Source organism: Alligator mississippiensis, chromosome 10 (genome assembly GCF_030867095.1).
Source record: "Alligator mississippiensis isolate rAllMis1 chromosome 10, rAllMis1, whole genome shotgun sequence".
NCBI classification, from domain to species: Eukaryota; Metazoa; Chordata; order Crocodylia; family Alligatoridae; genus Alligator; species Alligator mississippiensis.
Genome location: NC_081833.1, coordinates 8,370,364 through 8,482,039, shown reverse-complemented (window position 1 = coordinate 8,482,039; position 111,676 = coordinate 8,370,364). Strand labels below are relative to the sequence as shown.

Sequence of the window (111,676 nt, the reverse complement as noted above, 5' to 3'; positions counted from 1 at the left end):
AAGGTCAAATCAGCCCTTTGTTTTGCATCCTGCCCTTAAACAAACAGCATTAGGCTGCCATGACTTGACTCCAAGCATTTTGTGCCATCAAAAGAGCCTGAGCATTGATTAGTGATAACGCTGCACCTTGCTTTCTAGGCCATCTGGCACGCGGGTTTAGAGCGACACTCAATAATATGTCATTTGCAAGGCCCTTTCATACAGCTGAAGAGGCATTTTCTGCACACTGCAACTCTGCGCTTAGATAGATTTTTTCCCCCCGACGCAGCCGTAACACAGTCGTGCCAGTCCCCTTGGTGATTAATGGGACTTTAATCGGCTGTTTTAAATGTATGCATCACCTGATGCAACGCCGACACGGTGTCAATGGAGTCTATCAAGCCACACAACGCAAGCTAGGCAGCACTAAGCAAGTATACTTGAGAGGGCTCAGCCTAGAAAGGAATCAAGAAAGAGGATGAGGTTGTTGCAAACACCTGTTAGGCTTGCAACCACTCAGGAAGAGGCAGCTGAGGAAGTTGCTGATTGCTCAGCATTCATCCCAAGGCTGAAAACAGGTGGACTTGGAAAGCTCTAGACCAGGACTATGCCTTACCAAAAGTTACAGGGATGTTCAAGGGTGCCCTCAGCCTTTCCTAATCCTTCCCACCTCAAAATTAAAAGCAAATAAATCTCCTGCTAAGCCACACTTCTCTATCAAGCCTAGCTCCACCTCCCTCCTCACCTGCTAAGGGCCCTTGCCCCACTTATCTCAGTGACCAATGCCATAAAGAGCTCACCCACCATTTTGAATTCAGTGATGGTGAGCCTGGAGCAGGGAGCTCTTCTGCTGTGGTGCAGGTAAGCCTTTGAAAAGTCCTGGTGGGGAGAGGAGGGAGAGAAAAACAGAGATCAAGCTGGGTCAATAGATGCATTTTCATGCTTGCCTCTTGGCTTCCCAGGGCAAGGATTGCATTTGGTGATCCTGTGAGCTGCCCTCTTTATTTTAGGCGTATATAGCACCCGGTGCTGCACCTCTTCGTCTTATCCTGCGTCTTGGGAAGGCTACATGCTCCTCGGTTTGTTGTGTGGGTCTTGCACGGCTGTCTTCTGTTTCTCCGAGCAGACCGATGGGCTTTTCCCGGTGATTTATAACTATGGATTAAATGCTCTTTGTGAAAAGTTATGGTTTTAATTGCAGCGGGGTATTAGAAAGGGTCAGCGCTCCAGCATGTTTGATGCTGTAGCAAGAAACAAACCCCAGATGGGGAGCGCCCCACATGTTGGTATTATCCTGCTTCCTTCAGTGGGGTGAAGGGTGGGAGAGATTACAAGGTGCTTTGGAAGCAAAGTGCTTTCAAAGGGGGAAAAAAAACAAAGTGGAGACTTGGGATGCCCTGGTTTCTGGCCTGAATTCATTGTGTTGCTTATTACCATGTCCCCCTTCCCCCTTCCTGTGATGTGTTCACTTTCTATACTTTGCAGAGCTAGAAATAGCTTGTCAGATGGAGATAGGTCCTGAGAAGTTTAATTTTCCTAATGCTTGTTGAAAATCCCCGCTCTGAATTTGTAGGAATATTAAGGTTCTTAGCATGATCTGTGCAGCGAGGGAATTTGTGAGTAATGGGGGCCGTGTGTTAGGAAAGGCTTCGCAGGCAAGCATTGACGGAGGGGAGGAATCTGGCTCCCCTGGAGAGGAGGAAGTCCTGCTGGCCAGGCAGCACCCATGGGGAGTCTGGGGAGAGCTGCTCCCTTCCCAGGCTGTAAATGAATGCACGTGGAGGTTTGTGATGAAGGGGCTCACAGGAGAAAACTGGAGTGAGGGAGGAGAGGGAGCATGTATGAGCCAAAGAAACCTGTCACCATTCATCAGCTTCTGCTGCTGTCTTCCCACCTGGACACCTGTGATATCACAGGTGATTACTGCTAGAGCAGGGCCTGCAAACGGCTTGTTTCTAGGGAGGCAGATTTATTCCAGAGCACCCAGCAAGTGGGTTTGGGCCCAGACTTCAAAGCCCGAGGCCTTTGCAATGGGATTTTGGTTTGTTTGTCTCTAAAAAAAAAAATAAAATAAGAGACCATGTGCACAAGCCAGGCCCTTGGCTGGTATAAACGGGGGCATCTCTGGTGTGGTTGAACTTCTGCATGTTTGCACCAGCTGAGGATTCTGGCTGTGCATTGCTCCACCTGCTCACTCATTTCAACTAATCATTGGGTGCTCAGGGGACAAAAAGGGAAGGGAAAGAGAAGGAGAGGGGAAAGGAGACTGGGACAGAAAGGGAGGCAATGGTGTGGGGATGGGGGAGCGAGGAGTGAGTGCTTCTGCCTTTCCCATGCATCTCATGCACCCTACGTTTGCAAGGAGTGTAGAGGGTCCTGGATCTCCGGGCCTGAAAGCAGCTGACATTGGAAGGCAGCACTGAGCTCCCTACTGCATTAGACTTGCCCATGCACACAGTAAGCAAAAATTAGGTGGGGTGATGCTCAGTAGCTCCCAAGGCTGAGCTGCAACCCTCCTCTGCTGGCTTCTGGCAGGGGACATGTTCCAGTTCCTGCCCTCTTCTGAGATTTCCTCAATGAAATGGGAGCAGACCCGCAGCTTGCCATTGCCCCCTGCTTCATCGCTAAGCCTGCTAAGCCCGGAGCTGTGTGCTCATGCATGGGTCTGGCTGGCTCTGCAGCAGCTGATCAACAATGCTGTCCCCAGAGCTGCGGTGTCATCACGGAGGATCCCTTGTGTCCAAACAAGACAAGTAAATAAGCCTAATAAATGTCAGGTCCCATTAGAGGAGGAGGAATTGATTGGGATCTTTCCAATGGCTGAGCAAAACGAGAGAGATGCTCTTTGCTAGCTGCTCTCCAGTGATGGAAAGGAAAGCAATCTCATTGAAACCGAGCCAGCTGAGAAAGGGGTAACTTGTTTTTGGTCACTTGGGGGCATAGGCCTCTGCAGAATTGGGGCCTACTTTGGCCTCCGTCCATGCTGAGCTCTGAAGCCCAAGTACGCCAGCTCTGGGTAGATGGAGGCATCCACCTGAATGGAAATCATGGCAGATTTGGGTCTATGCAATAGGTCCATTTTATCTACTCCTGGACCGATGCACAACTTGGATCTGTGCACTACTCTCCAGGTGTGATGCTCTAGTGTGAGGCCACTGCTATTGCATCTCGCTGTGTGTTTTAAAACGAAATGCAGACAGTTTTGTAAGTGGAAGTGATGACTTGATGGAGTGAGTTTCCTCCTCTTGGCTGGCATCCAGTCTCCCTGCAGACAGTCTGCAGTGAGCGATGCAGAAGGCATCCCAGGCTCACAGAAGAGTTAAAATGTATGAACACGCCACAGGTCCATCTTTTCTCATACCCAACATAATCAGAAGCAAAATAGTCCATTGAGATGAGAGAGGCTGAGAGTCACTCTCCTCCCTCCCCCTTCACCTCCTGCCATTCTCTTCCAAAGTTCCTGGACTCAAAGAATTACTGAAGTTAAATATAGCAATTCAGTCTGCCTACTGTTCCCCGCTCTGTAATATGCCGGAGTGGCACCTTTGTATTCACCCATCCATCTCCATCTCCTCCAATGTGCTGCTCGCACAATAGTGATTGTTGTAAAAGGGACCTGGAATGAGCTCTTGCATTATTCACTTCATTTATTTTGATACAATATTCGGAGCCACTTCATTAAATTCTCTGAGAATGTCCTGTCATTTCGCTCTTCTCCTTGCCAATGCCTGGCTCACGCTGATAATATAGCCACAACAATAAGGGGGTGGGGGGGAGGGAAGAAGAGGCCAGTTTCCTATAGAAGGGGAATGCTAAGAATTCTTTAACTTGATTTATTGATCGGAGGATCTTTCCTCTTCTGAAAGAGTGCAACGAGCCTGAAACGCCTCCTTTGCGAGCGGGAGCTGTGTATAGTAAATACCTCCGGCAATTAAGTCTTAGACGAGGACACAGCTTATAGCTATCCCTATGGTGTATGGCTCTGCAGAGCAGAGCACGTCGAGTCCTATTTTTACCAGCCGTGGAGGAAGATGATGGCCTCTTCCTCTTGGCATGTTTTTGTAGTGTGTGAGGCTAGTATTCCTAGTGCTTGAGCTTGTGCTGTGCAAGCCAGCTAATGGGATGCAGCTCCTTTTGCTCATTCGGGACCTGCTGCTTTTTTTTTTTTGGCGGGGCTGAATTTGTCACTGCTCCCTGAGCCGTCAAGGCTGTCACCCAAGGGAGCAGTGCAAATGGCTCGGAAGGGAAGGAGCAGCCCTTCAGTCCCACAGTTGCACTTTCCAAGGTGGGAGAGAGAGAAACAGGGAAATGAAACGTCTTTTTCCTCTTCAGGTTATTTCTTTTCAGCACGTCTCCCCTCCTTCCAATACCCTGAGCCTCCTTTAAGTACTGCCGGATAAGGAAGCCCGGTGTTTGCTGTTGGAATGAGTTTTAAGCAGCATTACAAAATGATTAGGTTCTTCTACTTTGGTCCCCCCCCATTTCCAAGATGGGCTGGAGGAATAGCAGTGCCAGCAGCTCTGCTCAGTAAGTGTTATAGTAGCCGAATGATTTCTGGCTTTTGCAGCACTTATTCCTAAAAGGCATATCACCTGGGAGCTTCTGGAGGAGCTTTAAAGACATGCAGTCCCCAGGGCATTGTGTCATGTAGCCACACCAACAAATGTCTAGCGCATTGAACTTCTGAACTCTTTTAAGAGTTCAGAATTTAAGAATGCTTTCACTTGACGAATTCTCGGTCGGGTTTGAGATTGATCGGCCTGCTTCACCATCCTACCAAACAATATTTGTCTCAAATACAGACAGGTCTGAACACAGCTCTGATGTAACTATGGTGGCTGGAAGCTTTTACCTGTTGATTTTTTTTTTTTTTTTTTTTTTTTTATTGATACACCTCCTTCCCCACCCTTACAGGGGACACACAACTGACAATATGTGGCTCGCACCAGTATAGCCAATTCCTCTTTCCAATTGGGCATAAATTTATACCCGTATATTTTTTTTTTTATCCCCATTATAGGATTTAGCTGCTTTTGTCTATAAAGGAAGAGTTGGAGTGGTATAACTTGCATGTGTAGACAAGGAATGAAAAGGTCATGCTCCACATCCTACTAATGCATCTTGTAAACTAAAATGGGGTCTGCATACTGCTAAAATGTCATAGTCTTGAGCATTGCATCAAGGCCAGAATTATAAATGTGAGCAAGTGGAACTAGAACGTATTTGCGCAGCATCGGTAGGAGCATTGGTTACCATCGAATGGATCTGAGCTCACTGCGCTGCCCTCCTGAGTGCTGACGTGGATGTGTTGTCATGAAATGCAGTTGTGCAACACACACACCTAACTCCAAATTAAGCTACAGAAAATATTTGCCGTGAAATTTGCCTTGAGTCCCATTATAGAGCAGTAGTGATGGTAGAAAAGGAGAAAATCAATGAGAGCCGTAAGCAATGAGCTACAGAGATTTCCCCCCTGTGCCTCACCGCTTTATTACCAAGCTGGGGTGCCTTGAACCAGTTCGTGCTGGTGGACACATGAAATGAGGCGGTGCATTTCAGCCTAGTCCTTAGTGGACAACACCATCTATTTTAAACAAGATGGCACCATGGCGTCTGGTGGTAGCTCACGTCTGGTCTTACCATAAGCATTCAGGATTGAATAGTGTGTCCAAGACCTTGCCAACACATAGAGGCGTTCCAAAGTTGAAGCGTGGGAATAATTCAGTTGGCGTTACGGGGGATAGTTGCATGCTTGAAATGAAGCCTAAGTGCTCCCGGTATTGCAGTTTAAGTGATCTGGTCTTTCCCAGTTGAAAAAATCCAAAATACAGCTTAGGCTCATCTCTTCCCTTGCTTTCTTTTCCCCAGAATGGGTGTGTGTTTGGGGAACACTTATTGGGTGTTATCAGTAGCACTGGATTAACTAGAAACAACCAGATGCCCTTTGCCATTGTAGAATCTGCTTGGCTGAGGAGGGGGAATCTGCCTCTGAAATGTAAGAGCTCAGGCAGAGGCTGTTCAATGTGCTTAATTCCTTAAATCAATGAAACCATTGCAACGCGAGCAAGAGGTCTGTTCTCCAGCTGTGTAGCTAAAGACACCACAGCACAAGGTAGGAAGAATGGCTCAGTGCTAGATGCTCTGGGGATGCCACCCACCGGCAAAAGATCACCGTGCCTGAAAAGAAAGAAGTAACTGAAGCGATGTGTGGAGGTGGAGGGTGCACAAAGGCTTTTAGTCTTACTATTTGCTATTCTTACCGAGGCTGCTAATAGCAGCTTAGCATTTGGAGCGCTCTTTTTTTGGCACTGCGGAGAAACTTCCACCCAATGCAACCCCCAGCAGGTTGTAAGGTGAGCATGCTCCTTCCAGCCCTCTAATGCAGGCGCTCTGCCGCAGCATAAATTTCCCTGCGTGACGGATGAGAGCGCTGCCCAGCCAAAGGCAGCCAAAACTCTTTTTCATTCTAATTGCTGTACGGCCCGTTCCTCCTTCAAAAAGTGCCCGTGCTGAAATATTGCAGTGACCATAAATTTTAGCCGTATTGAAAGGGCAGCACAATTATTTGGCTGTTTAGGTTACATTTGCCCCTAAGTGCAGCGCGCAGTTGATTTCTGAGACCTGTGGGTTGATTCATGGATCGTACTTAGGCAAGGGGATGGGTCAAGTTTTTGGAAACCGCTGCCTTGCTTCAGAAGCACGTTGTTAATCGCTGCCCTCCTCGGCTGCGATTCGGCAGGCCGCGCGGGAGGGATTTTCTGCTTCCCTTGTGAACTGATGCTGAGCTAGATGGCACTGTGGGGTTTTCGCTGGCCCTGGCTGCTTTTGTTTCAGGACAGCTCAGACTGGACAGAGCGTAGAGGAATAATGGGAAAGGAAACCACTCTGATAGACTCCCCTTGAAATATTTGTCCCCCGGCCCTCCCCTCCCTCCTTAGTCATCGGAGCTATAGTTTATCCATCGAAACTACCTGCCAGGCCAATTGGTGGAAGGGGTCGGTTTCTCAGAGCCTCTTTAATATACATTAAATCATGTATATACCACACAGCTCCCGGGAACACAGTCCTGACAAAGTCCCCTGGGCTCAGCTTGTCGCGGCCTTGATGAGAGCCAGCATGGTGCAGCAAGGAAGGAGGGAGAGTGCCATTCGGGAGACCTGTATTTCTTTTCTCCTACCTTAAGCATTTAATTGCTGCTGGTCTCTTACAAGTTGCATCCGCTCCCTGCTTTCCTGACCACTTGCCTTGCCTTTACAGTGGCAGGGGCTGCCTGCATCTGTACAGCTGGATTGTGACCTCCTTCAGAGCTGTAGATGCTCATAAAATACAAATACCACACAGGGACTTGGCGGGCATTCTCCTTTACAGAAAACTGTTTATTTGAACCACCTACTTGCGATATTTCATTATTCCTTGCTGCATATTTGGCAAAATCTGACCCACCTGGGTTTTGGGGTCAAAAAACAGATAGCGAAGGATTTGCACCTGTTTTGGACACGTCTTGTATTACTGCCTTTGCTTGGGTCTTCAGCGCTCTGTATCTTCCCTAACCATAGAAAGAAAGTCACCTGGTGGCTTTTACAGCAATGTCAGAAATGGCTTTATTTTCCATTTTTGTGTTTTTTGGGGGGGGTGGAGTTTAGCAGATGAATTGAAGGATTTTAAACATCTTTTTGGGCTCGCCTGGGAAGAAACTTCTGGTTTTCTTGCCAAACCGAAAGTCTAAAAACTTTCCGCTTGTGTTCCACAAAACATTTCATTTCTAAATTGCGTCTGTTTTTTTTTTCTCCAAAGGTTTACTTTCAGACAAGTTGCAGTGAACAAAATTGCATTTTGCAAGGGTTGAAATATTTTTACTCCTCCAAATTTTGTTATCGGATGGTTTGACTGGGCCCCTAGACCCTCTGCTTGGTGCCTAGATATATAACTATCCATTGATGGCCAAGGTGCCACTAGGGCTGAAAGTTGGAAGATGGAAGAATAACATTGTTGGCAGATAGATACCCAGTGCTTGACTCCGGAGTGATAGGAAAAAGATAGATAACCATGATCCCTCCCATGGCAGAAAAGACTTGAGAGTCCATCTGGCTAAACGAGTGGCGTGCTAATGACAGCTGATTTAGAGCAAGCTGTCAATCCCCCATGATGAGTCTAATTTTTTCTTGAACCTATCTGGCTGTTGGCTTAGGCTTCATGGCCCTTCCAGCTGTCGTCAGAGCTAGTGTAACTGCAAATGCTATTCTTCTCCGTACAAGGGAAAACACTAATAATTTGCACTCAGATCATCTGCCTTCTGAGGCCCTCCAAACTGTCCCAGTTGAAGGAAACTATTCAATCTGTTTTGCAGCACTCCTGTGATGTGTTATGCCCCTTGGACAGACTGGCCCACTGAGGCACAGAGGAGGAAATTGGCTATGACTTGCTGGCGTTACCCAGGGTCACACTGCAAGAAACAGGAGCAAGAGTGCAACTCAAGGGTCCGAGGCTTGAGCAAAGCTTCAGGATACAGAGGTGCAGGTAACTAAGATGCTTTATTTTCTACAGACACTGATTTCCCCCATGTAGCAAAAGGAGGATCCTTAAGTTGATGGCTTTACGAATGCAAGTATCCACCAGCACTGATTTCCAAATGCTAATTATACACAGTGCATTGCAAATGTTTTTCTTTGTTTCATTTGTGATACTCTTTTATTAGAGAGGTTTCTCATTCTTGTGTTATAAAAAGGGGTAATAAGTCTAACCGGTCTTCTCTACGGTAATCATTCTTTTATATATCTAATCTATTGTCTCTTCTTTCTTGGGCAATGTGTGTTTTAGTCTTGGTTTTTTTTTTTCTCACCAAGACACGTTGTTTCTGCAATTGTATTCGTTCTTTCTGCACCCAAGTCTGTAATCAGAATTATCTCTTATTAGAATGAGCCTTTTTGATAATGAGTTTGGTTTTGTTCTGTTTTGCATTAGATGATTTCTAGCATACAGTTCAGGCTATTAGGAAAATAGGCTTAAAAAGGGGTTCTTTGTACAGAGAAATAAAACCTCTGGGGTATGCACTGCTGGGGCTGCAGACAAGTTTTCTTAGCGTGCGGCAGAGCTGGAGGATTCGGTCACAGTAGGCAGCGTGCTGTTTTCTTCTGGGAAAATGATCAAAGGTCTCATTTTCTTCTTAGTTACAGATTTACAGCTTTGGAGCCATTGGAGTTGTACTAGTGTAACGGGGAGGCGAACTTTGCTCCTAGTGATTGCCCAGCCTCAAGATCCCTCTCCCACGTACATGTTGTTGAGCTGGTTAATGCCTGAGTCTACTGCTGCTGAGAACCGTACATTTTCAGATCAAAGAACAAGTCAGGGAGATGGTTATCTGCCTGTATCCCACAACTTCAATCCGATCTTGTTGCGATACCTAATTCAAATAGTTGGATTTGACCTTTACTCTATAATATCTGATGACTTTACTCTGCTTTCATCTGTGACTGATTTTTTGGTGGGGGGCGTTTCTTAGAGGCCATAATAGAACAGTACCCCATAATTGCTTTATGCTTCCGCAGGAAGCGAGACCTATTTGATCATTGATGCAGCCTTGTCTTTCACTAAACGTCTGCCTCCTCCCACCATGTAATTCCTTCCAACTGAGGGTACAGTTGTGCGTTGGGCAAAAAGTGGGCTTCCAGATGACAATGAGACCTAACAGTCGAAGTTTGTACGTCTCAATCTATTCTCTTTTCTTTTCTTTTTTTGAGGACATTGATTTTGAAATCACATAGACTGAAGAACTGGTGAGAGTGTAGAGAGAGATGTGCAGATTATTAAAGGATTGGCAAATATGCATTACAGAGAGACTTGAGGAGGACAAAGAGGTGGTTGTGTAGAGAGTTGAACAGTGTTTACAAGTACCTCAATAGGGAAGAGGAGCTAGGTAATGAAGGGCTTTTCAGTCTTCCAGACAAGGTATAATGATTTCCAGGGTCTGAAAGGAGAGGGGAGACGCGTTCGGACTAGATTTTTATAGTAAGGGTAATTAAACATAGGAAAAAGTTACCAAAAGTTTGGTAGGTTTGTCTTCTCTGGGATTTTTGTCGTCAAAAAGGAGAAGCTATGGCCTGGATGCAGGTATTGGACTTGAGCAGAATGAATTCAGGGAAGTCCTGTAACTGCAGCTAGACTGGAGGTCAGATGAGATGATCAAAAAGATCTCTTTTGGCCTTAAAATATTATTATAAATAAAATTATTATTGCCTTCAATAATGGGTAAGAAAGCAACAAGGAGTTTTCACTTGTAATGGGTGAACAGGAACTCTTCCACATCCGAGCTTGAGTTAAGGCTTGGTGTTAAATTCGGGTAACTCCACTGACCTCTGTTGATTTACTCTTGATATAGGCTGGGTGAGATCAGAATTTGAGGGCATTTATACACATGCTCCAGGAGGTGTGTGTGGGGGGTGCATCTCCAAAGCGCCCTTGCCACCATTTTTCAGCATGGGGATGCCGATACACGTGATATTCTGGGTGCTTTTAATTACTGTAGCTCTCGATCTAAAGCTTTTTGCATGAGCTTTAGTTTAAAGCGCCCCGCCGCCATTTTTCAATGCGGTGATGCTGATACACTGGAGGTTGCTGGAGTGTGGTATTTTCCATGCTCCAGCAGACTCAATGAATGGAGTCTGCTGCATTGCACTGGAATTGCAGCACATTGGAGCAGGCTCCCTGCATGTGTATTGGAGCCGTGGTTCAATACACATTGCCCATGCTCCGTTGATGGGTCTGATGCACCACAAGTGGATTAAAGGATGACGCTGCCAACTTTGGTGGGCAGGGGGATTAGCCCCCTAGAACTTGTCTAAGATTGCAATCGGTCTCCATGACCAGGTAAACCTGGAACTTCATTTACCAGCTGCTCTGGAGTATTTGGCACCATCCCATCTAAGCACCTTGCTCCTCTCTTTGTCCTTATTACATGCCCAAGAATTAGAGCTAGAGATGTTCTGTGTGACCTTAAAATCGGTGTGTGGCAGGCGCAGAAATTGAACCCGGATCTCCTACGTGCTAGTTCAGTGTCAAAACTGCAAGACCGTTCTTCCCCTTAGTGAACTTATCCTGCAGCGGCAGCCAGCGTCGGTCTGGCCGCAGATGTAACCTAGCAATGCATTTCCTTGCTAAGTGGCTTGTTTGTCTGGCTGCATATTCCATTAACCTTTATTTCTTTGGGGGAAAAAATCTTCTGAGGGAGAGGGGGGGCGGGGAGACAGATAAAAACTGACTGCCATCTTCAGCTTTTGATCCAAGTCAAGCAGTGGGAATGAAATTACATGTTTTGAATAATTCTATGTGTTTTCTTGCTAGAATACTGAACTAGAGTCTTAACCTCCCTAGCAGCTCCCTGTGGTTACAGCTGAGTTATTTGATTAAAATGTTATTTTTACCAGCTATTTGCAAGTAGTGCAGCAGCCTGATTTATTCTCACTATTAGCGCTGGTTTGTTTGTTTCTTTCAGAGAAAGTGAACTTTAGGGTTAGTGCTAAGAGAACTATTGGGTTAGGAAATAATGGAAAGTGTTACGCAGTGCAACATGGTGTTTTGCTCATGTGATTGCACATCCTTACCCACAATGAGAACCCCTTGGTTGCTTTAAGGGGTGTCGGTTGTAGCCATGCTGGTCTCAGGGCATATAAAATTTTTTGGGTGACTATAAAATCTTTTATTGGACCAACTTAAATAGATGGATTTTATTTTTATAGCTTGCTATACATTTTTTTTTTTCTCCAACTATTTAAGTTGGTCTAATAAAAGATACCATATTCACCCAAAGAACCTTGTCTGCTTTGGTTGCTTTAAGGCATTGAGCAAGTTCCTATAAAAATCGGGTACACTTGTTTCATAGATGTTAGGGGCAGGAAGGGACCTTATGGATCATTGGGTCCAGCCCTCCTGCACTTGTGCAGGAAAGACTGCTGGGGTCAGACCCCAGCAAGGTAGGTGTCAAGACAGGTTTTGAAGATTGCGTTAAATCCTCCATTAAACCTTCATTAAACCCAGGAAAAATCGATATGATAGTGTAAGTGTATCCAAGGAAAGTAACTGCCCCTTAGAGTTACTTGTGCATGGTTGGCTTCGTTCGAGGCTGACACAAATGCATGCGCTCAGAACCACAGCTGTTGTCATCAAAGGTCAGTGCGGATACGGGTGGGTGTGTATTGCCATTTAACAGGTGAGGAAAGCTAACAGATTGAAAACAGTCACTAATTTTGAATGCCCAGCTTTGAATGGAGGGCTTAGATGGTCTGAGCACTGTGGGACGCCCATGAATCACACCCACAAAACCCAATAACAGTGAATTTTGAGACCATCCGAAATCTGGGGTTTTGCATTTTTCTGACACCTTGGCTCTGAGAGATGATGTCCTTAACAGAGTATTGCAGCAAAACACTTGAGCTCAGGGTCATACGTCTATCTGTTTCTCTCGCTTTGCCCGGAGAGCTGCACTAGCTGTGCAATATCCTTCTTAAGCAAGACGGCAGAATTGGTGGTCTGGAGTACCGGTGCCCCGTGAGCAACATCGTGGCTGGATTTCCATGAGCAGCATCAAAGCGTGGTCGTGCCCAGAGGTCTTCTTAAGAGTAGCCGCAGATCAAAGGAGTAACATTATACCTTTCTACCATGTTTCTGGGGTGCACTGCTTTAAAAATGTGTGATTGCATTAGCTCTAAAAGGCACGTCTGGTTCCATCCCCTCCAACAGGTGAAGCGACATATCTTATTTCAAAATATTGATTTTTTTTTTTTTTTGCTCATTTCTTAGGATTTAAAGGCAGCATAATATGACTCTTCTCTAGCAGGGACATTACACAAAACTCTCCCACTGGTACATCAGAAATCCAAAATTGTTGTATTAAAAAAAAAAAAAAAAATCTGTGCAGTCACTTGCTTTTAACAACTCCAATGCACACTGGTACAAAAGTATACCTGATTTCCATGTTTTGAGCGGGGAGGCACCTACTTTGGCTGTAAACTCTCTTGACATCTCTGACTGAGATAATTATAGTGCTTCAGGGATTTTTTGGCCTTGCTAAAAATAGTTGAGAACAGGGAGATGGGCATTTTCAGGCAACACTAGGATGCCACAGAGAGCAGTACTCGGGGTGAGAGTCCAGTGCCTGTTTTATCTCTAGGCTTGCTTTGTCACCTTTTCCATTTTGCATCACTTCTGTTGTTTCTGAGAACTAATAGGAACGTGTGTTGACAAGAGTCCGCAGAACCCTCTTGCACGAAATGTTTAGTGCGATGGGGACCAGGTTTGAAGCATATTATCCCCCGTAAACCATAATTAAGGCTCTGATCTTCCCAAAGTATAAACCCACTGAACTTTCCACACTGAGGTCGTCATTGACTTCAAACAGCTCTACAAGCAGTGCACAAAGCCTTTGCGAGACTGGAGCCCACATCAGTAATAGCTGTCTTTGTGCATAAAAATAACTGTACAATATTAAAGCAGCCAGCTGAGAGGCTGTAACACACTGCGACACAGGAGCCAACACATTTCCACACTTCTCTTCAACCTCAGAATATGTGCATTTTCTGTTTTTTAATTTTTATAAGGGAAGACAAAAGCCCTAGGCAGAATAGATCATCTATCAGAAGTGCTGTTTTTTTCCCCCTAGGTTTTTAGCGTGCCTAATAGGAAAAAAAAAACAAGGCAAGAATCCACAGGAAAAATGCAGAATGCACCTTGCCTCCAAAGGGTTTGGAAATCTCCTGCTGTTCTGTGCGTGATCGCAGGAGCTCTGATGTTCCTACTGTACTTTGATGCATGGCATCACAATCTGTTTCCCTTTGGAGTTAGCACTGAAATGGTAGCACCCCTGGATAACACAGCTGCCCACTTGGTAGCGATAGAAGTTTGACGATTTTTTTTTTCATGATTTTTATATACCACTTTGCTATTTGTTTAACATACGCAGCCCAATTTTAATTAAAAGTTTTTGCAGTCTCCTAAAGGCAGCAGTTAAAAAAAAAAAATGACAGCAGCTTTTCTTTGACATTTTACCCGGAGGTGCTATTTTGATGGGCACCTGTGTGCAAACAGACATGTAGAAGAAACTTTTCTTCCCTGTGTGGTCATCATAGGACCAAGGTTTCTTTCTTATCCATTTCTCATGGCAGCTCAAACATATTCGCAGTCTGAAAGGTTTGGAGGCCGTGTGCATCCTCTACCCCTCCCATCTCTGCTGCTTTGCAGTTAGCAGCTGACTATGTCTGCTGGAGAGGGCTGTAGGGGAAGCTCTTCTTGATTTTTTTTTTTTCCTTCTTGTTACAAAATCCTAAACTTCATCCAGGCTTCTCACTTATGCTGTCTGGATCCTGGCCTTCTCATCTTTGAGTCTTTATAAGTAGAAGGATTAACCTCTCCCTCTTTACCCACCCATAGTATTAGATGTATTCATTCTCTTTGTGGCAGCGATCCAGGCCGTAGCCATATTGGTCTAGAGGGAAAGGCAATCAGGACTCATAGTAGAGATGATATTTTTATTAGAGCAACAAGATTTTTGCAAAAAAAGTTATTTAATTGCAAGCTTTCAGGCACAAACAAACACCCTTCATCAGGCATTCAAGGAACTACCGGCCCAGAGGAGTTTTCTATCTATTGACTCCTCTGTGAAATCCTATGAAATGGGAATTTTAATTTCTACCCAGGAGAACATTTACAACCTTTTCTCCAATGCCTGATGAAGGGCGTTTGTGCCTGAAAGCTTGCAAGGAAAGACTTTTTTTTGCAAAAATCTTGGTCTAATAAAAGATAGCATCTCTACTACGAGTCCTGATTGCCTTCATTCTCCTTAGCGCTGGGTGGCCTAGTGAGCCCTGCTGGAAGGCAGCCGGCCCTTCCTTCTCTCTCCCAACCAGGTGTAGCATGGCAGCTTGGTATCGCATGGGGCAGTGCCAGCTGCTGTGCTGCTGGTTGTGGGGATGTAGCCAGCAGCCAGATGTGGCAGTGACTATTTTTGGAGGTGCCTGGGGCTGCTACCCTGGTCACCCCCCCTCGGTGACACTACAGCTCCCAGCTCTTGCAGTCGTGGTTTCAGCTGTGATCTGTCAAGGGAGTTAGTCCAGTCTAGCATAACAACCTCCTGGCTTTCCTGGAGCCGACCATCGTCCACTCCGTGGAGGCTAGCCTGCCTCCGCGTTCACAGCTCTTGTCACGGCATGGTTTCTAATGCGCGTTTCTTGTGGTTTCAACCAAATCTCTAGCAAGGAGCTGAGATTTTCACACGAGGCGTGGATGCGTTTCCCTTTAGATTTAGCAGCTGCTGCCCAAGGCTTGCTGACTCCGAGGGGATAGCGGGCAGTTTTTCTATTTCAAGTGGGGGTTAACTTTAACAATATTAGCAGAATCCATTGGCGGGGGAGAGGGGGTGAATGCCTCTAGGCTGTGACCTCCACACACCTACTCAGATGCTGGCCATGTTGTCAAGACCTTGCTACCCGGCGGGCTGCTCCTGGGGCCTATCTGAAAGGAACTGGTGGCTTCAGTCTGGTTCTCATTGAATGAATATGTCTATTGCATGCTAACGACCCCGCCGCCGGGTTAGCACCGACTGTCTACTTTGCTGCTCGTGTGAGCAGACACCTTGATCCCTGCCTGGGCTGACTAGGTATAAAGTCCCAACTACCTTCTCGTGTGTAGAGGTGGCTTTCTAGGTCAAGGCCAATGCAAGTTAGCATGATGAATCGAACCCGCTGTCCTACTTCTGTGCTTTCCAGGGATGCCAATCTGGCATCTTTCCTGAACACATTTCCCTTCTGCTTGTATTTAATGTTACTTAAGTAAAAAAAAAAACACAAAAAAACAAAAAACACATTTCCTTGAAAGCTCCAAGCCCTTGCTACTGCTTGCAAAAAAGGAGGGTGTGCACGCTCCAGCAATACAGCAAAGAGCAGCTGTAGCTTGTGTGCATTTTGGAGGCAGGATGAGGGATACTGGCCCAAGCTGCCAAATTTGCAATTGCTCTGGAGAGAGAGCAGAGTGGGCAGCATTAGGTTGGGTTTTTATAGCATAGGCCTGCCCATAATGGCTCTTCCAGGACAATGCCTTTGGGATTGTGCCGCCGGACAGACACACGCTCCAAATCTTGCTGTTCCCTAGTAGGAGGTTACAGCACCGCGGGAAGGGGAATCATTTCAAGAACCAGGCCTTTTCCTGAGGTTTCTTTTATTAGGCACCAAGCAAAAAACAATGGATTTGAAGGACAATTTTCAGAGATTTTCCCCAAGTCGGCTGTGAGGGAAGGCAGGGACACTTCTTTGTTAAGTTTTCATGCAAAGCCCTTGTTCATGCTGTGCCCCTGATGTGTCACGTCATGTGGCGAAAGTCTGCGAGGCAGCATAGAAGTATGTCTCTACCGGAGCCAAATCGGGGACCGGGGGGAGTCTAGCTACAGCAGCACAGAGCCCTGAGCTCAATGAACAATTTGATGCCTGGAAACTTTTGCATCTCCGCGCTGTGTTGTACATCAGATCGTGATCTAAGGGTACCTATTCACCCTTCATAGGCAGCAGCACCTTCACGTGGGCACGCTGCCCTAGTGTCAAACTGGATCTTTCTTGGAAAGGCTTGGAAAGCTGTAAATCGGAAGGCCAGACATCTTCCAGTGCCATATCATGTACATCAGCAGCTATTTCTGGGAGGCTTCCTCCCCTTATGTCCTGAGGTCCTGTTCAGACAAATAACCATTGTAGGAGCACATGTTCTTTACCTCCAGTGAAAGGGATAGAGAAACAATGTCACTGAATTGCACAAAAGTAACTGGGGGGAAAAAAAAAAAAAGCTGGAAGCAACAGCAGGGATTAAGAGGATGCAGCGCTCCAGAAACACCGTCTGGCACTCCCCAAGACCAAACCAGCACAGATGTGCTCGACATAGAACAGTAAATAGCATCCACAAGCTGATCACAGGCCTTTTGACAGCTTTGAAGCCTCCCTGGGAGGGGGCCAGTGTTATGCTAAGTCTGAAGACCAAGAGAGGGTGAAATAGTGTAAGGAGTCCTCGACCAGCTAAGGCCCTGTCTGCAAGGCAAGCTTACCACCCCCGAGAGTGGTGCCCTCGAGCACCCAGTGCTGCTCAGTGCAGGCCACTTCCTAATCCAGAACAGGAGAGTGGGAGGAGGGCTATGCACTGTATTTTCTCATGCACGACATGTGCCTTTTCCCTATTTTTTCCCCCCCAAAAAACACCGGAAATTGAAGCGTGCGTTCTATGCAAAAAATGATAAAAGCAGGGTCTGCCTTTTACAGGGGAAACAGCAAGTAAGAGTTGCAGCCATCGCAGAGCAATGAGTGGGCTCCGCACCCTCCCTGCTGCTGCTAGTTACTTGCTTCCAGAAGGAAAGATCTTCGGGCTGCCTTTCCAACCAAGTGGGAGTGTATTGTATGTGGGAAAATACGGTGGCACCATTCGCCCCTCCCATGAAGCACCACGTGAACATGGCTGCTGCTTTAGGAGGCAGCTCAAGCAGAAGAGTGGCACGTGTGGGGGCATGGTGGCTTCCAGATACCTTTTTCCTAATTGACCTTCTGTCTAGTCCACAATGAGTTTTGCTGCAGCTCATCTGAGGCAAAGTTGTTTTAAGCCACATTATTAATTAGGGGCCAAGAGATGTCCTTACTCATGCTGAATGTTGCTTTGTGCCCCAGCTAGTCCCACGGCTGTCGATGGCTATGGAGTTACTCGCCCAACCTGAGTAAAGCCATGCACTCTGGATGTTTCAATGCAGAGATATAATGCTTAAGCTTTGCCTGATGCTTAGCACTGGAGTCCATCTTCAGGCATCCCTTACATGTCCGAGTGGAAGTGCAGTGGTGCTTACAGGGCCATGGCCAGGCCGTGCTAGGCCCTGTACACTCCTAGAGGGGCTAAGCTGGAGCTGTGGGTGGTCAGGTGAGCACCTCCGAGAGTCAGGCCACGGGACGTGGCTTGGCCTGTCACTGCAGTGGATGATGGGCCCTGTGAATGTTAGCCCTTTTTTCCACTTTTAAGAGATTCCAGGTCACTTTCCTATTTGAACATCTTTTAAAAGAAAAACAATTGCTGGGAATGAAGTTATCAGGCTGTAAAGCCAAAGGCCACGCTCCAAGCATATAAGCTTTTGATATATTACTCAAGTTAGATTAAAGATTCTGTAACTCATTTCACTTCATTAAAGCTAGTAAAATAACAGAGTAACTTTTCAACGGCAGGGATTAATTTTTGAAGCTGCATGAGGGCATTTAGTCACAGTGCCTGCTGAAACCTGATTGAATCAGATAAATGAAATAAGTGACCTCTATCTAGCGAGGTTATGGTTCTAGCTGGACTTGCGTCGGAGGAGATTTGTGCTGAAGTACACAGAATGGAAAGTACAATGTAAGATGCATACCGACATATCAAAAAGGCAGTGACACAGCTCCACGGTGCAGTGATGGAAGGGGCAAAGCACTGATGTAGGAGTGTTTGAAATGTGCTCCCGGGTCTCAGGCTGTCAGCTCGGGTTCCTCAGTAGCTAATCGTCCTTTTCTGTTTTTATTAGAATTATTGAACGTTAAGCAGTTGGGTTTTAATTAGCTCAATGAGGGGACCCTTGGGGAAATGGGGATCTGGAACCACATTGCGCGCAGGAACAGGCAAAATGCTGGGAAATGCTGGCCATGGTTTTCATAAATAGCTAGAGATTTGGGGTGCCAAAGCTTAGATGCATTGAAGGGTCTGACTTTTTTTTTGGAGAAAAGGTGAGCCTCCACCCTCTGCCAATCAGTACCCTTTAAAAAATGTTGAGTTGCGTGTAGAAATATCTGGCACTTTCCAAACTTGGGGTATTGAATGGCAAGCAGAAATGATCTTGGAACACGTTATTATCTCATTCATCAGCATTCCCGTCCTTCCTTTCGGTTTAAATCCAAACCCTTTTAAGCACCTAAGTAACTTAAATGCCAACACGCGCTGTTCCACAAACGCATAAGAGTTTGCAGGGTTATGATCTTTCTTTTGGATGAAGCCACGAAGAATCGAGCCTGTCTACGGCAACTGTCAATGCTTGGGCTACCTTCTCCGAACGCTAGGAGAGGCAGGTCTCCCAAATCCCACTGCAGGGATTTCCTCTTGTTCAGGATGTAAGCTTTCTGCATTAAAGCCACTGGCCTTGGATCAGCCCGATGGAGAGGAAGACGATAATGGGATAAATTCTGGGGTGATGAAATGACTCTGGACAATTTCCTGGGAGAAAAAATGCTCCGATTCCACTAAGCCATTAAATAACTGGTTTCCACCTGGTAGCATCCATTTCTTTTGAGAAGGCTTTGTCAAAAGTTTCTTTATATTCATGTAGAGCAAGATTTTCAAAAGCATGAGAAAGGGACAGAATAGGTTTGAAGTCCCACTATGCAACTGAAAAGATGCAGAGAGAAATTAGGACATGGTAAAGGGGGCCAAGATTGATAGACTTTTGCAGAAGGGCTCTAATGGCACACCTTGGGATTTGCTTGATGTTCAGGTGAAGCGTGGTGGTAAATTATACTTGGAAAAAAAGAACACCTGCCCCTTTCTAGTGTTCCAGCAATGTCTCCCGACGGCTTTCTTAGGTCCTCATGTTCAAAGTAGCTTAATGGCAAGAGAAAAAAAGCTAGTCTCCTTGAGATCAGTACATAACTACCTTTGACTAATTTGGAGCCCTGAGCAATCCATTAAGACCTGATCTCATTCTGGCCAATTTTGGATTGAAAGTGGCATCGCAAAGGGCTCCAATTAATCTAGCGAGCCATCCAACTTACTGCAAAATGTCAGGATTTAGTATGTCTTGCCTGCTTTTGCCATCCCTGATAGCCTGACAGCCACTCTGTAGGACCTTAACTTTTGCTGTGTTTGAAAGCAGAATTTAAAACATTAACTCTCCAAGTACCAGGTGACATAAATGATAGTTGAAGCCTGTCTCCCCAAATTGCTCCCCAGGGTGCTTAGAAAGTGGGGAAGGCCTTACAGCTCTCTAAAGAGGGCATCCCAGGGAGAATGACTATTATTTTGCATGCGTCTTCTATATCCTGGAGCATTATGGTAACGAGCCATAACAAGTGTGACAAGGAAAAGCTCATGGTTTGCTCTCTGTAAACCTTCAAGGAGCTGTAGCCAGAGCGTCTCCCTAATGCTGTTGGTGGCCACATTGCTATTTTAGGGACAGTTGTGTATCCTGGGTTTGAGAACGATAGATGTGCGCACAGCTCAAACGAGGTGTCAAGATCCAGTACTTGAATAATAAAATTGTGGGCTACCGCAAAGGTCTTTTATGACAAACTGTGCACCTTTGTTAGGAGCCACTAGCTGCCTATGCAGGCCACTGGGACCTGTGCACGAGAATAAATGGGGCTATATTTGCATGCTGGCACTTTCCTCAGGGTGGGAGTGGAGAAAGTAGGGTATGGCCAGAGCCTTGGTTCCCATCTGTCTACATGCTGCCCAGTGCTGGGGGTGAAGGAGGGAGCAATCCACTACCGGTGCACAGCAAGCTTAAGTTACTAACTTGGGGAACAAGGGGCACATCTACATGAGATGTTTACTGTGCAGTAAATATCACATTTACATGTGTGCCCCAGTTAGGCTGGAGTAAATTAATTAACTCTGCAGTAGGATACTACTTGTACATACAAGTACTACCCTGCTGCATAGTTTTTACTCTGTAACAGCACATGTGTAGACACAGCCCTGGCTGGCTGGGGCATGAGAGTGCTTCAGTGCAGGGGCTGCTTGCCGGCTAACCCCGCGCTGAAGCCGCTTTGTGCCCCAGCCAGCCCCACGGCAGCATTTTGAGCTGGGGGAACAGCCCGCCGACCACCCATGCCTGGCTGGCAAGCTGACCCCAGCCCTCTCTCCAGCCCTCTGCCAGCTGGGGTGCTCTGACTTGCTTCAACATGCTGTAGTCCTAGGCTCATGTTCAAACGGTCACTCAGGAGCAAAACTCTGGCACAATAAGCTCCAGCGTTTATTCATACACATTAATTGCACGTGTAGACATACGCAAGGAAGCTTTGAAAGAACCGTATTGGAACTACAGTGCCTCTTGTGCCTCTGGGGTACTGTGGCTTATGTACCACCCCTTAACTAGAGGCACAAACAGCCCCAAAATTTAGCCTTGCTGTCTGATTGCCAGATATCAGAGGTGTCCAGAGCTCAGGCGTTAGTTCTAACCCAACCCCTAAGAAGAAATAAATCCTGATCCAAGGAGTTGCCTTTGTCAGAACAGAAACAAAATGAGCCTGGTCACGTGCACCCAAGTTGTGCCTTCTTTTGAATTAATCTGGCCAATAAAAGAGCTGACGTAGCCAGGATCCATTGTGAAGTTCCCTCGCATCTATTCGGTTCTGCAGATTCACTGGTCCACTGGATGCACATTTTGTTTTGCAAGTATTAAAACATTTCAGTAGAACATTTCAATGGCCTGAAATGCAGCACAAGCCACAGCAAAGTTCAATGCGAACTTTTTTTTGCAAGGGGAAATGATGCAAACCCTTTTAGAGTGTTACCTGTGACTCATTTGATCTGCTTTTCTTACAAGACCCTCGGGTAGGGAATGGAGGTCTGGACGAGGAAGTTTAGACTGTATTTGGAAGCAAGTAGGAGAACCCTGAAATGTCTCATGTCACTGATGAGTTAATGTTAAATCAATATAAAATGACCTTGGTGGTTTTAAAACTAAATTGGGGTCATATGAAAAAGGCTGTGTGTGTGTATAAGAGAGAGAGATCCTTGGGTGAAAGGCTGGAAGCAGTGAAAACATACATATGTAACAGGTGTATGGTAATGAAATTTGTTCCCCATGAGCTGTGGCCTCTGCTCCCTGTATCTTGAATGACGATGTCTTAACGTTCAAGCATTCGAGACAGATTGGTGGCGAGTGACTTCAGACTCGTGTGCTGGTACTTACTGACGTGTCTCACTGGGTGGCTATGTGACATATCCCAAGGTGCTGATCTCAGTATTACTCGGTATTGCCGGAGAGATTTTGTTCTGCAGTTACTGCGTGCAAATGCAAGCATAGCTCTACCATAAAGATGAAGTATTGCGTGGAAAACTGCATGCCAACAGTATTTTGTGGGTATGACATTTCTCACTTGCACCCGTTTTTCTGGAATGGTGCAAATTGCTTACACAGGTGCAAGTTGTGTAGAGGGGAAGTTGCTTGATGCTCTAATTGCCACTTGCCACATTTAAAACAAGCTTCTAATCATTGCCCCGTTAAGTCGATGCTCGGCAAGGGAGCCACGCTCCATCCCACATAGGATCCATTTATTTGTTTGTAATGACTGTGCTTCTGAATATTTATCAGAAGACAACTTCTGTTTTGGGGTGGGGGAAAGGACATCAAATAAGTCAAAATAATCCCGGTGGTAGATCAAAGAAATACAGGTAGAAAAATCCTTTAAGAAGTCGTCCTCGGTAAAGCAAAAGTCCCTGGCAGAGTCTCAGCGGGTGTGAAGAGTAATACCTCCTTGCACTTCAGTGGGATCATAACCATGTACATTAGGTACAAATCTGCCTTGAATCCCAAGAGCAGTGGTTTTCAACCTGTAGTCTGTGGACCCCTGGGGGGTCCACAAAAGATGACTGATCAATCAAAAATATGTGAATACCCACACTTACAATTCAAAGGGGTCTGCACCTCCATTTGATATTTTTTGGGGTCTACAAATAAATTAAAAAAAAGCTTGAAAATCACTGCCCTAGAAGTTTCTTCCTAAATTTCTCCTTTAAAAGGTCACTTCCTGTGGTTGCAACAGGAGAGGGCCTACAAAGGAGACTGTGGCCTGATGAGCTGTCATCAGACAAGCAGAAGATAGTGGTACCCAAAGGATATTTGGGCTCACATCTAGTCTAACAATGGTTTCACTGATAGATTAAAGAGCTATTAAATGACCGCTGCTGACTGCTCATGGTTGTAGCTGTGCTGGTCTAAGGACACGGGCTGACAAGCTTCCTTGGGTAAATCTGATGCCGAGAACACAAATGTAATCTTGTCTCAACAGCTGGCTCAGGGAAAACTGCTTAATGCATGTTTTTATACCCAAACTCTCCAAGAGAGCAAGTGTGGTAGCTCTGATTTTAAAATCACTCCAATACCGGAAAGCAATTTTTGGTCTATAATACATCACATGGTTTTAGGACAGTACCAAATGAATCAAATCACCCAGAATATTTTACAATAGGAAATTACAAAAGATTTCGGAGAGAGGAATGGAGGCTATCAAAAAGTCTTTCTTCTTCAGAATCGCCGACAAAATATTTATGATGTATCCAAGAGGTAAAAAGGCAAGCCGATATTCATAGTAAGAGTCGCTGATAAAAGTCAGACCTGATCTGAAGCCCCTTGAAGTCAGTTAAAAAACCCCCTCTGCCTTTGACAGAGGCTGGAGTAGGCCTGTTGTGGAAAACAAGGATATTTCTTAGCTGTTAAGCAATCAATAGTGATCAGTGGGAGTTTCATGGGAGCGTAAATAGCCCTTCATAAAATACAATCTGTTGTTACATTATGTTTACAGTCATGTCTGAGATTCACAGATGACAAAATTGCACCAAATTACGTACCAAATATAAATTACCTTTTTTTTGTCCTTTTTACAGCCTACGCACATCTTTAAGTAAGTATATGAGCTATTGAGGTACTCTTATTCAGTATCTTGGAGGTAGCTTTTATGAACAGAATATATGAACACCAAATAGTCATTCCATCGCATCAACATCTGGTGTCTTCATCAGCCCACGGACAGGCATGTCTATGAAATACTAATGTGGCAGTAATATGATTAACTCTTCCTGAAAAGATCTTCTCCGTTTATGATCTTATACCAGGTCAACCTGGTTAACATATGCTTAGTGGATCTATATGTTTGGTCAGATGACAGCAACAATTCTTCCAACGTTTGTACATACATCATTGACGTGCATTTGAATAAATTTGGATTAGTATGTACTCTCCAACTGAATTAATCTACTTTAGCTTTGTTAGGCTACAGCAGTAACTGAGTTTGCATGAGTCCAATATGGGTGAAATTCTCCCCTGTGAAAAGGGAATTAATTTTCCCTTTATGATCTGACAAAATTAAATCTTTCCCTTATTACTACTGCCAACTAGAAGTAGGATGGCAAATTGTCGGGACTGTTGGTGTGATGCAACCTGGCAATTCCCATGTTGTGAAGTGGGTGTGTTTGAGTGGCAAACTTTGTCCACAAAGGGTTTTTTTTTTCCTTTTAAAAATATCTGACTCTTTCATTATTGAAGTATTTGACACAGAACAAATGTCTACATTTGCTATCTGATGATTCACTGGAGTCTCAAGATGAGGCTTTGATAGGTCTTTCTTTCACATTCCCACGAATGATGTTTCTTCACATAGTCTTTTGCCCTGGTTACAATCTTTTTTTCCAAAGTGGGGTCATTCATCAGACTTTTTGACAGGAGGACAAACTCCTAAAAAGGTGAATAAAACAACAATGAAATCCAAGTTCCTTGAGATTTCAGAATTATTACAATGGCTTGAATCACGTATGATACAGTAAGGCAGTTCAACTTTATTAGTGACTACGCAGACCAAGCTGTTGAAGAGCTGTTCTTCGAAGTCAAGCAATGTATTTTGTGCACAAACTGTGCTCTATAAACAGCAAATAAACTTTTTAATCTTACATACAGAGTCCACCAACTAAGACACTTCAGACCAAGGACAGATCTTTAGACTACAGCACTAAAACTACAGGCAAACAATTTAATGAGTGTTAGAGCACTACAATTTTACAGCAATGATGAGTGTCATTGCTGAGTATGAAGTTAAAAATTCAATTGGTTTCCAGGATGAAGGACAGCTGGGATCAGACAGTTTGATCTAGCTTCAATGAGGTGTCTGTCTAATTACCAAAATGGAACTGGCTAAATCTGTCTTGTTCACAACGAGATGAAAAAACACATCCTAAAGATAGCTATAGTTTAAAGCAAGGCCTATGCAGTTAGTAGTAAATCTTGTACATTATTCCAGGGACTAGAAATAAATTCAACCAGGCTATTAAATAGCTGTTAATACCATGCAGTGCTGGAACCTCATAACCTAGAGGTACGCAGCGGCTTGAACACTACATCAAAAGGCCACTAAATGACCTATGAAATTCTTTTAATTCTATTGGGCAAGTTACTGGACCTGATGGGCTGATGATTTCCTGGTCACTTCCTCTGCTGGTCTGATTTTCTTTTTAAGAAGTTAAAACATCAAACGTGAAAAGGACTGCTGACAGGGCTGTGCGAAACGGCACCGTTCCATTTCGACTTGAGTTTCGAGGATTCGATGGAACAGCATTTCATACTGAAATTCATTTCAGTTCGAAACTGCTGTTTTGTTTTGTTGAAACAGTTACGCTGTTCCGACGCTGTTTCAAGGTTTTACCCAGGCGCTATAATGGGGAAGCTCGAAACAGCCTCTCATCCAGCAGGCAGATGGGGGCCCGCAACCCTGGGAGGGCTGCGGGGGCTGTCCCACCTGGGACTGGGGAAGAAAACTGAGCCCGATCGCTCAGTTCCCCTCCCCAGTGCTACAATCAGGCTGGGGAAGGGAACTGAGCCCAGCTGAGGTGAGTTCCCCTCGCCAGGGCCAGATCCGGCTGGGAACTTTCCCCAGCCGGATCTGGCCCTGGGGAGGGGAACTCAGCTCAGCTGGGCTCAGTTCCCTTCCCCAGCCCCATCATATCGCTGGGGAAAGGAACTGAGCTTGCACTGCAATTGGCTTTTCGCAGCCCGGCCGCAGGAGGTGGGGAGAGCCAGGGCTGCGCTTCCCGCCTGGCTGAGCCACATGGGGCTGCAGAGCCGGTGGGAGTGCAGCCCTGGTTCTCCACTGTCTTCCACCGTCTGGCTGCTGACTGCTTCGAAACTCGAAACGTTTCAACTAGCCTTGTTTTGTTTCGAAGCTTTCTTGTTTCAATTCGATTTCGCTGTTTCGAGCTCAAAATGAGTCGAAACAGTGTGGAATCGAAACAGCTGGCAAAATTTCACAGCCCTAGCTGACAGCACTTAAAGTAAAGCCATCTATTTATGCAGAGCCAGTCTCGTTTTCCACCAACTTTCAACACTGGATTATAAGGGTAGCTAAAACCTTGTCAAACCCTCAATGCATCTATGTGGCCATTCCTAGAAATACCAAAAGAGATATTAGATCAATGAAAAATTAAAACCAGTAGTTGCCATAGACATGATAACGAAGGAGAATATAATGCAGGCATTCTCCATTAAGGAGAATATCACTGATGCCCTCTAATTGAGGGCTGGAAAGAGAACGTTAGAATTGGGTCAACACACCATTTGTTAACAAATTGCACTTGAATTTAATTCAGAGCCTTACAATCTGGGTTACCGCGGAGTTAAGGTTCGTGATGTAATTCATGTTTCTTATAGAAAATATGTAACTAGTGTATGTTCGCTGGGGAAACACTATGTGTACACTGTACATAATCCAGGCACCGCCTTGATGCTCACTGACAAGACAAGCAAACCTTGAAGTTATGAAACACTTCTGCCCATCTAACATTAGGATATCTGACTGATGCATGCAACGGAAATGTTTTCGTAGTAAACTGTGTAGTCAGAGTTATGGTGGACACTAGAAGAAGGTAAATTTTCATATTTCCATATTGACTGTACTCCAACTATTAAACCAGGGCTGTCCAACTGACAAGCAGCCCAAGGTGTTAAATTGCAGCCCTTTGGGCTCCTGGCAGACATTACATGGAAGGCGAGATTAACCAGTTAATTGTGTCTTTAGTAGTAACTTGGTCACGCGTTCATGCAATCAGTTAGAATGGGGAATAAGCCATGCAGTTAATACACAAAATAGATGTGATAACTTTCCAGCTGGTTCTCATTGTGTCTTAAATTGAATGTCTGTCCACAGCCAATCAGTATTCCCAGTCTCAGGAGCCCATCGGAGCTTTGAAGGGCTCTATTTCGCTTCTGTGGCTAGAAGTGCCAGTCTGGGAGCACTGGGCACCCAGCTTGCTCCCCCTGCATCAGCAATAAAGCATGATTTGGATCTGATCCTCATTCCCACAATCATGCCTCCTGCCATGCTATTGTTGGGCCAGCAGATCAGATATCATCGTACCTTTAACTGAACATCAGGCAGTAGCCCTGTGCTCCCACCTGGTTGATACCTCCCCATTGCGGTGCAAGCAGCAGCATAAGGCCCATGCTCTTTTTAGCACCAGATGCTCTTCTTGTATATCACCCTCATGTTCTCAAGAGACAGCAAAAGGATATTTTCCTTCCTACACGTCCTTTAGGTCAGCAGAGGTCTTTTTTTTCATCAGGAGGACTACGGTGTAGGGCAGAAGCTCTGCTATGGTTACTGATGCACGCTATGTCTTGAGTTGCAGCGGGGATGAAATCTCCTTCTACATAACTGCCAGAGACTGAATTATCTGTGCATATTTCTCCTGCTTCATTTTTCTTCCAGTCAACATTATAAAATCAGGATAATTATTCATAAATGTATCTTATTCAGTCACACTTGGGTCTTTCACATTCACAAGCTGCAAAGTTATCTCTACTAATATATGCAGGTATGATGTCTTTTGAAGAGCATGGAAGCTTCCCTGCAAAATTCAGAGCAGGGTTTCACAAGGGATCTCCCAGCCAGCTCTGCAAATGAACAGGTTTAGTACTATAAGGATGATGTTTTCTTCTAAACCCTTTCCAAATTTCCCACTCTCTGCTGCTGGGATGCCATTGTCATCCATAGCTGTAATCTCTCTCTTTCTGTTATGCCTAAACCGTATCCAAATATTATTGTGTTTTTCCCCACAACGTGGCATCTACTTCTTTGACCTCCTGAATATCACAGAGCATTAAATTCACTCACTTTCCCCTATTTTAAGCCCAATAATGTAGGTCAGACTAAGGCAAATCTGCTCAAGAAACAAAACCACCATGGGCCCCAATCTTAGAACCACAGAGAACAAGACTCCACCAATTTATAGAGGTGTAAATTGTAGTCGTTTTGGTCTAAGGACATAGGCAGACAAGGTTCTTTGGGTGAATCCGATATCTTTTATTAGACCAACTTAAATAGTTGGGGGGGGGGGGGGAATTTAGCAAGCTTTCAGGTTTTAAAACCCTTCATCAGGCTTCCTCAGCCGGGTTTTTAAACCTGGAAGCTTGCTAAAAACAATTTTTTTTTTTTCCCCCCAACTATTTAAGTTGGTCTAATAAAAGATATCAGATTCACCCAAAGAACCTTGTCCACCAATTTATGAGACTCGCGCTTCAGAACGGTTAGATCTACCCAAATCATCCCACGGGTGATCCATGGGAAGGTAAAAAAACAAAAACAAAACCCAACCCCCATGGCCCGCCCCCCCCCCCCCCCCCCCCCCCAAAATAAACCAACTCGATGCCCTTGGTAATTTGATTTGGGTAAAAAATTCCTTCCCAGTTCCATATCTGGTACTTGGTTTGATCCCTGACCATGCAAGCAAGATATGCCCACCCGACATTCAGATAATTACCCTGGAGCACTGGTTCACTCTGATGTCCTGTCTTTAGCTCTGGACAGTTGCTGTTGCTTCAGAGCAAGGAGGAAAAGGAAAGTAATTGGGAACATTGATTCTCCACTGATAACTGCAGAGCTGAAGCTCTGATCACGAAGCATGATGTCTGATTTTCCCTCCTACTGAGGTAGCCAAAATGCTTTTCCATATCTTAGGCCTTTGCCATCTTGACTATTGCAACGCCCTCCATTTCTAGGCATTTTGATATGTGTACTGCCCGTAGTAGATCATCCAAGGTTCAGCTTCCAATCTTCTCTACCTTGCCCGGTCATCTGATTGTCCTCCATCATCACCCCTAATGCTTTTTGTATCTACCGCCAACCCTTAATATTCAGTCTGTACAACCTCAGGCAAACTCTCAGGCTTCATCTCCCACTACATTCCCATATCCTTCTGTTCTCTCCATATTTGCCCCTGCAAATATCCTTTTATATCTCATAGTTCATAGTTTTATAGTAGTCTGGGGTCAGAAGGGACCTGAACAGATCATCTAGTCTGACCCCCCGCCACTGGCAGGAGCACACGCTGGGGTCACACGACCCCAGACAGGTGTTCGTTCAACTTCTCCAAGAACATGTGAGTAAGAGAAATGAAGAATGGCTTATGCTGGTGCACACCAGTCTCCTATATAATAACTTCAATAAAAACTAATGTTTAAAAATAATGTATGCAACTTATCTCAGAATAGAAGCAGCAATGTAACATTTCTTGACAAGGAGCTCTATTAGTGAGCTTGAAAAATGTGGCTATAGAGGACAAAATCTTGGAAATACCTAAATGTTAGAAGCAATGAGATGCTTCTTCATAGCTAAGATGCCTTGTGCTAGGGATAATTCCAGCCTAAGATGAACACGAGTCCAATGTGGAAAAGTAAAAGCTACTACAGAAGAGAAATGTGACATATGGAAAAAGCCAGGGTTGAAGAATAAGGATATGTCTGTCTTAGCCATGGCCTTTCTGCATGTGACTGCTGACAAGTCGCTTAAGACGCCGGAAAGATTTACACTGACTTTTCACTGGGACCTATATTACACTCTTGGAGCACCTAATTTGGGCTAACTTGGTTTTTTGGATGCTTGGCTTTAGAAAGCAGTAACCTAATTGTAGCTCGTACCATAAAAATCACTGACTCTGATCTGAGCTGCAAGTCTCTGGTACCTCTGACAGTCAGGTCCCCTACTGATGAATCGGGGCACCAAAAATCAATGCCACTTCTGAAAATGGAAGCCTCAATTTAATTTCTTTTTCTTTTAGTACACCCACAGAAAAGGGAAGTAGTAGTTTTGCCTCATGAATATTAATATTTAGGATGAGGGTTCAGTCGTTACAGTGCAGAAGAGTCGGGAGAAGGCCGTGACGTTTAGGTTAGTAATTAACATTACACCCTATTTATGGGCAGCAGATGTCCCCCGCAGCATCGTCATCCTCAAAGGTAACGTCCCTGCTATGCTCCCCCTCAGGAAAATGGTGCAATTTGACTTTTAAAATAACTAAATTCTGTAAACAGTGCATAAAAGAAATATTTTGCAAACAGACCTACATCTCCAACTATCCTTGGGAAATGATCCTGAGAAATATAGCAGGAACCAAGTTAATACAGTGAACATCCCTTGCCTTGCTGTGAGAACCAAGCCAGAGCTATTCCATAGCACAGACCCTGAAAATAAGTGTGGTTAATATATTATTTATATAACGAAAGTAAATCTGCAATTAAACCATTTCAATTCCAGCTTCAGGAGATGAAAGAACATGAAACTTAAACAGCAGAGAGTCACCCCAGGGAAGACAAATGCCAGATATAAAACTAAATTAACAATTCAGAATAGCAACACACCTTCCTAGTAATGGCAGAGCTCAGCAGCTGCAGGCATATCTGTGTGCTTTATAGGGCTATGGATTCGTATTTCCCAACCAGCGAAGCAGTCGGAGCTGGCCAAAAATAGCAAGCTAGTCTGTTTGGTACTGAAACCCTCCATACTAGAAACCTATATTAAACGATAGATCTTGGCATGTAGCCATACTGCCATAAAATGGGCATGGTCTGAGCCTAGGCTGCTACAGGAAGGTGCCATGCCAGACCAAGTGATCTTGCCTTTGCTTGCCTTGTTCTTCCCTGCCTCTATTTTAAAAGACGGCAGCATTATTCTTGGTGCCCCTTAAAGTATTGTGTCTGAACTCCACGTAGGGGCCTGGAGAGTTTTGTACAGCTGATTGTGACCCTGTGCAGGGACTGGCCTTCATAAACCTGAAATCTCTGGCTGCTAAACAACTGAACGTGGCCTCTCCATTTTACCACACTTTGGCGATTACGACCCAAACACGGCTTGCTATTCCTTTATTTCTTAAGACATCAGTTTCCGTTCGGAGTTGCATTAACTCAGTGTCACGTTGCATAAACTTGCACGTTTGAGTCATGGCAGGAACAAAAACATGGCTTGAAAAGAAGGCGGCTAACTACTCGCCGTGCAAGGTCAATATGTGTTGTGGTTTTCCCTTTTATGTTAACTGCTACAACCAGCTGGCTATTTCCTGTGCTGATTAGCTGGGTTGCCTATGTATAAGGCCATGCAATCTCAAAATACCCACAGGTGGTTAATTAAAACAAGCATAATTAAGCAAAATGTTGTCTAAATTCTTTGTAGCTAGGAAAGGTCACTTTCTTTTTCCCTAAGAAGGAAAGTTTGTGCTTTTATAATATTTTGTTTTCTAATATCGACTCAAATTCCTTCCATTTAGCTCCCAAAGGATAAGACAAGAGTAGCCCACAAACCAGAGCAACTCCTCCCCAACATGATCTACCTTGTTCCTTTGCAAAGTAGCATTTTTAGGAAAAGAAGAAACCCCTGGCACTAACTACTTCCTAGAGAATGAATTTTAAGTCAAATATGGAAACTTCCTGAAGTTTGATATATGTTCAGAGGTGGGAAGAGATGAGCTTCATAGATTTTTAGGGTCAGAAGGGACCTCAGTAGATCATTGAGGCCCTGCCCTGAGCCCTGGGCAGGAAAGAGTGCTGGGGTCCCATGACCCCAGCCAGGTGTTTGCCAAGTCTCCTCTTAAATACCTCCAAGGTAGGGGAGATCATCACCTCCCTTGGAAGCCCATTCCAGACTGGTAACCCTTACCATAAAAGTTCTTCCTAATATCTAGTCTAAATCTGCTCTTTGTCAGTTTGTGGCCGTTGCTTCTAGTTACTCCAAGGGGCGCCTTGCTAAACAGAGTATCTCCTATACCTTGCTGCCTTCCCCCCCCAATGAATTTGTAGATGGCCACAAGATCCCCTCTCAGCCTTCTCTTGCAAAGGCTGAAGAGATCCAGGTCCCTCAATCTCTCCTTGTAGAACCTTTCCTGCAGGCCACTAACCATACGAGTGGCCCTCCTCTGGACCCTCTGAAGGTTATCCACATCCATCCTCAAGTGCGGCACCCAAAACTGGACGCAGTACTCCACCTGCAGCCTCACCAGTGCTGCACAGAGGGGAAGGATCACCTCCCTGGACCTGTTCATGATGCACCTGCTAATGCATGATAGGGTGCGGTTAGCTCTATGGATCACTTCATCACATTTGTCGACTTACGTCCATCTTTGACTCCGAGATCCCTTTCTCCTGCTGTGCTGCTTTGAAAGTCATTTCACAATCTGAGCTGGATATCTGCAGTGTCCAGCTGGACTCAGGAAACATCTACAGGTGCTGAAAAACCACAGCATTTTGTTGCTGGATATGAGCCGGTGGGAAGGTGCTTCCCAAAAGGGTTGCTCAAACCATTCAGAATAGCTGTGAGCTGCAGGGTGTGTAGGTATCATGATGGGGGAATGGAGGAGAGGGGAGGAACAGTTTACGATCTCCAGAATTGACTTGCTGGTACCAAAGGAGCGGCAAAAGGGTCCTCCTTTCCTCGAGAAGGAGGTGGGGGAAAAAAGGCTTATCTGAGGGAGGAAGCTTATAGGAGAGTCCGACCCTGCAGCAGTGTGCGTGGGGAAGTTTGCCCAAGAGAAATGGCAAGGAAACCACCCTCACCCCAAAGAGAAATCCTATTGACCTTTTACTTACTTCAATACAGCTATATAGACTCTAATATAGGATACTGTCTGGGGGAAAATGGTAATTATCTTAAAGATTAAGACTCAAAACTAGATCCAATTACATTGACTATCCATCAACTTATTCATGGATAAGGAGAGGAGTGATTTCGGGTTACTGCTTAACAATATCAACACTGCCCGGGATATGACTGAGAATCACAATCGCTCTTTCTTCACTGATTAAAAATCTGGACTATTCAGACCACTAATCTGGTGTCTGCTCCTTTCTGAATAACCTGAATCAGAATTGGACGGACGGAAAACAGCATGTAAACCTTAATTCCAAAGAATATCTCTAAACAATTTGTTCTGATGGAGAGAATTAATTTGGAAGCAAATTAATTTGCTGTAATTGAGGTTATTATGCACGAATATTTCCTAGATTCTTAAGACCACCAAGTAATCAGAATAAGAGAGAAACTGTAGTTGCTTTCTACCACCTCCCTTGTCTTACCCCTACTGCCACGTTCAATCCTCTAAGAAACTAGGATCCAGAGTGCTACAGAATTGATGGATACTTCGTCAAACAATACAACAGGTTTTAGAAAGGGTTGCAACTAGATCTATTCTAATTTGTCTTGCTCTTTGATCCATTAAAACTATACTGACCTTGTGATATGATCCTGACTGTGAGCCTAGAGAAACTGTGGCATCTCCATCCCTGGAAGTTTTCAAGAGCAGGCGAGTCGGACACTTGGCTGAGAGGGTTTAGTTAGAGATGATCCTAGCTTGAGCAGAGGGCTGGACTAGATGATCTTGTGAGGTCCCTTCCACCTCTACTTACTTATGATCCTATATATTATATTGACTGCTTTGAAAGCCTGCATTTGATACAAATTTGTATTAAGAATTATTAAATCATCATTTTATAGTCACTTTACTTTTTAAGACCATAGGTGAAAGTGACTAGTGCATTGTCTGGCACTTTGGAAGAAAGTTATTCAAATATCTCCAGGAAGATCAATATATTAATGTGCAAATAAATTTTATTTTTTTTTTGCGCTGACCCACTTAGAAACCTTTGATGTCAGTACAGTATCAAAGGACTTTTATTATATATGTATAATACAACTGTTCACATATGGGGAAAGAATGTATTACATCCCTTTCCAAGTTAGGGTACCTGTACAAACATTAATCATACCAATGCATATATTACCTAGCTACTAAGGTAACATTTTTACTTAATTACATTCAGGGATGTCTAAGGGGAGGTGGAGGGAATACCAGGGGGAAAAGTGGCCTGAACACAGCACGTTGTGGGGGTTGGGAAAGACATAGCCTGAAGTAAGATAAATGCAAAATGCTTTGGTACACTGGTAAGGACTCCCACCGCTAAGCTGAAGGCATACTTTTGTATTTTGATTTTCATATAAATATAATTTTATATAAGACGCTGTTGGATAATAGACCCTGACCCTGCCAAGTTTTACCCTGGTGCGTGAGTTGGCACACAAGCAAGGCATATGTGACAGTGGTATTTGAGTTCAAAACCAAAGGTATCTGGTGTGTTGGGGGTAGCACCAGCATGTGCATGCATCCGATGGCAGGGGGCCGCCAGGACGAGTGCTCAGTATTAAGTCCCAGGGACGTGGTCCTCGCCCCTACCTTGGGCAAATTCAAGAGGAGGTTGGACGATCACCTGTCTGGGGTCTTGTGAACCCAGCATTTGTCCCTGCCTGTAGCAGGGGGTCGGGCTAGATGATCTGTTCAGGTCCCTCCTGACCCTCGCTACTATGAAACTATTCAGTAGCAATTATGCAACTGCATCCATAGTCGTGGACCCCTGGTCCCGGGCAGAACTCGACTGAAGTCAACGGGCCCTTTGCGGGGACAGTTTCAGAACCAGGGTTTAAATGCACGAATAGCTTTGGCTGGGAAGAGTTTGACAGCTTTGTCTCGAGATGATGGAGGGGGTGGGGATGAAGGTGCAATCCTTATCTAGGAAAACAGATTGCAGTAGTTTAGCAAAGATTTGGTTATAAAAACCCAAAGGGAACAATGAGTTCTCTGGGAAGAAAACTGTTAGTTGCAACCGTCTTTCCACCTAAAAAAAAAATTGCCGAAGACTAATGAAAATAAAGAGAAACTACCTTCCTGAGACTAAGCTTAATGGCATGCATTAATCACTCTCCACTCCGCAAAATGGGTAAATACAATGTATTTTCCACTTTGCTAAATGAGCAAATAGGCTATACTAGTAAGTTTTATTTAATCTTGAGTTGGATAAAAAACTGCTCTGCTGATGACTGGCTGGTACTTAGTAAATTCTAGCTTATGTAATAAACAAATTGATTCATCCCACAACCGTTCTTCCCCAGTAAGCATTACCGACTAACAGGGATATCAGCTGACCTGTAAAAATAATGCTAGTCACACAGTAAAAATGTGGATAGTTTGAAAACCGGATAAGATTTTAATAGAATTTCTTTCCTTGGCTACTGAAGCAATGGGTGCTTTAGGAATAGATAATATTAGTAAAACAATAATCCAGTATGCTGGCAGGTCAAGCAAATTTAAAGCAGAGAGCAAGTTAGTTGCTCTGACAGAGCCAAGGCAGAACACCAGAGTTGGCAATTTAATGAATACTGGCCAGAGCCAGTTCTGGTGGGACGTGTTAGGTCCCTATCAAGCACATCTATTGGAGAATAAATTAGTCCTTTTAATCAAGTCATCAGCTGAATCTGTCTTGCATCCTAAATTGAAAGCATCAAACTGTATTCTGAATCCTTGACTCCTTTTCTTACTACAACACGCGACTGGTGACAAAGCCGCCTATTTCTTTTTGAATTAACAGAGTCTTGACACTGAATCTTTAAATAAAAATAAGCTTGTGCACAGTCCTCTTGATTTTTCTTTTCAAGTACTAAATGGCCTCTACAGGATCCCTATGATCCTACTTTCTTTGTGCTTTTTTTTTTTCTCCCTTCCCGCTGATGGAAAACCACAGCAGAAAAATTAAGTGTTTTTTTTCCCCCCAAAGACTAGCAGGAATCTGTAGCAGAGCCATTTATACACAATGCACCAAAGCAATTACAGATCAATAACATAATAACAGAAAAAAAAATCACAATAATCAAAGACTCTCCAGAATTGCCACGTATGTAATGTTGCTTCCCAAATGCACAGTTATCCCAAATGTTCTCTTTACTTTCTGCATAATTGTAGTCATTCATTATTTTCTGCTCTAACATAATTCATGGCCTAATAAATCTAAATCTTAACATTATCCGTGCATTTCGTGAACCGGTCCTTGTAAGTTCACCTTTCACTCTGTGCTCCAAGGGAGATGTGATAGACGCACGATCCCTATCCTAGGGTTTGGCTCAGAAATCACCAGAACTAAAACAGCCGCTGATCAGACAAACTGACCGGTATTCAAATAAGTGGCAGGTTCCTGAGCACCATAGACTCGAAATAAGCATTCAGCAAGGCTGACACCTAGCAAAAATGTAGTGAATTGCAAAGAGAGCAAAAGCAGTTGGTTAAAGGCAGGCTAGGCACCCGGGTTAAGTGAATCCGAGTACAGCTGCTGCAAGAACCTAGATGCGAACAACTTAATGGAAAATAATTTTTGAAGGAAGCTAAAAATATCTGAATAGTAGGTTGTGTTTTGTTACCTGGGGATCTGCAAACAACAGTCCTGTGTCTTTATGTTTTATGATGGCTGCGTTTCCAGGAATATTCCTTGCCAGCACTGGAACGTCTAAATCCATTGCCTAAAGTGGACAGGGGAAAAAAACCCCCCAAGACAACAATTTTAGGAGAAGTTTGTACAGAGATGAAAATACTGCTGCAGCATGAGCCACCCCTTCCCAAATACCATGTTAACCACTTCATGGACCCTCGACATCAACACTTTTAAAATATTATCTTTGCTGATTGCCTTGACGGCTGCTGGATGGATGGTTCCCCTTTTAATGCCAGTGTTCAAAGTGGATACAGAGTTTCTTAGAAGAGGGGAAAGTTGAAACCCCTTAGAAGTTCCTAATTTATAGCAGGAATTGAGGGGTTAAGATAAATAATAAGAAACCAGGGCTGGAAGGGACCTCCTAAGGTCATCAAGCCTAGTGCCCCAGCTCAGTGTGGAGGGGAGGGATGCTGCAACAAGCCAGTAAAGACACCTGTAGATGCGACGGGACTTTAGTCCTTAGGGGTGCAATCTATGCCCCCTAAACCAAAACAGTGGTTATTTAATTGCAACGGTAGGGTTTTATTTTTCTGTCCCTGTCATGGCAAGGGGCCCAATCCTTTTTTCTCTTTTGACAGAGCCTGCCCAACACTGGGGGGGGTGGGTTGAGTGGCCCCTGAGATGCGGGGGTGCCCCGGTCCTTCTCTCTATGGTGGTGGTGCCCTCTGGGGCCACCTGGGAGGTCTGCTAGTGGGCCAGCTTGGAGGCAGCACCTGGTCTGACCCAACTCTACCTTGACTTTGGGCTGGGGCAGCACCTGGCCTGCCAGTGGCCCTGGGGGGGCCCTGCCGCTGCAGAGGGAAGGACCAGGGTCCCCTGCAGCTCAGGGGTTGCCCCCCTGGTCATGGAAGACGCAGGCAGGCTCCGCCAGGGGGCACGAGGGGAGAATTGGGCCCCTTGCTGCTTCTGTCTTCAGCAGACACCTGCTGAAGGCAATGGCGAGGGACCTAATCCTTTTTTTTCTGCAAAGCCTGCCCACCTCTCCCGTGGCTGGAGGGTGAGCTGATTAATAGCCACACTGCATCGCTGCAAACTAAATTACATTGGGATGTAGTTTAGTTTGCAGCGATGCAAGCTGATTGGAAACCCCCAAAGCTCTTGCACGTGCACAGTGTGACTCCATTAAGCCACACAAAGTGACATTTTCATCACATGGACATGCTAATAGTGTCCTGTGTACAAGCGCCCTCTGTCTGCAAATTGTGCCCACTTCTGAGTAAGAGTCTGGCTTGTTGCCTTGAGATCTGCAAAGCTCAAACCCCACGACATCCCCCATCAAGGCCGTGCTGTGAGGCCACAGAAGATGTGGCAGAACCAGAATTGCCCTCACCTGAGGTAGCTGCAAGATTCCTGCTAGACAGATGCAGGGAAGGGGACATGGGGTTGCTGGCTGCTGCTTATATCATTTCAGACTGGCTGCAGATCCAGGTTTCCCTCCCATGAATCATGACTTTTGTGAATGTATGTTATGGCTAGAAACTTTTAAAACTAGAGTTCAAATATTACAACAACCAGTGGGTGAGACCTGGTCACCCTAGAAAAGACTACCTGCTGCCTACTTACTCATTTGTCAAGCCCCAATTTGAAATTCTAATTACTATTGCTGGCTTTGGAAATCTCAAAATGCATCGATTCAGAACAAATAAAGTCTCGTCTTGTCCAATTATCACAGTGTCAAACAACAGAAAGAAATTCACTCCACAAAATGTTCAATCCATTTCATACTGATTCACTGTCACTTTAGCGAGAATGCAGTTTTAATTACTGTCATTATAGTCTCTGATGGAGAGCACTTTTCCTTCAGCCTAAGTGGCATGAAAACAAGGCTCAAGGTGGGGGAGAAAGAAATGGGACAAAACACTTGTTTTGTTTTGTTTTTAAATCTGGACAAAACTAAAAAACAAAAAAAAAAACAAAAACAAAAAACCCCACAAAAGCCACAGCCCATAATATGCAATTCCAATTCTGATCTGAACAGTAAAGGGAACGCCTAGCAACAGGTGTTAATAGTTTAAAGTATCCAAGGGAAATATAATTTCACTGCAGAGAAATCTGCCTTGGCTACACCAATCCTAGTCCTTCTGGCATCCACATCTGCTTTGCCGTAGTTAGCTTCGAAAGTACAATCCTGAGTGTTACATCTGGTCTAGACTTTACACCAGAAAACAGTAGGCTAACTGGAGTAACTGGGATTGAGGAAGGGGAAAACAGATTAAGCAGCTGGAGCTAAGGGCTAGATTTTCTGAAGGCATCTTGCAACCTAAAGACATAAGGGTGTGCCTCGGCGGCAGAATTAGATTAAATATATTTACTCGCTCGGGATAGGTGATTATGGTTCAATTCTTCCCCTGTGCCTTGAGGGCATTTAGATCCACATCCCTCACCTGCCAGAATCACCTGATCATCAGCCTAGATCAGGGGTGGGCAAAATGTGGCCCGGGGGCCAGATGTGGCTCGCCAGGCCATTCTATCCGGCCCATGGTGCCCATAAAAAATGTGAGAAATTAATATTAATCTGTCCCTGGCAGCCTGTCGTGCAGCCCTCGATGGCTTGCCAAAACTCAGTAAGCGGCCCTCCACCCAAAATAATTGCCCACCCCTGGCCTAGATGATCCCCTGGGATGAGGCATTCTCTATATCTTCCTTTGTCCTCTGTCCACTCTGTCTGGATCCAACACTGGTACTACGAGGTAGTCATTTTACTACTAGATCGCTGAATCTTTTTTCCAGGTCAAATTTGTCTAACATCATCTTCCTGACACTTGATGATGTTATATCTTTTTATCAGTAAGAATGAAAAGTTCCCCAGCTATTAGGCCCCTTTTTCCATGAATCTATACCGTGATCAAGTCGCCCCTCAACTTTCCTGGGGCCCACATCCCCCAGATGTCAGGAGAGAGAAATGACAAGCAAATACTTATTTCAGTGTTTTGTATTTCTCCTTCAGTTTAAAAACTGCTGGGGGAGTTCAAACCTGGATACTTCATGCGGCTTTTGCCATATCGACACAACTTTTCTAGATGCTCTCTCCCAGTGAAATAAAACCCTGTTCAGAGAAATAATCCCTGTATCTATTTTTCAACAGATTGCTCCAGAATCAGTTGTGGTGACTACCTGCCACTTGCTAACTGGGGAACGCAGGGCAAGTAGGATAAAACCAGGCAGCTTTCACTCGAGCAACATCCTGAACAATTCATTAACCACAACGACAATATATATGAAGGTTGACCAACCAACATATGAGTGTCGTGTGCGTGGCTGTCTAATGCTGAGTTTCCTACACATTGTTCTGCTGAGCCAGGTCTAGCCTGCAGAGCACTGCTCGTTGTAGCACCCCCTTCTCCGAACACCATGCAAACTGCAGCTCACTACAGTTGGCCACAAAGTTCACATTTCATTTCCCATCACTGCTGGGGAAAGGCTCTGTTCTATCTTTGGGAGTCTGAGGGCAATAAATACAACAAATTAAAAAAAAAAAACCCTCTGAGGCCCCAAATCACATAGGTGCTGATGAATTACAGCCACCAAATGACAGAACAGATGGCCAAATACATAAGACAAGGGTTGGCTTTCTACCAGCCAGACATACACAAATGAATTGTGTTGTAAATAATTACTTCATAAAGTGGCTTGGAATTTAATGCAGGCGCTTAGTTTATTTTTAAGCACTAAAAAGAATCATTTGCATTGTTGGAAATATGTATAATTCACTGACCTATAGCACCTGCAAATAATGGGTTAAACAGCAATTTATCTGGATGGCCATCTGGTTTGTCACATTATTTGGCCTGCAAATATGTTTTAGTAATTCAGAAGAATGTAGGGTATAAATTTACTTTTCCAAGCATAACACAATGCACGTTTCCTACTAGTCAGGGTAAGGTTTGGGAAAGGAAATGCAGTTTTTGCTTGATTTCCTGACTTTCTGGAGTTTCCTTCTCTGCCTTCATAATCGGTGGGTTAAATTCCAAGGCACTAGTGCTGGACTTCGCATGATGGCTGAGGCTGGATTTTGTACCATAATTACAATATATTAGAAGGTACCCACCTCTCAATGCTTCTATTTCTACATTGCGTTTTCTTTATTTGGCTCCCTGATTTAGGCTAGGGACAATAATTGCAAATAAACCTGTATAAATGATCGGAAACCGCTTCAAATCTGTAACACAACAGAAGTTCATTGCACATAAACCACTTCAAAATGGCCAAAAGCAATTTAAGATAAACCTGAATGGATGTGTATCTGATTTAACTGACTTAGGTTAAACTGATTTATTGAACTTTTGTCCCAATCCCTTCCAGATTCAAGTTAACTCACAGCCCCCAGCATGCTTTGCACCTCCCCCCAAATCCTACCCCCCCCCACCTTGTAGAGTGGGTGGGCTAGCCTTGGCCCAAGCTGTCTGCAGGGAGGTGTGCTTGAGTCCCTTCCTACCCCGGTTTCTGGCCTGGACCACTGCAGGCACGTGGCTGCATTCCCAGAATCAAAAGTGAATATCTGTTCACTTGCTATTGGTTCAATCTGTGCAGTTTAGACTAACCTACAAAGATTGAATTGTTTCAGCCTTGGGCTTTTTGGCTGCCTATACTTAGCCTTAAAGGTTGTATTAGTTGCAAGATCATGATTTTTAAAACCCCTGCAGCAAACAGTAGACTGGAGGAGTGGGTTTCTGGTGAAAGGCTGTTGGGGTTAAAAAGGTTTGGTTCATCCACTCAAATGTATAATCTGGGCAGCACTAATAGGTTTCAACTGAAAGAGATCTGTATGATGTGGATGCTAGTTGACCAGATGAACTAGAGCAGAAGGTGCTCAACTTTCCAGCCCCACAGGCTGGATGAGTCACGTCATGCCTGTCCTCAGGCCAGATCTGCTGCATAGGGTCAGTCTGCAGGCCGGACACAGCATCGGGTCAGTGTTGGGGGCCAGTCTGCAGGTGCAACCCGAGTCCTGCATGATCTAGCCATAGCCTGGCCTCACGCATCGGCCCTGCCCCACACACCAGATGCAGCCATGACCCAGCCCTGCACATCAGATAAGGCCACAGAACAAACTCATATGCCAGGGCATAGGACCATGTTATCCAGCCTGCAGTGCTCCTTACAGGTCTAGAAATTTGGCAGTGAGAGAACGGTGACAAGATTAACTGGCACGGCTCTTGGCAAGTAATGCTGCTACCCCATCCCTGCAGCCAAATTTCTGGACCTGTAGGAAGCCTCACAGGCTGAATGATACCGCCTCTCCCACATGGGCTGGAGGTTGAGCACCACTGAAATACGGCAAACAATCAAAGTAGTGATGTCTGGTGATAACCTCGCTTACGGCATGAAGTAACCAGATATGACTTGGTTGTTTAAAAGGACAACTGGGCTCCTTGTGCAAAGAAAATTATGCATAGGAGTTAATTTTTTTGAAATGCATGACCTTATTACATTCTGCATGTTCTGGTGGATTAAAAGGTTCCTGAAAGAGTCCAAAAAACTTCAGCCAGTTAGTTTTGTGCCTGGTTAATTAAACAAGATCTTAACAGACATCTCTTCCTAAAATTGGCCATCACAGGTTGGCTGTTTGCCTAATTAAACTGATACTTCTTTCAAGAGGTATGTTTGGAAGGCAGGTGCTTCCATCACGCTACCCATAGTTGTCCAGGGAATACTCTTAGAAAATCCGAATAATTCAACTTGGTATTTGGTGGTTCTGGATGAACATCACTGAAAACTACTAGCCTTAGGATAGCTTCTCACTGGATAACCACAGGCCTGGCTACATTCACTGCGGTCCATAGATTGTCATTAATTCCTAATTGGATTGAGCTTCCCAGCGTACTACCAGTCATGGTACTTGCATAGTTCTGTTTACATGAGTTTGGATTTGTGAGTCCGATAGTACATAGCTTGTTAAATGGCTTAATGTACAAGCAAAACAGCTAACGACTTACCACAGTTCACAGCTTCATTTTTCCATTTCAGTTACTCTGCAGGTTTCTCAGGCTAACTGCAAATAGTCAAAAGCCCAAGGCTGAATCGCTTCAGTCTTTTCGTGTTAGTCTAAGCTGCAGAGATTAAACTGAGAAGCAAGTGAACAGACATTCACTTTTGATTCAGGAAATGCAGCCGCATGCCTGTGGTGGCTCAGGCTGGAAGCCGGGGGGCATTAGAGCACGCCTCCCCACCTCTGCTGAAAGGAAGGGACTGGAGCTCCAAGGCTTTTCCTCCTTCCCTGTTGCAGCAGAGGGTGTGTGGACAGCCCAGGGCTAGCACACTGGAGAGTGAGGGTTTAAATCCCCTTGCTTGCCCACACGGGACCCCAACCCGGGTCCGCCTGGGTACAGTACAGTGCCTGCCAAGCTTCTGCCTCCCCCTCCCCCTGCTTCCTGCTTGAGGCTGCCAGCCTGAGGACTGAGTAGGTGGGGACAAAGGTAGTGGCACTGAATTCATAAAAGCTTGAACAAGAATAGTCTTTGCTCTGAAGCGAGCAAGTATCGATCACAGCAATTTGCAACCTCAAGCACATAACAAAGACCAACCAACAATCTTTGCCTAAGCTAAGCCCAGTAAAACAAAGTGAGAGCGCACAGAATTTAAGTCTAACTTAAAATGAGATGTAATAAACCAATAAGGCAAGAAAAAGTCTTGCATAAGTCTTACATAATCCTGAGGGCAGAGTGTCTCCTTACAGCTAGATATTCAGAAAGTCCTTCTTGGGAAATCAGCAGGTGGTCTTAGGTGTTGGAGTGGCAATCCCACAGGCCTCATCTCTACTTGGGTTTTTACAGATGCACTTGCACCCTCTTGTCCCCCTTGTGCCTTGACATTAGTACGCTTGTCACCTCTAGCACCTTTGGCAGGACTCTTATGCATTCAGTGTCTTTTGTCTCTGCCTAGGTATTCCTGTCGCCCACCTCTTAAAGGCTCTTCTTTATAATATAAATGTAGTTCTCTGCTTTCTTTGGTCACACCAGCCCAAGCAATCTGGGACCCTCTCCTGTTCCCTTAGCTCCGTCTCCAGCACATACATGTGATGATTGTGCCAGGTCTTTGCCAATGCCTTGCCCACCTCTCAGTCTGCTCTTGCAGGGGCTTGCCCTGTGCTCACAGGTGGCAGGGGACCAGGCTCTTCCCCCTCCCCCATGGCCTGGGGGAGATGAAGGGAATTATGCCCCCTCTCCTTCCCCTTATCAACTGCTTGCTTCAGTCTCTGCCATAGGTGGGGAGGGGGGTGTAGTCTGCTGGTCTTCTGCTGGTTCCCTGCCAAACACACCCTGGCTGGGATCCCGTGCGGGTAGGAGAGGGGGTTTAAATCCCCCTCCCTCCCCTCCATCTGAGGGGAGCCTGCCCCTGCCCCTACCCCCTCTGCTCCAGCTGCCCCCCCACTATCCCCCTTTCAGGCAGACCCGGCTGTAGTCCCCAGCTGGGTTTCCCACCCCCACCCTGTTGTCACAGCCCTCGCTGCTCTGGCACAGACAACCTAGGGCTGCAAAGCATGCTGGGATACTGGGGGACTGTGATTTAACTTGAACCAGGAAGGGGTCTGGGACAGAAGTTTCATAAAATAGTTTGACCTAAATGAGTTAAGTCTGATACAGGGGTGTAGGCTGATACTACATTCAACCAGGTTTATCACAAACCAGTTTCTGATGCTTTGAAAGTGGCTGAGTGCACTGAACTTCTGTTCTGTTACAGGGATCTGATCACTTAAACCAGTTTTTGTGTAACTTCTGTCCCTGGCCCTAGTGTATTCAGCTACCAAAGTTACCACAATAGATCCTCCACTTTCAGCACTGCAAGTCTCTGCAGTCATGTCAAATGGATTAAACTACAGACAAGCCTTAAGTTGACACGATGCACACACCAATAAGGAAAGACAAATAGCCCGGAAGGATCTTCTGTGCAAGTAGGAGATAAAAGTAAATCCAACATGGAAAAATGCTGATGAATGCATCTGGGGGATTATTTCTCCAAAATACTGGTTTTTTTAATAGGGAAGAGAGAATCAGAAGGAAGGAAGCCTTGTAAGTGATTGAGCAAGGTGTGTGGTAAAGGCAACCAAGCTCCTGTGGCTTAGCGGTGCTGCAAGTTTTAAAAAACTGATAGAGCAATAAATAGGAAAGCATTTACCATTCTTTTTCTGTAATGGCTTTCAATGAAGCCAGGGGTTGTGTAGCAGACCTGCTCCTGGAATGAAAATAAGCTTACTCATTGCAACTACATAATAGAAGCCTATAGAGAGGCAGCTCTCCCCAGGAAGCAATAATCAACTGTTTAGCGGCGTTGGTATGAAAATAATGACAGTCTGTTTTAGGCGAACACTTCCCACTAACTGACTCGGTCTGAACCACAACTTGTTGGGATCGCAGCTTCGACAAAGCAGAGCAGACCTCAACCAACGAGGCAGGTGGTTTCTTTAAAAGTGAACAAGAATGATCCTAGTTTTGACTCATCAAGCATGTGTCAGAAACTGCCCTGCGTGTGGTCAGCAGCACCGTTCCCTCCTGCAGTAAAAGCCAAAGGAGGGGATCTTTTCTTTTTTTCTGGAAATTCCAGCAAGAAAAAAAATCCTCGGGGGAGATTTCTACAAATCCCTGTGCTAGTCCCCACCTCTGGGAGGAAAGCAGGTCCTAGACACAGCAAAATCTTGATTTTTAGAGACCGGGTTTATTTGTGCTGAGGTGCTGGATATCCACAGCGGTTGTTCTGTCTCCTCGCCAGGGAAATCCAGCTGTGGGTTAGGACACCCCGGAGGGAAGCACACAGTTGCTGCAGGAAATGGTGGCGTGGATGCAATAGGTAGCCAACTTCCCTGAGTCAGTGGTGCACCAAAACCCTGGGACACTTCCAGCCCGCGCCATGTAAACCCATTGCTTTCTCCCCTTTGGAGGCCTGTGAGAGTAAGCAGGGAGAGCCTCTGAAATAATTTTTTGCCACCAGTATAGCAGATGAATAAAACAAGTCTGCCATGGTTAATCGCTACAGAATTAAGTAACCAAATCCAGCCTTTTGCCTCGCTTCTGAACATGATGTAAAAATAAATTAAAGCGCTTTCTAGAAACTTTATAAGGAAGGGTATCCTGAACCATGACTATCTGACAGTCAAAGTAAATCAGAATAATTATCATACCTAAGGTTCTGTAACATTAATTTAACAGGCTTGATGAAATTACATCCTGTCCTTAAAAACCTGTCTGATTTAAGAGAGAAACTTCTATTAACTCTTGTGAAGAAACCGGTTTGGTTTGGTCTTTGCTGGCTTTTAAAATAGAAGACAGAAATGTTGACACCGATTTCAACATGTACAAGGCAATTTGAGATGTGTCCTCTGCACAGCCTCCGTACTTAGCAACAATTACCTCCAGGACTGCAGCAGACATCCCCTCCGAAATGGAGCTGTTCACCACGGCAAAGCATCTTTTCACAGCAGCATGCAGATCATCTTGAGGTATCTCCTGTAATAAATGCACCCCAGGTGACCTAGAAATAAAACGGAAATAGTTAGGCCATCTCCTACTGTGCACTAAAGTTTATTTCCGAGAATTTAGGGGAGCTAATTATAACCTAGAGGTTACAACAAACCTGGCAGTCAGGAATCGTGGTCCTGATATCAACTCTAACAATGACTTGTCCCTTTCTTTTCCTCAGTTTCCTATCTGTAAAATGGGTACAACAAGAGTACTATTATGAGTCTAGCTATAATGTTACTAGATCCTTAGATAAGCTTCTGTTTGTATGAAGTCGTAAGACTAGAATGGGTGCAGTAGTTCACACTTCTACTAAATAATATTGTTATTTGTTTTATTTAAATAATTTAAATAAGATAAATTTTAAATAAATATAATAAATATTTAATATTTATATAATAAATTTAATAATTTATTTATTATTTATTGTTTTATTTAAATAAATTGTCTCATATGTACTCCAGCAGTGCCTCAACATGTTAGCTGAGACTGGAGATCCACTGCACCAGGTGCTGTATAAATATACTGTAAACCTTGGTGTCTTCCCAGGAAAGCTTACGGTCTATATACAGACATGATAGAAAAAGAGGGTGAGGATAAACAGAGGCATGGAGAAGGGCAGAGCACTTTAGTAAGGGATCTATGAACATAACTCTGGTCCCATTGCGTCCCAGTTCATCTGCCTTTCTAGACCGTACAGTTCTGGTCTTGTAGCGTTTACACCAGGTTGTACAGGTGTAAAGTGACTGTACAAGCTGCGGCAGAATTGGGGCCGCATGCCACACCTGGGGAATATAGACCGTCACTTAAAATAACCTCCATGAAAAGGTTTTGAGCCAGCTACCCAGAGGAAGCCAGGAAGCTTTCTTCCCAGGAATGGCACTACAGAGCACAAATGTTGTGCAGATTTTTAACTGTGCCCCAAACTATCCGACCGGCACTAGCAACCAGCCAGGAAACCGGCCTCTTGTTCTGTTCCAGCCAGGCAGTTCTTACGTACAGCAGAAGAAAATCTGCTCCCTAAAATTTATACGCTTCAATTACAGAACATATAAACTTGAGACAAAGAAAGGCCACGGCAGGTTATCTTGTCCACCCACTCACTTGCCAACCACCAGCATGTCAGCACTTGCAGAAGCAAGGGCGAAGAGCAGACTGAAAAAAAGCCATGTAGATTATAAAGGGAAGGATTCAACCTCTAAATTAGCTGTGAGCTAGCACAGACCAACATGCAGGGGCTATCTGATTGTGGGAAGCTGAAAGCACGTGTAATAGAGTTTGCATAGGGCTCGCAAATGAAATATCGGAGCTAGTTGGTTAGACGTGCAGGCAACGGACTGCACCCCTAAATGCAAGAACCTGCGTAGACAACAAAGCTCGGGAGCCGCCTACTTCTGTTTAAACTGACAAAGAGCATAACAGCGACAGCTTGCCTTTTAATCTTTTCTTTGACTTCGCTTACAAAGAGTGGGTCAACCTAAAAAGGAAACACACACAGAGTTATGTCTCCACGTAGCAGTGCAATACACACATTAAAGGAAAATACAAACTTCCATGGGTCAGTATTTGCAAAAATATGCTATTCTTTAAGAATGGGGGTTAAATCATGCCATTGAAAACTGCATTTGGTAGAGTCACATTTTGTTCTAGAGAGAAATGACCTTGAGATCAAGGCCCTAGACTGCTAGCGCATAGCTACCTGGGGACAGCAGTACTCGGCTAAGATGGGAGTGAACATAAACTGCTCTGTTACTCCTCTTGCAGCCACTTGGTGCACACTAGGTGCACTTGGTGCCCTTGGTGCGCACTAGGAGAGCTTCCCCCAAGTTCAAAGTGGAGTGAGTGTACTGGCATTTAATAACCACTAAGCATATACCCACGGGTAGTTGGTGCAGGGTCACAGTAATGGCCGCTGACCGATGTGAAAAAAACCCGAACAGCACTTTACCGAAAGAAGAAACGCATCAGGTCAACTTGGCTCCCAGCATCGGGAGCTTCAGCAGGGCTTTTTGACGCTTTTACCTGATAGCTGATTCAAGCAGCTATTAGATAAAAGCACCAAGAAGCCCCACTGAAGCGCCCGATCTATACAGACGTTGGGTGAGCCGGGTCAAACTACTGTGATGCCTCTTCTGGGAATGCATTGCACATGGCACGGGCGCATGCTGAGCTGAAAGTAAAGTCCTGTTTTGGGGGGTTTTTTTCAAATCGTAAGCAGATGGTGCTGTAAAGTCAAACCCTAGCACACTGTACGCTCTTTCCCTTAAGGAGACCAAGTTTCCAGCCAGATGCAGGTTTCTTCTTAGCCTTGGCAAGTCGGTCACTCTGATCACAACTCTTCTCCATAGGAGGGGTAAGGAGAATCATGTCTTTCCCCCTCTTCACAATGGAAGTCCTTGGGTACAGGGGTGGTCTCTTCTGGTCTACTAACTTCACTGCAATGGGCCTTGGATTTCAAATGGCTCCTCAAAGGCTACTGTAGTGCAAATGATTATTAACTGGGTGCTGACGTGCTACATGGCAATCCAGCAGTGTGAAGACAACCTGCCCCAGGGACAGAAAGGAACCGGAGCATGACGCTAGGAGCTGGGTGCATCCAAGTGGCACAGACCCAGCATTCGTCCTTCGTGCTGGGTCTGATGCTCTCAGGGCTGTCGGCAGAGGGAAGCAACGAGCCTTCCTTCCCACTTTTGGTTCTCAACACGCAGCCAGCCTTGCCCCGAATCCTGTGCTCTTCAGCATGCTGATGGCCATATTCAAGCAGATTTAAAATACTGGCATTGTTTGAAGCATTAGTTTGAAAAACTAATAAACATAAAAGTCTAAAATGCATGAAGATAAAAGGAGAAGTATTCTAGGCTTATTAAAAACAGTTTTATAGACACAGGAAATGAAGTCAAGCAGACTTTATTTCCAGAGCGTCTCTTAAAGGCTGTTGCTTTAATAAGTTTTAAAAAAACAAATAGATATTTGGAAATCAGAACTAGACAGAAGCACAAAGGACAGCACAGGATTTGGGTTTTTTTACATTTGTTTTTGATTAAAGAGGAGGATTGAATACATTAAGTTGATTTATGAGAGGCTGCACAACATGCAGCATTTTAAACCTGGGGACAGTATAGTTTAATATCTGCGCCCCGCTCATGTGGTGCTTCTCCTTTTCGAAGGAACATATAGCGCGCAATTATTCTAAAGGGAGCTTGTCAAATAAATACCATTCTTTGCTATAGGTCACAAAATGCTTATTCAAGTTATTTAAAAATTAAAAAAACCCCGATCACACACTTTAAAGACTTGAGTTTAAAACTGCTATTTTGTCCTTTCAGCATGGGAACAATTTCTGCAGGAAACCAAAGGGGCAATCCACTCAGGGCACATGCCAATCTTTATGACACTTGGAAATTAATTCTTACCATGCATGCAATATGAATAGCCTTGTAAAACTCTGTCTCATCGGGTATTTTTGATGGTGGTTGTGCGCAGGGAAGTTTGAGGAAGTTTTTGGTATTTGCTACTTCTAGCAGCAGACCAACAGATCAGTCTTCTGAATCAATCTGTCAAGTTTCAGGTTCCTCTGACATTTTATATTGAACTTCCTGACCGCTATTTCATCATAAATATCTTTTTTTGGCTTTCCCCTAAAATACTACTTTTGTTGCTAAATTTTGCACTGAAGGGATTTTTCTTTCTTCCCATTAAAGTCAATGCAATATTTACAAGCGACTATGTGATTTAGTCTTTCCTCTTCTGCCGTTAGGAAGACGGCTAAAAATGCAGTTCGTCACTCTTGCGGTTTGTTAGGTCTTGGTGCCTAACCCAGCCGTTCCACCGGGAGGCAAGGAATGGCTACCTGTGTCATAAATACTGTCCCTGTCCGATGGATGGTTTCATTGGTAGAGGATCCAAGGTGCCTGGCCCAAACCGTGAGAACCCGGCTGAAATGCTGATTTACTTTCAAGGCAGGTAATGTCCTGATGAAGCAATTCTCCCGATAGCGACTTCACTACAAGCTCCATTCATGCGCTCATGGATGTAGACGGTCCATCCCAGACAAATAAGTGGAAGCTCTACATTAGCAATGTGATTACACTAGCACCCAAAGGTGTGGCGGGGTGTGGTGGCAGAACGATTTGAGTGTCTTGCTAGAGATCCAGAGGTGTGAATTTGAGCCTTGATCTATGCTTGCATTAAAGGCTGCCTATGTTCATGTGAGCTGTAAATGGATTGCTTGTACGACTTAACTACACTAGTTCACCGAGTCACCTAGCTAAGAACTGTTTTCCAACTACTCGGTTGGTGGAGTTGCTTAATGTCCCTCATTGTAGGCATTAAATGAGCAGACTGACCCTTTTTGACCAAAAATATTAGCGGCTTGGTTCAGAAAATGCTGCGTTTGGATGGCGGGGAACCACCAGGCCATAGTGTTTGAACCGCTGATCTTGGGGAAAAGGATGTACCTATGTAGCGAGTGTGATTCCTTGCACAGCCAGATGGAACACAAAATAAACCTTACAAACATGCCAAGCAGGAGTTTGCACCAGTCACCAGCCGTTCCCAGCCTGTGGTACGGGTACCGCCAGTGGTACGCAGACAACCTGTCGGCGGTACGCGTTAACAGATTTATTAAAATTATTTATATGACAAAAATCTGCTGGTGGTACTCAAGGTCGACCTGAAAAATTTGCTGGTGGGACTTAAGGTTGCATCGTTTTAAACTGGTAGTGCGCAATGTGTCAGACTTTGGGAACTGCCAAGTACGTCCTGTTAAACAACCCCTCCCCTTCCCCAAAATATAGTTTTTTACAGGAAAACTTTTCAGGGTTTTACATCTCATCAGTTCATAAGAGACCACGGAGAGGCAGCTGGCCCTGGACAAATAGTTTATAAGGGGAAAAGTTGTTGCACTGACAACACCGTGGATGCACGGACAGCAAGAAACAAGATCTAATGGGACAGGTCAGCCTACTAAACAAGCACCAGTTTGCTGGCAGGCCAGGCATGTTTGATACTGCAAGGAGTCATGGATCGGACATTGCACCAAGACAAAGATGTCTTTGCTGAAGCACAAGGCCTACGGTAATCAAAACCCAGGAGGACCTTCTATAAACTACTGCATTAAACAACTGGCAGCAACGTTCTTTGAGTAGATGTGATCTCTTTTATTAAACCAACTGAGTAGTTGGAAAAAAGTGCTTAGCAAGCTTTTGGGCGCAAGCTTTTAAACTTGCTAAGAACTTTTTTCCAACTCCTCAGTTGGTCTAGTAAAAGAGACCACATCCGCTCAAAGAACCTCGCCTGCTTACAGACGAACATGGCTTGCCTGTAGACCAACACGGCTACAACCAGGAACCCAGCATCAAACCTGCCATTTGAAAATGAGCTTAAACAAAAGTAGTGGTCCAGAAATGTCTTTGCTAGGATGAGAAGAGAACTGCTGCTGTCTGAGCTTTGTGGGAAGCACAGCTCTTAGTGCATTTGCAGTTCTGTCAAAAAATCGTGCCCTGAAAACTACCCAAAGTCGAAAGAGCTATGCCTGCAAACCTATTCGATAAGGACAGGTTTTGCTCAGTATCGGCCGCACATGAGCTTCTGACACTGCTGCTGCAAGAGGAGGCTTTTTCATAGCTGTGGCTGACCTCCTATTAAAACCTTTGATCACTGACTGAGCAGGCGTACCACATCACTAGGTTTTGACTGTGCGGCTTTAAGACTAAGCTTGGGAATGAATTGCACAATCAATTGTTGTCTTTAATGTCTACAATGAGGGACTTTAAGCAACTCCATCCACCAAACTGCATCCTGCTGCTCAGGCAAGGTGCTCTGGGTAGATGTGATCTCTTTTATTAGACCAACTGAGTAGTTGGAAAAAAGGTCTTAGCAAGCTTTTTTCCACCGATTCAGCTGGTCTAATAAAAGAGATCACACCTACTCAAAATACCTTGCCTGCCTGTGTCCTTAGACCAACATGGCTACAACCAAAAGTCCTGCGGCTCAGGACTCTTATTCCATTTCACAGTTGGCTATAACATTTTCATTGTCTTCTGGTTGATCTACTGCACTTCAACTCTGCTTGTTCCAGCCTGCTTGGCCAACAGCTGGAAAAGAAAGTAGCTGGAAGTCGTATGAAGCAGAAGAGCTGGGTGGTACTTTATGAGGGGCTATTAAATGATTTGTCAAAAATAAAGGCAGGACCAAGGAAGCTCTTCAGCAAATGGGATCCAAATAGTCTTGGCTAAATAGAAACAATAGCATATTTATGTTCTGGCATTTCCAAAATGTTCAGGTTTGGGGACTTGTAATAAAAACCAAGGAAATTAAGTGCTAGAGATGGTGGTGAGGCGTCTTCAGGATTGTGGTTCAATCTTTGAACTAATAAGCGAGCGGTTAGTGCAATCGCCGAGGGTATGGGAGTGTTGGGTTCATGTCTGTCCTCAGGCTCAGGGGCTCTGGATGTATCTTTTTCCCTCCCAAGAGACCATATTAGCCGCTGTTCAGTATGACATTGTGGGGTGCACAGGATGGCTCTTAGTCTCTCCTGTTGATGCTCTTCCATTTCTTATGGACTGCTTAAATACTCATTGAGACAGAGACAAGAGTATGAGAGTGACTTTGTAGCCTACTAGTTAGGAAGCTCTTGGGAGAGGTAGGACATCCAAGCTCAACTCCCTGCTCTGAACGTGGGAGAAAATGGATTTGGATCCTGTCTCACAATTCATCTCCGTGTTGGTAAAAATGGGAAGCAGTAGCAATCATATCGTAGTACCAGCCTGTAGTTTTTCTTGGCCATGAAAAATCAATCCTTCTGGTTTTGGGTCAAACAACCTATTCTGTTCACCCTGAAACTACTGGACTTTGGTGAGATTTTTTTTCTGTTTTGCTGCATCTTTCTTTTTTTTTTTAATGTTTGACTTGGCCACTGACGCAAAAAGCCGATTATTTACAAAGCCCCTTGTTCAAAGATGCTAGGTGCTCTTTAGTAAAATATTATTTTCTACTTCATTCTACCTCAAAATCTCAGCATGGCTGCAAACATTAATAAACTGAGCCTCCCAACAGTTTCAGTCCTGCTATAACTGCTGGAAAATTGCTGTTGCCCCATTTTCCAGCTAACTAGCAGGTGAAGTGAGGTGTCCAAGCAAGTCAACAGTTGGACTTGTGTCTCATGATTTCTAGAGCAGGGAATGCATGGCTAAGCCACGGTTATACTACCTCTTAGTAGGGGGATTATGCTATTTCAGATGTCCTAGCAAGGATCATTAATGAGAGGGGGAGGGAACATATATGTGTTTAGGTATGAATATATACACACATAATTAAACATGTTTTGATCTCTGTAACTAAGTGCATGCAGAAGTGTTGTTGTGTTTGATTAAACTGGTCTTATGATGATTTAAATAAAGAGGACTTTTTAAGAGTTGAGTATATAGTTATGGACTAAGCAGCTGGGGGGAAGCAAACATAGCCTGAGTTACTGAAGGATGCAACCATCAAGGATGGAGAGGATTTATTCTGTACAGCAGAAGATTGTGGGGCATACGCAGCAGAACTGGGGTGCAACTAAGAAAGGAAAAATATTGGTTGCATACGGGGAGGACTTCTCTATTGGCTTGTGGAATGATTTGTCTAAGCTAAGTGGTAGAAGCAGCACCACTTGGTTCATCTAAAATGTCAAAAAAAAATACTCTAGGAAATGTATAAGGAACAACAGTGCATTATTAAGGAGATGGGCAAGATGACTTGATCGATCCAATCCATCCCTGGATTCTTTGCTATTCAGCTCAAAGATAGTCTTAACAGCTACAGAAAGAAGTCAGACAGATGCAAAAATAGTCGTCAGTGAAAAATAGTATCATTATACACACAGCAATATGCTGTACTTTCCGTGCCTATGGTTAAAAATTACATGGTACCGCTCTAGGGGATTTCAAGAGTTTATTGTGGCAAAAGAGGTTACACCACAATAGACGAGGCTATAATGAACAGAAATTCTGCAAAGGGATCTTATCTTTTTCAGAAAGAGATGCTGTCAGCTCCTATTCCTGCAAGGGAGAGTTGCTGAAATTTAGCTTCCATTTCAAGTATCTTTATTATTAATCAGACACACCGAGATAAGGAAAAATAAAGTGTGGGAGGGAGACAAAAGATAAAATTATCAACAGCATTATAGTACCTGAGCCTGTACGCTGTGTTTACACAAGTAACACCATCTGAGTAAATAGGTCTGCTCAGATGTGTGGGATGATTTGTAAACACATCCACAAAACTGCATTAATCTGTTAGATCCTGCTAACTTCTAATAGACAGCTGGTGATGTTCACAAATAAATATTACTGCACTCCAAGAGTAATTCCATGGGTTTCAGTGAAATCCTGGGGTATGAGAATCAACACAAGCATATCACATATACAAAATAGAGATGAGATGTATTTTGGCATACAAAGATGCTTTCTTTATCCGAAACAAATCTGTTTTAATAAAACGTGGGAAGCCTGCTCTGGGGGGGAATATGTTTAAATATATTTTAAAATGTTTTAAGAGGTTTTTTTTAAAGTTTGTTCAGCTCTTTGGCCTCTCTGCATGTGCTGTATACATTAATATGGGGATGCTGGTTACTTACTGTAATAAAACTCATTCAAGAAAAAAAGCAAAGCAAATTAAGTGCCTAAAATCCTCACTTGTGGCAGGAACTGCATGTTCTGATGCACGCTGCATTATACCTGTTCCAGATTTCTCTTCCACACCACTTCACTTTCAAATCTTGTGGTGTATCAGAGTGGAAAGAAATGAACTTAGAAAGAAAAACGTGAACGCGACTTCAATGACAGGGTATGTTTGGAAATTTATAAAGTCCAAAACTAAATGAGTACGAAGAAAATTCCTATTTGCCCAGTCAGCTCTTACTTATTTTCCCATCAAAAATGTTTTCTTCCTGGAAGCTTTTAGGGTCACAGGAAACTAATTCAGAGGGAGATTGGCTCTGGAGCTGCTCTCTGGTTGTGAATCAGAACAGTTGCTGCAGTAGATAAACTTCCCAAACCACAGGTATCTCATGCAAAAATGAATCTTGAGAATATATTTCTATGCACTAAGAGCTGCTTTGTGCTGTCCCAGTCACTTGCTAGAAAGAGCAGATTGAAGACAGAAAAAGGTTGGACAAGACTGTCTGGTTCTCCACCCGGTCTCTGGTCAGGCCTATGGCTCACTATGGTCCCAGCTTGGCCCAGAACAGAGGGTGCTTTAAGGTCGCCTGGAGCTTTCTTTCCTCACCTTGGGAATGAGTATAAATCCACAGCAGAAACAGTCTGGCGTGGTACCAGCAATGGTTTTACCAAGGTCTTGTCTTTTGATGAACGTTGCATCTCTTTAACAAACAATTATCACTAAAAAAAAATAAAAAAATCACTCAATAGATACAGTGCAGCGAAACAGTGCTGGCTCCTGACCAGAAGCAACATAGTCATGTACATGTGGCACTGTTCTGCTTCATCTTGCAGTGATCGTTAGTGATAATTAGTACAAGGTGGCTATCCTGCTTCCAAACTGAGAGCTGGTGCGATCAGAGGTGGCTCGAGTTTTCTCTGCAAAGTGCTGCTGTAACACTCGGGCACTGCGCTCAACCGAACTCGTGGAAAAAAACCTGCAAGTGGCATGTAGGCAGAGAACAGTAAGGCTCTGATTTTCTTTTTTTAAATCAGTCTGGTCTCTATTTTACAGATGGACTTCAAAGGAGTGATAATTGCAAATAATGACACACAAAACCTGCCTGTGATGAGAGAAGGCTGAGTTTTACCCTTCCTAACAGAAGGTCCATGCAGCTCACATTTAAATGCCCAAAATCAAGCTCTCAAATCGAACTGGCTTATGTGATGCCTGCCTTTGTCCTGGCCCCTCTGCACAGCGGGGCGGTATGACTAATCCCTGCAAGTCAAAGAGCTAGTTATAAAATCCTGAATTTTCTTTTAAAAAAGAAGAAGAAGAAGTGGGTGCTTTTATCTGCTGCCTTGTTTTTGAGGCTGGGCAGCCACACTGTCGAAATGTTCTCAGCTACCATGAGGACTGGAAGCCTGCTTATTTTAATAATAATTTTGAATCCTAATCACATGATTACAGGGAGTGGGGCTTTTGGTAATAGCAGCAAATACTGTGAAATACAGTGAATGTCATCTGGACAGCGTGGGGAGCAACCAGAATTGTGATGGCTGTGACAGCGGCTACCCCCTAAACTTACAAAATCGGAGTTTCCAATGGTATTTTTTTTCCTTGCTCTTTACAAAAAGGTTAAACAAAGCCACAGTAATCAAAGGAAAGAGAAAAATTCCTATGTAAAACTTGTAGTCTCACATTAATATTAATCGGTACTATGTATAATTCATTTCAAAGGATGCTGTCAACTCAGATTTAGCCTGAAGTGTGGATCATATAAGAACACTTCTGTGAAACTTTAAAACCAATATAAATGTCTATGATGATTTTTTTCAATTCTAAACATTCCCCCTCCCAGACTTTGCCTGGTGTCAGACAGGAGCCTAGCATCGTTTTGTGCCAGCTGACAACTGTTAATTGTGTGTGAATTCAGACTAGCCGAAATGGCATTAAAATAATTTCATTTGAATGAAACCGAGGCATGCACCTCTGCGTCTACAAATGAGAGGTGGGAGGGAAGACAAACTGCAGTATACCAACCCTGGTGGAAGGCATATTTCATCCCAGCAAGTCTACCACATCCAGGAGAGGGGCAGTGGTTCAGAAGGACACAGCAGGACAAGACTATAACATTTTATTAACCACAGAGGTGTTAATTCAGCTTTTTAATTTTACCAGGTAATGGCTCCATTGTGCTTACGCTAAAGGGAAACTGTCAATCCATGTAAATCTGGAGAATAAACGTGGAGAGAAAATCTGAGAGATTACCTCCAGGGGCTCGACCCTGAAAACCCTTGCTGAGCTTTATACAGGTTAATAGCCCCATCAAAGTTAATGGGTCTACTCCTGCCTGAAGTCGTACCTGTGTGTTTGCAGGACTGCAGCCTAAAATCTGCTTTTTCAATCTTGCATAAGCAGATTTAAACACGTGCAGGTGGCAAAACAGATTACTTAGTGGAGGAATTAAGATTATCACAGGACTAACTACATGCAGATGCATAGGCCAGAGCCCAACTGAACATGCTTGCACGTATTAACAAACACTTCTTGGGATTTGAGATGAGTCGGCTGGTTAGATGGACACCAATCTCATCTTTCTTTGGAATTTCATTTGACCAAATATTGTAGCAAGCCGTCCTTATGGGTAACTTCAACTGAAAAACCTCTCAAGGCAAGGTATTGAACTCCAGGCTCCCAGGCAGCAAAGCGCTTGAGGGGAAAACCAGCACAGCTGCTTATAGACATGGGGAAAAAAAAACCCAAAATGGTACTTCACTTTTGAGCCCAGCACATGTCCAGAAGAGGCATTGTGTTAGATGGACCCGGCTCCCTCAACATCTGAACAGATTGCACGCTTCGGCTTGGCTTTTTGGTGCTTTTATCTAATAGCTGATTGAATCAGCTTTAGCAAAAAACTCCAAAAAGCCCTGCTGAAGTGCCTGATCTATACAGATGCTGAGAGCCAGGTCGAACTAATGCGCTTCCTCTTCTGGTAAAGTGCTGCTTTTGTTTTTTGCTTTGTACATCTGTTAGCAGACCTGTGCTACATCAAAGCCTCTGTAGCCTCTACAGCAATGACCTTACCTGTAGAAAATCAGCAATACTAGTCTTTTGTACCAAAGTAGCAGCTATTAGACCAAAATCTGCCATCCCCTCTCTCCATGTATACTTTGCCTGCAGTATCCAGTAGACCCTTTGCACTGTATATCACCTGCTAGAAGTATACCATGGAATAGCGGGCATGTGGTATCACCCTGATGTCCCTGCAGATGCTCTCTAATACAAGTATCAGTGAAAAACCCTCATATATGACCACTGCTATCCTTTACTATGTATGACAACCTCATTCATGCACAAAACTCCATACTTCTCCTCGTAGAGTATACAGTTAAAATTCAGAGGGGCAACCCAAAGATATATAAATAATGAGGCAAATATTAAAATACAAATGTTCTGATGTTTTCTTCTCCAAAAGTTGATCCCGTAGTCATATGCAATATTGCAATCTTCTGCTCTAAGAGACCAAAATCCATGAATATCATTATCCAATCAGATGCATGTACGGAATATAACATTGCAAACTGGAGAGATTTGTTTTAGTTGCAATGTGGCAAAAATGGCAACAGCCCTCTGCACAACAGTGTGACCAGCCACCAGGCTATGAACTGGCTCTTAGCTTCTGAATAGCATCTCTTGGGGAGAAAAGGGTGCAAGACTAAGGGGACCAAGGCTACAGGGATGCAACCCCTACAAGCCCTCAGCTGTCCCAAAGGCCATGGGGGACTTTGCTGTGAGCAGATACAATCTCTGTGACCCAAATGGAGCCCACAGGATACAGACTGCCAACCCATGACTTGGACTAATTTATACCTTGGAGCTAATTTACAGCTCTTTCGGAAATGTAAGCAAGTCTACTGGCCTCATCTGAAGACCAGTAGAAAATATCAGTCAGACTAACACTAGAGGAAACTAGTATGCCATGGAGCTGGAAGTGTAAGTTGAAGTAGAAATGAGGCTATTTCTACTTTTATTTCCCTTCCACTATAGCTGCCTGCCTTGCTACCTTGCTGTGTTCTGGCCATTTGGTACACAAAATTCCTTCGACTTAAAATCCTGGCTGTGCCCAATTCAGCTGTGAAGTATAATGGGGTAACATGATCATTCACATGACAAGTGACTCTGGGTGCCTATACATGAGCATACCCATGCTTAAAAATGGTGGTGGGGTGCTTTAACTACAGCTCGTTGAATGAGCTTTAGTTAAAGCAGCCCTGCCGCCATCTTTTAGCATGGGGACGCTGATGCACAAGCTGCTCCAGATGCTTTAATTAAAGCAGCTCTCAGGACCGCTCTAATTAAAGCACAGCTTCCCCCCCACCCACGCTCCCGGAGCATGTGTATAATGCCCTCCAAGTCTAACCTGGTGTTACATACAGGTTAGACTGGGGTGGGCAAAATGTGGCCTGTGGGCCAGATGCGGCCCGCCAGGCCATTCTATCCGGCCCCTAAAAATTTAGAAAATTAATATTTATCTGCCCCTGGCTGCCTATCATGTGGCCCTTGATGGCTTGCCAAAACTCAGTAATCGGCCCTCTGCCCAAAATAATTGCCCACCCCTGGGTTAGACCGTAGAGCTCATTTTGCAGTCTTAGACCCTCTTGTGCTTGGACTGTCAGCTCTTTGGGGCTGGGATCAATGCTGAGTGGGCCTCCTAAGTGCTACAGCACAAAGAAACAATAATTTTGGCCTGGACCTGCTTGCTTTAACGTCAGAGTTTTCCTATTGACTTCAATGAGAGTGGGTTCATAGTCTCCCTTCCAAGTCAGCACACCATGACTAGACCATAATGAATCTCTTCTAGCCAGTACTAAAAAACTGAGCTTTAAATAGCAGAACATCAGATTTCCACAGTTCACGACCTCTTATGAAAAGTCTTTACAGTAATTTGGTACTCTACTTTGAATCTTTGTAAAATTTCAAACACCATTAACTCCATGCCTATTTGAAACCAGTGTGAAAATTTTCCCAGTTGAGCAAACCTGCATGAGCCCACACAATTATTTACATTGGGAAAAAATAAACCCCCACAACTAAAACTTACTGTAGGTCCAATTATAGCCAGGTGGACATTGGGCTCCTTTCTGTGCCACTCTAAAATGCAACACAAAAATTGAGTATTATCAAATGATGTCTATTTGATTATTGACAAACACACACAGATGCTGGGTCTCTATTTCATAGACATTTGGGCTGGAAAGGACCCCGGAGGAGATCGTAGCCTCCTTCCTTGAAATCCATGGGAGTATCTCTGTAACTGAGATGGGCAGCATTTAGACAACAGTACTTGTAGTATTGCTTCAACTTGGAAAGTGGATCAGATTTTCATCAGATTTACATATTCGGCACTCACACTCTGGGATTAAGTTGATTAATGCAACTGAAGATAGTACTTAGTATTTTCATGTCACTCACACTGTTAGGATTTGAGCGTTCCTGTCTTATGATTTAAGCTAATTACTTCTGCATCATTGCACACCACAATGTTTTGCAGGACACTGGTGATTTTGGTCACTAAGTCAGAGTGGTTTGGATTCTGTCTCCAGCTGAGAGAGTAGGGACATTCCTGGGGATATTCAACAGTGGGGGTACGTACCTGAAAATACATCTACTAAATAAAGAGGATCTTTGATTCTTCTAAGTCCGCATATCAAAATAAAGAGGCATAAATTGTCTGTATCTTGAGGAATTCCTGTAAGAGAGCATTTAAAAAAAATTCTGAATGCAGATAGAAAAGTAAATTCTTTGCAAATGAATGACAGCAGGTGTGAACACACGCTACTAGCACAGTAATAATCATACTAATAGGGTGGGGATTTCAGAAGCCCTCAGCATAGGATAGACTTCTTTCACTCTAGTTGTATTATGTGTGAAACAATAAATTTCATATAAAAAATAAAACAAATGCCAACAATAATGCAAGATGTGTACAACCGAGTAGGTGCAAGGTTACTTTGCTGTATTAGTTCTTTTGAGAAAGATGATGTTGCTTGCACATATGATGTGATGTAACGTACTGAACAGCAGCCAGTTGCTATAACGGCTGATTTGTAGTAACAGGAGTTGTTCAGGAGCTTAACCAAAGCAGACGGCTCTGCTCTCCATACGGTATGGAGCAAAGCAGTCACTCTTTTTATACACACGCAGAGAATAGCAGTCTCGTATTGGCATTCTCTAGATTATTAAATAAATGTTATGCTATTTGTACTGGAGAACAAGTGTCAGTGGAATAAGAAGCAGGTTTTTACAATCTTGAATACTAAATGATGTAGGTAACCGTTAAGTATCAACCTATGTATTCAAGACAACGTTGCTTCACAGATGAAAAGTTTAGCATGCTGGGCTCAGTTGAAATGATGGCACTTTTGAGAAATGAATAAGCCCTGCCTCTAGAAAAGAAATTCTATTAGGTTAGTGTTGATATTACCCGTGAGAGCAAATGAAGTACTTTTCATGCTTTGTTATATACTGCATAAAAACTAATTTTTCTAGAGGTAGTACTGTCCAGTAGGGCTGCGCGAAGCTTCAGGTGGCGATTGCATTCGGAGGAGATCTGGCCCGTTTCGGTGGCCGAATCTCCGAATCTGAATCGAACCAGGGGACCAATTTAAAGGTCCGAATCGATTCAAAGCTCGGAAACGATTCGGAGAGCTTTGATCATTCGGACAGTCCCCAGTGGCTGCAGCAGGGAGCTGCAGCTGACTCCGAGCTGGTAAGTACTAGGGGAGGGGACTATGGGGGGACCCCTGCCAGTCCCCCCGACTCCCTCCAGCTCCCCCAGCCCCCACCATGGCTTCCCCCACCTGCCCTACCACGGTACTTTAAAAAAATGCCCCGGTGCTCACCGGGTGCTGCTGGGCAGAGGGGGTGATCCCTGCTGCCTCCCACTGCATGGAAGGCTCTGCATGAGCCCCGCCATCCCCCTCACTCCCCCAGCCCCTCCACTGTCCCCCAGATTGCCCGAATCTGAATCCAAAGCGAATACTAGCTGCTTCGCACAGGCCTACTGTCCAGTGCTCACAGCAAGCAACAGCCAGGCTAGGCTCCTCTTGTTCTAGTGCTGCCTCTATAATTGACTGTGCAAACAACACAAATTTCAGCGCTTCATTTTTCCAACCTATAGCTTAGCAATAATATACGTCCAGGTTGCAACATGGTCCCTGATTCAAAGGTTTTGTGAAGTTTAGTTAATGCATATCTGTAAAAAGATAGGAGCGCTTCATAGGAAGGGATTTTATAATATGAACAAAATCTTATTCTGGCTCCAGTGTCAAATAGTGCATCCGCCCCGAAAATACCAAAGCGGATGCAGAACATTTTAACAAGAATTTAAATGATTGCAAAGCATTGCTTTTTAACCTTGAATTTTTCTTTGCCACATCCAGACAGGGAAACCTTTTGCAGATAATAATCTAGGCCAGTCACTTTTTCTAAGCTTTTGTTCTTTCAAAATTAATTGGTCAAGATAAGTCTTTTAAAGCAGCACTTCAGTCATAGTCAGGGTACCGGGGATAAGGAATGCAAATCAAGAATAATCTTGAAAATCTGCAAATGCGGTAGAAAAACATAAAATTGGGAAGCACTCTTGTACAGAGCCACAAACACACAGGAGTAAGCCACAGATATGCTACTTTTATTAGGATATATTTTAAACAATGACAATCTCCTGCATGAGGTTCCCGCTGCCTCTGGCTCTATGACAGAACAATTATGTTCAGATTGTAATTCTGGAGACGGGTCACTATGTGAAGAGCTTTGATCAAATGTTTACCAGAATTTAATGTAGTCCACAAATTGCTGAATGCATGTACATAACACAACACTTCTTACATGACTCCCATATTATTTCATTTCTTCAGGAATTTATCCTCCTAATACTCCTTTGCAGCAGGAAATGATTATCCCATTTATAATACGTTCTGCCTTCTCAAAGATCATGATAATCAAGAGAGAGAGAGAGAGAGAGAGAATATGAAAAATGGAGTGACGCCGCCCTTTTTACATTTATCTCATCCTGTGTTTTCCATTTCTAATAATACTAACTGGAGGCCTTTCAGTCTCTCAAAGCAGCAAATCAGGAATAACTCTCTTAAAGTCCATGGAGGTACATTGTATGAAACGAGAGAGAGATTTTATCTTGCTTCTGAAAATGTCAGAAATAATCAGTGGTTCGTGACATGTTCAACTGATATTGCATTTAAAATTAAAATCTAATTTCGGGATTTCAATGCTTTTTCACAGAATTCGGTACTGAGTCATTTTGATTTAATTTGAATAGTTTTAGCTGTCAAGAGTGGCTGCAACAGACAAGGTAGATAATAGCATTGCCAGTTGTTGGAGTGAAAAATAACTTAAAATACACAAACATTTGGACTGGAAAAAAAAAATCCTTTCTTATGGTGCGAAACCCTTTTAATGCATTCTGCCTTTAAGAAAAGTCACGCTGGCTTTGAGTCATGATCTAGACTCCCACCAAACTAATTGCTAGGGAGGGGGTCAGACTGTGATATATATATTAGATATATATATATTAGATGCACACCCACACAAGACTGCCTGAATTTATTTATACACACACACACACACACACACACATATGTATGTGTGTGTGTATATATGTATATGTATGTGTGTGTGTACATATGTATGTGTGTATGCATGTATCTGTGTGTATGCATGTGTGTGTGTATGTGTGTACACGTGTGTGTGTATATGTGTATGTACGTGTGTATGCAGGTGTGTCCGTGTGTACGCGTGTGTGTATGTGTGTATGCGTGTGTGTACGCGCGTGTATGTGTGTACGTGTGTGTGCGCGTGTGTGTACGCGTGTGTGTATATATGTGTGCGTACGTGTGTATGCATGTGCGTACATGTGTGCGTGTATGTGTGTATGCGTTTGCGTGTGTGTGTATGCATGTATGCGTGTGTGCCTGTGTATGCATGTGTACGTGTATATGCATGTGTGTACGTGTGTATATATGTATGTCTATGTGTATGCATGTTTGTATGCATGTGTGTTGATGTATGTATGTATGTGTATGCATGTACATGTATGCGTGTATGTGTACATGTATGCATGTGTGTATGTGTTGCATGTACATGTGTATGCATGTGTGTATGTGTTGCATGTATGTGTGTGTACGTGTATGCGTGTGTGTATACATCTGTGTGTGTGTGTGTTAATGTGTGTAAATATGTGTGTGTGTATGTGTGTATACACACACACACATAAATATATATATACATTTCAGGTATTCAATGTAGATGATGTTCTTGCTACCTCCTGATATGTTTTGCCTCTGGCTGCTGTAGATTAGGATGCGAAGTTGACACTACAAATTGAATCAAACAATAATGAGTATCTTGATCACTGCTGTTGTGAGTGTAAAGATGATCACCCAAGTTACGAAGAACCTTATAGATTCTACAGGCCTGCTAGCCTTGATTGTAGCATAATATCCTGTAGATTTGATATGACTTTTCTTCCTCTCTCTCTGCATTTTTCATTCGGTAAATCTGTCTTTTCCTTTTAATGTGTTTAATTAGATAATGGATGTAAAGTGCTGCAAGGGGCTCAGTGACCCTCCAGAAGGTGCCAGACAACCTCAACACATCAGACAAATACTTCACAGCTCTCCATCAGGCCTGCTGTAAATCCTAAATAGCATTTAGAATTGTGAAATAATTTTCCCCAATTCTTCCAATATTTAAAGCTGTCTCTTCAAAGCTGAACGTGTGACACTGCAGTATTACAGAAGCTCTTACCTGCACACTGTCTAATTTATCTTACTGGAATCCTGCAGGGCAACATAGTAAAAATACTTTGAATTTTACTTACAGAAACTTATCAGCTGAATTATGTTTGAGCCACTTCTACTGGCAGGTTATTCCTAGAGGTATTGTTTGGCTTTAAAAGAGCCAGGGCATGGATGGCTTTTGTAGGGAAGGGATAACATCTTGGGGCAGTCCTGTTTACGGCTTCCCTGAGATGGAGAGGAGTTTGGTGGTGCCCTGACACCTTCCTAGAAAAGCAGCGCTGGCAGGGACCTTGCAAGATAGTCTAGTCTAACTCTCTGCCCAAAGCAGGAGGGTCTCTATCTACACCAACCTGGCACAAGCTTGTCTAACTTGCATTTGTAAACTGGCAGGAGGTAACCTTGTTCCACTGCTTGACCACTAAGAAGGTTCTTCCTGCTATCTAGCCTAAAACCCCTTGTTGCAATTTAAATCCATTACCACTCGTGCTACCCACAAAGCAATGGACAAAAACAGTTGTCCTCTATAATAATCCTTTTCATATTTGAAGGTTATCAAACCCACCCTTTAGTCTTGTCTTCCCTAAGCCAAAACATCTCAGTTCTTCCAACCTTTCTTCCCATGTTTGCTAGACTTCTAATCATTTTTACTCCCAGGTAAAGGAGGGGTTTTTTTTTCCAGTTTTTACTAGATTTTAATGGAAAACAGGTAACTCCCTTTGACCAGCTTTGGAATAATACCACCCTTGCAGTCCCCTAACAATGGGATTTTTTTGCACTGTTTTCAGGAGCTTCCAATACTATCCACTGTCAGAGACATACCATTGACCTATGTGGACCGCAGGTCTGAAGCCACACGACCAATTCTATCTCCCCCCAAAACCCTGAAATCAGCTATTTGGGAGAGGAGCTATTTGCCACTACCATTCGGTTTAATAAGGCAGGAGTCAGGTATACATTTCATTTGATTGTGTGCAGTAGATCTTAGTCATTGACTAATTCATTTTTATGACCAGATTTAATCCACTTAGGGACATAAAAACCCCACAAAAAAAGACTGCTTTGCAGAAGCATCACAGACAATCCCTACTGCTGGAATAGTATTCTGTTCCAGTCTGGGTTTGCTTGCCTTTAGACTTAAGCAACATTTGTCTCTCTTGCCTTTCTATTTATTCATTGAAGATGGTTAAATTTACACATCTGAATAATGCTTCTATCAGATTTTCACCTCCCGGTGCTTTCTCAAGACTTCTTGGAGCCCCTGCTGTGAAAAACAAACTCTAGCTATCTGTACAAGAAACCAATCGTTGCAACGTTCTCACTCATGATTTGACCTCGCAAGATACTCAAGCGGGAGCACATTAATGACACAGTAAAGGCAAAACCCACTTTTTTAGGTGCTATGGCCCTGTCAGCTATGCGGAAATTGGCACCTGACAGGAGGCATTTTTATTTTTACTTTTTTCTTGAGCTTTAAATGGGCACTTCCCATTCTGGATTTTTGCTGCAGCATTGCCCTTCAATATAAATCAACTGTGCTTAATGTGCATGCGATTCTGGTGCCGTGCGCGATTCCATTCGGAAAAAGGAAAGATGCATAAATAGTACTTTCAACAGATTTGCTCGTTGGGTGTTTTTAATGCGTCACCACCTTGCTGCAGTGACAAAAAAGGTGTGCTATTTTTTTCTCCTACTAGTGCTGCAGCACGAAAGGATTTGGGATGGTGAGTTAAATTGTTTTCTGGCGTGTGTATCCTACCCAGAAAAATGAAGTTCCATGTGCTACCCGCAGATATGCCCCACTGACCTTCAGAAAGGGTTGCAGAGATGTAGCTGAGCATTGAACTTGACCTGCAGAATCTGTATTGCTGAACCTCTGCCGAGTTTACAACACCATTTTTTAAGGCAAACACAATTTATATTGAGTTATTGACGGGGAATAAAAATAGAATCCCGGGACACCGATATTACAGCCCCATTTCAGAGCATTAAGTGTGCTATGTCAGAGGAGGCCAAATGCTTTGCTGTTATAACTACCGGTGTTAGTGGAGTTCCCCTAGCAGAGAATTTGGCCGGAGAAAGCTGTCAAGTAGATAAACAGGATTAAGAATTGGGACTCTTGTTTTGTCCCTGGCTGTGATTATGATTCACTGTCTGACCTAGAAAGTCCTATGTTACAGCCTGCCTATATACCCATTTATCAATGAAATGGGTATAATGCCTACCTAGTTCAAAGGAAGTTATGGGGCTGATTAATTTTTTTGCAAAGTGATTTGTAATGCTCAGAGGAAAGCTATTATGAAAGAATAAAAAGTTTATAAAGGCCACATTTTATGGAAAAACAAAGTTTTGGCGACAGCTTTTGTTAGGCAGAATTTCTGCACAAAAATAAGGTCCTTGTTTTTTTTTGTTGAGAGTTCACTGGCTCCCACGGTTTGGTTTGTTTTTCCCCTCATCTGAAAGTATAAACCTATGTTTGCTGCATCAATCATTTTCACAGCAATCAGTTGAAATGTCACTAACGGAGAATTATGTCTTCAGAATGGAGTCCTAATGGAATATTTCATAATTGCACGGGGAGATAAAAAGGCAAGAGCAGGTGAACGGTCTTAAAAGCTAGGTTCCTGTATTTGTACACTGTCCTTCTTAATAAAGAACAACCAAAGTGAAATACCTACATTGCATGGGTAAAATTGTTCCTACAACAGAATGCTTTCCAACCTTTTCCCTAAGGTCAGAGCATCTAGTTAGAATTTAAAAAAACCCATGAAAATAAGATGACATTGTAAGAAGCAGTAACAAAGAGATGACTGCCTAAAGTATTCTGGATGGGATACTTCTGGATGCTCTGGGATAAGAACATTTTCCCTTGAAGTCATTTGTTCAAATCCAGATGACCTGGCCTAGATATGATGGCTGTTTAAAGCGTCTGTGTTCAGTCCAGTGTCTTAGTGGAAAGGCATCGGTACTATCATCGCAGTTGATTATTGGCAGGTGTGGCAGGAGAGCCACAGGGACTTGAATGGACATGGCATAGCATTCCCATCCCATGCTGTGGGGTGGTGCATCTGGGTTTGAAAGTTCACTATAGGGAAGCGCTATGTGTGTGTGTGCATGCACATGTGCACTAGGCAATGCTTTCTAGATGAACAGATTCATTTGGTCTTTTGGGTCCCTTGGGCTTTCAAACCTTTTTTGGCCAATACCTTCACTGACTTTAAACTAAGTTTGGGAAATGGGAAGGACATTTTTTAAAAAGCCCATCACATTCTATTAAATTCCACAAACTTGGCTATTAATTGTTAACTGGTATGCTTTTTCTTACACAAAATATGAAATGTTAACATTAAGATAATTATCTCTTTATTTTGCTGCCATGAAACCAGACAAATCCATTATCATATGGCACAAGAAAATGATCTTTTCCCAAAGTCCAGCAAAACTGCATTTTGTCTTCCCTTTGCAAAGGCTCATGTGTGAATGCACGTAGCTTAAGCTGTAATAGACTTTTTAGAAATTATACTGCATTAAAGAAAAGCCAAGAAAATTAAACCACAAGCAGCTTGGCCATTTTTAAAATTCATTTTGCAGGAGGAGTTGAATGTCTTCAGATTTTTTTTTTTAATATATACTTAAATCTGTGAATAACATTACAAATGCTTATGATTTAGCTGAAACGTACAGGTCGTCATCATTTTTGCCACTAAGCTGTGTATTCATTTAGTTATAGGAAATAGGATGTGTGTATTTAAAAATCCTCATCTCTGTCCTTTTTGTACTGACACTGCCAGTTGTGGATAATCATTTATTAACGACTGAATGATATACAAGTACACTAGACTTCATTAGAAAACGGTTCTTGTCTTCTTGCACGCATCTCCTCCATTTCATCTCCTGGTGCAATTACAAAATATGTCATTGGGGCCCATTTCTGAGATGGGCCATGATCAGAGTCTTAAGGTTAGTCTTCAAATAGTCGCATTCATTTCTCTAAGGTGGAAATGTAAGTTTATTTAATTAAAGGAGAGCAAAGGGCTGCATAAATGTGCTTATTTCAGGTTCGTCTGTACTTATTTCTGTTTAATTTAGGTTGATTAGGAACAGGCCTAAGCCAAAATGAAACTCAAACCAAAAGTATGTGTCTACACAGGGGTTTGAACCAGTTCAGCTGGTGCAAGTTTTTATGCTGCTAGGGCCTAAGTCAAAGTAACTGCTTTTATTAAGATATTCCCTAGGAAATCTAGGTTGCTTGGTGACTGCTTCATAACTGGCATAGAAATAATAAATTCTGTGTAATGCAAGGCATTTGGTTAGTACCAAGTAGTTAAACAGTGGTTGATTGCAGGAGTGAATATGCACACAATACAAGTTTAATTTTCAAGTTGCTAAATGTTGGGTCTTTCTTTGAGGTTTTAATATATAAGATCAGACAAGATCTTTTCCAGTTTCTAGGCTTGGCTGACTAAGCCCAGAGGCACAACAGAAATCAGGTGCCTCAAGCTGACCTGAGATGGAATTTAGGGCCCCCCGGCCACGAGTGCAATCCCCAAAACCCGCTCCTGAATCCTTGGGCATCTACAGTCTGCAGGCACCTGAGTTTCCATCATTCAAGTTCCTCAGGTGCCTAGGTGCACACAGCCAAAACGATCTCCCTTTTGGCAGGGTTCAGCCGTCCCAGCATCTCTCCAAGGCGTAAGCCTAAGCAGCAGCCTGCGGTGAATGAGCAAGTTGTGGTGAATTCCAGTATGGGGTGAATACTGACCCTCCCTATGCATTATGTAGGGAGCTTAGGTGACTAACTCAGGGCTTGTAGATTAAACTCAGGATGCCAAAAAAGTGAGGCTCTTTGGTGGATCTAGCCCCTAGCACATATGATCAATGCAGGTGACAAGACATGCCGGTCTCTGCAGCGTTTGCTTTAGAAGCAACCTGCACAGTAATATACATTGGGTAAAGAAAAGTCAACCCAAGAGAAATGAGACATCCTGACAACCTCAATCTAGCTACCAAACTCTCCTTGTCACTAGTTTAGCCCCAACCCTTCAGCTCCTGCTCTGACGAGTGCTACGGTGACGTAGCGTACCACCGCTGCAGGATTCTTTTGCAAACTTTGTTTCTAAGGAAGCCTGAAATAAATGGAGCATCGACACCGTGGTTTTATTGAATTAAATATTCAAACAACCAATACTGTTTTCATTGGGTTATTTATTATAATGCTTAACTCAATAAAAGCTTCAGGTTTTGAATGTGTTCCTATATCTTCCCTGCTGAGACAGAAATCGCAGTTTCGTTTTGGTGTGCTACCTTGCCCTAGATAAAACATAGTGCTCTCTATACATGGGGCTTCGAGAATATGCTCAAGTAGGGTGCCAGCACAGCATAACTAGGTAATGAATAAACTAGCATGTCCAAAATAATTTTGGAAACATTATTGATGGCAGCATTTTTGAGTAAATACTACCCCCATCACTTAAAAGGGACTTGAAATTAGCAGATGAATCTAGCAGCTTCCAAATTTATACAATCACCAAATAAATAAATAAATAAGGAAATAAATAAATTACAGCAATTTGAGATAAATAGTACAAAAATGTTTCCTGAAAATCTTTAATCTTACTCAAATGCTGCAGGCTTCTGTGTGACTTAGCGATATTAAACACTGACTTACTAGAGGTAAGGATGCAAGCTTAAGAACATCTTATCTTGAGTGACCTATTTTCTCGCTGTTTGTTCAACTAAAGAAAATACAGCGATTCTTCCTATTTAAGGTTTTCATGGCTGCACTTGTGAAATACATCCACAGACTATTATTTTGGACAGGATTTGAAGAGTCCAACCCCCACAAAAAAAAACACTTGTTTTATCCCTTCTATAGTTGAAGATTTAAATATATCCATATTAGAGGTTAAATGCAATGTATTTTTAACAAGCATATTGATATTGTGCTCATTCATTTAAATAATTTATACTTATTTAAGATACAAGATTGTCTATTAATGTAAGCAAACCCCATCTACAAGCAATCAAGCTGTTTTTTTTATGAATAGTAGGTCAACGGCAATCCACCCCTGGAGGATTAGTTTTCCAACTAACTTCAGCTAGATTTTTAGTTGTACTCCACAGGTGTGTAAATCACTACAGCAGGTCCTCATGATTAGGGCTAACCCAACTGACTTCTCTTTTGTTGAGAAACAATGTCTAAGCTATGAGCAGATGTTGAGGTTGTATCACCTCTCCTGTCCTCCCTTCTGTTCACTTTGAACCATCCCAAGATTTTTATTTCTCTTGAAAATTGTATATTATCTGCCTGCTACCCATTTCAAAGTATTAATTGATCTCAGACCAAAAGATGTCTATAGGTTTCTAGCTGAGGTGTTAGCCTCGGTCTCAGATGGTTATTTTATCTTCCAGAGTTTGAATCCTAGGTAACTTTGTCCAACCCTGGAATACGGCTTTGATAGTCCAAGTCAGACTTTCAACTCTGCTTTACTCTTTGTATTTCTTTCTTCATCCACATGTTAGAAATGTTATACAATAGATCACCTAATTCCTTTTTGGGTTCATATCACTAAGAGTTTTGTTGTTTTAAGTCACTTAAACTCCCCCACCACCTCTTATCTTTTATCTACTTTTCTCACAAGTCAGCTCTTCAGAATTTGAAAACTCTTTGGCTACTCGGTCCAGCTAAGTTCACAGTTTTATTTGCTATGATAATATTAAACAATAGTGTCATGCACACGAGCTTAACAGTTCTCTCTGATTTTGTGCTAATCCTGAAGCTGCTATACTTGAAGGCAAGAGAGGAAACCCTGCTGACTTAACTGCAAACAGAATTAAGGCAATATTAACACAGTCAAGTCTGCATCCAAAAGTATACTCCATAAGTATGTGCATAACTTTAAGTATATGCTAAAGTGCTTCGATGAATCAGGGCCCTAATCTACAAAGTGATTCTCTTTCCTGAAATTAAAAAAAAAAGGAAAATTCTACTGTATCCACAGAAACATTAATTGCAAATAGAATTAATTACTACAGGACATTTCCATTCAGCATTCATCTCAGCTCCTGTTAGCTTCAGCAAAGTCAACATAAGCCAAAAGACCTCAGGATTGCATTACATCAGGCCCCTCACCTGGAGAAATCGCATGGAAAAAAACCTCTTCTATCAGATGGTTCAATATTTCTACACACCTCTATTGCTAATACATATTAAAAAGCAAACGCACAAAAAAATTCCTGCTTCCAATTGATTGCTTCCAATCTTTTCTTAGCAAAACTATATTCGGAAATTAATCTGGATGAAGAAAGTTATCTTCTAAGGGCAAATTTCACACTTGATGTTTGAGCGTACAGTGGCACCTGTTCCTAAAACACCATGGGGTCTTCCTGGATAATTTATAGTACTGGTTCATCTTTCTGATGGGCTTGGAATCGAAACTGATTTCTGTCTTTTGATCGGTGTCTAGACTTTGTTAGTTTTCCACTCTTCTGAATTAGATGAGTTCCAATAAGTGTTCTTATGGGCTCTCGTTTTGGTCTTAGGAAGCCAATCCCATTCCCATTGAAACCAATCCTTTCCATCAAAGTAAATGGGTGCTGGCCTGGTCCCCGTGTTCTGAAGTGGCAATCTCTCCTCCTTAAGAGGTGTTAGGGGACAACAAACTTGGATTTTACTTGTATAGAGATTATCTTGTTATTCCCAACAAAGTCTAAGTGGGTCTGAAGTCTACAAACAGACACCTCAAACTACAAACTCATTATGCTTGCAATAGATTCCTAGATTAGATGGGGGCTGTTGCGGTCATCTAGCCTGACCTCCTTTGTAATGCAGACTACCGAACTTCCCCGGAGTAGTTCTGACTGTGATGAACCATAAACGGCCTAAATGCTGAGACTTCTCTCTCAAAGAAATCTGTTTCAAAGGCAATCACCTTCCATCTTCCGGTTTCTTTAAGTCAACCTCTGGGGCTGACTATGTATTTTTTGGTTAGCCTTTCGGATGTCTGCAGTCTCTCTCTCTCTACCGTGGGACAAATACAAAAAGAGTTGACGACAAATAAAAGCTGATCAGTTTTGAAAGCTCCCCTTTTGTGAACATAACCAAGGAAATACTTGGTGAGCCCAAGCTGATGAAAGTATCTCAACCAGATTAGGTGCTAAGTCTAAGCAAGCATTACCTTTGCACTGTTGATGTTTGTCATGAAGCCTTATATAGCAAAATACCGATTCCCTGAGCTGTGCCTATCTTGCATTGAAAACACAAATTTTGAAAAAAGAAAAAAAAATGACTTCCATGACACTGTTCCCAAAAATCATTTATATTAACCTTAGAAATTGCTCACTGAAATCTGCTACTCAGTCTGCTTTCCTTAGATTTTGCTTGTGTGCTGGAAGTAATTAAGACTAAAGGTCTACTTCAGTCCAGGACTTGTTAGACTGCTTTCAAAGGGCTATCTGAACTCTGATTCTGTTTGACCTGATTCAATACAGACATATATGGCATCACTGTGGTTAACAAATTCAGTACCAAGTTGGAATAAGATGAACATTTCCAAAAGTGGATGACTTATGGTCACAAACTACTACAAGATCGTTTCAGGCTGGACATAAGGAAGAATTTCTTTACTGTCCGAGCCCCCGAGGTCTGGAACAGCCTGCTGCCGGAGGTTGTTCAAGCGCCTTCATTGAACACCTTCAAGATGAAACTGGATGCTTATCTTGCTGGGATCCTATGACCCCAGCTGACGTCCTGCCCTTTGGGCGGGGGGCTGGACTCGATGATCTTCCGAGGTCCCTTCCAGCCCTAATGTCTATGAAATCTATGACTCGAGATAGCATAGGTTCTGATTTTCAGGGGTGTCTAGCTTTCCTGGCTTGAGCTGATGCCAGTTCAAGCAGTGAGATGTAGGACACTTCTCATGATTTAGGCCTTACATTGTTTTCCTCCCAGGTAACTAAGTACTTTTAGAAAAGGGATGGGAGAAGAAGCAAATTCATAGCAGAAGTGAAAGGATGGTAAACACCATTAGATTAATCTGGTTTGGGCATAAAATTTAAGATAATCTGGTTATAGAGCAGAGTGGGCATACTCTAGCAAAATCATATGGACTTTTGAGGAAAATTGTGCCGCTGCCACATTTTCATTATTTTCTGCTTATTGTTACAAGTTCCCTAGAATTTAAGAGAATACTTCAAGCAACTGCAAACCCCAGGAAAAGCAACTTTGACTCCCAACCCTTTGGTATTTTGCAGCAGTCATGGAAAGGCAACAAGCAACCCCACCTCCCCTTGTAAAGATGAGCATTTCTAAATGCTCCAACGCTGCCAGGCCATGGGGAGGGGAAGAGGCAGGGAGTGTCACAAAGAACTGCAGCCCGTCTCAGGCAATGAAAAGCAGAACAGGACTGATGAGACAAATGGGATAAGACGCTAGGTCGTACAACCCCATTCGTACAGAATAATTTTATGTCAATTTTCAAGCCGTTATTTAACAGCACACGTCACGTTTTTGTTTGCTTTTCTGTACATCGTGAATTATTTGGTACTTTTGCATTAGCGTGCATTAGGATAAACCTGTCTAATCTTACCGACAAAATGCATCGTAGGGAGAGCTCCCCCAATCTGTTGACTGTTCCTTTAATCACAAAATGGTCAGACACAGAATCCAATCGCTGCTGGGGCTGTGGTAGCGAGTGACAAATCATTCCACTTCTGAAAATTATTAATCTTCGTGGCACTGTGCTTGTGTGCTATGATTTACTGAGAATGAAATAACCCCACAATGCTCAATTTAAAATTGGACACTGGTTCTGAATAATGACACACATTTACTGATGTGATAAAGCAATTGAATAGTGTGGGTTCATTTGTAATGGAGGGAATGGCTGTACTATCAGGGATCAGATTGATGAATGTGAAGCTAAAAAAAAAAAAAAAAAATATCCAAGGTAAAATGCCTGGAAATTGTTCCTGTTTGGAAAAGCAGCTTTAACAATTATGCTGTTACTTACCTACAATAGCTTTTTGAAAATAGCCCCTCCAATGGATGTGCCATTATAGGGGCAAATAGAGGCCTTTTTTTTCCTAAGGGCTAAGGCATCACGTCTGTGCTTTGGTGCTGGGGTTCATCAGCTTGCTCTGCAGCTCCAAGTCCTTGACTGAGCCTACTTTGGCATGGCTAGGGACACGCATATGGAAGGCAGGAAGGGTGATTGCCGCAGACCACCATTTGTTTGGGGACTGTTGAATGCCCTCCACCAAGGGTGTCACATATGACAGCGTGGGGAAGCTGCATTAAGATTTTGTCGCACCTCTATTAAAACCTGCCTGGGCTACTGTATACCGTCCAAGGTACATACTTGTGCATGGCATGTTACAATCCAAAGGCCCACATTTCTCTTGGGGGAGTGGAGTGTATTCGTCATAAATGTCCCCCCAAGTCGCAGTGTAAGATTCAGTGACTGAAATGCTGCAGCCTGTGTTTATGCACCTTCCCTGCACACAGAAACATTGGCTTCTTTTTCCTTTTCTGCTTGCACCATTTATCCTGCATCTGCTGCTTGTGCTCCTCCACTACTTTTAGATCCCCTCGCATTTGGCAGTCCAGCAACACACCGAGAGACCTTCTAACGGAGAGAGTAAGAGGCCAAATCAAAGGTGGTATAAATTGGCTCCCCGTTAATCAATGGAGCTACACAAATTCTACACCACAAGACGCCAGTAACTGCTACTGCAAAAATAACCACTTTGTGAAGGCATTGGGAAGATCTCAGTAAAGAGGAAAGAAGCTTTATTTATCTTTCTTATTATTTATGCGCGGATGCTTTCCACCCAACCAAAGGGCGATGCACGTTTTTACATGTTGGTTGTATGAGTATTTGATCTGAGTTTAAAATATACCATCCTATGGTCATGTCTACATGTGCTTTTAAGTGCACCTAAACTTAATGTGTGTTGAGGAAATGGGCATTAAGGTGACTTGGGCACACATCTACATGTGCACGTGCTAAGGCACATTAACACAGTGTGTGGACCTACTTGGGACTGAAGTTAGTCCCAAGTCAGTCGACATGCACAGCGTTACTGCGCCTTAGTGCATCTATATATGCGTTAAGGTATATAAGGCATATATGCTTTTGCAGGTATCAAATTTAGGCATGAATAGCCTAAAATCTCCATTTTTAAGATGCATTAAGGGTGCACATGTGTAGATGTGTGCCCTGAATGCACCTTAATCAGACTAAAGAGCCTTAAATCGGCACGTGTAGATGCACCAAATTCCTAATATTAGTGAGAGAATAAATGATAAAAGGGGATGGGACAGAAGGAGATAATGCAAACACTGAGCTGAGTCTTGTCTGCTTTATATACATATTTTACTTAAAAGTTTCTAGCTTTTCAGTGAATCATTTATTCTTAGTTAAAAACTGGGAGTGGTTTTGTGCTTCAATTTGAGAAGGGAAAAAATCAATTTTCCAACTTTCGAGCTACACGAATAGCCTAAAATCGTCATTTTTAAGATGCATTAAGGGCGCACATGTATAAATGCATGCTCTTAATGTGCCTTAAATCAGGCTAAAGCGCCTTAAATCGGCATGTGTAGACACACCCTAAGTCCCTAACATTAGTAAGAGAATAAATGATAAAAGGGGGGGAGGCAGGAAGGGGTTATGCAAACATTGAGCTAAGTCTTGTCTGTTTTATAGTTTCTAGCTTTTCAGTGAAACATCTGATCTTAGTTGAAAACTGGGAGTGGTTTTGTGTTTCAATCTGAGAAGGGAAAAAAGTCAATTTTCCAATTTGCCAGCTACAGGAACTATAACTAATTTTTAAAGTATTTTTATTTACTGTTCAAATGAGGCACGCAAAGGACTCACTGTGCTCCCTTGTTAAATGTAGGAGAGGCATATTAACTAACTGGACATTGTGGTCAATCGATTAGCAACTTAAAAAGGCCTTTGCTATTCATCATGCTGTGGCTGGCACACATGTCTGGTGGTATGTTGTTTCCAGCCCCTCCCCTTCATTAGAAAGTCCTTCAGGCCAAGGATTGAATCTATACAGTGCACAATGGGAAACCCGTCCTGATCAAGTATTTCAGAATAACCTGCCTCTCAAAGCCAGTTCACAGTGTGCATGGGGCTCTACGGCAGTCAGACTGAAAACAGCAGAGGATGCAAAGAGCTCGAAATGTGGGTCAGCTTCCACAGCCCCTCTGCTAGGTTAATGGGGTACCCGGAAACCCTAAAAGTACCAGCTCTCAAGCGCCAAAGCTCCCAGTTCAGCAAGGTATTAAAGAACTGAGTAGGCAGGCTGGAAGGTTGCTGATGCAAATCTCCCTGCCAGATCATCAAAATTACATGTCTGAAAAATTATTCAATTTTGACATATTGGAAAATGTTTCATTCATATTTTTCTGTGGAGAATTAATAATAATAAAAAAAATGCAGATTACTCTTGAATTCTTCGATCAGGTCCCAAGAATATGAATCTGCTCTCATTGAAATAAGTCAGCTAAATTCCCCCCAGTTCCAGTGGAAGCTGGTCCGTGCCCTCATTCCATATTTAAAAGACGTTTATTAATTTATTAAGAAGACAAACTGAGTTCATTTCCAAAAATCTTTTCTTGTTTGGAAATCAGGTTTCAACTCCAAATGAACCAGACAAGCCCCAGAAGGACTGCCAGGCAGGCTAGTGGCAATGCAGCGTCTGCCCATATCATTTTTAAAGAAGCATGTCTAACATCCTCTTGGCAGTTTCCAAAGCAAGGCCACCTATCAGATCAGCACAAACATTGAACTCTATTTGAACTCCCAATTTGGAGGCTGCTGGGTCCTCGTTGGGACAAAAATGGAAAAGTCTGAAGTGCTGCTCCTGATGCACTAGCCAACTCTTATGTCAAAGACATGCTCAGTCTCCATCCTATGACTGTGTATCACAAGCATGCTCAGAAACCTATGCCTTGGTCATGAATGAAATGAATGATACTCTTAGTTGCCTTTCCAAGGACACTTGCGCACACCTCATGGCCGCTTCATCCTCCGGTGCAATTTAAAGTGGGTGTCACTTTTGACACCGCCAAAGTCCAGGCCTTGGAGTTCACGGCCAGAAACAAGAAGAAGTCTGACTCGTGACTTACTGCTCTGTCTGAATCGAATCGGTGCTGTTAATCCTTCATTTTTATGAGCATTAAACTATTGTACTATGCAATCTATCAGCGTATACGTTCCAAGTTCCCGTGCAGAATAAAGGCAAAGAAAAGTCATTCAAACGCATTAGGAATCGTGATACAGAACAGTGTTAATTACAGCCAGTTGCAGTTTGAGAGCTACGATCTGCGTACGCTTGATTCAGAAATAGAAAAGTTTTACCTGCATTTTGTAGAAATCTTTTCCAGTTAAACGTTGTACTGGGTGTGGTCATAATGCCTAAATTCAAGAAAAGAAAGGGACAATGTGGTTTACTTGACTACGGGTAGCAGAACGATTCCTGAAATCTTGTTTGGAGTAACAACTTCTCTGTCAAACGCTCTAAATTCCAGTTTCATTTGCTCCCATGTCAAGCTCTTCCCTTCCCTCCCTTAATCCCTTGCCTGCATGGATTTTTTTGTAACGTTCAACTTGATTCTACATAAAATGATGTTCTAGTTTAAGTATCGATATCTGCACCTTGGGCCAATTCCCATTTGAGAAGTCAAGGGAGCTATGTGCCCACTTCCATCAATGCAGATCTTACTTGACGGTGAGAATGTCTTAGATCAATCCCAAAGCAAACACCAAGATATGGAACAGAGCATCAGACCCCAATCCTTTAATGTTAAACTATTAAATTGCAATACTCTTATTTTACCACTTACTAAACTTTAACATCTAACCCAATCATAAACATTTTGAAAATGTAATTGTTACCTTAGGAGGCCCAAGTTAAATATGCAAAATGTTATGCTTTTCACCCACGAAAACTGGGTATTTTAGGTATATGAAACAAATATCAGACACTGAAGCAGCTGCATTTAAAATGCTAAATTAGATTTTATTTGTTGCTAACACTCCCCCAGAAAACCTCAGATATGTATATAGTGCCCTGCAAACATCTAGTTCCTATTCCCTGTACCATTTGTGTGGCCAACATTTTCAAAAGCAAATGTTGATTTCTCATCACTGATTTCTGATACTGATTTCTCAATTTCTGATACTGATTTCTCAGGAACCTGATTTGAGACACTGTGGCCTCGTGGTGGCCCGAGTTTTAAGGAAGGGACGCTTGTCACTTCCTTAAAAGTCAAGTTTCAAGAGTCTGATGCAAAGCTCATTGCCTTCAGCCAGATTTGGATAAGGGCCATATATAGTAAAAGTCTCGTGTACTTTAATGGAGGTGGGATTTTAGTCTAGATATTTTTTCCCTGAAACAGACATTTGTTTCACCAGAAAAAATGCACACAGATAAGCATCACGAGAGCAGTAAGTAGCAAGATTCAAAGCAAGCACATACTGGACTGAACACTTTAAAACTCTTACCTTGAGTCTGGACACATATTTTGTTCCCAGCATAAGGCTTCAAAGGGAGAAGGAAGAAAAGTAAATTTTATTGCTTATAATAAAAAAGCGTTTAGTAGCAGAAAAAAAATCTAGGTCAGTAATATGTTCAGCTATAATAGTTGCCTGATCAGTAATATGCAGCAAAAGAGACCATTAGAAAGGAACAGGTTTGCAAGGTCAAAACCACAACATGATCAGTGATTTAAATTAGGTTTAATCAATACATACGATACGAACCAACTAATTTTGTAATTTGATACAGTTACCAGGTTAGTATAAAGCAGACTTTTGGCTCGCACCAGTGACATTTCTAGTATCCATTAATCCACCGTTGTATCGAAAGGGAAAATATTGCCTTAAAAAAACGGTGTTCAAGTAAAGAAAGGCTGAAGTTTCAAAAATTCTGGGTCGATGCTGGTTTCGAAGCAAGAGACTCATGGATTTATAACTGCCTTTCTTGACAAAGAAAAACAAAGCCCACCCACTTCTATCACCTTGTCGGATTGGTGTTACACTTATAGATGAGCTTATCTACATGGAGACAGTGATCGATATAGCTGTAGTACAACAATTAGTTATTCTGGGAAAACAGGTATTTCAAAGTAATTCTCTGCATGGGCATGCTACTCTGGAGTGACAGTGATTTGATTTTGGAAATTTCACTTCTAGGTTATTCCTGAATGGCTATGCCGGTCAGCGCACACCACATGTGCAAGACCATCTTCTGTCAGTAGATTCCACAGGAGTTCAAGCTGCTAAGTTAGCTGCATCCTATATAAGTTATAAAAACAACCAAGTGAGACTCTAGTCATGAAGTAGCCTCAGGTCTTGCCAAAACAGCATTACAGACAACCAGAGGTTGCTGAGTGCTTGTACTATGTCCAAAATGTTGTGTTCACCCAAACCCACCGTTGCAAATATCTTATAAGCGCTGGCTACCAGCCCTAAGAGGAGGTATTAAGCTTGAATGTGTCAACGTAACAAAATGGATTATTATTGTGTTGTCAGATAGAGCGAAATAAATAATGTCTAATCCTAAGGTAGCACTCTTTTGGGGCATATCCTCACGAGTGGCAACATCCATTTCCTCGGGGACAAATAGCAGCACATATTTGTGCCGCTTGTCCCCAGGCAGGTCCCTGCACACATGTTCTGGTGCATGGCAAACTGCCCCAGGTCGGGGAGGGGAGGCTGGGGCCAGCACCTAGGCAGCTTTACCTGGGGCTCTGGTGATCTGGGCACGCGGAGCCTGGCCAGTAGCAAAAGCATGGCTTTGGATGGACAGGCTCTGGTTTCTGGCGGTGCACACTGCAGCCATGTACACTGGACCAGATTTCTTTTCCCATGGTTTTTTTTAGGATGCAACACAGCAAATGGATCCGCGTGCATTTTGCAGCGACTTAGAAGGCTTTGAGGTGCCGCAAACCACATGTGCCCACTCATGTGGATGCAGCTTTTGGCCTCCAAATGCTGAAACACTTCATAAACGATCTGGAGGATACCAGGAAGGACACCAGCCATTAGTTAATCTATGCAGCAATCTATGCATCAATTTTCAGAACTACAGCAGTCGGAAAATTTGGGCCAGGGTACTGACACGAAGGCTAGGCTCAGGGTAGGGAGCAGCAGCTTACCTCAGCTTCCACTGAGAGTGATGGTAAAGCTCCACGTGACTTCAGGAGGAGCTGTGAGACCAACACTGATTGCATCTGAAAATCTCCTCCTTACTGTCATCTCTTTACGAACACGTGCAAAAAGGCCAGGTCCTCAGCTGTGTAAAACAAGTAGCTGTGTTGCATTGGCTTTATGCCATCAGAGGATCTAGTCCAAATACTTCAACAATCTTACTTGAGCACCGAAAAAGCAGAGCGGTTACAAGTTTAAAATGGGGGCTAAACTAGTATTTTTGTATTACTAAAATATGCACACACAGGAGTTCACAAGTGCCTGATTGCATGTATCTATTTATGTATATTTGGTGCAGTGCTCTGCATGGAAATGGACTGAATTTGCTCGACATTTCTTTCACTTGGCATGAAACAACAGCCCTGGAGGATCTAGCATAACCTTTGCTTGGCAGCTAACTTAGGAATCAAGTGCACGTGCAAAATCACTAACCTAAGTATGAGTCTAAAAATTTTTTTTTTTAAATCAGTTGTGGATTTGATAGCAACTGGGCAAACATAGCTCATGAAGCTCTGTAATAATTCAGAGAGATTTTAAAACAGCACATGTGGAGAGCGCGCTACTTCACACAAGGCAATTATGCTATCAGATAGTCATCTTGGTGGAAACAAAGATTAATGCAAGATGTGCAAGTGACCTGTGCACTGATCTTAGATTGAAAAGGTTATTTAAAGGACCACATCCCCTTTACCTGCAACTTGGCTTGCAGAAAAGTAGAAGATACATAAACCAGGGAAACTCTAATTAAAGACCCAAAAGGGAAGTTTAAAGTGTCCAATATAATGCAAGTGTTTAAATTGCATCATCTAATTTAATTTTTTTTTAAACGTGCAAAATGACACCCTTGTTTAAAAATAAATCTGGGTTTATGTAACATGAAATGGCAAGGCCTAGTCTATGTATTTATTTATATTTTAGTGACTCAATGGGCAGGTTAGCATTCCCTGTTCGTCTGATGCTGTGAGGAGCTGAATACTTTCACAGATTTAAAGAGCATCAGAGACCATTATAACTGTCTGATTTAAACTCTTGCATGACAGAGGCCATGAAATTCACCCAGTAATATCTGCATTAAGACTGATATCATGTGGTTGAACTACAGCATATTTTTTAAGATAGCCCAACTTGATTTGAAGACTGACTTAAAACTCCGTTGTCTCCCGTGTCCGAGCTTGTAGTAGTCACAAGTCTGCGGCGATGCACTTGGCATCTTGCAGAATTGGGACCTGCTTTTATTTAACCCATTATAAATGTAACAGAGTTCAATGTACTGTATGATACTTATTTAATGAAGGGAATTATATCAATACTGTTCTTTAAAATATTCCATCTGAATCGCATACAACAGAAAGCTTTTCTGTCTGAGAGCTATTAGCTATAAACTCAGAGCCTTATTCTTCTGTCCCTTGTAGGATGAAAATTTCATATTTCCGTTTATGTTACAATAGGTAAGTTATGAGGCTTTGTAGGTGAAAAAGTTATTTATCCCTCACACAAAAATAAATCACTGTACATTGCACAGTTTGGCACCTTTGGGTGGGATGTGATTGTTGTGGAAATGGAGCTAAATTCTACTTCCACATTAGAGTGGCTTGATTGCATGCCAAAGAAGCAACGATATGAGCCTGTACTATGGTTGGTGCAAGTCTAATTTACCCAGCCCTTGTGCAAAGAAGTAGTAGGAGCAGTCTGCGAAGAGACTCTGATGTCTTGCCTGAGACTATATGACTTGCAGAATGGTGCTTCTCCTTCCTTGCAAGGAGCCTGAATAAGGAAGGAGGGGCAGCTTCTGTTCGGCATTTCACCTAGAGTCATCCGAACTTTTAAGCACATGCTCGGTTAACTGAAGTCAATGAGATGCAAGCACACGGTTCAAGGTAAGCACCTGGTAAAAAGCTTTGCTGAACTGGGGTCCTTTCCAGGTTCTCTAGTGAATGAATGTGTTTTACCCTGACAAAACCTATCCCATATGAACATACTATAGAAAAATAAATGGAGTGAGTGTGGGGCAGGGCTGATCACTGATAATATTTTGTGCTGGTCTTTTATTTAAAGAAATGTGGAGGGAAATAAAGTTACAGCATGATAAAACTGCCAGTATAGAAGGTCTTGCTTCTGAGCTGACATTATACTACTACAATGAAACATTGCTCATAACCACGGAGCCTTTTCAATATTTTCAACACATTTAGATTATGCATTATTAACAAGTTGTATTATGCACTTTATAATTGAAGATAATTAATCCAATACAATAAAAAGGTTTGCATACCATACAATTTCTTACATGTTAGTAATTTAAATTCGTCATTTACTGGCTAAGTAATAAAGCACACATTAGGGGAGTGATGAGATTCACATTAGCTTGTGTTAATATGCAAGGAAGGATAATGTTCTGAAGAGAGCAGCACAGAAAGATGAAAGGCATAAACCCAGGATTTGCAGCTAACATTAACATATCCTTTGCTTTCTCCTATAGGATCAGATATAACATTTGAGTCAACAGTATTTAAGAGGCAGGTGACTCCCTAGAGAACTAACCTACAGGCTCCCTGTGTGTCTTGGAGCATAAATCCTTGGGCACAGATCCTCAAAGTGATTATTGTTAGGCATCGAGTTCCCACTGCAATCAACTGGGGCATTTTCATACGTGCTCCCAATGCAGCGCCAGGAGCTTTTAATTAGTGAGCCGCTAACGTGTATTAGCGGCGCAGTGCACCTCTGTGCTAAAAAAAAAAAAAAGGTGGTGGTGCACTTTGAACTAGATGACATTAAACATGTTTTAAACATGCAGATGACATGTGCGGTCGCCGGAGCGCATCAATTTATGTCCTCCAGAAGACTCAATTAATCGAGTCTGCTCTGACGTGCTGGATTTCCGGCATGTGGGAGCAGGCTCCTCGCATGTGTGTAAGTGCTCCTAGTTATCTAAACACCTTGGAGGAATTGGGCTTCAGTCTGTGCTCTAAAATGAGTATAGGCACAAACCTCTGCTTCTTTCAATTGCAAAGATATATTTAAAGATGGAAAAGCCCCCCCGATACTATACATCGGTGGGCCTTACAACTACCAAAGATAGATATAGTTTTACAAAAGCAAACAGGTTTTTAATATACATTTCAATTATTATTCAAAATGTGTTGTGCCAGACTCCCAAGTGAAACAATGTAAAAATCAGATAAGATGTTAGGTATTTCAAAGTCCAGATTTACTCTGTTCCCTGATCCTATGGCCATCAGCTTGTTTTGCCTCTCTTCTAGTGGCATCTGTGGGACACAACCATCTCTTTTTGTGTCGGTCCACAGTATAGCATGTAGTAGTCTTTATTGAAAGCAAATCATAACCAAATTAATAGAGCATACACTAGAACTCCTATCTTCATGTGTTCTCCCACTGAAACAGGTCAGAATCAATCAATGCTAAAGAAGCTGGAGATAGCATTAGCAAACAATTTTCTGTTGGTGGAAATTGTGGAGAACGAAACGCATAAGGGAAGTGATTATATTATTATGGGAATTAAAATCAAAGAGGCAGTGTGTGCACTTAGTTCTTCCGGCTTCTTGAGATTATTGTTAAAGGTTATTAGACCACACAAGGAGACATGCAGAGGGGACAGAGCAAAAATGAATAGTTAGAGACAAATACTCTCTTAAATGCCTGGAGTCAGTCGCACTGCAGCTTCCTCAGCCAGGCTAGCACTTGCGAACGGTGATGATTCTTCTGAACTCACCGTCGGTGCAAATTGTCCAGGTGGCAGAAAAAGGATTTTTCTTGTTGTCTGTGGATCAATTTCCAAATTAACTATTCTTTTAATTAGGAAGTGGATATGCAGGGCCAAGTTCTAGCCTGCTGCACAAATGACTGCAAATTGAGTTCATAATCATGCCAAAGTATAATCCCAGGCACTTATTTTTGGACCAAACTAATCAGCCCAACAGAAGCTTTGCATCTCCTGAAGCCAGGGAGAGGCAGAGCGGCCACACCAGCCTCTTTGATTATAATGCATCCTCCCCTTCAAACTTGGCAAGCTCTGCTGCCTCCTATGCAAGATGGATTTGGTTTATTAGCGCAGAGACTGCAGCTATATCCAGCTCCTTGCGCCCTCCTTATTTTTAAACATCTGTACAGAACCAAGGTTACAACCTTATAGGGATGAGCTCTCATCTTAGCTCTCTGGTCCAGGGGTCAGCAACCTATGGCCCATGGGCCAAATTCAGCCTGCGCAGCCTACAGAGGCGGGGGCTTCTTTGGGGGGCTTCCATGACCGTATGCTTCACCTGTGTGGCAGCCAGGTGGTGGGGAGAAGCCATCACCAGGGCACTCTCAGGGTGGCGAGCAATGGTTGTGGCCTTGGCCATGGCTGTACAGGCCAGGCCATGCATGTAGGCATCCCAAGTGTGGAAGCCAAGCTTTGCTAAAGCAGCCCCCTGCTCCAAAATCTTCCTGACCCCTGCTCTAGTCAACAAGCCTGTAATATAGACAAAGTAAAACACTTCAAGCTGGTGAAGCTCACATGCTTTCAATCTGGAGCTAGATTCACTGCTGCAAAGAGTTGGGAGATGTGGTAGTGCAGGCACAGTGTTGGATGGTTACTGGTCTCTAACTTTGGAGGAAAAGCCCAGAATAGATGAGCCTTTAAACTGGCAGGTTTAGAGCCATATCTTCAGCTGATTTAGTTGTTCATGCCAATGGAGCTAAAGGGAATGATATTCATTGACGATTTGGTTAGAAATGAAAGGTCAACTACAGGAAGTTGTTATAAAAGTGCAAAGTCTTAGCGGCACTAACAGCTTTTTTTTTTGTGAACTATATTACTTCCATGTTAAAATAAACAGAAAATGTATTGTTTCCTTTAATACCTTCTAGCACATAGGGTACAATTATGAAACAACACAGAGGCAAATGACAAGAGGACAAAAAATGACCAAGCAAAAAGCTTCCAGTTCTGCCTCACTGGTATTTAGGAAAATGTTCTGTTTTTCTGTTTAATGGTAATTAGTAGGATTAGCTAAATGATATACTGGACCAAATCTGTTAACTAGGCAGGATTATAAAATAAAGCAAAATCCAACAATATTGTAAACAGAGGAAGAGAGAGAGAGAAAACCCAAATGTAGTTACTTTAAAATGATGTCTTTAGAAAGAATGCCTCGACAGAAATCTTACCCCCCCAAAAAATAATCCCATTTTGTCCAATTTCAATTCCAATCAATTTTGTCCAATTGCATCATGTGAAGGGCTGGTTTCTTAAAGCACATTAATGTCACTGTCCCCCTGAGATCTTTAAGTGGCTATTTACCTTTTTAATTTTTTTTTTTTAAATCAATGTCCCCATTTCTTTGTTCTAGTTTATATTTTTGCCCAAGTTACGTGAAGGATGAGTTTGGAACAAGATCACTGATGTCATTCACTTTATTTTCTTGAGAGAGAGAGAGATTGAGCTAGCTTTTGTTTTGCTCCAAATTCTGGATACTATGCACAGCACAAGGATTCAAGTAGTGCCCTTTTAACAGTGCCTATTTGAAGTCATGCCCATCAGACATCCCTTCTCTGTGCTTGGCTCCAATTATGGGCAGTAGAGATGGGAAGTGGAGTAAAAAAGGGCTCGAAGGTTCAAGACGCTGTCATGCTGATGCTGGTGGACTTCCAGGATGCATGGCCTATTGCACCTACATTTGTTCTGAACAAAATGAAGGGGCTGGGAGGGAGCGGATGACAGCGGAGGACTAGAAGCAGGCTCAACCTTGGGTCCCGGTGTCCAGGGGACAGCCTGGACTGCTGTCAGCGGGTAAAATTACAGGGGTTTTTTGTGCTGACTTCTGGTAGGTTTGGGCTACAAGGAATCTCTAAGCACCTGTGCATTCATACCTTAAAAAAATGAAGAAGTCCGGTCAATGCATTTCCCATGTTAGTTCAGGGGGATCTGAACATCTATCTCTGGAAATGAATCAAGCTACCAAGCTCCAGTTCTTGGCAATCCTACATGACATCTGTTCAGAAACTGAAAAACTCATCTGAGCACTCCAGGGCTGCTCCTGCACTCCCCGAAGTCTATGGCAAAGCTATCGCTGACTTCTGTGGCAAAGGGTTAGGACCTGAATGAACATGAATCCCAATCTTCCAATAAATCCCATGTAAGATGGCTCCTGTACCCAGATCGAATGCTGCTGAGGTTAGTGGGCCTATATAAGCACCAAAGGGTTCATCCATAGGGAGCTCACCGCAGGATCAAGGCAGAGAGTGTTAGGCATATGCACCACACAACAAATACAACATGCTTTCTTTCAGAGGCCCGTACAATAAATACAAAAGGAAATAGTACATCAAAGGTTCCCCACCAAAAATAGTGTTTTGATTATACCCATCACTTTTCAAAATGGATCACTGACTTCTACACAATTGTATTAGACTAGGCCCTTTAACAACGTTCTCCCTTTGCGGTAAAGATGATGGGCCCGGTTTGCCTTAAGTATTTAATGCTTACTTTAAAATCAAATTCAATATTGGAATACATGTGCTATGAAAATAATAAATGGAGCAGTAAGTAAAACTAGCCAAGTGTTTAGTTAATATAATTATGGATTTTATTGGACATTATACAGCCAGCCCTATAGCTGGCTATATAATAGCCTTCAAGTAAACTGTTAAATAACATACTTTTTGTTGAATGTGTTATTTGAATAATTTTGCTCGGTAGTTGGCCAGCGGTAACATTTGGGATAAAAATAAAAAGCATTTTGTTTTTTTGATGCCTACATCCGGCTTTTCACAATCATTATGTATTTATGTGCAATGTACTCCTCGCATTATAAATAGGGGTGAAAGAAGGGGTGCCTCATGGATTTGGTGGTCTTACCATAACTTTCATTTTACCTCTGCAATTCACCCTCAAGAGTATGCCCTTCTCAGTGCTGCCAAAGCAACACTCGTTAGCTGGAGATCTGGCTGAATCACTTACAAATTATTTTACAATTTTTGTTGTTGCAAGTAAAGCTGTTCAGTAAAATCCTGGCCACATGAAGGAGCTTGTTAATCTATGTAAAAGAAAGAAGTATGTGCGTATGGTCCCCTCCATTACAGGCATACATTACAGGTATCGTGCAATGAACCTGGAGATCAGCCGCATGTGCAAAATGCCTATTGCACAATAAAAAGCTCCAACCAACTATAGTTAGACCTTGAAAATGTGTGCTGACTTTACAGCTGGTTGCTTTTGAGCTTCAATTTGCATGTGTAGCAAGCAAGGTCTCCCCTGCGGAGATTCCTGCAACTAAGGGGACTCTCAGCCCGGCAGATGGTGCAGCACAGGGACCCAGAGTCCCAGGGCTGTGGCTGCAGGGTGCTGGGACCCAGCTGGGTCCTGGTAGCCAAGGGGGCCCACGTGCCCTGGGTCTGGGGGAGATCGCAGCTCCCACGATGTCCCAGCCTTAGGGGTGGGTGAAAGCACTGCAGCGGAGGGATCACAGCAGCCGTCATCCCCCACCCCAGGAGCCCCATCTAGCCACGGGAGCTTGTTTCTTGCCAACGTAGCAGAAGCCCACAATCTCCCTTCCAGCCATGCACCTGTAGCATAGCAGGAGGCACGATTATGTGGATCACTCCCTGGATCCCATTGCGCGTTTACCTGCCCATATAGAGGGGCTCTATGGTATTAGGCTCGGTTAAAACAAGAATAGTTCATTTTAAATGCTACAAAGCAGCACTCTCTTAAATGCCAGATGTATCTGACCTGTCAAAGTATATACATATACTTTCTTTAAAAAAAAAAAAGAAATGCAAAGATTATTACAATTCCCAAGCAGTACTCAGAATAACATTTTAAGATAATGCCTCATTGATAGGATAACATTTTAGGATAATCACCATATAAACATACCCACTCTCTTTCTGCCATTTCCTTCATTTTCTCTGTGAAAGCCACTGCAAACCTAGTTAAGAGGACAAAAAGATGGCTGCAATCATCTGCTTAAAGCCTTTAAGCATAACAATAAAGGAGCGTTTCAGAACAAAAATATAGGAGAGTAGGGACTGGAGGCTGACAAAAGTTAGGGTAAAAATGGAAATACAGGAAGGGGGTATTTGTTTTACCAAGAAGCAGTTGCTAATTATCTCTCTAGGCTTTAGCGGGATTTGCAAGCAACTGAAAACTCCAGTAGAGTTAAAGTGAGGATTTCCTGCGTTCAGCAAAAGCCTAACTCCCAAAAATGTCCCCTGCAGTTTATCCAGATTAACATAGCTGGCTGCAATGGTCTGTTGTTTTTTTACTTCTACTACCTTAAAGTCCTAAATTTTGGTATTATTTTCTTGCAATCAGAAAGCTGGATAAGAAGGAATCTGAGGTCAACTACTGATAGTAGTTTACTCTCCTGCTACCCAGACCTCTCTGCCTCGAGTTCAACACCAATGAACACCCAACCACCCTCAGCTTCCTTTTCCCCGCTGTTTCCTTTTAGGTTCAAACTCTCGTGTCTATTTGTTGTTTGTTTAACAGACATTGGGTGAGAAATGAATACCTGTGGGATCAAAAGGTTGTGTGCACTGAATGTGTGTATATGAGAATAATAAATGAATGTATTTAATCACAGTATATACTAATTTTAGGGGGAAAGATGGGTGAGGGTGCTAGGCTGGGACTCGGGGAAACCTGGATTCTGTTTCCTGCTCTGCCACAGACTTCCTGCGTGACCTCTGTCAAGTCATTTAAGTACAGACTCCCAGGGGTATTTATTTGAGTAAATAGACATTAGGCACCTGAATGCCTGCAAGGATCTAGGCCTGTGCGTCAGTTCCCCATCAGTGAAAAATGGGGACAACAGGACTTTTCTAATTCACTGAGGTTCATGAGGATAAATACCGATTATGAGACAGTCAGATACTACAGTAATAGACTGAGGCTTTTTTTTTTACATCAATTTATGGAAACATCCAAAGTAAAGGATGACTATAAGCATGCAGGTATCGACTGAAGATATAATACAGCAGAACACACCGTGCCTAACATATTCCAAGTGAAATACATTGGGGGATTTTTTTTCCCCATCCAGGTGAAAGGGATAACTAGGGGACCAGTGAATTCAAAGTGACTCTGAGTAACAAGCAGGAACAAGTTAAGCATCTCAAGATGGAAAGCAATCTGGATGAAAGTTATCCTGGGATAACAGTTTGTGAATCTAAGTAGGGAAGAAGTGAGAGCGCTAGAACAATAACAATGGCCTTCAGACTTCAACGCATTGAGGGAACAGGGAGGTAAGTCCCATGGGAAGAAATCTGAAGGGAAACCAATTCAGAAGAGCTGGCAGTTTCTAAGAGAGAAGATATTAAAGGCAAAGAAGTGAAGTATCCCGCTGCAGATAGAAAGTACAGTATGAGACCAATATGACTAAATCAAGAGGACCCAGCAGGGCAAGTGGTACTTATCTTGAAAAAGAGGATTCAGGGAATTCTAGGCCAGTGAGCCGTGCCTCAATACTGGGAGAGATAATGGAACAAATTACTGTCAATAATCATCAATTAAGGATCTGGAGCATAATAAAGTATAAAAACCAGCGAACATGGATTTGTCAAGAATAAGCCATGTTAAACTATCCAAATTAATTTCTTTGGCAAGGTAACTGAGAGAGAAGCAGTAAATGAGGATATATCTTGGCTTTGCTAAAGCATTTGACTTACCACCATATGCTGTTCTCATAAGCAAACCTAGGAAACATACTGCAACGTGGGTACATTACTGGTGAAGAAACCATACTCAGAACAGTTAGCAAAAGTACACTCCCAGTACTCAGACTGGGAGGACATATCAAGTTGTCTTCCACAAGGCTCAGTTTTGGTTCCAGGACTTTACAGTATTTCATTAAAGACCTGGATAATGAGACGGAAAGTATACTTATAAAACCTGCAGATTACAGCATGCTGGGATGGCTGCAAGCGCTTTGGAGGATGGGGATGATCGTGGTACATTGGAGAAATGGTCTGAAATCAATACGATAAAATTATTTTATATATAAAAAAAAAAAAAAGACAAGTGCAAAGTGCTATACTTAGGAAAGAAAAATCAAGTGCGCAAATACAGAATGAGGAATAACCTGCTTAGGCAGCAGTATTACAGACGAAGCTCTGGGGGTTATTACAGATCACGAACGGAATATGAGTTGTCAAAGTGATGCTGTTGCAAAAAAGGCAAATCTCATTCTGGGATGTAATAAGAGGGGTGCCACACGTAAGGCAAGACAGGCTATTATCCCATTTTGTTCAGCACCAGAGACACGGCAGCTGGAGTACAGCATCCAGTTTTGGGCACCATGGTTTAAGACAGATGTAGATAAATTGAAGAAAGTCCACAAGACAGCAACAAATAGAAGGGATTTAAAAAACTCAACCTATGATGAAAGGTGGAAAGGGCTGGGTTTGTTTAGTCTAAAAAAGAAAAGAGAAGATGACAGGAGCACGTAATAAGTTTTCAAATGTGTGAAAGGTTATTATAAAGACGACAGTAACATTTTATTCTTCTTGTCCAGGAAAGGTAGGATAAGAGATAATTGGCTCAATTTGCAGCAGGAGAGATTAGGTTAGGTTACAAAAAAAACCCCCAAAAATATTTTCCAACAGTAAGGATAGCTAAGAAGTGGATCTGGCTGCCTAAGGAGGCTGGAGATTTAAACGAAAGGATTAGACAATAGACATCATTTATCTTGGATGGTCTGGGTATACTTGATCCTGGCTTAAGTGCAGGGGCTAGAAGAAATGACCATAGAGCTTCCTTTCATATGTACATTATTACACTTCTTTAACCTCAGGTTATGGGCTTTACATAGCGCTTTCTATCTTCAACGAATGGTATGAACATCAACTAATCAGAGCTTTCCAACCTCTTTAGGGCAGGCAAGTAATATTATTTCCATTGTACATAAGGAAAAACCGTGGTGCAGAATGTTTAAGGCTTATACTCCCACACACGTTTCTGATTCTGGGTGTCTGTCTTGACCCGGCTTATTTTTTCAAGGATACTTAGTATGTGAAGGTCTAATTACAGTTAGCGGGAGCAAACTATTGAATACCTCTAGGCTGTGTGTCCCAGGCAGTGATCTTTATAAGGACAGATTCCACACAGCATCGAGCAGCTATTAAGAATGTGCTTAACTTTAAGGTAACTTTAAATCCCAATGAGATTTAGCCATGAGCCTTGACTGCTGTCCTTAAATGGGGCTTTAGTGATAATGCTTTAGTAATTGATCCACTGTGGTTCTTAGTGATAATGCCTTAGTGATTTTGTCCCAGTAAGACTAAAATAGGTGCACGAGTGCTGCCATGAATAGAGAGTCTCTCCTGACTCAGGGGAACAGACCTCAGTCCAACAAGGGACACGTATTTTTTTTCCCATGCCGAGGATAAAAAAGTGCGATAACCGTTCCTCTACATTTAATTCGTGATGGTGTTTGTTTTGTGTAACAGTGGCAGAGCAAAACCTATACTGATCTTCCTGAGGTTCACATACCTTGCCTCCCTGTAGTCTTTCAGGGTATTTATACACGTGGCGTAGGACCCAGCGCCGGGCACTTTAGTTAGAGAGTCACACTAATTAAAAGGGCCTGCGCATCACGTGTATCAGCGCCGCTGCGCATCCCTGTACTGAAAAAAAATGGTAGCGGGGCACTTTGAACTAAAGCTCATCAAATGTGTTTTATTTCAAAGTGCGCCACCATCATTTTTTCAGCATGGAGATGCGTGGCGATGCTGATACACATGACGCGGAAGACTGCCGGACTGTGCCGATTTCCGTGCTTCAGCAGACTCGATTAATCGAGTCTCCTCCGACGCGCTGGATTTCCAGCACATGGGAGCTGGCTCCACGCAGGTGGACAGGACCTCTCAATGCCTAGAGGCAAAATGCAATGAAAAACTTACAGCTACAGTGATGCTCTTCCACCATGAGCTTTGCACCAACAGGTTATAATCTGTTGGTGCAAAGTCACAACTGCTCACTGGCTGTCATGTAAATGTTTGAATACACTTTGTTTCATAGTAATTAATCCTGTTTCCATTCAATTGTGCAACTGTATTTATCACACAGTATAACAATGCCTTCCATATATATAACTTGACAGCTTTAAGGCCATTGAAGCCTTTGCAAATGCTTGTTTGCTCAAGTTGCATACACTCCCTTTCCAGTTTTTGCCATTATATTTTCAACAGATCACATTAGCAAGCAGAAAAAACTGTTGCTCCAAAGTCCACAAAGTATTATAAAATTCAAGGAGCACAACCACCCTTTAGAGGAGTTTGATTAAAAATGAAACACTCATTATAAAGCTGGACACAATTCAATACTTTGTTTTATACAATCTGGTGGCATACTGTGCCGGTCATGCAATCTACAATTCATGAAACTTTCTGCAGTCAATAAAGAAAAAAAATTGGTGTTTGTTTTAATAACTATGCGATGAATAATACTAGTGATAATACTGCAGGGGGGATCCATTCAGTGGTGCCTCTAGAAAATTAAGTTACTCTCTATCAGAGAAAATGTTATGAACTGTGCAAAACACCGAGTAATAATATTTGAAGCACCAGACAAAATCCAAGCTAATAAAACACAATTAAAGTTCCTATGTTAATTATTGCACCAAATCATTGATCAGCAGGGATCCTGGTTTTCTCTGATAACCCCCCCCCCCCACACACACACAACTTTTGGTTTAAAAAAAGTAACCTAAAATCCACATTTTTCAGCTATTAAAATGACGTGTATAGATTATATAGATTCCGTTATTAAAATGACATCTATATAGATGTATATAGGTGGTGTTTCATTTTAATCTCTCAGAAATGTGGATCTGGGATTACCTTTTTTAAGCCAAAAATTGGGGATTTTTTAACATCAGAGAACACCACGATCCCTGTTGATCAGCCATCGTTTCTGCATGAGTCAAATTCTGCAAGTTTGAAAGATTATGTACATCCTAACTGCGAAACCACGGGCTACGGTGGAGAGACTTCAAAGGGGGGAAAAAAGCAGTCTTATTCAAATATAAATATTCTCAGTTTACTTCAGTTTAACGCTCAAAGTAAATGATTTTGTTTTTTTAATTGCCAGGCCCCCATTTTTCTTTTCTTCTCTTCCAGTTACATACCTGGAGTGTTTCTATGTGGTATCTGACTGTCTACCTATTTGCTTACCAACAGAAATAAATCTCTAAGGCCCTTACCAGGGCAGCATTTAAACTGCATCTTAACTTTAACTATAGAAGCACATGCTTGAATGCTGTCCTGAATCAAGGCATTAGTGATAATACTTAAGAGTATATTTCCACAGCAAATTGAAGGTGTGATTGTCTCCTGAGCAGGCATCCTTGGGCTAGCTTTAATCTAGCTGGCACAGATAACAACAGCTCTGAAGAAGCTGGAAGCAAAGCACAAGCTGGCCGGGGACCCGGGATGCACATTCTGGTTGCCAGCATGTGGCTAAGCCTGCGTTTCACCATTATGATTACACCTGCTGTAAGATTAAAGCTAGCACAAACATACTGCCCCATGTAGCAATCACACCTTCGGTCTGCTGTTCAGATGTACCCTTAATGAAAATGCATGAGTGACTGGACAGCTCAGACGTAAGAATATGCATAAGTGCTATTGTGAATAGAGATACTTTCCTGAATAGGGGGCTAAGCCTCAGCTCAGCTATGTATGGCTTCGTCTGGCCATGAGTTATGTAGGTCCCTACTTATTTACCTGCAAGTAAGTTGGGTGCCCTGAGTTAGGCGCTACTTGGTATGAGTAAAGATGGTAGAAGAAGTTAAACCATCTGTTAACTTTGTATTTAAAACTACAAACAAATTGATGACACCTTTGAAGGGTTCTGATTTCCAGTGAGAAAATACAGCCTATTGACCCACTGATAGCTGGACTGAAAGCCCATCACGGTCAATGGATTTTGAATCAAACCCTAAGGAAAAGAGTCCCTCCCTGTCAGCGTACAGAGATGTTAAATATGCTTAAACTAGGTTATTAAAAACTCTATTTTAAATGCATGTCATGATATAGCACTAGTGCTTGAGCTATCTCAGCTAATTTTATAATTATGTCACCTGCGTTATCTTTATCTGTAAAAACAAACAAACAAACAAGCCTCAATCCACTGACTATTTGTGGGAATTGTCTACATCTTCTCCCAGGGTCTGTGCTGCTTTAATGCTACAGCTATAATAAGCACAATGTTAAGAGCAATTAAAAAAAAACCAACAAAAAAACCCATTTCCAAGTTCCCAAGAGTAACTCAAAAAATTCTCACCAAGATATGTGAACAAGTTTACATCTATAATGCACTGCTCCAAATGCAAATGCTTTTTAGTTATAAATTTTCTATGGAAACTAACAGTTGGGGAGCAAAGCTGATAGGATGGGGTCCTCAGGACGGGTGCTATTTGCACTACCGAATGTTTGTATATATTTGAATACATCAGATATACATAGAAGGGAAGTGAAAAGTAAACTGGAAAAGAGCTTTAAAAATGTATCGTTTTGTGGCAGGGACTCTATGAGACCACAAATTAAACATGCTTGTAGTTCTTCTTATTGCTTCCTTCTGCCACCGCTAGAATACCCCCTCCTCTTTGCATGCACGCATCTATTGCTTTAAGGAACGGCTGTGTTTTAGTAGGCAGTGCACTGGGGTAGTAAATTAGAAGCATAAATTCCATTAACTTGTAATGGGACTGGACTTCCTAACGGAGGCTTCTGAAAATCCCACCCTAGGAAACCAGGATTCAATCCACAAAGCTTCCACCATATCCTTCAGTGACCTTGGGTAAGGCTTTTGCACGGTCTCAAATATCACAGTGACAATGAAAGCATGAAAATGAAGGGAATGAGTAGAAGTCTCTTTTCCATAACGTCCCCTATCATACCACTGAACTCTGCATCAAACTTTTACTGTTATTACTGGTTTATATAAAGATATTGGATATAAGATTAGGGTCTCCCCCCCCGAATCAGCGTGGGGAAAAGGCTCGGGTTGGGGTCTCTATCTGGGCATGGAGCACGTGGAAAATCCTTCCCCATGCCCAGCCGATCAGCAGCACTGGCACGGCTACATGGCCAGGTAAAGGCTGAGCTTTTTCCTGCTGTGCTCCAAGAGGGAGCAGCCTGAGGACCATCTGACAGTAATGTGGGGTGGGGAGGCAGAGACTGGAGGGGGTATGGGTGGCAGGGGGGGCAGGAAGGCTGCAGGGGGAAGCAGGCAGAAGACAAGGGGGCCAACTGACCGCTTTCTCCCAACCACTGCTTCTCCTGCTATAGCAGCGGGGACAGGGAATTAAGACAACCCTCCAATACTTATATTATACAAATTTATACATTTTCCATATAGAGAATCTAATTATTGGGAGGGCATCATATATTCAGGGTTGTCTTATATTCGAGTAATTATAGTAATCATCTTCCGCTATAAATCTCACATGCATTGTTACCTAGCTTCTTCTAGCACTGCCCCCATCACCCGGTGTTTCTCTTCATGTTTGATATCTTCATTTATGTCAGTCCCACCAAAGATGATTCCAAATGGGATGCTACTACCTGAAAAAATAAAAATACATGAGACCAGGAGGCTCTCTACATGTTATCCAATAAGTTAAGGACTCAAAAAGAAACTAGTACTGAACAGCATTGGTGACAATGACATGCTGTGTCTTTGACAGTCTGCCACCACTCCAAGATATACTTCTAGTCTTGTGGCCATAGTTAAAAGTGATACCTGGATAATCTTGAATTTTTACAGATGTCACACTGAAAAATCATGCATGCTAGTGTATTATCTATCAGGTTTTCTTAAGCCCTGAGCATACTCAATTAAAATGTGTTGCAACACTACAGAGCTTTGCATATCTCTTTTTTTCAGACCAACACGGTTACAGCATAGATCTCTGAAACATGGAAAATCCTGTATTTCAGCATGGAGTACTGGAAAGGTAAACCTCATTGCTAACCTAGAAAGTAGGGTTTTTACCTTCCCGTCTGACTCTGATATCGAACACCTCCAAGGAAGAAGCCAGCCTAATCCGCACAACACAGAGCAACATGCTCACAAAAGGTCTCTGAGCTACCCAGGGGAATAAACTCTCACCCTCTACCTCCCCTGTGCAAAATGAAGTTTCTTTTCTACCTAGGAAGACCTTTACAATCTTTGAATTCTCCCCAGCCTGAAGAAGGGCGTATGTGCCTGAAAGCATGCAATGAAAGGTATTTTTTTGCTACTATTTAGTTGGTCTAATAAAAAATAATATCGCCTCTGACCCAGGAGCTTTGCAATAGTACAGTGATTGGAACAGTTTCCATATTGAGCAACCCTTCCAGTGTCTTACAAGTATTGGTTGTACTGGGACATCTAAGAAATGGTCATTAGTTCAAGGAAGGCAAAACAGGAAGTCTGCTAAAGCAACATTTCTCAACCAGTGGGACGTGTCCCACTGGTGGGACACGAAGGTCGTGGTGGTGAGCGTTTCCGGGTTCACTGCCAGCACTTCTCCTGCCGTGTGCCGCTGGCACTCCTGGGTTTGCTCGTCGACCGGCTGCCAGGGGACTCCCCCCACTCATCATGGTGGGATCAGGGATTTTGGGACCAATGGCTGGTGGGACGTAAAGTGCAAAAGGTTGAGAATCACTGTGCTACAGTGTCTTCCTAGACCTAGAGGACACAGCAGACAAGATTCTTTGGGTAAATCTGATATCTTTTATTAGACCAATGCAGATAGTTGGAAAAAAAATCTTCTTAACAAGCTTTTGGACACAAACACTCTTTGTCAGACCTCCTGCTGCTTTACCTCTCCATCCAGGAAGAGCGCAGACCATCTGCATATGCTTCCTTACCCTGACAAAAGGGTGTTTGTGCCCAAAAGCTTGCCAAGAAGAATTTTTCCAAGTATTTGAATTGGTCTAATAAAAGATATCGGATTTACTAAAAGAACCTTGTTTGCCTACGTCCTTAGACCAACACAGCTACAACCTACATCCCTAAAGGATAGGCCAGGGGTGGGCAAAATGCGGCCTGTGGGCTGGATGCGACCTGCCAGGCCATTCTATCCGGCCCGCGGGGCCCCTAAAAAATTTAGAAAATTAATATTTATCTGCCCCTGGCTGCCTGTCATGCGGCCCTCAATGGCTTCCCAAAACTTAGTAACTGGCCCTCCACCCAAAATAATTGCCCACCTTTGGGATAGGCAGTGGCAAACCCTGAAGCATCACTGAACCAACCATTCTTCCTAATGCGATGCAACAGTGCAAGTGCTTTGTGTTTACAAATTACCAAAAACAGATGCTCCCAAGCAATCATAGTGGTCAGCATAGGAAAGGCGCTTCACAATTCCTGTAGGGCAGTGGTACTGTAATAGTGGAAAGCAGTTCAGCAGCTCTGCAGAAACCTAGATACTTATTCTTGTTACACTAGTTGTCTGGGTACAAAGGCCTGGGGTAGATGCACTGCACTGGGGTACACTGAAAACCCATGCAGACTTACATAGTGCCTCTGTACCAGCTTTGTTACACTGATAACACAAGTTTTATGCATAGTCTAAGCTACAGAAAAAAGCAATAAAGAGAAAAAAGAAAAGATTTCATTCTAATAGTTGTTTGTTTGGAGCCAGATCCACAAAAAAGGTTTTCCCTTAAACTAATCAAGACAACGGTTAGTCTAGCAGACAATGAGCATTTATTCTTGATTCTTTAAACATTGCAACAGCACTAACCACAATTAAGTGGTCAGTTTTACACCTCGTTAAGCTAACAAATAACAAGCTGATGCCTCCTAATTAACAACATACCTGCTTCTAAATTCCAGATAAGTGAGATGGTCTCATTTACTTGGTCTAATAAAAGATATCGCATCTACCCGAGGAACCTTGCCAGATAAGTGAGATTGTACTTCTGTAAAAAAAAACAAAAAACCCAAGTCTCCAGTAACACTGGAAAAAAGGGATATAGCTAACAGAGCTGTCATCAAGGAGACTGATTTTGTGGGCTTTATAAAGAACTGTGATGTTAGGATAGAGGAGACTTTATCAGCTATTTATTGACTTGATTTTGTAGCTGTAGTTTGTTGGCACTTCGGGGTAAAGATCTTTCATGTTCATGTAAAGACCTTTCATGTGTCTGAAGTGCTGCTCTGTAAAGGATAACTAGTATTTCACTCAATATGCTCTAAAAATGACTTGCAAAGGAATGGCAGTGTGCTTTGTTTCTCTCCTTTACTTTTGGGTGGAAGTGATGTTAACAATTCAGCACATGGCACTCTTCTCTCTGACCCGTGGACCAATAATCAAAATGGCATTAGGGACATTAGGGAAAACCTGCCGCCGCTGCTGTTGGTACCTGCGCCATGTTTTGGAGGAGACAGAACTGACCTTGAATACTCATGGCTACTCAAGAATCAATGGCATTTTTCCCAGAAGTTGGCATTATGAATGGTATCCAGACTAAAATCCAATTTAAGCATTGCTATTCTTCCTATTCAAACTTTCTCTGTCGTTTTAGGTGGAAATGGTATTTGAAATCCCTGCCCCATTTTTCCCCAGAGATACCGGCTTTTCTTGGATGACTGAAGTACTACGTATGTTTATCATGCTTTTGGAGCACTTGGGTAGAAAGACAAAATAGAAATACAAGCAGTTGTTCTTTAATGTATTACAGAGGTGCTACTGAAACCCTCTCTCATGTAGATAGGTCGTATTTACATATGATGCTGTACTTAGAAATGTTCCAGTTATTACATGTTTCTATTAATATAAATTATATAGGAATAGATGTGATTTTAATCATACATTTCTAAAAACCAATTACTGCATCTCCTTCAAATCCTCTTTTTTTCCCCTTAAAACAGACTAATCTCTTTTAGATTTGTCAGTTTGATCGTTCTAGTAATCATATTACTGCATTTCATCTTGCAGATTTCCATTTATTTCTTTTTGGTATAAGGCTGTCTGATATTGCAGATGTTCTTAGGAACAGTGTGACCGTGGTTTATTTAGATTAATAAGACTTTCTAAGTTATTCAAGTATCAAGGTTTTCAGGCTACTTGGGATTTTAGGATGGGATTTTCAAAAGTGCTTAGCATTAGCTGAACTCTGCTGCCATTGCATTCAATACAGGAAGGGAATTAGGCCAAACAACAAGCCCTTTGGAGCATCTAACCCTATGCTCATTTTTGTGTTCAACAATTGGAGAGACAGTCTTTCATCAGCCTTTGCTCTTACCATTCTGGGTTTCTCATATAATCAACATTTCTGTATTGCAGTAATACAAATCACAAAACAGAGTTCATTTTACAGAATTATGAATATTTTGCATTTGTATTCTAGAGTAGCCAGTCTGAATCTGGGCACCTTTGCCATAAACACTACAAACGCCTAGAAGCAGCAATACCTCGGGCTTTCTGAAAATTCACTAACATTAGAAAGTAGAGAGACTTTTGAGGCCTGAAAACTAATGTGATGCAATTCATTTTCTAACCTGATGAAAGTGCCAAATGTATAATTAGGGGTGTTGGTTGTAGCCGTGTTGGTCTAAGGACACAGGCAGACAAGGTTCTTTGGGTAAATCCGATATCTTTTATTGGCCCAACTCCAGGAAGAGCACAGACCATCTGCAGACGCTTCCTCTGCCTGACGAAGGATAATTGCACCCGAAAGCTTGCAAAGAAGAATTTTTTCCAACTATTTGAGTTGGTCTAATAAAATGTATAATTACACCTTGACACAAAAGTGTTTTTGTGTAAATGTATGGACTTGGATAACACGAATGAGCATTTGAAAAAGACTGTCCTTGAGATTTCAGCAGGTGAGGGCATCTTAATTTTGGAAGCCAGGCTTGTTAATGTGTCATTAAAGGCAGACTCCACTTTGTTCTACTTGACCAGTTACAAGAAAAGATTTTATTATTTGTCAGATAACATGCAGTTATCCGGCAGTCTCGCTGGCATGACTGACAATGCCAAGTTTTTCACATCCCGAAAACATGATTCATTTTTTCCAAGAAAATCAAATTAGCCTCTCTTCTTTCTTCTCTCTGACCTCTGCTATACTTAGCCAAGCTATTATCTTCCCCTGAAAGAGCATATTTGTTGAAAATATCTTAATGTTAGTGTAATGCTCTTATCTTAATAGAGTAAAAGTACTTAATTATAAAACACATTGTAGGCTTTAGAAGTACATTTAGTTAGTTCTCTCTTTTTTGGATCAAATCTCCCGAAGAGAAACACTGTCAATGTTTATTATTAACATTTGCTGAAATGGATAAACAGAATAACTACATTATATATGGGTTTATACACATTTTCCACTTCTAGCTATTTGTATTCATCTTTCTCTTTTCAATCTCTTTCTTTTAAGGGTTATTTTTACTGCTAAATTGAAAGAGGATTACCTTGCAGAAGTCTGCCTCCTTTATAAAGATGAATGGCCAGGGCTGCTTCATACTTCTCTGCAGAGATTAAATTTGCTATTTCAGATGGGCCTTCATAACGAAAAGCATCTTTAAGAATGCATGTATGACCTGCGGCCTCTAGATGATCCCTTCATCACAAAAAGAAATAGAACAAGAGGAAGAGGATAATGTTAATACACTGCAGGCTTGCCATTATGTTGAACAATTTAATCACAACATCTCGCTTAATAACTTTTGCCTTGAGATTCACCTTCCTTAGAAAACCTGGCTGAGAAAATACTTTCCTAAGAAAGATGCTTTCTGCTGTCCCCGTGAACATCCGATCCTTATGCAACATAATAGCTGCATCCCGTATAAATGGTCTAATCCTGCAAGGTACTGAGAGCCCCCACTTCTCTTGGACATCAATGAAAGTGGAAGACGTTCAGCACCTTGCAGAACGGGGGTTTCTGAACCTGATCCACCTCCTAGTAAAGTCCATGGGAGGGCATTGTAAGCAGGTGCAGAACGTAAAACGCCCGAAAAAAGACGCATGAAAATGAAAGAACATACAAAAAGCATTCAGCTAACTAATCCTGTTACAAAAACCACGCATACCACTGTGCAAAAAAAATCTCTGCTCCAGGGGAAAAGGAATTGAGATTCGTGTGGAAGACCTAAAATTAAAATCCATGGACACCTATTGACATGTTTGACTTCGGGCTTAATCTGTTCTCACCTCAATTTGCCTATCTGTACAATAGGCTTAAATAAAAAGGATGATCTTTACCATTGTTTCATTTAATAAATTACTATTTAGCAAATGTTTTCATGGGCATAACCAAAAGTTAAAGCTGTTGAGATTAAAAATCAAAACAGAGTGTTTATTGTTGCCTTTTTATACATGTTGCACGACAAAAAATAATGGTACATGGCTCTTCATGTTAAAATCCTGATCTAAAGGCCATTAACAATTGGTAATAGGGCTGTTATCATTAGCCAGGGTGGGGATGTTTCAGGAACTTGCATCTCTTAAACATATCATAAAATAACTTCCAATGTGAAGTGTCTGTATTTCCAATATCATAAAAATAAGACTTCTTTTTTTGTGGTTATTATCTATTGCTCCAGTTGGTTTATTTCTCATCAGTTTAACTGTTGTGGTGTTAAAATCTGCTAATTCAATAGCTTCTTGAGTATGATTCTTTCTCCTTTCCTGGTCATTTCATAGCCTCCCAATGAATGTAATTATCTGTCCTGCAGAAGTTAGGCATCGTTGCAGAAACGGCTGCTTAAAAAGCTGTAAAATGTCTTGAGGCCTTGGGGAAAGTGCATTAACACCATATCAGAGAGCCTGATTGGCACGACATATGGTCCTGTATCTCCTCCTCATTCTGAAAACAAACTCATTTAACTTTTGATTTCACAATTTGAAACCCCACCAATAAATTCCACCAAGTACTAATAAATAATAAAATGCAGCCAGATTGTGAGCCCTTTATTCTCATTGTCGAGCAATTACTCACATCAGCAGCCCCATGGATATGTGCAAGTATCTGATCACCATTTGTAAGAGGTTCACAATTTGATTCTAAATAGTAATAATAAGAAATAAACCCAAATCCCACAGCGGTAGAAGCATGCTCTCTCGGGCAAGCATTCAGGATGCTCAGGCATTACATCCCAGAAGTTCACAGGTGCTCATTAACTTGTCTAAAAGATTTTTTTGTCTAAAAGATTTTTTTTCCCTTCGGTATTCCAATTACCATAAATCACTAACATGTACAAGCAATATGTTTGCATATTACAATTAATTTGAAAATAACTCTCTACCACTACACTCCAAGGAGATCAAAGCCCAGAAGACTAAGCTAGGAATTTTGATCTGAAACTACCCTTTCCCCCCCCCCACCCCCAACTACAAGGAATAAATATATTTCTCTTCCTCCACAGTTTCCACGTTCCAAATCTCATTGCAATTGTTGACCCTTTCCAAGAACTTAAGATGCAAAAAAATAAATGTTCTCCAACTTTGCAGCAATTTTGCTCATTAAGGAACATAATCATAAAAGTTGCTCCGTCCACGTTACTTTAGATTTTGATCTTCTCTATAGAACGGCCGTGCATACTAAGCACAGCTAAAAAGTCTGGGGTTTGGCAAGCTTGCAATTAAAGAAATGTTTTTGCAAAAATCTTGTTGGTCTAATAAAAGATACCATCTCTACTACGAGTCCCGATTGCACGTATAAATGGAATTTAATGGTGTTATCAAAAACCATAGTTTAGCAGAGTTGGAGAAAAAAACCCCCAAAAACATATCTAAGCAAGACTGACCTGTTTTACTTAAGTCAGGGGCATCAAGGCTAGTTCCCTGACACAGTAGTTTTGTAGTACAGAAAGTGAAGATGTATTTTACTTGCCTCTCCCTTGTGTGCAGACCAGTGTGCGTGTCCTAAAGAGTCACACACTATTAAAACAGGATGAGAAATGTGGCAAAAAGAAAACTGCAGATCTTTGCTTTGAACCACTCTGATAGATAGCCAATGGACAATAATTTTTCCACTCCAGCTATAGCTGTTACAAATGGGGCTGGTGGGATCAATGGTAAAACCTGCTAACGAAGCTGTCTGTGCCAGAAACAAATCAAAGTGGAACAATGATAGTCTTGATGGCAAACGGGGCTGGAGATTTCCTTGAATAGTCCAGCGACGGATATACCGTCTTTAACTCCCTTAAGGTGGCAGAGCTTAAACTTGCAAATGGTGAGGGCTGAGATGTGATGGTGATGCAGTTTTGTAAGGAAAAGAAAACAATTCTCAATAATTTCTAAATGGGAAGAGGCCTGATGTCACAACTGCTTACGCACATGCATAAGAACGACTCGTTACGTGCTTCCGGTTGAGCACGTCCACAAATGTTTGTAGGATCAGGGCACTAAGTAATAATAATCTATTATTACTGGAATATATAGAATGAAATATATAGAATCTGGAATATATAGAAATGAAATTTTCCTTTCTTGTGAAAGGATTTTTTTATTTCCTGGAAGATAATTTCTTATACGTTCGCACAGATATGGCAGCTTCATGGCAGATAGACGGAGGATGTTTGAGCAGCTATTTTAGAATATTTTTTTTTGTGGTTGTTAAAGGCTCTTCTGCCTGTGAGGTCACAAATGTCCCTGGATCAAGCCAGCACATAATAGATGCACTCCTGATATCTTTGTTTTCTCTTCCAATAGAAACTCAGATTATTTTGCTAGTGCACTAACAAACACTTTTGGAATGGAAAATAACATACATTTCCTGCTGTCTGTAAAGCTAATGCAATACTATGTTCAATTCAACAGGAAATACTAAGTTGTAAAGCTTTTTCATTACTTTTTATGCAACGTGTAGTTAGCCTGTGGAATTCATGGCCGCAGGATGTGGTGGAGACGGATAGCATAGCCAGATTCAAAAAGGAACTAGATAAATTCATGGATGACAGATCTATTAATGGCTATTGCACGGAGATGTTTCCTCTAGCATCTCTAACCCAATAAATGGCAGGTGCCGGGGTGGTTACTGAATAAAGGATAGATCACTCTAGAAATACCCAGCTTTCCCCATATAGCATCCACTTCTGCCGCTGTTGGAGACAGGATGCTGGACTGGATAGACTGTTGATCTGACTCAGGATGGTGCTTCTTATGAAGTCATATTATCCACTATCTACAAGGATACATTTCATAGCAAAAACTTTCCCTAACATGACACTCGTGACACAGCCAGATTCTGCCTTGTTCAGTCATGCATATTACTCCAGCAATTGCCCTGCAGAACTCAGGCTATTCTGTGGAGGGTAAAGTCCTACTTCCAAATCAGCATGCGACTATGTTAAGCTGACCCTTGCCTGCTTTACTAGGGAGAAATTAAGCGACAGTGGGTGATTCAAATTTCCAAGTATGTCCAAATGAAACAGATCATTTGTTAAGGCAAGGTTTGATAACTACTTGGAGACAAGTCATACTTGCATATTCCTAAATTAAATACCCTAACTGATTGAGAAAGAATGTGAACTCCCAGTTCACTGTATTAGGATTTGTTCTCTGTCTGTAGGCTTCAATTACTTTAACTTTCTATTATCTAATATTTTTTGGTATTGTGATGATGGATATTGGTTACTGAATTTGATCCTGGGAACCAGGAGCTCCTGCATCCTATCTCTGGCTAAGTCACTGACTCTGACTGAGCTGCTATATGGACCCAACCCTGCCCCCTGTGATGCCAGTGTAAGGCCAAGGTACACCGTACATCTCAAAATCAAGTTGTAGTCTGTTTCTTCATCTCCAGATAAGGGAAAAATAACATCTGCTCACCACTCTCACCTAAGTGCCATGAGCATTATTTACAGTGTGCTGGAAATGCAAAGCAAGGGAAGTGTTTAATATCGTAGCGCATAATAGCTCTTCAGTGCATGTGTAAGGATATTGCTGATGGATAAAATTAAAAGGTGCAGTCCCTGCTGACCTTGTGTCCCCTGCCCTCACTTTAATCAAGGACTTACACAGGAAAGCAATTTTTGTCTAACACAGCTATGAAATACTGGATGATGTTTTATGATCCAGTTCATATATTCCTCTCTACTATTATTGATTGCTGCTTCTGGTTTATCCTGGCTAGCAGTCTGAAAAATGCAACACCGTCCTTCTTCCCTGCTCCAGTTCCACCGTTCCTGGTTCTCTATGCATAACCTAAGCTGTGTGCGCCAAGCAAATTTGGCTTGTAGCTCTACTGCCTGGGAATTAAAATGGTCTGCAGTTCTGACATGATGCAGTCTGCACACCACGAGGTTTATTCTCTATCATAACGCCACCTCTTTTCCTTAAAAAAATAACCCCACCAAAACACATAAAAACCCTGTGTTCTCATTTTGAATTGAAAAGCAGGAGGAAGGAATGATCATTGCCCAGGACATTACTGGCAGATCCCTGACACTTTCTGCAGCGTGGAATACATGCAAAGCCAGTATGTTGATTATTTCTTTTCCCTAAAACCTTCATCGATAGAACAGGCTCCCATGATATCCCAAATTTTGTGTTGGCCATGGTGGAGCACGCAGGGTCTCATCCAAGGCTACTGGAAGTCAACATAAGTCAGAGGCAGACAAGGTTCTTTGGGTGAATCTGATATCTTTTATTAGACCAACTTAACTAGTTGGAAAACAATTTTTAAGCAAGCTTTCAGATTCAGGCTAAGAAAGCTTGCTTAAAAATTGTTTTCCAACTAGTTAAATTGGTCTAATAAAAGATATCAGATTCACCCAAAGAACCTTGTCTGCCTATGTCCTTAGACCGACACGGCTACAACCTACACCCCTGTAACGTAAGTCAGAGGTATTCAAACCACAATTCGGAAGTTACTTAACTATGAAAAAAGTTCTATCCCCTTTGTTCTTGGCGGTGCAAACTGCTTTTTTCCAATCAACCTGTTAACCAATAGCTTATAAAAAGAATGGCTGGGGTGTACCCGAACACCATCAGCCAGGCATTTCTTTTCCATATCTATAAAAAAATTCTTTAATTTTTCTCTGCCTCAGATTCCTCCTTCCAAACAACATAGTTGGGATGGATGTACTGTTAACGCATGATGATTTGTCCTGGTTTGAAAGGAGTACGCACCAAGAGCTGTATGGCCTTGTTGCACATCAGGCCCATTGTGGACAGCAAAAGTGCACTCGCAAGACAGCCACGCTGCCTCCATGTCCTGAAGGCAATATGGTTCCCTCTAGGAAAATAAGTGAACCTAATAAGGTTTCACTCTACTTGTCAACGGGTCCCGCTGTGCAAACCCTTTTGGAGTGCATTGCACATCAGCTCGGTCTGTAAGCGTTGGCATGCAGGCCTGGAGACTGTAGAAATCTGCCTTTTGAAATGAAGAGAGGAACACAAATGTACCAGTGCCTCTTTCAAACTGCAGGGAGGTAAGTGACCTCCCGACAACTTTTTAATATGGAGAGAAGGAAACATGTGGGCCAGCTAGGCTCTCTCCTATGTAGCTTCAATAGGACCAGCTGGGAAGGACTAGACACTGCAGAAGAAATAAATAAATAAAAAACAGTACTTTGAACTATATTTATCAATGTTTAACCTGCATGATGGGGCTGGAGTGCTATTGCTTCATTTGGCATTTAGCTTAGGCTGTCTCTGCTTCTTTCCCAGCCCTGAAGAAGAGCATTTTGCTTCGAAGCTTGCCAATTGATATTTAGACGGTCCAAGAAAAGACATCAGACCAACACATGCTACCTTGCACTACAGCATGCATGAAGAGACACCCAGTTTTGTAATCAACTTCTAATGCATCTATGATGTCTTTAAATCTGACCATATAGATATTAATATAAGGTGCTCTAGAGCTGAGGATCACTGGATTACATAGGGTGCATCTAAACGGCTTAAGTTCAAGGAGGAAGTCTAACCCTATCTATTACTTCTATCTGTGGTTTTTATTTTCTTGTGCTCATTTCAGTTTCCTGTTTGAAAATGGATGATTTAAATAGCCGTCATGTAAATCTCCGGGGAAACAATGTCTTCCTCTCAAAAATATATTTACATATTGACATCACACTCAGTCTAAGTCTCCTTAAATGAGCCCATTAATAGAGCGTCCCCAGTCCTTATCCCTCTTTACATAATAAGTAGTAAAAAATAAGTAGAAAATTTCAAGAGGAGCAGCATCAATAGTCTTCCTTCCTAACCACCCCTTTTCATTCTCTTGCATGGGACTGCCTGGTGTGCCTGAGCAAATATTTTTGCTTCTAGTCCTTCATTCTCATCTCTTTACTCGTGGCTTTCCATGAGATCAAGGATGAAAGGTTTAGGAGATCACTCAGTCATTAAGGGACTCCTTACCAGCTTGCCTGTACAGCCGGTTTTATTAGCCTGGAAACAAAGGGTAAAAGGGACCAAATCCTCAGCTGCTGTAAGTCATCAAGTCATGAGCTAAGGATGTGGCCCAAAGGCTTACAACCAAAAAGCTGTAGCATTTAAGTTTCTGTTCAGAAAATGAAGGTATTCTTTGTTAAAACGCAAAGCAGTTATATAAACAGACCTAGTCTCACGGGCTTAATCTACTCAGGTAGATTGTTAAAGCTACTAGGTGTTAAAGATAACCTGCTTTGGCAAATGTTTCACTTGGAAATAACAGAAGCATTTTATTTATCTTTAATAAACCAATACTTGCCACAGCTCAACATGGGAGGAGGAAAAAAAAGCCTCGGTAAAGAAACAGTAGGTGAACACATGGCCGGGCCTAAGGCATGTCATATATTGACATATTAAAATTGGTATTTTTTGCAAAAATCTACGTGGTCTAATAAAAGATATCAACTATACCACGAGTCCTGATTCCTGTTGCCTCCAGACCAATACGGCTACAACCTGGATACCTGTTATATTGACTTGAGCAATTTTTTTTCCCTGTACCTTTAGGCACTAAGTTGTAAAAACGTATGACTGTTTAACTATGTACTGGCACGCTCCCATTATGTAAAATTAAGCACGCAAGACTCTAGGCCTTCACATACAAACAGGTTGTTTTAAATAATGGCTAGAAGTCACGCGTGGAAGTGGCAGCACAGCATCGCTCCAGAGTCAGCTCTTCAGCTCTATTAAGAAATAAAACATGTTTGGTTAAATTTCCCATCCGTGTTAGTCCACTTGTTATCCAGATCAGGTTGTGCGTGGACTGGTACAGATGTTGGTGCGATAAGTGATGATATTCTGATTAACCATACATCTAGAAAATGTTTGCCACTAACTCAAGCTTCTTGAGTGTTGAACCAAGCCCATCATTGTCAAGACTGGAGTCCAACCTGATCTGTCTAACAATTAACCTGGCCTAATGAGATCCAAAGACCAGGTATTTAGGGCAGCAGTACTCAGGTTGGTGCCAGTTGTCTTAAGACCAACTCCAAATTCCTGCCTCTGTGTCTGAACCAAGACTTGTCCCATCTCCTCTCTAGCCTTGACTTGGACTCCTGACCTTGGAAGAGAAAATTTGCAATGCTCTAATTTTCAGTGCGGTGTTTGAAACCCGTCTTTGAAGTTGGTGAGAGTGGATGTGTCCCTGCACTTCAATCAGATTTAAACTAACCTGGACTAAGACATCTATGAACAAAAGTACCCACGCAGCCTTTGCATCTGTTTAAAAGCCGGTGTAAACTGTACAGGTGCGCAAGGAAGCTGCAGAGACTGTCCTGGACAACTTTTTCAAATCTTTCTTCACGGCTGAAATGGAAGATGTTTTTGTTTTAAGCTAACAAAAAGCAAAGTAACTGGTTAGAAAGGAGAAATAATTTTATAGAAGAGATGTGGATAAAACTGCTCTGGGAGTAGTTGTGTGTGAGGCTAATTGTGGGTTCTTCTGTTTTCCTTTTTCTTTTTCAACCCCCAATTCTCTTTTCTTTTTAATGCAACTGGGTGTATTCCATCAGCAAAGGTTCTTCGGGTAAATGGGCTATCATTTATTAGACCAGCTAAATAGTTGGAAAAATAGTTCTTTGCAAGCTTTCGGGCACGAACACCCTTCTTCAGGCCCAGGGGAAGTCTGCTGGGGTTTTGCGCTCTTCTGGATGGAACAGAAAGGAGCAAACCATGCAAGGGATCATAGAAAAAAGTCATAAAAGGGCATGAATTGCACCAGGTTGATTGCCACGTACAAATGCAAACATCGTGCTGATGCGTACACAAGGAGTATCCGTCACTGGTGATTTCACTTTATCATATTTCCCCATTCATCGTTTTTGCATGGCAGAAAACTTTCTTTGCCTCTTGCGCGGCTGCTTCCGTCGCACTTGGGGGGCCATCGTAGAGGCCGGTCCGGTTGTCCTCTGTCCTCTAGTGATACTAAGTTGGATGCCTTAATGTCTTTTCTTTTTTCTTCGGTTGTCCTTTGTCCTCTAGTGATACGAAACCGGATGCCTTTACGTCCTATTTTTCTCTTCGAGAGAACTGCGACTCTCCAGTTCATTTTTCTCTCTTCAAGAGAAAAATAGAGGACATAAAGGCGTCGGGTTTCACATCAATAGAGGACAGAGGACAACCGAAGAAAAAAATAAGACATAAAGGCGTTGGGTTTCATGCGTTACCTATATGTTACATTTCCACGTTGCCGAGTCCCAACACATGCTTGAGATGCAACATAATAGTAAATGGACGAATTCTGGTGAAATGAAGGAGCCGTGCGAAGTGGCATGTGCAGATCAATGGTTTCATGTGAAAACGGCAGCTTGGAGGAAGGGTGAGCTAAAACCCGCTCTCCATAACCCGCCGCAGGCTCGAACCATTGCCCATACTTGGGGGAAAAAAACCCCCAAAATCGCAGGCGAACGCAGGGAGACGGCTGTCCCCCTGCCATCGCGAGAGACACGACAGCCAGCGTGCGACGCCGTTTGATTTCCACCCTCACCCTCTCTGCAAAAGGAAAGCGCGCGTGCATTTTTGCTCACTTTCGACGGCGGAAGGGGCGAGGGCGGTATTTGCACGCTTCCTCTCGTCCCAAAGGGGTAATGAATAAAAAAGGAAGTCAAAGGAGGGCATTCCCATCCCTGTGCGTTGAAATGCCGCACGCTCGTATTCAACACCCCCGCCCACCCCCAGGTCTGGCTGGAGCAGCGCAGCTCGCCATCGCCCCCGCGCGCCCTTGGGTCCATTGCGCAGGCCGGGTAAACTGAGGCCGCGGCACTCACCGGATCCGGGCCGCCGTGGTGGCGTTGCCGGTCCGCGGCCGCAGGCAGGCCACGAGCAGCAGCCGCATCGCGCCGGCCCGGCCCCGCAGCCGCCCGGAAACAGCGCCCGGCTCCGCCCCGCCGCGGGAAGGGAAGGGCAGGGCCGGGCCGGGCAGGCCCGGGCGGGCGGAGCATCGCCCCGCGCCCGCTGCAGGCTCGGGGCACGGGGGGATGCTCACCCCCTGCCCCGGTCCCCGAGGCGGCTGCGGGCCCCGGGAGGAGCTCCCCCGGCCCCGGGGGATGCAGGCTTGCCGCTGGCTTTGCATCCTGGATTCAGTCCGTCTAGAGGTGCCCATCTGCCCTCCCGGTGGGGTGTCTGCATAAGAAACGACTTTCTTTTTTAGGGCCTGGCTCTGGTTTCATCCTTCCTCACATCTCTGGGAGAGCCCTAGTGGCTGTACCTGCCTAAAGGAAAAAGGGAGCTTTCTTGCAAGCATATGTGCATCCCTGATTGAGTCCGTCTGTAGGTGCCGATCTACCGTGGTACGCCTGCACAGGACCGTATCTTTCTTTCTTAAGGCCTGGCTCTGGTTTCATCCTTCCTCACATCCCTGGGAGAGCCACAGTGGCTGTACCTGTCTAATAGGAAAAGGGAGCTTTCTTGCAAGCATGTCTGCATCCCTGATTGAGTCCGTCTGTAGGTGCCGATCTACTGTGGTGCGCCTGCACAAGACCGTATCTTTCTTTCTTAAGGCCTGGCTCTGGTTTCATCCTTCCTCACATCCCTGGGAGAGCCCCAGTGGCTGTACCTGTCTAAAAGGAAAAAGGGAGCTTTTTTGCAAGCATGTCTGCATCCCTGATTGAGTCCGTCTGTAGGTGCCGATCTACTGTGGTACGCCTGCATAAGACCGTATCTTTCTTCCTTAAGGCCTGGCTCTGGTTTCGTTTTTCCATCCTTCCTGACATCCCTGTAAGAGCCCTAGTGGCTTTACCTGTCTAAAGGAAGGAGGGAGCTTTCTTTGCCGGCGTGTCCACGTCGCGGATTGAGTTTGTCTATAGGTGCCTGCATAAGACGGTACAGGCAGCCCTCATAT

General features: G+C 42.9%; 1 protein-coding gene across 1 annotated transcript; it reads right to left on the bottom strand.

The window, feature by feature from the left end:
• Nucleotides 1-23,112: 23,112 nt before the first annotated feature.
• On the bottom strand, nucleotides 23,113-110,693 carry GLT1D1 (glycosyltransferase 1 domain containing 1). Its single transcript, XM_019486676.2, has 12 exons — nucleotides 110,604-110,693; nucleotides 100,875-101,023; nucleotides 95,932-96,037; nucleotides 88,347-88,398; nucleotides 78,764-78,800; nucleotides 77,618-77,674; nucleotides 60,089-60,184; nucleotides 59,537-59,586; nucleotides 47,226-47,269; nucleotides 45,685-45,805; nucleotides 36,270-36,368; nucleotides 23,113-24,454 (listed from the first exon to the last, which is right to left on the bottom strand). The coding sequence occupies exons 1-12, from the start codon at nucleotides 110,669-110,671 to the stop codon at nucleotides 24,308-24,310; spliced, it is 1,026 nt and encodes a 341-aa protein (XP_019342221.2). The 5' UTR covers nucleotides 110,672-110,693; the 3' UTR covers nucleotides 23,113-24,307.
• Nucleotides 110,694-111,676: the final 983 nt, after the last annotated feature.

Excerpts from the sequence above, each read along its gene's own strand:
- GLT1D1 (XM_019486676.2), bottom strand. The coding sequence starts at position 110,671 with ATGCGGCTGCTGCTCGTGGCCTGCCTGCGGCCGCGGACCGGCAACGCC. Across the intron at positions 59,587-60,088 it reads TTTAGTAGATGTATTTTCAG|AGTGGCACAGAAAGGAGCCC; the intron begins GTACGTACCCCC and ends GTTGCATTTTAG. Across the intron at positions 47,270-59,536 it reads TGGCTATAATTGGACCTACA|GTTGACCCACTCTTTGTAAG; the intron begins GTAAGTTTTAGT and ends TTTCCTTTTTAG.